The sequence below is a fragment of the Mesoplodon bidens genome (genome assembly GCF_964165515.1).
Source record: "Mesoplodon bidens genome assembly, chromosome: 3".
Taxonomy (NCBI): domain Eukaryota; kingdom Metazoa; phylum Chordata; class Mammalia; order Artiodactyla; family Ziphiidae; genus Mesoplodon; species Mesoplodon bidens.
In genome coordinates, this window is record NC_138178.1 from 105061909 (window position 1) to 105201909 (window position 140001).

General features: G+C 48.3%; 7 protein-coding genes and 2 pseudogenes across 16 annotated transcripts in view; 4 read left to right on the forward strand and 5 right to left on the reverse strand.

Annotated features, from left to right (window-relative positions):
• The first annotated feature begins 2414 nt into the window (after positions 1-2414).
• Positions 2415-11558, forward strand: NFATC4 (nuclear factor of activated T cells 4). 2 transcript variants are annotated; one of them, XM_081226887.1, is made up of 10 exons: positions 2416-2646; positions 3744-4839; positions 6181-6343; positions 6957-7156; positions 7450-7622; positions 8101-8241; positions 9162-9217; positions 9499-9625; positions 9821-10402; positions 11136-11558. In XM_081226887.1, the coding sequence occupies exons 1-10, from the start codon at positions 2547-2549 to the stop codon at positions 11201-11203; spliced, it is 2706 nt and encodes a 901-aa protein (XP_081083013.1). In that variant the 5' UTR covers positions 2416-2546; the 3' UTR covers positions 11204-11558. The 2 variants fall into 2 exon arrangements, with proteins under 2 accessions (XP_081083014.1, XP_081083013.1); XM_081226888.1 differs by lacking the exon at positions 9821-10402 and having other exon boundaries at positions 2415-2646.
• Positions 11559-30715: 19157 nt separating this feature from the next.
• On the forward strand, positions 30716-56841 carry NYNRIN (NYN domain and retroviral integrase containing; the record flags this gene model as incomplete). The annotated part of the gene is made up of 9 exons (XM_081228277.1): positions 30716-30913; positions 47023-47666; positions 47771-47924; positions 49206-49339; positions 50340-50470; positions 50611-50707; positions 52339-52440; positions 52662-52763; positions 54000-56841. 9 exons carry the CDS (start codon positions 30716-30718, stop codon positions 56839-56841), a joined length of 4404 nt encoding a protein of 1467 aa, XP_081084403.1.
• Positions 56842-66058: 9217 nt separating this feature from the next.
• CBLN3 (cerebellin 3 precursor) lies at positions 66059-71476 on the reverse strand. 2 transcript variants are annotated; one of them, XM_081227550.1, is made up of 4 exons: positions 71388-71476; positions 69238-70246; positions 68825-68944; positions 66059-68485 (listed from the first exon to the last, which is right to left on the reverse strand). In XM_081227550.1, exons 2-4 carry the CDS (start codon positions 69535-69537, stop codon positions 68288-68290), a joined length of 618 nt encoding a protein of 205 aa, XP_081083676.1. In that variant the 5' UTR covers positions 69538-70246; positions 71388-71476; the 3' UTR covers positions 66059-68287. The 2 variants fall into 2 exon arrangements, with proteins under 2 accessions (XP_081083676.1, XP_081083675.1); XM_081227549.1 differs by having other exon boundaries at positions 69238-70257; positions 71388-71458.
• On the forward strand, positions 70304-79228 carry KHNYN (KH and NYN domain containing). 4 transcript variants are annotated; one of them, XM_081227545.1, is made up of 8 exons: positions 70304-70704; positions 71360-71580; positions 72396-73516; positions 73664-73794; positions 73881-73977; positions 76825-76932; positions 77141-77242; positions 77782-79228. In XM_081227545.1, the coding sequence occupies exons 2-8, from the start codon at positions 71380-71382 to the stop codon at positions 78032-78034; spliced, it is 2013 nt and encodes a 670-aa protein (XP_081083671.1). In that variant the 5' UTR covers positions 70304-70704; positions 71360-71379; the 3' UTR covers positions 78035-79228. The 4 variants fall into 4 exon arrangements, 3 of the variants coding, with proteins under 3 accessions (XP_081083671.1, XP_081083672.1, XP_081083673.1); XR_014015300.1 differs by lacking the exons at positions 70304-70704; positions 77782-79228 and adding an exon at positions 70714-70947 and having other exon boundaries at positions 76825-77006; positions 77141-77222; XM_081227546.1 differs by lacking the exons at positions 70304-70704; positions 77141-77242; positions 77782-79228 and adding exons at positions 70714-70947; positions 75623-75722.
• Positions 79229-80592: 1364 nt separating this feature from the next.
• SDR39U1 (short chain dehydrogenase/reductase family 39U member 1) lies at positions 80593-83656 on the reverse strand. Its single transcript, XM_081227548.1, is given in 8 exon segments — positions 80593-81331; positions 81605-81748; positions 82507-82628; positions 82933-82952; positions 82954-82997; positions 83000-83084; positions 83180-83286; positions 83593-83656. Coding segments are annotated over 8 exon segments (951 nt in total). The 5' UTR covers positions 83609-83656; the 3' UTR covers positions 80593-80918.
• A 12174-nt stretch (positions 83657-95830) lies between these two features.
• LOC308615138 (chymase-like) lies at positions 95831-98607 on the reverse strand (the record flags this gene model as incomplete). Its single annotated transcript, XM_081230250.1, has 5 exons — positions 98541-98607; positions 97774-97924; positions 96909-97044; positions 96442-96696; positions 95831-95974 (listed from the first exon to the last, which is right to left on the reverse strand). The coding sequence occupies exons 1-5, from the start codon at positions 98596-98598 to the stop codon at positions 95831-95833; spliced, it is 744 nt and encodes a 247-aa protein (XP_081086376.1). The 5' UTR covers positions 98599-98607.
• A 3973-nt stretch (positions 98608-102580) lies between these two features.
• On the reverse strand, positions 102581-103951 carry LOC308615137 (ras-related protein Rap-1b-like; annotated as a pseudogene). The gene has a single exon. The product of its transcript is annotated as a ras-related protein Rap-1b-like (transcript).
• A 6743-nt stretch (positions 103952-110694) lies between these two features.
• Positions 110695-113841, reverse strand: LOC308614968 (mast cell protease 4-like; annotated as a pseudogene). Its single transcript has 5 exons — positions 113787-113841; positions 113108-113229; positions 111852-111855; positions 111275-111528; positions 110695-110837 (listed from the first exon to the last, which is right to left on the reverse strand). The product of its transcript is annotated as a mast cell protease 4-like (transcript).
• Positions 113842-138836: 24995 nt separating this feature from the next.
• Positions 138837-140001, forward strand: part of LOC308615132 (cathepsin G-like) — a 5349-nt gene continuing 4184 nt past the window's right edge. For all 3 annotated transcript variants that reach the window (XM_081230240.1, XM_081230239.1, XM_081230241.1), the window contains exon 1: positions 138837-140001. This exon is cut by the window's right edge. The gene's annotated coding sequence lies outside the window, so the exon portion shown is untranslated.

Genomic DNA, 140001 nt, shown 5'->3' on the forward strand with positions numbered 1-140001 from the left:
AGGGGGCAGCCGAGCGAGGACAAAGGCCTGACGGGCGAGAAATCGGACCTGCGGGAGGGAGGGCGGCTGAGTCTTTGTAGTCGCCAGGGGGCAGATGTGTAGGGCAACCGAAACCTACAACCATCCACTCTTCCCCTGGCAGGATGTTGCAGAAGTCATAAATTCCATCCCTCTGCTGCAGCCGAGACAGATCCGAGGGTTTTCAGAGTCATGGGGATCCCCCTTCTACTCCCCACCGAGGGAAGCTTGGCGCTCTGAGCAGCCTGTAAGCTCGTTCATACCACATTTACGCTCAACAACTCTTTTCTCCGCCCGCACCCCCGGCCCCCACCGGCAGAGGGGAAATTGAGTCACTGGAAGGCGAGGCCAGAGTCGCCAGGGGAATGTGCGCCAACGCCAGCCTTCAGGGCCTTCCAGATGCTGGGAGGACGGGGAGGGACCTCCAGGAAAATACACAAAGTGGGGTGAGAGGGGGGAGCGGCAGGCTGGGCAGGAGCTGAGCCAGACACATGGAGAAACGCTGCCCAGGATCAAAGGAAATATGACATTTGAAAAGAATGTGCACGTCTGCTTGTGCTGCGGAGGCGGGCAGGGCGGGGGCGGCGTGTGTGGGATCAGGGGCTGGAGCGGGGTCGAGGTCTCTACCCCTGCCCTTCTCGCCTCCGCTTCCCAAGTTCCTCTGCCCGCCTCTTAGGTGGAGGCTGGCCGGACGTTTCAGGATGTTCCTCGCTCTCCCTCCCCGTGGGTCTCTCCTTCCTTTATTTCCGAGATGAAGCTGGAAGGGAAATGTAACCTGAGGAGACCAACCGAAGGGGGAAAAAAAAGAAAAGAAAAGAAAAAAATCAAACCAGGCCGCCTCCCCGCTCGGCCTCGGAACATTCTTCCCTCCCCGCCCGCCTGGCTTCTTCTCCCCGCCCCTCCGGCGTCTGGGCCCTGGGCTCGCCGCCGGGGCAGCTCCGCACGTCACTGGGGTCCCCCGGGGCTGGGGGGGTCCCCAGGGCGGGCCAGAGGAAGGGTGGGAGGGAAGGGAGGGGAGCCGCATCGGCCGCAGCGGAGCTCGGGCCGGCCGGGCCGGGCCAGCCCTCCCCTCTTTCCCGGCCCCGCCGAGCCTGTTTCTCATTAGAGTAACGGGCGCGGTCCCACCCCGGCTGCGGAGTGTTTGTAAACGTCTGACCCGAGGGCCGTCGCTTAACCCTTTAGATGCAGGGCTGGGGCGCCGCTGGGGGTGCGGCCCTGAGCCGGAGGGATTTAGATTAAAGATAGCTGCGGCTTGTTAGACAGGTTTGTAGCCCACGGTCTGCTAGGGGGAATGGTACCCGCCTCCCACCTCCCACCCCCCACCCCCCACTCCAGTCCGGCGTCCAAGTAACTAATCTCGATCTAAATCTCTCTCACACGACAGGGCCCCACCATGCCTGCCCTTCCTAGAAATTCCAGTCCGAGTCTTTCTTCCTCCTCCCGCACAGGTGACAGGTGTCCAACCCTGGGGCCCACAAGGTCGCTGGGCTGCGGGGCTCTGGTAAACCTGGTCAGGATTATCAGGAGAGCTGGAGCGGGTTGCCATCGGATCTGAGATTCATTCCAGACTACGGTTCTAGGGAGGAGGGAGCCGACTTCCCTAAGGGGCTAATTAATGGCCCCTCTGGGCGGCTGAGACTAGGGCAGCGGTAAAGTCCGGCCTGGATCCTCGCGCATCAGGAGCCGTGGACCTTTGAACAGTGACCCAAGACCGCTAAATGTTCTTCATTTTGGGGGGAGGGGGAGAGATGACCGGTGGAGGGCCTGATTCGGCAGGTCAAAGGCTTCCAGAAGGCCTAGGCAGAGCGGCCTTAGGCTAGGGTCTTCAAAGGAATGGACTTCTCTTCAGAGCAGCCTGGAGCCATTCTGCACCCCAGAGCCTGGCTGGCCTTAGGCTTGGAGGAAAAGGGGAGGAGAGGTTGTCCTTCCTTGCTAGTTTCTGGCTGCACAATTCTTCAGAAAGTGTCTTCCCTGGGCCCTCTACACTGTGGGCCCAGGATGTGGCCCCTTTAAGGCTCTCGGACCCGGAGCCCCTGAACTTAGACTAAGTTGGGGATTGTGGTGGTAGTGCTCCCTGCGGGGAAATGATTGTCACAACTGTGGGCCAATAGGCATCATTATGGTCCTACCACGCTTGAGAGACCGTTTTCCAATTCAGTTTTGTTCTTTTTTTTTTTTTTTTTTTTTTTTTTGAGGAGGAGGGACTGGAGAGAGGGGAGAGAGGGAGGGAGGGAGGGACGGGGGGGTGGACAAGGGGCGCGTGGTTTTCCCATCTCATCCCTGGAGGAGGGGCTGGAGCATCCCGGGCAGCCAATCAGAGACAGGCTGGGGGGGCACTTTGAAGAAGTTTGGGGAAAAAAGTTTGGAAAAGTTTCTATAATAACGAGGGGGCGTCCGGAGGGAGGCGGCAGTGGCGGAGGAGGGGGCGTCTCAGAGAAGGGAGGGCGGGAGCCACGGGTCAAGATACTGCAGCCTCCTGAGATCCCCCCTCCCACCCAGATCGGGACCTGGGGGCTCTGGCCGGATCCATGGGGGCAGCAAGCTGCGAGGATGAGGAGCTGGAATTTAAGCTGGTGTTCGGGGAGGAAAAGGAGGCCCCCCCGCTGGGCGCGGGGGGGTCGGGGGAAGGTCAGTGCGGAGCTGGGAACGGGTCTTGGGGTCCGTGAGGGAAGGGCGCAGGGATCCTGAGTCTGGGGACTTTCGGGCAGAGAGCCTGGGGTGAGAGATGAGGGGCTCAGCGGTTGCGGAGAGGTGCGGGGCTCGGGGGTCTGCGGAGGTGAGGCTGGGGACCCGGCACCACTTTCTCCTTTTTAGGTCGTGACTGGGGTGGGGGTGGGGGGGTGCCGTTGGCTGCGCGCCGCCTCTCGGCTGGGCTGTCACTGGGATGCGGGGCGGGCGGGAACAGCGGTCCCGAGAGCCCCGGGCGCTGCCAGGGAAAGGGGAGATTGGGCTCCGGAGCTTGCCCCTTGGGGACCGAGCCCTGGGCCCGCAGACGGGACGCCAGGGGCTGGGGGCGCTCTCAGGCCCAGCCGGGGCGCCCCTCCCCCTCCCCCGTCTGGCCGCAATGAGAGGCAGATGGCGGGGATTGAGCCGGGGGCGGCGGCCGCCGCTCGCACGGAATCCGCGCAGCCCGCGCCACCCCCTCCCTCGTCCGGCCGGCGCGCGGCACCCCTCCGCTGCACCCCCGCCCCCAGATTGGGGGGAGTGAGGGAGGAGCCACCTTCCCTTGTCATCACAGCCCTGGAGCCCCCCTTCCCCTGGCCACCGTTGCGATGGCAACTGGGGCTCCTGCCAGCGCCGTTTGGGGGTTTGGGAACCGCTGCTAATTGGGTTCATGTGTGAGTCGCCCCCAGCTCAGCCCAATGCTTCCTTAAACACGCCTCCAGGCCCAGCTCCAGCCCCTCTCGACCCGCCTCCCTTACCTTGAGACCCGCCCTGTCTGGTACCCCAGGTCCCAGGGCCAGGAGCTCAGAGTGTGAGGTTCGCTGCGTAGGAAAAGACCTGACACGTCTGGCTCCATCTCCTCCACCTTCCCAAGGCCAACTTTGCTTTTGTCTTTGTGGCTCTGAAGGGCATCTCAGAGACCTCTCTTTGCTGAGGAGGGGGCAGCATACCAGACTTGGGAGGTTGCCCGCTCAAGGAACCTAGACATCTCACCTGCTTTTCTCTCTCCCCAACTCCTGTGACATCCCTCTCTCTGTCTCCTTTCCTTCCCATTTTGACAGAACTGGACTCAGAGGACACCCCACCATGCTGCCGTCTGGGCCTGGGGGAGCCCCCTCCCTATGGCGCTGCCCCTATTGGCATTCCCCGGCCCCCACCCCCTCGGCCTGGCATGCACTCCCCACCACCCCGCCCGGCCCCCTCACCTGGCACTTGGGAGAGCCAGCCAGCCCGGTCAGTGAGGCTGGGGGGGCCGGGAGGGGGTTCCGGGGGGGCTGGGGGAGGCCGTGTTCTTGAGTGTCCCAGCATCCGCATCACCTCTATCTCTCCCACTCCCGACCCGCCAGCTGCGCTGGAGGACAACCCAGATGCCTGGGGGGAAGGCTCCCCCAGGGATTACCCTCCACCAGAAGGCTTTGGAGGCTACCGAGAGGCAGGGGGCCAGGGCGGGGGTCCCTTCTTCAGCCCGAGCCCTGGCAGCAGCAGCCTGTCTTCCTGGAGCTTCTTCTCAGATGCCTCTGACGAGGCAGCCTTGTATGCAGCCTGTGACGAGGTGGAGTCTGAGCTAAATGAGGCGGCCTCCCGCTTTGGCCTGGGCTCCCCACTGCCCTCACCCCGGGCCTCCCCTAGGCCATGGACCCCCGATGACCCCTGGAGCCTGTATGGTCCGAGCCCTGGAGGCCGGGGTCCAGAGGATAGCTGGCTACTCCTCAGCGCTCCTGGGCCCACCCCAGCTTCCCCACGACCTGCCTCTCCATGTGGCAAGCGGCGCTATTCCAGCTCGGGAACCCCATCTTCGGCCTCCCCAGCTCTGTCCCGCCGAGGCAGCCTAGGGGAGGAGGGGCCTGAGCCACCTCCAGCACCCCCATTGCCTCTGATCCGGGACCCGGGCTCCCCTGGCCCCTTTGAGTACACGGGGGCCCCACCAGCCGAGAGCATCCCCCAGAAGACCCGGAGGACTTCCAGCGAGCAGGCGGTGGCCCTGCCTCGGTCTGAGGAGCCTGCCCCGTGCAATGGGAAGCTGCCTTCGGGAGTAGAGGAGGCCGGGGCCCCTCCCGGGGGTCCTCGGAAGGAGTCTGCCGGCATGGACTACCTGGCGGTGCCTTCCCCACTGGCTTGGTCCAAGGCCCGGACTGGGGGACACAGCCCCATCTTCAGGTGAGGGTTGTGTCTGACACCACTGCTGTCTTCAGTCATCTCACCCAGGGAGCAGGAGGGCCAAGGGATGGGTTTGAAGAAAGGTCCTAGTTCTGTGTCCTTGGCATTTCAAAAGAGAATCTGCTACCAGCTTGGCTGCTGGTAAACTACTCAGTTTTAAGGAGAATTTTAAAAACGCACCCCCTTTGGACAGATGATTTGCAAAAGGACAGTCACTCCCTGTGGATCAATTAGAAAAAGCCCCTCCAGCCCCAGAAGGACCATGTGGGTAAAGGAAGAATTCCTCTAGGGTGTCCTCCACCCCCAGCTCGGTGCTGGAACATGGGCTGGATTTCAGCCCTACAATGGGCAACAGGAAGTCTCCCTTCTCTAACTCGATTTCTAGGGCCTGACTTGTGGCTTAAAAGTATACCTGCTAGATTTGAATAAAGTAGCATGTATTTGCAAGTCAAAGAATTCATATTAAACCAAGCGGTTCTTGCTGTTCTTCTACACCTTTCACCCTCAAAGAACCTTGTCCATTTCAATAATCCTAAACCGTGGATGTCAGATCAAGCTGGCTCCATCCAGGAAAGTTTCCCTTAGTTGTTTCCAGACATTGCCAAGTATCACCTGGGGGCAATTACCGGTTGAGACTCCCTGGCCTAGGGTATCTGGGCGCTCACTACAGGAAAGTTGCAGATCCGTAACCCCCAGCTCTCTGGAACCCATCTGTTCAGCCCCAGCTAGTGGAAAGGGCGCTGGCCTGGGAATGGATGTGCTCAGTCCCGGCTCTGTCAGTTGCTGGCTTGCTGAGCCCTCTACGTTCTACACTCAGTTTCTTTATTTGGGGTTAACAAATTAACAAAGGGGTTAATTTCTGAGACCTTTTCTGGTCTGAAGTTGTGCTTCTTCTTTTTTTTTTTTAAATGTGGGATCTTAGTTCCCTGACCAGGGATCAAACCCATGACCCCTGCAGTGGAAGGGCAGAGTCCTAACCACTGGACCACCAGGGAAGTCCCTGAAGTTGTGCTTCTTTACTTGACTCTTCCTATCCAGGCTTGGGGGTTAAACTGGGCTTAGGGTTCCTCTTTATCCAGACCCTGTGTTCAGAGCTGGGAAGAAGAGAGTCTCAGTCCTGGTGCCCATTTATATACCCTCATCTCAAGGGGCTCTGATGGGTCTGTCCCCCATCTCCCCTGCTTCTGGACTTGTGGACTGTTTTACTTCGGCTATAATTTTCTTTCTCCCATACCCACCGCCGCTTCCTCCCTCACATCCTGGGGAGCTGGGACCCAGGGCTGCCCTGATTGGGGTGTGAGGCTGCGGGTGATCACTGCTCTTCTCTCTGTCTCTGTCCAGGACCTCTGCTCTCCCACCGCTGGACTGGCCTCTGCCCAGCCAGTATGAGCAGCTGGAGCTGAGGATCGAGGTGCAGCCCAGAGCCCACCACCGGGCCCACTATGAGACAGAGGGCAGCCGGGGAGCTGTCAAAGCTGCCCCTGGTGGTCACCCCATTGTCAAGGTAAGGGGCAGAAGCCAGGCCTGGTGGCCTCTCTCCTCTCCAGTCCCAGATCCCTGCAGATGGGCTCCAGCTGTGCAGACCCATGGCACTGCCCTTTCCCACACTCCCTCTCAGCGATGACCCTGCAGGCGGCCTGGGGGAGGGACTGGTGTTGGGGGAGGAAGGGTGCACTTCAAGGACCCGGATGTACTTTCTACTCCTCTGTCCCTCCACCCCCGCTCCACTCATCCCTTGGGACACCAGCCTTATGTCTACTCTGGAAAATGGTGGCCTGCCAGATGTGGGGGAGGGGTCAGGCTGAGGCCAAAGTTCACTGGGAGTTAGGTTGTCTCTGTTGAGTTGGGCCAGTCTCCCTTGGAAGATTTTCCCCTTTGCCCAGCCCAGTTTGGGCCTCATTCCAAGAATAACACTGTGAACTCCAGGCCACGTTTTCGCCACAACTGGTGGAGAAACTAGTGCCCATTCCCACCCCCCCCCACCCCCCCGCTGGAAATCCCTTCCAGGATATCCTTTATCTTTCACTCCTCTCCAGGGGAGGACTGAAAACTTAGGGATGGATGAAGGGTGAGACAGTGGGGATTTCAACTGGGTGGCCTTTGTCTCCCTCTGCCAGCTCCTAGGCTACAGTGAGAAGCCACTGACCCTACAGATGTTCATCGGCACGGCAGATGAGAGGAACCTGCGACCTCACGCTTTCTATCAGGTGCACCGTATCACAGGCAAGATGGTGGCCACGGCCAGCTACGAAGCTGTAGTCAGTGGTACCAAGGTGCTGGAGATGACCCTGCTTCCTGAGAACAACATGGCAGCCAAGTAGGTTCCCACTCCACTTCCCTTTATTCTTCGGGCTTGAGGACTAGCATTTTCCATGGGGTCTAAGCTAGGTCCACTCTTCCTCTCCCCAGAAGAGTTAGACATCATCCCTAGGAGGTGTCAGGCGTTCTCACCATCTAGAAGAGGACTTTGGGGCTGGGGAGCACTCTGGAGAGGCCACCTCTGGGTTCAGATAGCCCCCCATAGTCTCCCAGAGAAGGTCATTTAGGGCTTTGGATGGAGGGTGATTCTGGCATCAGCTGGGAGGGCTTGCCTTCCATTCTTGGCTTCAGCATTGACTGTGCCGGAATCCTGAAGCTTCGGAATTCAGACATTGAGCTGCGGAAGGGTGAGACGGACATCGGGCGCAAGAACACACGCGTGCGGCTGGTATTCAGGGTACACGTGCCCCAAGGCAGCGGGAAGGTCATCTCGGTGCAGACAGCATCGGTGCCCATCGAGTGCTGTGAGCAAAGAAGCCCTGTAGCATCTCTCTGTCTCTGGCTAACTTCTTGTCTGTGTGTCTGTCGGCCCATCTCCTCTGCAGAATGTGCGGTGCCCTGCTGGTCCTGGGGACACCTGTAAAGGACCCAGCCCTTATTTCTATCATGGATGGGCTGGGGGAAGTGTTCTACTTTGCCCCTGCTGCAGATTGTGCCTCTGGGTTGGACCAGAGCAACCCTGTCCTCCATCTGCCCCTGGGTATCCCCCATGTATTTGTTTGCATAGCTCTTAGGCCTACCCTGTTCATCTCTCTCTTTCTGCCCAGGAGCAGTTCCTTACATGGTCTGTGTGACCCCAGGGAGACCATTGTTTTTCTTGTGTGTCTGCTTCTGAGGAGGGCTCCTCCAGGGCCCTGTGACAGTTATTCTAGGGAGGGTTGGGGCACAGGAGGCTGTCCTCTCCATACCAGCCAGCCAGGCCTTTCCTGCACTGCTCTGCAGCCCAGCGCTCAGCTCAGGAGCTGCCCCAGGTGGAGGCCTACAGCCCCAGTGCCTGCTCCGTGACCGGAGGGGAGGAACTAGTGCTGACTGGCTCCAACTTCCTGCCAGACTCCAAGGTGGTGTTCATCGAGAGGGGCCCTGGTGAGTATCTATGGGGAGGGGGGGCGGGCAGGCAGGAAGAGCTTGGAACGGGAGGGTGAATGATCTCTGGCACTGTCTCTAAACTAGCAAGTTGCGCCTCAATTTCCTTATCTGTAAAATGGGGCAGATAGACTGCCCGTCCTGTTATACTGTCTCCTTCCCATGCGTACCCTAGTGATCTGAAATGCTCAGGATGGCAAATAAATGTAAGAAATATACATTCTTTTATTGAGGAGTCAGCTTTGAGCTAATTTACCCCCATGTGGCTGGGGAAGATGAGAAGGGAAGAGGTGACTTATACCCTCACAGGTGGACCCTGAGCCCCTCCTGAGTTATGGGACTGGCAGCACAGCTATGATTACAGGAGGCTGTGAGGTGCCCCAGAATAGAGCTGCCGGGGTGGAGAAGGGAAGACTGAGGGACCCAGGTATACTCACCAACCTGAGACCTCTGCTCTCCCCAACCTTGCCCACCCAAAGCCCCAGCCCTATCCTCAAGTTTAGCGCCCTAGGACCATATCAGAGCAGAGTCAGAGGTTCTGGGTCATGAGACTTGGGGTCTCATAGCCTCCCTTCAAGCTGAGATCCTTTCCTACCCTTGAACTTCTTTCCAGCTCTGTCATGGGAGGGAATGTTTAGGGTTGCGTGAGAGGGTTCCAGAGTTGTTTCTGGTCCCTGGACCGGCCCTGCCATTTCTCTTGGCCTCAGCTTGTGGCTCTAGATCTTGGAGACCATTTTAAACCCTGCCTATCCTATTCGGTTGAGTAAACATGCAGCGGGCTCCTCTGTGAGCTAGGCCTTGTCAGGACCTTCTGAGTCTGGCCTTGGCTCCAGCAGGAGGGGAAATGGCAGAGGCCTGGGCACGGGGCAAGGGGTAGGGGCCGTGCGGCTGGGCTGGAGCTCCCTGTTCTTCCTGCACAGACGGAAAGCTGCAGTGGGAGGAGGAGGCCACAGTGAACCGGTTGCAGAGCAATGAGGTACCCGTGTTACTAGGGTCCCCCCTGTGGGTGAGAGTGGGGTGGGAGAAGTCAGGATATTCTCAGCCGGCTCCCTTGCGCTTGGGAGTGGACTCCAGCAGCTATCTGTTCTTTTCTAGAGGAGGCAACCTGGCCACTCTGGAAGCAGGGACACCTCTAGGAAATGAACTTTGCTCCTTTGTAAATGGAAAAAGCCAGGAGGTGGAGTTAGGGTACTCGGAAGGGCTGGGCTGAACCTAGATCCCTGAGGGCCCCCTGCCTCATCCTCTGCTCTTCCCCAGGTGACGCTGACCCTGACCATCCCTGAGTATAGCAACAAGCGGGTGTCCCGGCCAGTCCAGGTCTACTTTTACGTCTCCAACGGGCGGAGGAAGCGCAGTCCTACCCAGAGTTTCAAGTTCCTGCCTGGTGCGCTCTGGAACAGCCCATGGTGGGGGGATACGGACGTGGGGACCGATGCAGGGGCACAGGGATGCAGTGCCCCATGGTGAGGGGTCAAGGGAGGGATGAGACCTAGGGATAGAAGAGACCTAGGGTTGGAGAGTGTGCGGCGGGGAGACTGCCAGCCCTCTCACCAGCGTGTCCTCCTTCCCATCCGCCCAGTGATCTTCAAGGAGGAGCCTCTACCGGACGCATCTCTCCGGGGCTTCCCTTCAGCATCGGGCCCCCACTTTGGCTCTGACATGGACTTCTCACCACCCAGGCCCCCCTACCCCTCCTATCCCCATGAAGACCCTGCTTATGAAACTCCTTACCTGTCAGAGGGCTTCAGCTATGGCACGCCCCCTCTGTACCCCCAGACGGGGCCCCCGCCATCCTACAGACCTGGCCCGCGGATGTTCCCTGAGACTGGGGGTACCACAGGTTGCGCCCGCCCACCTCCAGTCTCATTCCTTCCCCGGCCCTTCCCTAGTGACCCCTATGGAGGACGGGGCTCCCCCTTTCCCCTGGGGCTGCCGTTCCCTCCTCCAGCCCCCTTCCGTCCTCCACTGCCTTCATCTCCACCACTTGAAGGCCCCTTCACTCCCCAGAGCAGTGTTCACCCCCCACCTGCTGAGGGATACAATGAGGTAGGGCCAAGCTATGGCCCTGGGGAGGGGGCTCCGGAGCAGGAGAAGTCCAGGGGTGGCTACGGCGGCAGCTTCCGAGACAGTGTCCCTATCCAGGGTATCACGCTGGAGGAAGGTGGGTGTGGGACCAGGGGCTGCGAGTGTGAGTGTGTGCAAGAGATTGCTCTGCATGTTTGCTGAGGGCTGGAGCTTGGCTTCCCAGAGGTTGGGCCTCCGTGGTCCCTCAGGGCCAGGTGGAGGGCCTAAGGAGGCCAGCGCTTGGTGCGTGTGGCCAGTTGAAATCTGAAGGGGGCACAGAGTACCTGCCTAACCTTTCTGCTGCCTTGGCCCTTGGCCCCAGATCACAAAATCTCAGGGCTAGAAGTACTTGCAAGATCATTCAATCTAGCTCCCTCAATTTGCAGATCCAGGCAGTGAATTTCAGAGAGGGGCAGTGGCTTGCTGGTGTCCCAGCCAAGCACGTTTTCCCTTGCCTCAGCTTCCCCCTAAACCTGGTGACAGTGGTCTGGATTGGTGATGAGGAGCCTTCCTATTTCGCCTCTCTTTCCTCCCACTGGCTACACCCACCTCCGGCCCTGCTGACAGTGATTGCCCTGACGCTGCAGGCCAAGCCAGCAGGAAGGGGCTGCACGGGGGCCTGAGAACCCACGTGGATGCAGTTCAGCAAGATTTGATTGAGAGGAGGGGTCAGGACACAGTAGGGAAACTGAGGCCCAGTGGTAGAGAAGCCAGTGCAGGAGGAGCCTGGAGGCATCCTAGACGGAGGCCTGCCTGGAATGGATTGGGGGTCTCTGGAAAAGGAGGCGACCTGCCCCTTGCCCAGTCTCTCAACTGCCCCTCCTTTACAGTGAGTGAGATCATTGGCCGAGACCTGAGTGGCTTCCCTGCACCTCCTGGAGAAGAGCCTCCCGCCTGAACCATCGCCTGGCCCCCACGCCCCCCTGCCCTGCCCACTTTCCCTTCATCCTGGGGTGGCGGTTCCAGAGGCTTGGGGGCCAGTCTGGTTCCTCTTTCCCCAGTTTCTTGCCTGCTCTCCCCTGCCCTCCCTTCCCTCCCCTAGTTGAGGTGTGGCCCCCGGGACCTGGTGCTGCCTTGGAGGGCTGGGGGCGGGGCAATGTGGAGGCCTGGGATGGGGGTGGACCCTGGGTGGGGACTGGGAGCGAGGACTGGAGGACTGCCGGGAGTGAAGGCCGTGTCTAGATTGTGTACAGACCACGGTGCTGGGAGGCTGGGGCCAGGTTGATGGGTAATAAACTGCTCGCTGACTAGTGTTTCAGGCTCCAAAACTCTTTGGAGAGAGAGATGGGGCAGCCTACTCTAGCCCTGGCCAGAGGAGGCTTAGAACCTGGAAAGGGATGGGATGTGGCTGGGAAGGTTGCATCCCAAAGAGTATCAGTGCAAGGGGGTGGGGAGGGTTTGAAGGGTCCCAGAGGCTCCCTAACTGGGGTCAGGTCGGGAGCCAGGGTTTGTAGACCTCTCCTCCCTGGGGATTTAGTTTCCTTTAGGAGCTTTGGGAAAATCTGTGTATTTTCAAGTTACTTTCTCTTGCTACCACCAAGATGATTCTGATTCATAGCCAAGGTCAGGAAACACCAGTCTAGTCCCTCTTCCTCATTTACAGAGGAGGACTCTATGGCTCAGAGAGGGAAGGGGGCTTGCCCTATGTCACACAGCTAATCAATAGCAGGTTGAACGCTGCACTCCTGGGCTCCTGCCCCCAGCCCACCCTCAGATATCCTAACCCATGGAGGTCAGGCCCCTGAAGCTTATCTCCCTGGAGCAGGGTAGGAGATGAGGGAGGGCTGGCATGGGTCCATCCACACTCTGGATTCTCCAACCTTTGGGGTCTGTGAAGACATTCTGGAAAGATCTATGTTTCAGAGGTAGACTGCAGGAAGCCAAGCAGCTCCCCAGATGCCCTGACATTGCCTGAGCTCCGGCCTTTCCCACAGGTATACCCACATATCACCACTGACAGGCCCAGCCTGGAAACCTGGTTTGCCCTATGTCTTGACAGCCTAAGGGGCCAAGTCCCCAGTGGGTTGGGGAGAGCCTGGCATACAGCAGGCACTGAGTACCACTGGCCCACCTGCAGGGGGCCATACCCCGAAGATATTCCGGGTGTTAGTACTCGGGAGACTCGCCTCACCTCAAGGCTGGTATGTCCAGTGTGTCTAGACAGGCCTGGCAAGTGCCCGTGTGTTCAGCTGTGGGTGTGACAGAAGCTGGCTCTGGAATGGAGAACAGGAGAACCAGAATGACCCCTGGTCTTGTCACTGCTGCTTTGCAATGAATTTCTTTTATCTTCCTGAACACAAACTGCTGCGAACCAGACTGATATCAGGTGACTGGCTCACTGAGCCATAGCTGCTTCTCAAAGGTACCCTCCAGCAGGACTAAAGTCATCCCCCACAGCAGGAGGGACCCAGGGCACACGTGTCCTGGCCAGCACCCTTCAGCTCCCCCTCCAAGATCTCTGACAGGTGGCGAGTCAGCCTCTGTGAATAAAAAGCTATAGTGATGGGGACTCGCTGCCTCCCAGGGCAGAACGTTTCACTGTCTGCCATAGCACTGCCACTCATTCATTGCCAGGCATTTATTGAGCAGCTACTAAGTGCCAGCCAGTGCATCCTGGAGGACCTCAGAGCCTCATGGGGTGACAGTAAGTAAACACACATTATAACTCAACAGTTCGACTCAGTAAATGTTTCTTGTACAGATAGTATGTCAGGTGTTGGGCGGGGGGAGTAAACGATTGTAATATGGGGAGCGGAAGGCGCAGAGCACAGGGGCACCGCATCCAGCTGTGGGGGTCGGAGGGAACTTCAGGGGCGACTTCTAGACTGGGATCTGAAGCATGGCTGGGAACTGACTGGGCTGAGGGTAGGGGAAGGCCAGGCCAGGCAGAGCCACCAGATGGGCCGTGTCTTGGAGGAGAGAGGCAAACAGGGAGGGCCAGCAGATCGAGGGCTCGGCACGCTCGTGGGACTGGTGATGTTCTGGAAGTGGGGGGGCTGTGAGTGGGGACCAGAGTGGGAAGCAGGGGCTGGGTTCTGAGGGGCCCTGTAGCCATGCTAGGAAGCTTAGTTATCCGAGGATAATGGGCACTTTCCCATTTGATGGTAGGGCTTGAGCTGGGATTGATACGATAGATTTGCCTTACCGTTCTTCCTTGGGTAGAGCTTCCATCTGCTTCCCTGTGACTGCGCTGCCAGCAAGCACATTGTTCTGCCCTCTGGACCCATACTTCACACGCCTAATCCCTCTTCCCATTAGAATCCTGAGGGGGGTGGGTCAACTCCCAAGGTCATTGTCTCTTCCCAGGTTCCTACAGACATCCAGCTCCCTGAGGCTGGAGTTGGGAGAGGGAAGAGAAGGAGGCTGGATCTTCGGTTGGTGCCAGAACAGACTTTCTTGCCCACGGTCTCTCAAAGTGTGGTCTGAAGATTACTTGCATTTGAGTCATTAGGGAGGTTTTTTGGTTTTATTTTATTTTATTGTTTGTTTTTGTTTTTAATACAGATTCCTAGGCAACCCCTGACCTACTCAGTTGTATTCTCTGGGGGCAGGCCTAGGTTTCTGCATTTTAAACAGCACCCTAGGTCAGGGGTCCCCAACCCCCAGGCCGTGGACTGATACCAGTTCATGTCCTATTAGGAACCGGGACACACAGCAGGAGGTGAGCAGTCGACAGGCAGGCGAGTGAGTGTAGCTTCATCTGGCGCTCCCCATCACTTGCTCACTGCCTGAACCACCCGCCTCTGCCCCCAGCCATAGAAAAATTGTCTGCCATGAAACTGGTCCCTGGTGCCAAAAAGGTTGGGAACCACTGCCTTAGGTGATTTTCCGGCCCAGGAAAGTTTGAGAACTAGAGTCATCTGTCAAACTTAAGGGTCATTCCTTCCCACTCCAGGCTCTGAAACAGCTCCCTGCCCCCTTCTCATAGATCTAGTCTGGGCTGCTCTGGGTGGAAGGTCACCTGGAAAAGTGTACTTAAGGGAGGGGAAAGGCACACACATTCCTGACATTGCAGATCACCTCTCCCCTCTCCTTGGCTCTGTCTTGCTGCATGGACAATCTGAGATGGTCTTGGGGCAGCCTGGAGCTCTGGTGCAGGAGCAGCTGCCCCAGAACTTTTGAGTCTCCTTCTCTGGCTGGATCTCTGGACCTCTAAGACACATGGGGAGGGCACAGTGGGTAGCCTTCCAGGTGGATTTGGGCTCTGCCTGGAGCAGTTCTGTGATGCCTCGGTGCACCCCCCTGCCAGACTTTCTAAGTGTCGGGAAGAAGGCTGCAGAGGAGTGGCATCTCATGTACCTCCTGGAAACTCCAGATGTGGGAAGTACGCAGGGGTTTGGTGCTTTTTTGGGAGCTGGTTTTAGTGGCCTCAGCATCTGGTTGCTTCCACAAAACATCCCAAGAAAAGAAAAGGGAAAAAATAGGAGATGGGGAAGGAACCTCTAAACTATAAGAGACTTAAGGACATATCAACAGTTTGACTATTCCTTATAACATTAAGCATAGACTTGCCATGTGATACCACCAGCAATCTCTCCCCTACATATTGACCCTGGTGAATAAAAAATTATGTCCACACAAAAACCTGTTCCCAAATGTTTATAGCAGTTTTATTCATAATCAACCCAAACTGGAAACAACCAAGATGTTTTTCAGTAGGTGAACAGATTAACTGTAGTACATCCAAGCAGTGGAATACTATGTAGCAATAAAAATTAATGAAATATTGATTCATGCAACAATATAAATAAATATTAAATGCACTTTGTTAAGTGAAAGAAGCCAGACTCAAGTGGCTACATTTTGTGTGGTTCTATTTACATGACATTCTGGAAGAGGCACAGTGGTAGAGACACAAAACAGATCAGTGGTTGCAGGGGGAATGCTTAGAGAACATGGAGTAGTTGACTGCAAAGGGATAGCACATGGGAATTTTCAGGGTGATGGAACTGTTTTGTGTGATCTCACGGTGGTGAATACATGACTCTGTGCCACTGTCAAAATCTATAGAACTCTACACAGATGGAAATTAATTATATACAAATTTTTAAAGAGTCATTCAATCCTAGGATAGAATGCAAAGTGTAATATATGAATCTAAATGTATTATGAATATATATGGAAAAGGTGGTGGTGGATGGGAAGGAGCTAAAATCAGCAATTTGGGGAAACAATGTTTTGACTGGGTACTGTAAGGCTAAAGACAAAAGGAATCATATGTACAGATAATAGTTGGTAAATTTGTTACAGGTTAATGATTCTGAAGCTACTTAACCTATATACTAGTGTTGAACAGTAAGTAAATAAATTGTAGTGAGGTAGGTTTCTCACTGTCAGAGAAAGCAGGGGTTGGTTATCATGGTGTGAGTTGGAAGGCTAGGAGAAACCCTGTGGTGCCTGATTCAGGTTGGGGATATCAGTATGAACTCATGCTCATTTTACATATATCTATATCCATGTCTATATCTACATAATATTATATATATAATATTATAGAATATATAATAGAGCTATATAAATATCTATACAGATAGATCTATAATCCATAGATATCTGTTTTATATAAGTATATATAAAATACACACACACACAAATAGATACAGAGATAAATATAGATATGGTGTGTATAGAGGTTAATATACATACATATATTTGCTAGCTTTGTCTGCTAAGAGACCCTAAAAGGAGTGGCATCCCATTATCAATGAAGACACCTAGCATCCAGATGTTGGCTTCTAAAAACCATTCTCCAATCAAAAGAACCAGGGTTCCTTAGAAAAATGGCTAATTCTAGAGCTGGGGCAGGGAAAATACAAGGTAATCCTGGAGCAACTTGCATTACCAGAAAGTAAGTGCAAAAAAAGGGGGGGCGTGCATATCAAAAAGACACAAGAGGCAACTCAGAAGATGTTCCAATGGCCAAAGCTGAAACAATATGAGCAATGTAATAAATAATGATAATATTAGATTTTAATTCAAAGAATAAAATAAATCTCTGTTAAGTCCACACTGCTACAAATAAATGATTGAATAAATAACTAACTGGGGGAGAGGGACAAATCTTTACAGAAGAATTCCTGTTAATAAATGTAGAAGGAATGAGGGAACTAGAAAATCTACTATGGTAGATGGTCTACTATGAGACCATCATAGTAATAATTGCTACAGGCAAGATCCATTGATGAATGCTAAAATCAGTAGGTAAAACTTTAAGGAAGAACAGGATATTTGCAAAGCCTCAAAATTAGCCCTACTAATTACTGTGAAGGTTTTAATGAACTGTCCCAAATTCTTTGCTACCCCTTGCTCTAGAAGATGGAACTTAATTCCTTTTGTCTTGAATGTGGTCTGGACTTAGTGACATGCTTCTAACAAGTAGAGTATGGAAACGGGAAAATTAGCAACTTTACAGTAGAGAAACAGGCAAACACCACCTTAACCAAGCGATCAAGGTTAACATCACCAGCGATAAGTCATTTGATATCAGGTGTTCCCTGATATGATGCATTAAGAATCTCACATAAGCTCTGTGATATTCTTCCCCCAAACCCATAACCTCAGTTTATTCATAAGAAAGCAATAAACAACACTTGGCAAACATTCTACAAAATACATGACCATGAATCTTGAAAAGGGTTGAGGTGTTTATTTTTGTTATAAGGAAAAACACAAGCATATTTATGTACTGATGCCAGTGAGGGAGTGAAGCTGAAGCTCTAGTAGGGGGAGGGGCAATCCGTTCTAAAGCTCCGTGATCTTGTAACTTTTGGAGACACAGCCTCTGCATCTACTGCTCTCAGGCCCTGCAGCCATTTGGATGCGTCACAGGCACTTTGGATGCACTTTCCACCGTACAATAAATTCCTGGTTTCTTCCCTTCCCTCCATCTAGGCAGTTGCTGTTTGTGTCCTTGTCCAGGCTGGAGAATCTGAAGAAAAGAGACCCCTTCCTTCCCAGCAGGACCTAGCTGAGTTTCAACCACGCTTGGCTGTGTCCTGGGGTAGGTGGTAGCCCCTCCCTCCAGAGTGCCCCAGCAGTGAACAGCGCCTGGGTTATCACCCAGGAGTGCTAGGAAGGTGACAGACACCAGGGGGCAGCAGTAACAAGGTGAAGGGTGGGGTGGGCAGGTGGGAGGAGGAAGAAGGTTAAGAAAAGCAAGACCCTGTTCCTGCTCCTGTGAGCTTCACATCCCATATCCTCTTCTGCAATTTCACACACCACCCCTTGAAGATCGGTTCCCCCTTCTCAGGATTATCAGTCATGTGGCCCCTAGTAATCATAGATTTATTTTTAGGGAGCTTTCCCTGTCCCCTCTACTAGATTGTAAGATCCTAAAGACAAGGGTCAGTGTTTATATTTAGAACTCTTTGTCTCTCCTTATGCAGTGAGTAATAAAAGCTGCCATTTTTTTGTGTGATGTGTATTAGGCGCATGCTTTATGTGTTTTAACTCCAAGTTTTCTGCAACCCCGAACCAAGGCTCAGAAATATGTGCTAAGAACAGCAGCAACAGAAGTAGATAACACTTGGGTACAGCTCACTCCACTCCAAGCGCCTCATCAAGCCCTTCGCAAAGCCCGTCTCATTTAACCCTCTCCCAACAATCGTGGGAAGTTGTTCCTATTACTCTTTCCCTTTTCATAGATGAGGAAACTGAAGCACAGAGGGCTTAAAGTCATGCCAGGAGTCACACAGCTCCCCAGGGACAGAGCTGGGATTCTAAGGCTATCTCCTAACTCCAGGTCAAGCAATCTTTTCCACGGTACTGCAGCCAATTCCTTATTACATGGGTGAAATCAGATGAAAAGTAAACATGCAGGGTTGCCTTCAAATGAGACAGAGAGACAGTCCAGAGATTGAACTTCAGACTTGGAATCGAAGGCCCTGGGATTCATGCTCCCGTTTGGATATCGCTCACTTCTTAAGGGGATGGGCTGGTTCAAACAGTGTCTGAGGTCGCTTCCAATTCTAATGTGCCAGGGGTTTATGTAACAAATGGCAGCGTGCAGAGGAGACTGCAGAAGGTGACCTTCCTTCTCAAGGTTGCTAGATAAAATACAGGATGTCCAAGCCCCCAGTCCCTCCCTGATAGGGTGGAGTGGAGATGCTATACGGTCTGGGTGTCTGTACGGACAGAGATGCAGAACTTGTTTTGAGCTCCCACTGTGCCCCCTCCCCCTCCATTCTTAGGCCCTTTAAGGATGTTGCTCAGTCTCAGAGAAGTCTCCTTTGTACCTTGTCCCTCATGGTGGCAACAGGCAGAGGAAGAAAGCTGGCCAAGGCCTTGGCATGCCCTCGTACTTGGCCAGCCCCCCATGCCCTGGCTGTGCAGAAGAAGCCATAGTACTTAGATTCAACCAGGCGCTGAAACATTTTATTACCCTTGACATGAGTGAAGATATAGAGCATGAAATGTTTTTCCAAGGCAGACGAGATTAGGTTCCAATTCCATTTTGGTTTGTTTTGGTATTATTTTCTCCATCCTGAAAATTTTAGCACTTCCTAACTTAGCACCCCATTGGCTACTGACCTCAGTGTCACCTGGTTTTGGGGTCTCCCAGTTTTGGGTGGCTCTGGCTATGCTCCATCTCCTGTCTCCATCAAGACTCCTCATTTTTTTCTCTAAGGTTGTAGTCAGTCAGGGTGACCTCTTGTTCTCCCAAATGTAACACTGTCACCAAAATTTGCTCTGGCTTCATTGCTCATCAGCCATCCCAAATTCCATTCTATTATGCAATTTGAATTACTAATTCATTATCTAACAATCACTCTCTTTGTAAGGAATATAGAACTGCAGGGGAAAGTGTTGGTCTCTGCTGGGATTGAAAAGGCATGTACAGGGGCTTCCCTGGCGGCGCAGTGGTTGAGAGTTCGCCTGCCGATGCAGGGGACACAGGTTCGTGCCCCGGTCTGGGAGGATCCCACATGCCGCGGAGCGGCTGGGCCCATGAGCCATGGCCGCTGAGCCTGCGCGTCCAGAGCCTGTGCTCTGCAACGGGAGAGGCCACAACAGTGAGAGGCCCATGTACCGCAGGGAAGAAGGAAGAAAAAAAAAAAAGAAAAGGCATGTACAGCAAAGACCTATACTCACAGATACTGCAGCTGTGTAGGAGTTTGCCACATAACTGTATTTATTGTTCTCAAAGCAATGATTAAATAGTATCAGGTAATGGTGGGCACTGAGGACATCAAGATTGATAAGATAGGATTCCTGTCTTCCAGGGGTTCACATTTAAGAGATCACTAACTGGTGACTGAGGTGTTTGTTTGGTTGGCATGGTGCCTTAATAATTCTGCCTGTTTAGTGCTGTGTAACAAACCACCCGTACTTAGTGGCTTAAAACAATGATGCTTTACTTTTCCTGGTAATCCTGTGGTTTACCCTGGTAGTTCTTCTGCTGGTCTCACCTGGGCACCGTTAGGAAGATAGATCAGTCAGCAGTTCAGCTGGTTGGTCCTAGATGGCCTCACCCCCATGTCTGAAGCCTCAGCTGGGATGCCTGGAGTGGCTGGGGTGACTTTGCTTCTCTCTGACCACACTTGGGGTCTCATCCTCCTTCAGGCGATCCTGAGCTCTTTTATGTGATGGCAGAGCATTCCCAGGGGATGAAAACCAGAGTCTCAAGGCCCCTTGAGGTCTTGGCTCACATTGTAAATGTCACTCTCACTGTGTGCTATTGGTCACCTCAAGACCCAAGGCTGGGCCAGAATCAGTGGGGTGGGGTGGAGGAGTAGACTCCATCTCTGATGGGAGGAGCAGCAAGGTCCCATTGCAAAGGGGGTGCATAGAGGGATGAGAGGAATGTGTGGCCATGTTTTGCAGTCTACCACAGTTGCCAAAATAAAAAAAAATTCTATTTCACATAAAGATCAGGTTTACTATTTTTTTTCTTGAAAAATAGGGAGATTTGGGCTTCCCTGGTGGTCCAGTGGTTAAGACTCTGCTCTTCCACTGCAGGGGTTCGATCCCTGGTCAGGGAACTAAGATCCCACATGCTGCACAGCAAGAAGGGGAGATTTGGCAGCAAGCTGCTAGAGCTGAGTACCTACTGGCCCATTTAGACTAGACATTCCATCTCCAGCTCATCAGAGCCCCCATCACTGTCTATTGCTTATCCCAGGCTCTGCTCAGCCAGTAGGTCTCCTGCTGACCACTGTTTGTGACTGCTGTCTTCTAGAATTTTAGGCGATAACCCTGGAAGACAGTATGTGATGAGGTCAAATGCATCCTATAGATCATTCGGCCACTTGCCACGGTGGGGAGACCTGAGGCATTATAAAGTGGCGCACAAATTTTTTTTTTTTTTTTTTTTTTTACTAAAAATAGTTTAAATGTTGAAGCTAGTTGTATTGGTTAGTTCCCTGTGGCTGCCTTGACAAATTGCCACCAACTGAGTGGCTTAAAACAACACAAATTTATTCTTTTACAGTTCTGGAGGCCAGAAGTCCAATATCAGGGTGTCAGCAGGGCCATGGTCTTCTGAAGGCTCTAGGGAGGAATCTTTCCTTGCCTCTCCCAGCTGCTGGTGGCTTCCGGTGATCCTTGGCTTGTTCCTCACTTGCATCACTCCACTCTCTCTCTGTCTCCATCTTCATATGGTCTTCTCCTCCACGTGTCTCCTCTGTGTCTCTGTGTGTCCTCTCCTCTTCTTACAAGGGCACCAGCCATTGGATTCAGAGTCCACTCTAATCCACTATGACCTCATATGACCTCATCTTAATCGATGATGTCTGCAAATAATTTCAGACGTCATTTCCAAATAATATCATATTCTGAGGTTCCAGGTAGGCATGAATTTTGGTGGGACACTATTCAACCCACTACACTAGTGAATAATTCTTCTTGATGAAACAGAGTATCTTTTTTTTTTTTTTTTTTGGCGGTACGCGGGCCTCTCACTGTTGTGGCCTCTCCCGTTGCGGAGCACAGGCTCTGGACGCGCAGGCTCAGCGGCCATGGCTCACGGGCCCAGCTGCTCCACGGCATGTGGGATCCTCCCGGACCGGGGCACGAACCCGTGTCCGCTGCATCAGCAGGCAGACTCTCAACCACTGCACCACCAGGGAAGCCCGAAACAGAGCATCTTTACGTTTATGCCTATAAAAACTGCCACTCACACTCACTTGCATTCTAATATACCTTACTGAGTGAGAGACCAGTAGCATTGTAACTAGGAATTTTGCACAACTGTGGTCATACTCAGAGAGTATATCTGGCATGTGAATTCTCCAGGGTGGGAGGAAGAAGAACAAGAAGGGAAAGGTTGGAAACAGCTGGTATAGATAGTGAGGGCTACTTGGTCAAAGAAGAGGTTGGAATGGCCAAGAGAGTCTTCAGGAGGAAGTGGGAAGTAGTATTTGATCAAGGCCTCAGATTGTAGATAGGGTTTCGATGGGTAGAGAGGAAGTGAAACAACAGCATGGACAAAGTTCAGAGAGTCTGTGACATAACTGTGCAAAGTGAATGGATCAGTATGGTATGAATGTTGTAAAGGTGAACAGTGAACTTGGGCGTGGAGGGTTATCAGACTGGGCTGAGAGATTAGTCCTGCAGGCTGGGTAGAACCATGGTGTTCAAATCATATGCACTGATTTTTATATCTCATATTTTAGACTTCCTTTAAGATTTCCTATGAGCAGTAGTAATAACAACAACACTAAGAGCTAATGATTATCAAGTGTTTATTTCATACTCTAGTAGCACTTTGTGTGTTTTATCTCATTTAATGCCCCACAATCTCCCGTCTCCTTGACCAGGTAGTATTATCATCCTCTCTTTAAAGATGAAGAAATTGGGATTCTTCAAGCTAGAATGTCATCTCTGGGCTACAGATATCAGAGCCTATGCTTTTTTTTTTTTTTTTTCTTTTTTTTTTTGTGGTATGCGGGCCTCTCACTGTTGTGGCCTCTCCCGTTGCGGAGCACAGGCTCCGGATGCGCAGGCCCAGCGGCCATGGCTCACGGGCCCAGCCGCTCCGCGGCATATGGGATCCTCCCAGACCGGGGCACGAACCCGTATCCCCTGCATCGGCAGGCGGACTCTCAACCACTGCGCCACCAGGGAGGCCCAGAGCCTATGCTTTTAATCACTATATTCTACTGTCATCGCCAAATGGGTTTCACAGATAAGAATATTGGAAAACCACTGGTCGAGAGTTACTGAAAATGTCTGAGCAAACTCATGCCACAGAGAAAGTGGTGTTCTTCTGTTACCTGGGGAATCTGGATTCTGAGTCAAATCAGGGGTGAAGGTTGGGGGGATGGTCTGGTGACCGGCAGACTACTTTAAAGGTCATTGCAGTAGCCTGGGCAAATGTCGTCTGCGGCATCTAAACCAAATAAATCTCAGAAGATAAGGACACTTTCATGGGTGAGATAAGAAGAAGCAGTGAATGAATTGTTTGTGCAAAACACTAATCTAAGCATGACACTTCCTTCTTAGAAAGTGCTTAGGCTTCCTACTGCCTGCAGCTGTGAGTCTCAGTGTTAATACATTGTTATATATATATTTTAAAATAGGGCCCTAATGTAAACTATGGACTTTGGTTGGCAATGATGTGTCAATGTTGATTCATCTATTGTTACAAAAGTACCAGGTGGGGTGTTGATAGTGAGGCAGGCGGTGCACGTGTGGAGAGAGGAGACGTGGCAACTCTGTACTTTCCACTCAACTTTGCTAAGAGCCTAAAACTGCTCTAAAAATAAAGTCTATATGCACAAAATAAGGGGGAGTGGTAATTTCTGAGGTCAGTTTAGGAAACACAGGCAAATAAAGTTAATTTAAAAAAACCTGCAGGACTTTTAGTACTCCTTTGGTTTCATAACACTTAATACAGTTACAATGAAATCATTATGTCTGTTTGTTGTTGTTGTTGTTCATCTCTAGAAACAGGTTCCATGAGAGCAGGGACCATGACCACTGATGTACCTCCAGCACCCAGAACACAGTTTGGCACACGGTAGGCACTCAATACTTACTGGTTGAAGAAAAGAGAAATCAATCTACAAGACTTGATGATTGATTGGATGGGAGAGGCTAGGGACTGGGAGGTGGTCACAGCTTCAGAGTGGTTTTAATTAGTCATAGCCTTGTTAGAGACCCCGCCTCACAGCTCCCCACAGCCTACCCTGCTTTGCTTGACTTGTGATGGCCTCTGACCGCTGGAGTCCCACTTGACCAGCTGTGCCCCCCGCCATCAGTGGCCTCCAGGCAAGTCTGCATTTGCCCCAGCACACACTGTGCTGTTTCCCCTGCCAGACCTCCAGCCTCTCCACAGCTGCTCACCCTAAAAATCCTTCCACCCAGCCTCAAAGCCATAGCCTCACACCCACAGAGCTCTTGGTATTTTGCAACAATTACCAAAAGTGCACCAGTGTCTCATGGCCATAAATATGGGGAAAACGTGGTAGCCACCAGGGTCCACCGGTGTCCCTGGGAAGCTAGGGAGCAGATCCCCATGAGCCCCGTCCCGGCCTTGTTGTAAGAAGGGCTGGAAACATGCCAGGATCGAGGCAGGCAGAAATTGCCGTATCTGGAATGATGTCGGGGACAGAGACTCTCTTTGCCAGCTCAAGCCAAGATAAACAGTAAGCCTAAAATCTTAGGGATGATCTCTGTTTCAGAAGTGAGTTTGAGAGCGAGATGTCCTTTAGAACATTCTTAATAACAGAAGGAACATTCTCCTCCTTAGGTAGTGATATATTTGTATAACAACAAGTATGCCTTCATCCAGTTAATATTAAAAATAATTATAAAGGCAGTACCTGCTCATTAAAAAATATTTTAAAATATTGAAAAGAGGTAATGGACTCTGAAGCAGAAAGTGGAAATTTTCTCCAGTACTGCCTACCTGCCCTCACCCACCCTCATTTTAAAATCATGCTCTGTGTTTTGTTTCGCAGCCTGTGCCCTGCTCCCCGACTTTGAGGAACTGGTCAATCATCTACCTCATTATTTTTATTGGCCACATAATTTTCCATGGTTTGAGTGCACCATAATTCTGGAGAACAATCTAAGCAAGCACAGCCTTTAAGTGTAGCAATTCTGTTTCTAGGAATCTGTCCCACAGAAATACCAGCACCCGCTGAAGTGTTGTATTACCTGAGTGTTTGCCAACAGTGAAACATGGGAGATAGTCTGTTAATTTGTAATGTAATTGAGGAGAGACAGGGAGCAAATGCTTTAGGTATGAGAAGCTTGGCTTTGGGGAATCTGCAGGGGAGACAAAGGGCCGTTATCAAATAGAGGACATATGTTTCCTGCTAATAGAAGTTTCCTTTTGGGGGGTCCAAACAGGTAGTATCAGGCTACCTGGACTCCTGAGGTCTAAGCCAATAGAAAGGACACTCCGGACAGTAGACATTTTCCCCCCTAAAAATAGAGGTTAGCAAGGGATTCAGCATTTTGCTTTTAATTTTGGTACAAAACATAGAAAAATCAAGCTAAATTGCACATTTTAAAAAACATAAATATCACAAACGCTGTAATATCCAGAAAAATATGGTATTTTAAAATTCTTACTAATTGCTTGATGTGCAGTCTGTGTGACCTATACCTTGGTGTGACTATCCTAGATGAGGTGACACAGTGGGCAATAGGAATACTTCTGGAAGCCATTTCAACACAGGGACAGCAAGCAATAACTTGACTCTGTGAGGAAGTTACTGCAAGCCACATAAATCTGTCCCATCAACCTGCAATTAATGTGTCTCCAGTCCACCTTCCCCTTAGCTGGATCCCCCAAATGCCCTTGGCTGTACCAATGCCACCTGACTCAAGGGGAAGTGTGACAGAGGGAAGTGTGAAAGGAAAGACACAGTGGTCTTATCAGCTGGGGTTAAAATATCTTTTTCAGATTTTATAAAAACACAGGACTGTGTGAGCACGTGGCCAGGGCCCCTCCCAGGGCCTCGGCAGGGGCCTACGTGAGGGAAGAGCCCAGAAGCCTCAGCTTCCTTAGGGACATGGTGAATGTACGTCTGGGTGTGGGTGCTGGCTGGTAGACTGGGGCAGCCAGCATCTGATGGTTCCCTCAGCCCTCCTTCCCTTGCACTTGGCTTTATAAGTTCATCCTTATATGTCTTAGACATAGTTCCATATTAGGACAAATAGAGGACCTTAATTCTACCCCCTGCTTTTTCTGAATGATAGTATTCCATTGTGTGAGTCCACATTTAGATTATTTCTGATGGGCCCTAACACTGCTGCAAAGAGTATCTTTGCTCATATATATATTTTTAAGCACATGTGAGCATATATTTGTAAAATACAATCTTAGAGTGAGATTGTTTGGAGTATATCCAGTTAAAATATTGCCAATTGATGGACTTTACCAATTGTTTTCTCTGGGGGTTGTGAGGACATGCCAGCAGGATAAGAGAGCGGCTAACACCGTGTGTCAGCAAACACTGCTGATCCTTGCCACCCTGTACGTGAAAAATGCTGTCTTGCTCTAGTTTTAATTTGCATATCTCTTGTTAAGAGTGAAGAGAAGCATCTTTTTATATGTTTAAGAACCATTTATATTTTCTCTTTTGTGGACTGTTTATAGCCTTTTCCGCTTTTCTGTTGAATTAGTCTCTTTCTTATTGATTTGTGAGAGCTGTTTAAATATTAAGGGAATTAGCTCTTGGTCTGTGATATAATTGGCAAATATATTATTCCAGCTTCTCATTTGTCTGTTGACTCTGCTTATGATGTTTATTTTCCCATGGGAAAAAAATTCTATATTTATGTAACTGAACATATTAAGCAAGTTTTTAATGACTTCTGCTACAGTGTCATTCTTAGAAAGGCCTGCCTCTCCCAAATATAACAATAAAAAAATTCTCCCACGGTTTGTTGTAGTAGTTTCATGATGTCATTTTTAATATTTAAATACTTGATTCTTCAGGAATTTGTTTTGCCATATGGGGTGAAATATGCATATTTTATTTTATCTCAGAAGGCTGTCCCATTGTCTTAAGATTATTTATTGAAAAATACATGGTATTCTCCACTGACTGAGAGGCTCTCTTTGTCATATACTAAATTCCAGTATGCAGTTGCTCTTCTTTTCTAGATTTTTAGTCTGTTCCATTGAACAGCTTGTCTTTTCATACACCAGTTACATATAGTCAGTTGCATATAGTAGCTTTGTATATTTTGATTCGAGACTTCTAGCTTACAGAACTTTTTTCTTTTTTTTAATATTTATTTATTTATTTGGCTGCGCCAGGTCTTAGTTGTGGCATGTGGGAACTTCGTCGTGGCCTGCGGGATCTAGTTAACTGACCAGGGATCGAACCCAGGCCCCTTGCATTGGGAGCGGGGAGTCTTAACCACTGTACCACCAGGGAAGTCCCTAGCTTCCAGAACTTTGAGAGAATACATTTCTGTTGTTTTAGGCCTCCAGGTGGTGTAACTTGTAACAGCAGCCCCCCAGAAACTGATGCAGTGACAGACCTGGGGTTTGCATGCTAGTCTTTGTAAGTCCTGTGTTCTGAATAGGAGTGGAAGGATATTCATCCCTGTTCCCGAGAGAGAGAGAGAGAGAGAGAGAGAGAGAGAGAGAGAGAGAGACAGAGACAGAGACAGAGACAGAGACAGAGAGACAGAGAGAGAGAGAGAGACAGAGAGAGAGACAGAGAGTGTTGGTGAGGAGAAGAGTAGGGGAGATTAGTATCATTGCAGTTTCCTGACACCTCATCAGCCTGTGGTTGCTAAGAGACGAAGGGGTATGCCGACTATTCTGTGTCCCTTCCAGTCTCCCTCTTCGCTCTTCTCCACCCTGCCCTGTGTCCTGGAGGCTGACCTCAGTGGCTGGCCTTGACCCCACTGTCCTTTGGCTTCTGATGGGGTTTGGCCAGGGCTAGGCACTGGCAGGAAGTTGGAAGGCAGCTCCCTCCCGCTGGCCCAGCTTGTCAGTGGCTGTGCATCTTTCACTAAGGCCTTCGACAGCTCCAGCTCTGGCCCGTTGGTTGGTTCCAGTAACCACTTCCCCCCTTTTCCCTTTTAGGCTTCCAGGTGTTAACAGCTTCCCCTAAACTAGCCCTAGAGTACTACAACAGTCTCTTACAGGTTTTCCTTAATCCTGCTCACATCCCCATAAAAGATCCATTCTTTAAACTTCCTTGAGCCATCCCTTTTGAGAGGATCGTGTGTTTCCTACCCAGATCCTGACCAATATGGGGAGCCCCCCGCTTAACTTCAGTTTCCTTGGCTGTTGTCTCCACCTGCTCATTCGTACCACCTTAAGTCCTGACCATTTCATGTGCCTTTGGGAAACCATTGCTGCTCTGATGGGAGGCTTCCAGGAATGCAAGCTGCTCAGGCACTCTGAGAAGGAGAAGTCAAGGAGAAGTCTGTCTCCCCTCTGGGTCACTCCCTCACAAAGGTCCCAAGCAGGCCAGCTGGGTCCCAAGCCCTGGCCACCAGGGCTCCCCACTCTCTATCCCAGGAACTGGGCTAGTTGTGTATCTGGGCAAGGCGGGGAGGTATTTGAGACAAAACCTCCTCTCCCAGTAGAGCCTTGGAGGGATAAGAATCTATTACTCGGTCAGTCTCACAGGGCAGGCCCCTCCTTTAACCAAGATGAGCTTTCTCCTTGGAGGCTTCTCATTCCTTAGGCAAACAGGCTCCTGGCAGGGTGTGCTACCCTGTTGCCAGACATGCCTAGACAGATCTAATTCTACTTAGACTTGAGCTGGGATCCTTTTGTACAAGGTTGAGAAGGTAGATTAGGACCCGGGAGAGGAAGGCCTCCAACACAACAAGTTTTAACCTAATATTCCAGGCAAGGATTCACTAAATGTATCTGAGTTGGGGAGAGAGTTAGATAAAAAATTGTGAAGAGCTTAGTACGTTGCCATCTCAGTGCCCATGTTCTTGCGCTCCCTCTAGCTGAAATATCACCTCACCAGAGAGGCCCCCTCAGGGAACTCTCCATCATCACACCTTGTTTTATTTCCAGCAGAGCATTTCTCATTCCCTGAAATCAGAGCTGTTTTCTTCTTTCTTCACCCATTCCATGAGGGCAGGGAGATATCTTTCTTAGTCAGTGTTATACTCCCAGGGCCTGGCTCATAGTAGACACTCAATAAATATGTGTTGAATTTGTTGAGTGAGTAAATGAATTTGGCCCTATGAATGAATTTAGATGAGGAAGCCTGGAGAGGTCAAGGGAATTAGTTACCTACTTAGGGCACACAACTCATCAGGGGCAAAGCTGGGACTGGAACCAGGGTATCTAACTAAATCTGCTATATCCCGGGGAGAGGAAGGAGTGGGGGGGATGGGTTAGCAGGAAGGGTGAGGAGAGGCTGATCTAGGAGCTGGGCTGGTGACAGTGAGATGTAAAAGGATGGGAAAGAGGGGATCTCTGGGAAGGTATTGTGATGTACTGGCCAGAGGTGAGGTGGGGGAGAAGAGACAAGATCAAGGAAGGGAAAATGAAATGAATTGGGTGCCTACTCTGTTCCACGTGGTGTGCCAGGTGTGGTACCTGGGTGGTCTGATTTGCAACCTGTGTTATAGATACCATCATCCCCATTTTTATGAGCTAAGGAAATGGAGGCACAAGAGTTCAAGTAAATTACCCTCTTTTGCCCACTTATCAAGTACCTGATGCCTAAGCTTGACCTCTTCCCACCCTCCACACTGCCTCTTTGAACATAGGGTTAAACCTGAGAGTTTTCCTTCAAGATGCCACTGTGCATGGAGTCCACAGTCAGTTGGAAGAGGGCAACAAGAAATAAGTGTTTATTCAGGGAAGGAGTAGGGAGCACAGGTACGAGACTCTCATTTGCTTCAGAGGAGAAACTGAGGCTCAATAAGGCAAGAGCTTCTTCTGATAAAGGGAGAACAGCTAGATGTGGGAAGAGTGGAGACAGATGGAAGCTCCTCCAGAGGGTCTTCTTCTTCAAGGTGCTATGGAGGGGCAGCACAGGGACACCAGAGTGGACAGACCTTGGAGCCAGAGGTGACACAGATACCCTTTTCTTTTTCTGGATTCCAATCTAGGGAGAAGAAGCAGGAGTGGAGGTGGGTGGCACAGGAGGGGCTGAGTCCAGGTCAGACTAGGACTCAGTGTGAGCCCCTCTCCCCTCCCCCAGTTGGGCCCTTACCTTGCAGCGGGGTGCTCCTGGCTTTCTGCCTGCACCTGCACACAAACATGCCACAGCCCCTGCAGCCCAGATGTGCCAGGGCGGAATGAATATGAAGTCCAGTGCCCTTTGTCCCCATAGGTACACTTGTGCCTGTCAGACAGCAGCTCTGGGTTTGGGTTTGGAAAAGAAAGCTCACCGAGGCCCAGGATGCAGACTCTGCCCTCCACAGAGCCAGGTTCTGTTCAGGCCACAGGGCTGCAAAACGTGCTCTTTGTGCTGGGGATGCCTCCAGGGCAGGGTGTTGGAGGCGGGCCCCCCAGTTCAGGGATGGTGTCTGACCACCGATGCCAAGCAGCAGACTGGCTGCGTGTCGGGGGTTGAGGGAACCCTTAGAGGTTGTCACCAACCAGACCCTCACTCCTAACCTAAAGCTTTCCCTCTTGGCTTAGCTCAAACTTGCTCAAAAAGGCTTTCATAAACAACGCAAGTCTGAAAACTCGGGCGCTCTCCCCGCCCCTCCAGCCCTGGGGGCTTCAGGAGGGTCTGGGCAGCCTGCCAGCCCTGGGCTGTCCCCAGACTTGGGGATGGGGAGTTGGGAGGCGGTGCTATTACCCTCTCCTTCCTGCTCGGTCTCCGGCCCAGAGTTTCCACAGGCCCCAGCCTCCCAGGCTCCCCACCCTGCACTCCCTTAACCCCTTCCTCCGAGGGAAGGAGGGGCGCAGGTCTCTGTTCTCCAGGGAGGCCTGGGAGGCGGCAGGGTGGGCAGGAGGAACGGAGAGAAAGGCCGGGTCCCCGAAACCATACCCGCTCTCCCCCGACCCAAGTGCCCCTCCTTCCCTTTCCCTCCCACTGGGGAAAGGGGAATGTGGAAGGAGATTAACTTTGACCCCCGGAATCTGGCTCTGGGCCCAAAACTCGAGTGGGAGGCAGAGGTTTCCAAGACCCTCCCCGCCCCCATCCCCGCCGCCTCCCTCCTCCTTCCGCGCCCCTTGAAGCTACCCAGCCGACTCAGCTAAAGTTCATCCCGGAGGGGCTGGCGCAGTGGTGAAGGGGGAAGGCTGGGGGCGGAGGGAAGGGAGCCCGACTGGTCCCACCCCCGGCTGTAACCCCTGGCAGGAAGAGATTGTAGCGGGAGCCGCCGCTGAAGGGCTCGGAGCTCTGGAGGAAGGGCGCCCGAGCCACGGCGGGTGGGTCCGCGAGCCGGGAGGACCCGGGCCAAGGCGGGGGCGCGCCGCCGGGAGGAGGGGGCGTGGCTTAGGCGCCTTCGGCCGGGGGACCCCTGTGGCACTGTCGGCTCCCTCCTTCCTGGGGCGGGCGGGCCAGCCATGCTCCTGTCCGGGGGCGACCCTCCGGCGCAGGAATGGTTCATGGTGCAGACCAAGTCGAAGCCCCGGGTGCAGCGGCAGCGGCTGCAAGTGCAGCGCATCTTCAGGGTCAAGCTGAACGCTTTCCAGAGCCGCCCGGACACCCCCTACTTCTGGCTGCAGCTCGAGGGGCCCAGGGAGAACATGGGCAGAGCCAAGGTAAACAGCTTCTCCCCACCTATCACTTCCAGCCAGACCCTTCTCCCGCTCCTCGCCCCCCCGCCCCCCCAGGGGTCCCCAGAGGTCCCCCGACCTGGATTCAGCAGTATGGCGGGCAGGTACTGGGCCATCCTCCTGCCTTTCCAGATCTGCAGCCTTGGGTCCTTCCCTCTGGTTCCTTCTTTCTTTTCTGCCCCACCCCTCTCTTGCGTGTCACTTCTGTCCCTCAAGTGCGCTGAGAGAGGCTCAGCGTCGTGTGTCCCCCCCGTGAGCCTTCCCTGGCCAGGGCCCCGGACTTACAGCCTGCTCCTCCATGTGGGGAGCAGCTTAAGGTCCTGCATTTCTGTAGTCTGTGCAACATACCTCTTTGTTCTCCACCAAGAGCCTGGAAGGCCCAGGTCTTTCTGCCGCCTTTTAAGTCTCCTTAAATCCTGGGCTGCCCCTTGGAGCCTCTCAGAGTACTGGGACTGGAAGGGCCATTAAAGATGCTTCTAGATTAATGCTGGCACTTTACAGATGAGGAATTGGGGGCTGGAGAGGGTAAGGGGCCTCCCTGAGCACTCAGGGTCGGGTAGGTGGGGCGTGGCAGGGGTTGCGACCAGAACGCAGGGCTCTGGGCTCCGCACCCCATGCTCTTGATGCTCTAGGCAGCTTCTTGCAGGGCCTCAGAGGTGGGGCTGCAGCAGCCCTGGAAGGCAAGAGCCCTAGGGGATGGGTGGGAATCTGGGAGGAGGGCTGTGGGCTTTCAGATGAAAGGGCTTGCTGTGTGGGGCTGGACGCTGGACAGGCCAGGTCACAGTATGCCTCTATCGCTTGTGCCCTGGCTTCTCTCATAAGCTTCTCCTCCGCTTGGGCCTCTCAGGTTCCCTCTGACCCCCCAGTCGTGGCCAAGGTCTCCCTCTTCCCCCAGATTCCTTTATCTTATCATTTCCTGGTAGGAATGCTACAGCCTCCCTTAGCCCCAGACCACCTGCTCCCCCATGCACCCACCCACCCCAACACACACCCCTTCCCTAGCTGGGTCTCTATCAATATCCTAATTTTGGGCAAGGCCATGGGTGGGGGAGGCCCAGAACACACTGGCCAGTGGGCAGGCAGGCTGGAAAGTTCCTCCCTCAGCCCCTCTGCTGAGCTGCTTCGTCAGCAGTTTTTCCAGTTCTGACAGAGGTACTGGGGGAGGGGAGGGGTTCCTGCCTGGAGAGCAGATGTGCAGGAACCCCTGAGATGGAGACTTTTCAGTAGCTGGCACAGGGTAGCTTAACAAGAGGAGCCTTTGGATTGTTTTGGGTTCTTAATCTTTTTTTTTTTTAAGAGTGATTTTGTTTATTATTTATTTATTTATTTATTTTTGGCTGCGTTGGGTCTTCGTTGCTACGCGCGGGCTTTCTCTAGTTGTGGCGAGCGGGGGCTGCTCTTCGTTGTGGCGCATGCACTTCTCATTGTGGTGGCTTCTCTTGTTGCAGAGCACAGGCTCTAGGCGCGCGGGCTTCAGTAGTTGTGGCATGCGGGCTCAGTAGTCGCGTCTCACGGGCTCTAGAGTGCAGGCTCAGTAGTTGTGGCGCATCGGCTTAGTTGCTCCGCGGCATGTGGGCTCTTCCCGGACCAGGGATTGAACTCATTTGCCCTGCATTGGCAGGCGGATTCTTTTTTTTTTTTTTTTTTTTAGTTTCTGCTTTGTAACAAAGTGAATCAGTCATACATATACATCTGTTCCCACATCCCTTCCCTCATGCATCTCCCTCCCTCCCACCCTCCCCATCCCACCCCTCCAGGCGGTCACAAAGCACCGAGCTGATCTCCCTGTGCTCTGCGGCTGCTTCCCACTATCTATCTACCTTATGTTTGGTAGTGTATATATGTCCATGCCTCTCTTTCGCTTTGTCACAGCTTACCCTTCCCCCTCCCCATATCCTCAAGTCCATTCTCAAGTATGTCTATGTCTTTATTCCCGTTTTACCCCTAGGTTCTTCGTGACATTTTTTTAAACATTCCATATATATGTGTTAGCATACGGTATTTGTCTTTCTCTTTCTGACTTACTTCACTCTGTATGACAGACTCTAGGTCTATCCACCTCATTGCAAATAGCTCAGTTTCGTTTCTTTTTATGGCTGAGTAATATTCCATTGTATATATGTGCCACATCTTCTTTATCCATTCATCCGATGATGGACACTTAGGTTGTTTCCATCTCCGGGCTATTGTGAATAGAGCTGCAATGAACATTTTGGTACATGTCTCTTTTTGAATTATGGTTTTCTCAGGGTATATGCCTAGTAGTGGGATTGCTGGGTCATATGGTAGTTCTATTTTTAGTTTTTTAAGGAACCTCCATACTGTTCTCCAGAGTGGCTGTACCAATTCACATTCCCACCAGCAGTGCAAGAGTGTTCCCTTTTCTCCACACCCTCTCCAGCATTTATTGTTTCTAGATTTCTTGATGATGGCCATTCTGACTGGTGTGAGATGATCTCATTGTAGTTTTGATTTGCATTTCTCTAATGATTAATGATGTTGAGCATTCTTTCATGTGTTTGTTGGCAGTCTGTATATCTTCTTTGGAGAAATGCCTATTTAAGTCTTCTGCCCATTTTTGGATTGGGTTGTTTGTTTTTTTGCTATTAGCTGCATGAGCTGCTTATAAATTTTAGAGATTAATCCTTTGTCAGTTGCTTCATTTGCAAATATTTTCTCCCATTCTGAGGGTTGTCTTTTGGTCTTGTTTATGGTTTCCTTTGCTGTGCAAAAGCTTTGAAGTTTCATTAGGTCCCATTTGTTTATCTTTGTTTTTATTTCCATTTCTCTAGGAGGTGGGTCCAAAAGGATCTTGCTGTGATTTATGTCATAGAGTGTTCTGCCTATGTTTTCCTCTAAGAGTTTGATAGTTTCTGGCCTCACATTTAGGTCTTTAATCCATTTTGAGCTTATTTTTGTGTATGGTGTTAGGGAATGATCTAATCTCAAACTTTTACATGTCCCTGTCCAGTTTTCCCAGCACCACTTATTGAAGAGGCTGTCCTTTCTCCACTGTACATTCCTGCCTCCTTTATCAAAGATAAGTTGACCATATGTGCGTGGGTTTATCTCTAGGCTTTCTATCCTGTTCCATTAATCTATCTTTCCGTTTTTGTGCCAGTACCACACTGTCTTGATTACTGTAGCTTTGTAGTATAGTCTGAAGTCAGGGAGCCTGATTCCTCCAGCTCCGTTTTTCGTTCTCAAGATTACTTTGGCTATTCAGGGTCTTTTGTGTTTCCAAACAAATTTTGAAATTGTTTGTTCTAGTTCTGTGAAAAATGCCGGTGGTAGTTTGATAGGGATTACATTGAATCTGTAGATTGCTTTTGGTAGTAGAGTCATTTTCACAACATTGATTCTTCCAATCCAGGAGCATGGTATATCTCTCCATCTATTTGTATCATCTTTAATTTCTTTCATCAGTGTCTTATAATTTTCTGCATACAGGTCTTTTGTCTCCTTAGGTAGGTTTATTCCTAGATATTTTATTCTTTTTGTTGCACTGGTAAATGGGAGTGTTTTCTTGATTTCACTTTCAGATTTTTCATCATTAGTGTACCGGAATGCCAGAGATTTCTGTGCATTAATTTTGTATCCTGCTACTTTACCAAATCCATTGATTAGCTCTAGTAGTTTTCTGGTAGCATCTTTAGGATTCTCTATGTATAGTATCATGTCATCTGCAAACAGTGACAGCTTTACTTCTTCTTTTCCAATTTGGATTCCTTTTATTTCCTTTTCTTCTCTGATTGCTGTGGCTAAAACTTCCAAAACTAAGTTGAATAAGAGTGGTGAGAGTGGGCAGCCTTGTCTTGTTCCTGATCTTAGTGGAAATGGTTTCAGTTTTTCACCATTGAGGACGATGTTGGCTGTGGGTTTGTCATATATGGCCTTTATTATGTTGAGGAAAGTTCCCTCTATGCCTACTTTCTGCAGGGTTTTTATCATAAATGGGTGTTGAACATGAAAGAATGCTCAACATCATTAATCATTAGAGAAATGCAAATCAAAACTACAATGAGATATCATCTCACACCAGTCAGAATGGCCATCATCAAGAAACCTAGAAACAATAAATGCTGGAGAGGGTGTGGAGAAAAGGGAACACTCTTGCACTGCTGGTGGGAATGTGAATTGGTACAGCCACTCTGGAGAACAGTATGGAGGTTCCTTAAAAAACTAAAAATAGAAGTACCATATGATCCAGCAATCCCACTACTAGGCATATACCCTGAGAAAACCATAATTCAAAAAGAGACATGTACCAAAATGTTCATTGCAGCTCTATTCACAATAGCCCGGAGATGGAAACAACCTAAGTGTCCATCATCGGATGAATGGATAAAGAAGATGTGGCACATATATACAATGGAATATTACTCAGCCATAAAAAGAAACGAAACTGAGCTATTTGTAATGAGGTGGATAGACCTAGAGTCTGTCATACAGAGTGAAGTAAGTCAGAAAGAGAAAGACAAATACCGTATGCTAACACATATATATGGAATTTAAAAAAAATGTCATGAAGAACCTAGGGGTAAAACGGGAATAAAGACAGAGACCTAATTGAGTATGGACCTGAGGATATGGGGATGGGGAAGGGTAAGCTGTGACAAAGCGAAAGAGAGGCATGGGCATATATACACTACCAAACGTAAGGTAGATAGATAGTGGGAAGCAGCCGCAGAGCACAGGGAGATCAGCTCGGTGCTTTGTGACCGCCTGGAGGGGTGGGATGGGGAGGGTGGGAGGGAGGGAGATGCATGAGGGAAGGGATGTGGGAACAGATGTATATGTATGACTGATTCACTTTGTTATAAAGCAGAAACTAATAAAAAATAAATAAATGAATAAATAAATAAAAGGGTGTTGAATTTTGTCGAAAGCTTTCTCTGCATCTATTGAGATGATCATATGGTTTTTCTCCTTCGATCTGTTAATATGGTGTATCACACTGATTGCTTTGCGTATATTGAAGAATCCTTGCATTCCTGGAATAAACCCCACTTGATCATGGTGTATGATCCTTTTAATGTGCTGTTGGATTCTGTTTGCTAGTATTTTGTTGAGGATTTTTGCATCTATGTTCATCAGTGATATTGGCCTGTAGTTTTCTTTCTTTGTGACATCCTTGTCTGGTTTTGGTATCAGGGTGATGGTGGCCTCGTAGAATGAGTTTGGGAGTGTTCCTCCCTCTGCTATATTTTGGAAGAGTTTGAGAAGGATAGGTGTTAGCTCTTCTCTAAATGTTTGACAGAATTCGCCTGTGAAGCCATCTGGTCCTGGGCTTTTGTTTGTTGGAAGATTTTTAATCACAGTTTCAATTTCAGTGCTTGTGATTGGTCTATTCATATTTTCTATTTCTTCCTGATTCAGTCTTGGCAGGTTGTGCATTTCTAAGAATTTGTCCATTTCTTCCAGGTTGTCCATTTTATTGGCATAGAGTTGCTTGTAGTAATCTCTCATGATCTTTTGTATTTCTGCAGTGTCGGTTGTTACTTCTCCTTTTTCATTTCTAATTCTATTGATTTGAGTATTCTCCCTTTTTTTCTTGATGAGTCTGGCTAATGGTTTATCAATTTTGTTTATCTTCTCAAAGAACCAGCTTTTAGTTTTATTGATCTTTGCTATCGTTTCCTTCATTTCTTTTTCATTTATTTCTGATCTGATCTTTATGATTTCTTTCCTTCTGCTAACTTTGGGGGGTTTTTTGTTCTTCTTTCTCTAATTGCTTTAGGTGCAGGGTTAGGTTGTTTACTCGAGATGTTTCCTGTTTCTTAAGGTGGGATTGTATTGCTATAAACTTCCCCCTTAGAACTGCTTTTGCTGCGTCCCATAGGTTTTGGGTCGTCGTGTCTCCATTGTCATTTGTTTCTAGGTATTTTTTAATTTCCTCTTTGATTTCTTCAGTGATCACTTCGTTATTGAGTAGTGTATTGTTTAGCCTCCAAGTGTTTGTATTTTTTACAGATCTTTTCCTGTAATTGATGTCTAGTCTCATAGCATTGTGGCCGGAAAAGATACTTGATACAATTTCAATTTTCTTAAATTTACCAAGGCTTGATTTGTGACCCAAGATATCATCTATCCTGGAGAATGTTCCATGAGCACTTGAGAAAAATGTGTATTCTGTTGTTTTTGGATGGAATGTCCTATAAATATCAATTAAGTCCATCTTGTTTAATGTATCATTTAAAGCTTGTGTTTCCTTATTTATTTTCATTTTGGATGATCTGTCCATTGGTGAAAGTGGGGTGTTAAAGTCCCCTACTATGAGTGTGTTACTGTCGATGTTCCCTTTTATGGCTGTTAGTATTTGCCTTATGTATTGAGGTGCTCCTATGTTGGGTGCATAGATATTTACAATTGTTGTATCTTCTTCTTGGATAGATCCCTTTATCATTATGTAGTGTCCTTCTTTGTCTCCTCTAATAGTCTTTATTTTAAAGTCTATTTTGTCTGATATAAGAATTGCTACTCCAGGTCTTCCCTGGTGGTGCAGTGGTTGAGAGTCCGCTTGCCGATGCGGGGGACACGGGTTCGTGCCCCGGTCTGGGAAGATCCCACATGCCGCGGAGCGACTGGGCCCATGAGCCATGGCCGCTGAGCCTGCGCGTCTGGAGCCTGTGCTCCGCAACGGGAGAGGCAACAATGAGAGGCCCGCATACCGCAAAAAAAAAAAAGAATTGCTTTCTTTTGATTTCCATTTGCGTGGGATATCTTTTTCCATCCCCTTACTTTCAATCTGTATGTGTCTCTAGGTCTGAAGTGGGTCTCTTGTAGACAGCATATATATGGGTCTTTTTTTTGTATCCATTCAGCCAATCTGTGTCTTTTGGTGGGAGCATTTAGTTCATTTACATTTAAGGTAATTATTGATATGTATGTTCCTATTCCCGTTTCCTTAATTGTTTTGGGTTCGTTATTGTAGGTATTTTCCTTCTGTTGTGTTTCTTGCCTAGAGAAGTTCCTTTAGCATTTGTTGTAAAGCTGGTTTGGTGGTGCTGAACTCTCTCAGCTTTTGCTTGTCTGTAAACGTTTTAATTTCTCCATCAAATCTGAATGAGATCCTTGCTGGGTAGAGTAATCTTGGTTGCAGGTTTTTCTCCTTCATCACTTTAATTATGTCCTGCCACTCCCTTCTGGCTTGTAGAGTTTCTGCTGAGAGATCAGCTGTTAACCTGATGGGGATTCCCTTGTGTGTTATTTGTTGTTTTTCCCTTGCTGCTTTTAATATGATTTCTTTGTGTTTAATTTTTGACAGTTTGATTAATATGTGTCTTGGCGTATTTCTCCTTGGATTTATTCTGTATGGGACTCTCTGTGCCTCCTGGACTTGAGTAACTATTTCCTTTCCTATATTAAGGAAGTTTTCAACTATAATCTCTTGAAATATTTTCTCAGTCCCTTTCTTTTTCTCTTCTTCTTCTGGAACCCCTATAATTTGAATGTTGGTGCGTTTAATGTTGTCCCAGAGGTCTCTGAGACTGTCCTCTGTTCTTTTCATTCTTTTTTCTTTATTTTGCTCTGCATCAGTTATTTCCACTATTTTATCTTCCACCTCACTTATCCGTTCTTCTGCCTCAGTTATTCTGCTATTGATCCCATCTAGAGTATTTTTCATTTCATTTATTGTGTTTTTAATCGATGCTTGATTCATCTTTAGTTCTTCTAGGTCCTTGTTAACTATTTCTTGCATTTTGTCTATTCTATTTCCAAGATTTTGGATCTTGGAAATAGAATCTTTGATCATCTTTACTATCATTATTCTGAATTCTTTTTCAGGTAGACTGACTATTTCCTCTTCATTTGTTAGGTCTGGTGGGTTTTTATCTTGCTCCTTCTCCTGCTGTGTGTTTTTCTGTCTTCTCATTTTCTTATGTTACTGTGTTTGGGGTCTCCTTTTTGCAGGCTGCAGGTTCGTAGTTCCCGTTGTTTTTGGTGTCTGTCCCCAGTGGCTAAGGTTGGTTCAGTGGGTTGTGTAGGCTTCCTGCTGGAGGGGACTAGTGCCTGTGTTCTGGTGGATGAGGCTGGATCTTGTCTTTCTGGTGGACAGGTCCACGTCTGGTGGTGTATTTTGGGGTGTCTGTGGACTTTTTATGATTTTACGTAGCCTCTCTGCTAATGGGTGGCGTTGTGTTCCTGTCTTGCTAGTTGTTTGGCATAGGGTGTCCAGCACTGTAGCTTGCTGGTCATTGAGTGAAGCTGGGTGCTGGTGTTGAGATGGAGATCTCTGGAAGATTTTCGCCGTTTGATATTATGTGGAGCTGGGAGGTCTCTTGTGGACCAGTGTCCTGAAGTTGGCTCTCCCACCTCAGAGGCACGGCACTGACTCCTGGCTCCTCAATTTGGGATGATTCGTTGTCTCTTCATGTATTCCACAGATGCAGGGTACATCAAGTTGATTGTGGAGCTTTAATCCGCTGCTTCTGAGGCTGCTGGGAGAGATTTCCCTTTCTCTTCTTTGTTGTCACAGCTCCCGGGTCTCAGCTTTGGATTTGGCCCCACCTCTCCGTGTAGGTCGCCGGAGGGCGTCTGTTCTTTTCTCAGACAGGACAGGGTTAAAGGAGCAGCCGCTTCGGGGACTCTGGCTCACTCAGGCCGGGGGGCAGGGAGGGGCACGGAGTGCGGGTGGAGCCTGCAGCGGCAGAGGCCTGCGTGACGTTGCACCAGCCCGAGGCGCGCCGTGCGTTTTCCCAAGGAAGCTGTCCCTGGATGCCGGGACCCCGGCAGTGACGGGCTGCACAGGATCCCCGGAAGGGGGGCGTGGACAGTGACCTGCGCTCGCACACAGGCCTCGCGGCGGCGGCAGCAGCCCCAGCGCCCCACGCCCGTCTCTGGGGTCCGCGCTTTTAGCCGCGGCTCGCGCCCATCTGTGGAGCTCCTCCAAGCAGCGCTCTTAATCCCCTCTCCTCGCGCACCAGGAAACCAAGAGGGAAGAAAAAGTCTCTTGCCTCTTCGGCAGGTCCAAACATTTTCCCGGATTCCCTCCCGGCTAGCTGTGGCACATTAGCCCCTTCAGGCTGTGTTCACGCCACCAACCGCAGTCCTCTCCCTGCGCTCCGACTGAAGCCCGAGCCCCAGCTCCCAGCGCCGCACGCCCCGGCGGGCGAGCAGACAAGCCTCTCGGGCTGGTGAGTGCCGGTTGGCCCCGATCCTCTGTGCGGGAATCTCTCCGCTTTGCCCTACCCAGGTACGTGGGGGAGTTTCTTGCTTTTCGGGAGGTCTGAGGTCTTCTGCCAGCGTACAGTAGGTGTTCTGTAGGAGTTGTTCCACGTGTAGCTGTATTTCTGGTGTATCTGTGGGGAGGAAGGTGATCTCCACGTCTTACTCTTCCGCCATCTTCCCCGGAAGTCCGGGACTGGTGCTTTCTGAAGTGTCTAGCTCGCCCATCCCCCGCTTACATTCTCCATCAGCTTCTCCAGGCTTGGCTACTCCTGCTCCCACTGCTGCCTCAGAGTTCCTGGGCCCACCGGCTTTCCCTCACACCTCAGGCCTTGCTAGTGTAACCAGTGGCTTTCTCCATTCCCCTCATCTTTCTTTTTTTTTTTCTTTTCCGTTACACGGGCCTCTCACTGCTGTGGCCTCTCCCGTTGCGGAGCACAGGCTCCGCACGCGCAGGCTCAGCGGCCATGGCTCACGGGCCCAGCCGCTCCACAGCATGTGGGATCTTCCCGGACCGGGGCACGAACCCGTGTCCCCTGCATCTGTAGGCGGACTCTCAACCACTGCGCCACCAGGGAAGCCCCATTCCCCCCATATTATCATCTCTTTCCCCTCTGTCTTCCCCCGGGGAAAAGCATGATTTAAGATGGAAACAACATGAGGGGTTCTGGGTAGCTCCCTCCCTTATTGCACAGAATGAGAAGAAAGAAGAGATTTTTGGAGCTTTGGAGCAGGAGAGCAGGGATGGTGGGGAGGATAAGGTTTTATTCCAGAAGTTAGGAGATCTGGGTTTAATTTGCTGTCACCAAGTTACTGCTGGGACAGAGGGTTGTGGTGGAGAGAGTTGGAGGTTGGGGTTTGCTACCATCTAACTGGCTGACCTCAGTCAAATCATTGACCTTCTCTTGAGCCTATTTCCTCATCTATAAAACAGTATAATAATACCCACTTCATGGCAGAGTTGTGAGAGTCAGTTGAAATAGGCGTTCTTATGGACTTTCACAAATGTGGAGAGTTACAGAGTAGAGATATCAGTTATTGTTTCTGTAACTAGCTGTATAACTTTTTGTGTGTGTGTGTGGTACGCGGGCCTCTCACTGTTGTGGCCTCTCCCGTTGCGGAGCACAGGCTCCAGACACGCAGGCTCAGCGGCCATGGCTCACGGGCCCAGCTGCTTGGCGGCATGTGGGATCTTCCCGGACCGGGGCATGAATCCATGTCCCCTGCATCGGCAGGCGGACTCTCAACCACTGCGCCACCAGGGAAGCCCTAGCTGTATAACTTTGAATGAGTTCTTTTCCCTCTCTGAGTCTCGGTCTCCTTGTATGCAAAGTGAGAAGCTTGGATTAAATGCTTTCTAAGGCCCAACAATCTGATACAGGAAAATTTCCCAGGTATAAGGATGTCCTGTGGTTTCCATGTGGAGGTGCTGTGGCTGACCCCAATCCCAGCTGTAGGGGCACAGAATCACGCACCTGGATAATGGCCTAATATACACAGGCCAGCTGGCAGAGAGGGCTCAGTGAGACTGGAGCTTGTAGGATGGGAAAGGGGTGATGGATGGGGGTGTCTTGTCTGTGAGGGGAGGAGGGGTCAAGAAGGATACAGGCTTCTCTGGAGAAGAGCCTGGGTGTTTTCTACATTATATGCACTGGTTTTCCAGGAAAAGCTCTGTAGAACTCGGAAGTGCCTTGAAGTAGTTTTCTTGTGGTGGGATTTAAAAAATAATGAAGACATTGCTGGAGATCACATTCCTAGGCAGCAAAAAGAAACACTGGGGAGGCCTGGCCTTTCTGAGGTGAAATCAGCCTCACCTCAGAGTGGAAAGGAGGGTTTTTATGATCAAAGTCGCCCAGAGACGAGCCCTGCTCAGCTCTTCTGTCCTTCTTGGCAACGATGTAAAGAAGGGTCCGGCGCAGAGAGGACAGGTGACAGCTTGATTCTCCCCTTTTTGGACACGATGGAGGGACGGAGGTGATGGGGAGCCAGAGGTTGGAGTGGGGAGCTGTGGGACAGGGTGTGGTTTGCTGACTTTGGGCTTTGCTGTCAGGTGGAAGTTGATCTGTCCCTGGCCCACACTGACTGAGCAGTACCACGGAAGCTGGTAGTGGCCAGGGGTGTGCTGGAACCAACCCCTGCTGACCCATCGTTGAAAATTCAGGAAGTTTTTGAGCCAATGGAGTCCTGTTGGTAGTTTGAAATCAACCATGGAAGGAGTATTTACACCACAGAAATTGGCAAATGGTACAAATCGGGACTATTTCCCCCATAACTGGATGATTGTTAAACACTTACCAGCACATCTAATTGTGTTGTGGGCACCTAATCCTTCTCCTTTATTTTAAACTTAATTTTTCTTTTATCAAAATAATACATAATTTAAAAGTCCAATAATTTTTTTTTTTTTTTTTTCTTTTTGCGGTATGCGGGCCTCTCACTGTCGTGGCCTCTCCCGTTGCGGAGCACAGGCTCCGGATGCGCAGGCCCAGCGGCCATGGCTCACGGGCCCAGCCGCTCCGCGGCATATGGGATCCTCCCAGACCGGGGCACGAACCCGTATCCCCTGCATCGGCAGGCGGACTCTCAACCACTGCGCCACCAGGGAGGCCCCAATAATTTTTAAAAAGCTCACAGTATAACGCAGTGATTCCTTGCCTTGTCCCTGCCAACTCCCTCTTCAGTGCTCTTCCCCGTAGAAAATATCTGCTCTGGCATTTCTACACCTCCACATTCCTAAAAAAAATATGTAGCTACTATATCTTTTGATTAATCAATTTTAGATATCTTTTTACTTCCTATTATTATAGATGAGGATTTAGCTCCCTTATGTTGCCATCCCTTTTTTCTTCCCAATATAGTTCTATTTCATTTTTCTGTTAAATCTGTATTTAGTATTTGCAACATTATGCTCTTGCAAATATCATTTACATTTAAGTGTTGAAGTGTACTGTGATTAGGTTTTCTCTCTTACTTTTCGATTTCCCTGAGGTAAAGAACTCAACTCCTTTCCAGTTTGCTTGTTTTCCTTTGTACCCATTGCTAATTCTTATAACTTTCAGTAGCTTCTCACTACAATTTTCTACAAGAACAATCTATTGATTCAAGATGGTCTGTCAGTTCCAGATTTTTTCCTGGGGGCAGCCTTCTTTCTGGCTGGTCAGGACTGCACAGCTGTCATCCTGAGACTCCCGTTTGCTCTCATTCTTGGCATCCTCTTGCCTTTTTTCCTTGATAGATACCTCATTTCCTGGACGCTGTGTCTTTGTCTTGAGTTGATGGAGCACGTCCTTCAGTAGCGTCACCAAGTTGGAAAGATGGTGCCGAAACAAGCATGTTGATTCTGGAGTCCCACTGTCCAATCTGAACTAGTCGTCCTCCGTGCCTTCTAGAACCGTGCCTGACACGTAGTAGGTGCTCAGTAGTGTTTATTGAATGGATGAACACATTCTGAGATTTCTCTCCACAATCTTCCTGGAGATTGTCTTTTGCTTTTTTTTTTTATGTTGGGTCTCCTTTCTTGGTTTCTTTTCTTGATTTGCTGGAAAATGCTCTCTGGTAACTTCCTGAGAAAGGTTTTATAGGAGGTAAACTGTTGGGGTTGCATATATTATATGCATATCTACATTGCGTATCTGATGGTCACTTGATTGACAATGTGGCTGGTATCAAATTATACATGGAAAATTATTTTCCTTCAGAAATGAGAAGGCATTAATCCATTGACTTCTTGCTTTAGGGATATCTGAAGTTGTTCTTGGTCCCTGGTCCTTTGTATGAGAAGCTTTTTTTCTCTCTGGAAGTTTGTAGTTTCCCCCACTGTTCTGAGGTGCCCCAGTGAGAACTCTCTGTGTGAGTATCTGTCTTCATCCATCATCAGTTACTATTGCGGAGTCTCTATATGGGAAGAATGAGTTTCCCTGCACTCAGCACTCACTGTAGACCTCACTACTGGCTTTCCTCTCTTCCTTCATGATTTTTATGGTACCCACACCCTCAGGTATGCAGATCAACCTCTGATCCTAAGACCTTGTCTTTTACTTTCTACAGAACAAACTCCAGTGGGTAGGGAGGTACTTGCTCAGCCTTTGTGTAGAAGGGTGGGTGGGCTCCCAGATCTAACTGCTCCTCAAACAACTTAATCTAAGTCCACCTTTTAAAAAATGTTCTCTTTCATTCCCAATTCCAGAGTTTCTTGGTGTTGCCATTTTTTTGAGCTTTTTGAGTATTCCGTGGTGTAATTTGGGGTGGTTCTGGAAAGCAGACAATGTATAGCAACTGACTTATGAGAAAGGAGAATCCTAAGTCAGGATTGATCAAGTATAGAGCAGTAGTAAACTACCTGGTGGTATTGTTTTTATTTAACTTACAAGTTGACAAATGACTTGCGGGACATTGGGCAACATATTTTAACAAATGCACATTTTTCTGTGCTTATTTTGTTCCTGCCTCTTCTCTATTTTTTCTCCTCTTGGAGAAAAAGGTCTGGGTGGGCTTTAAGCAGGAAAATTGCGCCAGATATTTTCTGGATGTAAATGCCTGTTGTTTCCATATCGGTTTTTGCTCTAAGGTATAGACAGCATCATGGTTAAGACCCCAGACTTTGGCGTCAGAGTGCCTAAGTGTCCCAGCCTACTACCTGTGTGACCTCGGACATGTGCCCTTCCTTGCTCACCTAAAATGGGGATAATAGTAATTTCCTTATAGGGCTGAGAGAGGAATCAATGAGCTGATGTATGTATAGAGCCTGGCACATAGTAAGTATTCAATAAATATCAGTTCAGATTTATTATTTTGAAAATTATCTCATTTCCAATATATCTTTTTGTTTAAAAATATGGATGGTTAATGGAACAATAAATATTTTAAGGTCTTTGCAGACAGAGAAAGAAACCACCCACCATCTTCTTCCTGAGCACATCTCTTCAGTTTTTTTTTTTTTTTTGCGTTATGCGGGCCTCTCACTGTTGTGGCCTCTCCCGCTGTGGAGCACAGGCTCCGGACACGCAGGCCCAGCGGCCATGGCTCACGGGCCCAGCTGCTCCGCAGCATGTGGGATCTTCCCGGACCGGGGCACGGACCCGCGTCCCCTGCATCGGCAGGCGGACTCTCAACCACTGCGCCACCAGGGAAGCCCCATCTCTTCACTTTTACATATTGTTTTCATGTAGTTAGAACGTGGGGTGCATGGGGTGCGGGAGTTTGTTCAGGTCGACGAGAGTTATTCCACCTGGTCAGATTCACCCTTGCCAGGCAGTGCGGACCAGCTGAGGTTCTGGGTGGGAGGGGTTGGCTTGGGATGTCTGTCAGATTTTGAGCTGATTTTGGACTGACTGAAAAGGGGTTAGACATGGGCCTAAGTGCCTGGGTGTACCTTAGGCCCTTTGGGGAAGGTGTTGGAGGTCCATAGCCTGGCCATGTGGCAGAGATAAGCTTAGGCCTGAGCAGGGAAGGATGGTCTGGGTACTGAGCAGAGGGACCAGAGCGGTCTTTGGGATGGCTGCTGGAGGTCCAAAATGGAGCATTTGGTCCATAATGGAGCTGTCATGGGAAAGCGGGAAGAGGGATGACTGTCACTGACGCAGGCATGAGGAGAGACTTGAGGGCTAATGCAGTCATCAAGGGTTGGCTAATTAAGAGGGAGTGCTCATGGTTCCTTGGAGCTCATGGGGTCATGCTGGTGGAACTCAGCCATATAGTGGAGGAACCCAACCTCTCCTGTCCCAGTGACTGCTAAAGACTGAGTGTGTGAGCCCTGGAAACACAAGGACCTGGTGCCCAGATGGCCAGAGGCTTCCCTTCTGGTTCAGCCATTGTGCGTATCTGTGGGGATTCCCTGGATACTGGCCCAGCGACTTACCTTCTCCTCTGTCCCCTCCGGGCAACAGAGTTACCATGGTTACAGGTACAGGTTGTGCCGGAGACCTTCTGCAGGGGGATAAACCAGAATCTCAGTGGATTACCCTGTAGGCACTGTGTAGTCAGCCCAAGGACGTGGAAAGAGCTCTGCTTTCAGAGTCAGATGGATGTGGGCTGTGGTCCTTACCCAGTCACCCACTAGCTGTGTGTCCTTGGGTCAGTGATGGAGCCTTTCTGAGCCTGCAAAATGGGAATAGGCTGTGCCAGGCATAAGCTAAGCACTTTTTTTTTTTTTTTTTTCTTTCGGTACGCGGGCCTCTCACTGTTGTGGCCTCTCCCGTTCCGGAGCACAGGGTCCGGACGCGCAGGCTCAGTGGCCATGGCTCATGAACCCAGCTGCTCTGCGGCATGTGGGATCCTCCCGGACCAGGGCATGAACCCGTGTCCCCTGCATTGGCAGGCGGACTCTCAACCACTGCACCACCAGGGAAGCCCCTAAGCACTTCTTTTGTATTATCTCACTGAAGCTTCATAATAGCCTAATGAGGTGGGAACCATTATCTCCATTTTACAGATGAGGAAACGTAGGCATAAGGACGGTAGATAACTTGCTCCAGGTCACATAAGCTCCTGGCACATGGAGGGTGCTCAGTAATGTGCCATCCCCCTCCCCCCAGCTATTTCACAATTCTAGAATGCCAGGGTAGGACTGGACCTTAGGAGTATCTCATTTAATCCGTCATTTTATAGGTGAGGAGACTGAGGCCCTGAGAAGATGACAGATTTCCCACAGTAACCTTAACCTATTGAGGTCAGGTTAGAACTAGAACCAGGGCCCTTGACTCCAAGCCCAGGTGCTCCCCCTCCCTCCGCCCCCCACCCGCCATCTGTCAGAGCTCCCTGGAAAGAGATGAGTGTGTGAGGAGTTAGGACCAGGGAGAGAGTGTTGGGCCGGGGGTGTCATTTGGCTTATGGTGGGCAGGGGCAGGGCATGTGCTTGTGAGGGGAGTGAGTGCCAGTGGCAGACCCATAACGTCTGGCTTCCTTTGTGCTCTCCCCACTGGTTTCAGGAGTATCTGAAGGGCCTGTGCAGCCCGGAGCTGTGGAAGGAGGTCCGCTACCCGGCGGCCCTGCACTGCGCCTTCCTTGGGGCCCAGGGCCTCTTCTTGGACTGCCTGTGCTGGAGCACGCTGGCCTACCTGGTGCCTGGCCCGCCGGGCTCCCTGATGGTGGGCGGGCTGACCGAGTCTTTCATCATGACCCAGAACTGGCTGGAGGAGCTGGTAGGGCGGCTGCGCTGGGGCCCTGCCCCTCTGCTCACCCCCCGGGGCATCTGGGAAGCCGAGGTGACCCGGGCTTTTGGGGCTCTGGTCTGGATCCGTGGTGACCAGTATGCAGGGGACCTGCTGCAGCTGCCCGCAGCAGTCCAGGAACTGCTGTTGAGTCTGGTGCGGGATGCTGCGGGCAAGGAGGACATCATCCAGTGGCTCGGCTGCATTGGCACCTCCGACTCCCGCTCGGACCCCGAGCTCCTGATCTGCCCAACCCACCAGCAGAAGGAAGGTCCAGCCATGGTGTCCATGGGAGACGGTCCTGGGCCTTTACTGGAGATGGGGAGCCCAGAAAATTCGAAGAGGTTAACCAGCCTCGGAGCCATGGGGGCCCTAATCCCAGGCCAGAACACTCAGCTGGAGACAGCAAACCAGCTGGTACGGTAAGTTCTGGAGAATCTGTTTGGCTTCTCTGCCCAACCCCAGGGAAAGAGTTTGGGACCTAACTGGCCTTACCAGCTTTCCAACAAACTTGGGTTTCCTCCAGGGTCGGTTCCAACAACCAAGGTGGTACGGACAGTGCTTGTGAGGAAGGGTCAGTACAAGCCAGCAGCAGCCAGGACCCTGCGGACCGCACACAAGCCTCGTCCCAGCAGCGGCAGGCCCGGAGAGGGGAAGACAAGCTCCCTCTCCAGCCTCCAGTATCAGCCCTGAGTGTGTGCTCACCCTGGAAGTCCTGGACCCCGGGGCCAGCCTTTGGGCCCTTGTGGCCGGGGACTATTGCTGCAACCTTCTGGAGGATCAATGAACTGCATTCTCTCCACCTGGCCTGGCTCCTGTCCCAGGCTTGCTTCAGTTTCCCTTTCTGGCAGAGGCCACTGGGCCCCATTCAGTTCAAGCTGCCAGGGCAGAATCCTTTGCCCTTAAATCTGGGATGGAAACAGAAGGAGCTGGTTCCTTTGCCCAGTGTGGAAAGCCCAGATTGTAGACCAGATGGGGGGCCAGGAGGAGAGGCAGCCCTACAGAATTGCCCAAGGCCAGAGACCCCTAAAAAAGTAATGAGTTTATTGGTGGTCTCTGGAGGCTCGGGGGTAATGGACAAGGCTAGCCCAGGACTTCCACAGATAGGGCCACCTTTGACCTCTACACCCCAACTCCAAGCTGGAAGTGAGCCGGGAGATCGAGGAAATATGCAGTGGGATTGTAAGGAACCCGAAGAGAGGCCATTTCCAGGGCCCTCCACAGGGCAAGGGGTGCCTACTGCTCAGGGGAGGCCCGCCACTCAAGGGGGGCTGACAGCTCCTTCAGGACCTGAACCTCAAACAGTGCCTGAAACTCTCAAAGTGCCCATGGCTGCAGCAGTGCCCACAGCTCAAACCCCACCCACAAATCCCATGCTGCCTGAAGCGCCCAAAGTGCCTGAAACCCAGATTATGCCGGCAGTCCATGAAGAACCTGCAGCCCCCAAAGTGCCTTTGGCTCCAACAAAGCCAGCAGCTCAAGTGGTGCCCACAGCACAAAAGGCAGCTGTGGGTGAACTGGCACCAGCAGCTCAAATGGTGCCTGCAGCTCCCAAAACTCCCACAACTCAGAAAAGGCATGCAGCAAAAACATCACCTGCAGGTCCCCAAACACCCAGAGCCCAGACTGGGACTACAGCTAAAACAGGGTCTACAGCTCCTAAAGCCCCTGCAGCCCCCAAAGCACCTGCAGCTCCCAAAACTTGCAGAGCTCTGAAAATGCCTGCAGCTCAGAAGGCACCCACAGATCCAGGGCCAACCCTGGATGCAGCCAAATTCCCAAGTGAGGGCCAGCCTTCGTCAAGGGGCAGTGCTTCTTTCCTGAAGGGCCAGGGGGAAGCTGGAAGGCAGGGGCCCCAGTCCAGTGGCACTTTGGCTCCCAGTAGTAAGCGCCAGCCTCAGGTGGAGGGGCTCCTAGGGGCTTGGGAGGGGGTTCCGAGGCAGCCGCCTCGCCACCCACAGGCGAACAGCACAGTAACCAGCTTCCAGAGGTACCACGAGGCCCTGAATACACCCTTTGAGCTGAACCTGTCAGAAGAACCGGGGAACCAGGGGTTGAGGCGAGTGGTCATTGACGGCAGCAGCGTGGCCATGGTGTGAGTAGCCACGGACCTGGGGTGGGCTGGGGATGCTGGGGAGCTCGGGCAGGGTGTCCCTTGGGTGATAGACTGTGGGCGTCCTTTCTTGACCTCTGTGTACGGGTGACATGGGGTTCAAATAGGGGAAAGATGGGAGGGAAGTGGTACATGTTGAGGGGCTACTGCATGCTGGGTGGTGTTCGTGGAATCATCCCAGCAGCCTTCAAAAGTAGATTTCTGTTCTCCTTCCCTCATAGAAGCAGAAACAGGCTGAGAGAAGCGATTAATCTTGACCAAGGTCCCTGAGCCAGTAAGGGGCCCAGCTGGCCTTTGGGTTCAGATCTGCCCACTGCCCAGGCCCATGCTCTTCCCATTTCAGCCTGCCTCACATAGCATGGGGTCTGTCAAGCCCAGGCCAGTTTTCAGATGTTCAGCCCAACCCTTAAGGTCCAGCACTGATCTCCCCCGTGAAGCTTTTTCCAACCATGCCAACTCTCAGAGATCACTCTCTCTGCACAGCACTTACTGCTGTATATGTGCTAGCATAAATACATGCGGGATGTCTTCATTTGCCCACACAATAGAATAGTTATCTGTGCTGAGCACACTCCCAGCACACAGTCGGTCAGCAAATGTTTGTTTGCTTCCAGTCCTAAACTGAGCCCTTTGGATGTAGAGGTTGCCTTCTCCTTCCTTTTGCCCTGGAGGCCCCTACACACACACACACACACACACACACACACACACACACACACACACACACACACACACACACACACACACACACACACACACACACACACACACACACACACACACACACACACACACACACACACACACACACACACACACACACACACACACACACACACACACACACACACACACACACACACACACACACACACACACACACACACACACACACACACACACACACACACACACACACACCAGAAAATTGCTACCTCACTAATTCCCCCCATCTCCCCCCCCCGCCAACCCCCAACCCCAGGCACGGCCTCCAGCACTTCTTCTCCTGCCGGGGCATTGCCATGGCAGTGCAGTACTTCTGGAACCGGGGACACCGAGAGGTCACTGTGTTTGTACCCACCTGGCAGCTTAAGAAGAACCGGAGGGTGAGAGGTGAGCTGTCCCCAGCTGCCCAGCCCCTCCAGTGGGCTTACTCTCTATGCCTTACTTTTCCTTGCCTTTCTGTCCCCACCATGGCCTTTTCCACTTAGCCCTTCCTCTGACCTTCGCTGTCTTCTGCCTTTCACCTCCAGAGAGCCACTTTCTGACGAAGCTACACTCCCTCAAGATGCTTTCAATCACCCCCTCTCAGCTCGAGAACGGCAAGAAGATCACTACCTACGATTATAGGTGTGCTGGCCTGCAGGCCTTCTCTTGTGGGGCCCCGGGGCTTGGGCTGGGCTGGTGTGTCAGGTGGAGTCTTGCCTCATTTGCTCTGGGGAGATGGAAGCAAATAAGTCAGAGGGTCATGTCAGAGAGGGTGGTGTGGTACACTGGCCCTCTGTAGGCAGAGGGAGAGACACAGAGAGGAGAGGGCTCCAAGGTCGGCTCTATTCAAACCCAAGAGGTGTTCCTGAATTTGGGACTCTGCAGCCCAATTTCCCTGAGCTAAGAGGCTTTCTCCCCCATGAAGTATGGGGTGAAACCCTCTGCTTTCTTTGGATGGGACTAGCCCAGGTGACTCCTGGTGCTTCAAGCGAGCTGCTTCCCCCAGCGGCTGATTTGGGTGCCAGTTTGGGTTGAAGCTCAGGTTTTCTCAAGGAATTGCTGCAGTCTTTTCCTCCCACCAGCCCTGGCCCTGGGAGGAGGTATGTGTGTGGCTGTATGTGACTGGAGCCCTGGCTGGGCTCTGAAAATGGAGTCAGGTTGGCCCTGTCTCCTAGCTAAAGCCTGAATGCCTCCCTACTTGCAAGTCCTCAGCACCCACTCCCCAGCGTGGCTGCACGACCAGTGCGCATAGGGGTGCCTGTGATGCTGCCTCTGATGGGGCCGAGAAGGCCCTGTCCAGGTCACTGACCCTGGGCTGGACTCGATGTCCAGCAGGCCAGGTCTTGGCTCCACTTAAGCACCTCCTATGCCAGGCAGGGAGAGGTTCTGTTCCTCCCCAAGACCTGGCGCCCGCTCAGCCTTCAAGCCTGGGTAGGTCTGGGCAGGGCAGCTCAGGCATCCTTCCTTCAAGAGCTGGCCCCCCCCGGGTAAGGTCTTTAAGTGCCTTTAAATTCAGGCCTGGGTTTGAGGGAAGGTAGCTTTCTTGCAGAAGCCCCCTCTGCTGGTCACTTGTGGAATTGCATGCTCGTGGCTGGCAGAATGGCACTCTGCAGGGAATGCCGAGAAGTAGGTGGCCTTTGCTTTCTTTCCTGGTCACAGCCCTCTTTCGAGGAGAAGTGATCCTTGGAAAAATGGATTTGTTTATTCAGGTATGTGTTTTTATACGTGTATACACATATCCATATGTATGTATATGTGTCTTGGCATGTACCTGAATGTTGTGCATTGGTGAAGAGTAATCATGGAATACTTGATACACGCTTTGTGGCAGGCACTGAACTAGACACTTCAGTGTCTAGTGTATTGTCTCATTCAGTTTAATCCTCACAGCAATCGAGGGTAGGTATTTTATATTAGTTTGACAGGTGTGGAAACCGAAGAAGTAAAAATGCACGTATGGATGTGGACAAGTGCATGGCTTTCTGTGTGCGGGTCTGAGCATGTGTATGTGAATGCCTATGTGTAAAATAGGGGTCTGTGTTTGCATATACAGTTGGGGGATGTGCATCCCAGTTCACCCTCCCAGGGGCGAGTGGACATCCCAGTCGGCTGCATAGACAAGGATGGACTCTTGAGTCTTGGCTCCCCGGCTATCAAGGGCAGGGTTTTTATCCAACACACCTCAACAGGAAGCTGCAAGTTCATTTTCTCAGAGGACTGGGGAGGTGAGGGTCTGGGTACTGGGTCGTTAGCGACTTCCCCTCTCCCTGCAGGTTCATGGTAAAGCTGGCGGAAGAGACAGATGGCATCATCGTCACCAACGAGCAACTCCACGTCCTGATGAATAATTCCAAGAAACTTATGGTCAAAGATCGGTGAGGCAGCTCCCAGGGCATTGGGCTGTTCCTTCCCCTCGGGTGCTGGGCAGTCCCTGGCAGGAGGGGTTTGGGCAGGAGGAAGGGCCTTGGAGCGGGGCTCATCAGCACCTGCTGGGAGGAGAGGTGGGTCTCAGCCCCTGTGGAGCTACCAGGTGGCAGTCGGGTGTGGGTGGGTCAAGGGCTCCTCTGTGACGTTTCCTCCTCCATCCCGGGTCCAGCCTGCTGCCCTTCACTTTTGCGGGGAATCTCTTCATGGTGCCTGACGATCCTCTGGGCCGTGATGGCCCCACTCTGGATGAGTTTCTGAAGAAGCCAAACAGGTAATGGGCCAGGCACCCCCCTCCACACCCCGCCTCCCAGCCGCTCCTGGGGCTGACTGGAAGCTTCCCCTTGGTGCTAGCCAACGTTTGTCTAGTGCTTAATAGTGAGCAGAGTGATTTGAGTTTTTCAGGTCTTTGTACTTCCACCCACATCTGCACATCCATAAACCACTTACAATATCGTTTTACAGTTTCACAGTCTTGCACACAGGCTTCAATACTATATGTAACATTCCACAACTGGCATTTGTTGCCATGTTTTATTGTTTTTCCCAGATGTATGCCATGTTAGTTCATGTGGCTGGCTTTAATGTCCATGCTCTGTTCCATTATGTGAGTACGCACAGGTTTATGGGGTCTTTTGTGGAGGCCCATTCGACAGTTTCCGTGTTATGCTGTTGGTACCAGTGCTGCAGTGAACCGCCTTGTTCTTGTTTCATTGTGTGCAGGGGAAGCTGTGTCTGGAGTATATACCAAGTAGAACTTTTTGCACATTTATTACCCGCTTTGATCCTCACAGCTTGAGTTAGACATACGTGACCACTGTCCTCGTTTTACAGATGAGGAATCTGAGACTCAAGTACTTTCCCAAGGTCATTGTGCTGCTGCCAGCAGAACTGATTTGCAGTAACTCAGTTCCTCTGGCTTCCACCCACTTTGAGCTGCCTTGCTGCTCACCTCCCAGTTCCCTGGGCCTGGCAGGGGACTGTGGTCAGGACCTTCTGGGAAGGGCACTGCTTCCCGGGCCAGGTCCCCCAGTCCCATTTCTCCAATTCGAAGAAAAGTGATGTGGCCGAGGTTTGTGAGCTTGGGAGCTGTGCGCTCCCAAGCCCCATGTCAAGCCTCCTTCCCTTTCTTGACCTCCCCCAGCTTGCTTATCCTGGAGTCCCATTGGAAGTACCAGTCATCTAATTCTTATCAAACCATTGGCTTAAAACTGGTTGGACATGTCACTTGGTCAATGAGGTTTTGACTGGATAAGTCTTCAGAGCCCAGATGAATCTCTAACACTGCCGTCCGGCAGATGCTGGGAGTGGAGGGAATATCTGCGGGCAGGTCCTGTCTGAGGCTGTGCCATGTTGGAGGCGGGCCCTCGGCCCAGCCTCAGGGAAACTCAGCAATGGGGTGAGGCTCTGTGGGGCTTCCATAGATGTGGTTTCGCCTTGGATGGCCTCTTGGGGCGGGCTGTCCCCCACCTCCTCCATCAGACTCCTCTGTCCTGCTGTTTTGGTGTAGGTTGGACACTGACATTGGCAACTTCCTGAAGGTGTGGAAGACCCTTCCTCCCAGCTCTGCCAGTGTGTCTGAGCTGAGTGAGGATGCTGACCCTGGGCCCCCGGAGAGTCTGCAGAATGTGGAAGAAGTCAGGGAGGAGAAGGAGGAGAGGCAGAGAGAAGAGCAGGAGATGCAGAAGCCGGCCGAAAAGGAGGAGGACCTGGACTCTTCGCTGATGTCCGTGTTCAGGGCTGAGAGCTCTTCCCTCTCAGAGGAAATACTCCGGTGCCTCAGCCTGCACGACCCCCAGGATGAAGCCCTCGACATCGATCTCCTGCCGGCGGTACCTTCTCCCTCCCTGGGCATCCCCTGGGATGGGAAGGCTCCCTGCCAGCAGGTTCTTGCCCAGCTGGCCCAGCTGACCATCCCCAGCAACTTCACCGCGCTCTCCTTCTTCGTGGGATTCATGGACTCCCACCGGGACGTCATCCCTGACTATGAAGCCCTTGTGGGGCCCCTGCACAGGCTCCTCAAGCAGAAGCCAGACTGGCAGTGGGACTGGGAGCATGAGAAGGCCTTCCTGGCCCTGAAGCGAGCTCTGGTGTCCGCCCTCTGCCTGACGGCCCCCAACCCCCAGCTGCCCTTCCGCCTGGAGGTGTCGGTGAGCCAAGTGGCCCTGACGGCTGTTGTGTACCAGGAGCGCTCAGGGAGAAAGCACCCCGTAGCCTATACCTCGAAACCCCTCCTCCCTGACGAGGAGAGCGAGGGCCCGCAGTCAGGGGGAGACAGCCCCTATGCCATGGCCTGGGCCCTCAAGCATTTTTCCCGCTGCATTGGAGACACCCCAGTGGTCCTGGGCCTTTCCTATGCCTCCAGGACCACTGTGGACCCTGGGGCATGGGACGGCCGCAGGGTTGCCAAAGCATGGTTGATCAGATGGTCCCTCTTGGTACAGGACAAGGGCAAGAGGGCGCTGGAATTGACCCTTCTCCAGGGCCTGCTAGGGGAAAACCGGCTGCTGACTCCTGCGGCTTCCATGCCTCGTTTTTTCCAGGTTCTGCCTCCTTTTTCCGACCTGTCCACTTTTGTCTGCATCCACATGTCAGGGTATTGCTTTTACCGGGAGGATGAGTGGTGTGCTGGCTTCGGTCTCTATGTTCTGTCTCCCACCAGCCCCCCTGTCTCCCTTTCCTTCTCTTGCTCCCCTTACACCCCGACCTATGCCCACCTGGCGGCCGTGGCCTGTGGCCTGGAGCGCTTTGGCCAGTCCCACCTGCCCGTGGTTTTCCTCACGCACTGCAACTGGATCTTCAGCCTCCTCTGGGAGCTCCTGCCCCTCTGGAGGGCTCGGGGCTTCCTCTCCTCCGACGGGGCTCCGCTACCTCACCCAAGCCTTCTCTCCTACATCATAGCCCTCACCTCCGGCCTCTCATCCCTTCCATTTATCTACCGAACCTCCTACCGGGGCTCCCTGTTTGCTGTGACGGTGGACACCCTGGCCAAGCAGGGGGCCCAGGGGGGCGGCCAGTGGTGGAATTTGCCAGACGATGTGCCGGTCCCTGTGGTGTCTCCCCGTACCACGGGCAAGAGGCCCAACTTGCTGGCGTTACAGCTGAGCGACAGCACCCTGGCTGATATCATTGCCAGGCTGCAGGCCGGGCAGAAATTATCCAGCTCTTCACCCTTCAGTTCTGCCTTTAACTCCCTCAGCCTCGACAAGGAGAGCGGCCTGCTTATGTTCAAGGGAGACAAGAGGCCCCGCGTCTGGGTAGTCCCGAGGCAGCTCCGGAGGGATCTGATTTTTGCTGTGCACGACCTCCCCATGGGGGCCCACCAGAGGCCCGAGGAGACCTACAAGAAGCTGCGGTTGCTGGGATGGTGGCCGGGCATGCAGGAGCACGTGAGAGATTACTGCAGGAGCTGCTTGTTCTGCATCCCCCGGAATCTCATAGGCAGTGAGTTGAAGGTTATTGAGTCCCTGTGGCCCCTCAGGTCCACTGCCCCCTGGTCCAACCTGCAGATAGAGGTGGTGGGCCCAGTCACTGTCAGCGAGGAAGGTCACAAGCACGTGCTGATCGTGGCTGACCCCAACACCAGGTGGGTAGAGGCATTCCCTCTGAAGCCCTACACGCACATGGCCGTGGCCCAGGTGCTGCTTCAGCACTTGTTCGCGAGGTGGGGTGTTCCGGTGAGGCTGGAGGCCGCCCAGGGCCCCCAGTTTGCCCGCCATGTCCTGGTAAGCTGTGGGCTGGCCCTGGGAGCCCAGGTGGCCTCCTTGAGTAGGGACCTCCAGTTCCCCTGCCTGACGAGCTCCGGGGCCTACTGGGAATTCAAGAGGGCCCTCAAGGAGTTCATCTTCCTGCACGGCAAGAAGTGGGCGGCTTCCCTGCCCTTGCTGCACCTGGCCTTCAGGGCCTCCTCCAGCCAGGCCACGCCGTTCCAGATCCTGACAGGGGGTGAGGAGAGGCTGACCGAGCCCCTGTGGTGGGAGATGAGCAGTGCAAACATCGAAGGGCTCAAGATGGATGTCTTCCTGCTACAGCTGATGGGGGAGGTGCTGGAGCTCCACTGGAGGGTGGCTGAGAAGACGAGTGAAAAGGCTGAGAATAGGCGTTTCAAGCGGGAGAGCCAGGAGAAGGAGTGGAATGTGGGTGACCAGGTCCTCTTGCTGTCCCTCCCCAGGAACGGCAGCAGTGCCAAGTGGGTGGGTCCCTTCTATATCGGGGACCGGCTGAGCCTGTCCCTCTACAGGGTCTGGGGCTTCCCCACCCCAGAGAAGCTTGGGTGCATCTATCCTAGCAGTCTGATGAAGACCTTTGCCAAAAGTGGCACCCCGCTGTCCTTCAAGGTCTTGGAGCAGTGAGCTGGAGATGTTGGGGAGCCCCCCGCCCCAGGGTCCTGGGCTTCTGCTGCTAGGCCTCCCCTTGACCCCAGCAATGCTCTCACAGCTCCCTGGGGGCCCTTCATTGTGCCTTTTGTAGAGAAGTTACTTCATAAAGCTTTGCTGAACTGCCTTGAACTGGGGACCAGCGTCCCTATGGAAACATGCCCAGTATGGGGTATTGGGAGAATCTGCTAAAGGCTGTCAGATGTGGGCCTCTGACAATTTTACCCTGGCAGGTATCCCTTCCTGGGGCAGGCCAGGTTCAATGTCTCTCCCCAAGTGAAAGTGTACATATACATGCGTAGCCCAGAATCTTATTTCTGGCTGTCTTTACCATGAAACAGTGTGGCTCTGGACCTCAGAATCAAAACCACATTCCCCTCTCAAACAGAAACCTCGATTGTGGGCTCCCCCCCCGATTGTCATCCCTGACTGGGGACCCTTTGCCCTTGAATCTGTCACAGCTGACCCAAATCCATGCGGGCTGTGGAGAGGCAGCCCGTCCGTTATCTCATGGTTCGCTTTCTCAGGCCAGGCTAGGCCTGCCCAGCTGTCAAGCAAAGGCTGGCAGTCCTGGGCCTCGAGGCTCGGAACTGGGGTGGGAGGACGGCCGGCCAGCCATCCTGTAGGTATCCTGCCCGTCAGCATGGGAAGGGCAAGGGGGAGACGGAGTCAGCCTACCTCATTTGACTCCAGCCAATGGAGACGCTCCCTGACCCCGGCTTCGATGATATTGAGCCCACAGGAGTCAAGGATCTCGATGCCAAGTGTGGCATCTCTACCTGAAGAGCTGCTTCGACTAGACCAGGGGGCCCAGGCCTCGGCTTCAGGGGGAGGGTGACTGAAATGAGCGGTCTGGCACACGGTGAGGTGCTGGCGTGACTCTACCTCCCAATCCCACCCTGCAGCCCGCAGCCCGCTCCTCTCACTGCCACTGTACCCTGCATCCCCAGACCCTACATAGTGTACGACTGCTCTGTTTGGATTCCCCAGACCCCACCCTAGTCCCCTGGACCCTGCCTTCTGGGTAGAGAGAATCCCGGCCTCCCCCAGAGCCGCTCTGCAAAGATCACTCACTGCAAGAGTGCGTTTCTCACAGGTATGTGTGCCTTCACTCTCCCTCCGAATGGCTGCTGCCGCTGACACGGGGGATCCAGGTGGAGACCAGCACTGGGTCAGTCTGGCTGGGCCTCTAAGTAGTTTTATTTCTCCAAAACTGAGCCAGTCTCCTGGCCTAGCTCCAGTTGCAAAAACGCTTGAAATTGCTAGAGCCAGAGTAGAGCCTTTCACTGAGTCCAATTAGCTTGTTTTACAGCCAAGGAAAGAAGCCCAGAGAGGGGAAGTGACTTGCCCGAAGTCACAGAGATAGTTGGTGGCTGAGCTGGGACCAGGATTAAGCTTCCTGATTCTCTGTTCACCACAGATGGGGTTCAAGTGAGAGAAGGTCTCAAAATCTTATACCCATCTTCCCTCCAGCTCCTCATCTCCCAGATCTTGTAGACAAACTACTTAGGTGTTGCCCTCAAACCATTTCTAACTGTTAATTCTGTCCAGGAAAGAATGATTGGGTGACAGCTGACAAATTGAAAGGTGAGCCGTGGGGTTTTTAGCAGATACCTCTTTCCCCCTCCTCCCTCTGATGGTCTGTTCACCCTCATTCTCCCTCCTCAGTGCTGTATCCATTCCCCGTTAACCACATTTATGACCTTATACCCCTTTTGGTGACCTTTTTTCCCCCATTTGATTTGTCAATAAATGGATCAAAATGGAGCTAATGTCCAGTTTAAAAATTTTTTTTTTCTTTTAGCTTTAGCCTCAATTATGAGGAGGGTGGGAGGCAGTTGTGGGGCATGGGTGCTTCATGTTTTCCAGGCAGACTTTCATATTTGACAGTCTGGATAGTAACTTTCCAAGTACATCTGACCTGAGTTCTTATTTTACTGAGGAGACTAGCGCCCAGGTAGGGATACAGCTCAACCTCTCTCCCCCTGCTGGTTCATGGCAGGGCTGTGAGGAGAGCCCAGGCTGAGGGCTTCCATGCTAGTGCTCTTTCCCGTTCACGTCTTAGAAGTGGACAGGGTGGGAATGAAGATGAATGAAGGCTGGTGTAAGAATGGCATCAGTGCTGGACCAGCTTAGCTGTATCGGAAACACATTAGAACTAGGTTTGAATACTGAATCCATGGCTGCTACCTATGAAGCCTTTTCCTGGGGCCTTGGTCTCCCCACCTATCAGGTGCAGGGTAACAATTCCTAAATTATGGATGGGGCAAGGATCTTATGAAATAATCGTGCCAAGAGGCTACTGTGTGCCGGATATGGAGTAAGCCTTCATCACTGTGATGGACTGCCTGTTTGTGTCCTTCCAAATTCATATGTTGAAACCCTACCCCCTAGTGGGATGGTATTAGGAGGTGGGGCTTTGGGGGGGTTAATTAGGTTTAGATGAGGTCATGAGGGTGGAGCACCCAAGATGAGATTAGTGTCCTTATAAGAGAAAGAAACTAGAGCTGCCTCTCCACCACTTGAGGGTACAATGAGAAGATGGCCATCTGCAAGTGAGGAAATGGGCTCTTACCAGACACTTGATTTGCTGGCACCTTGATCTTTTTTTTTTTCTTTTTTTTTTTTTTTTTTTTTTTTGCGGTACGCGGGCCTCTCACCGCTGTGGCCTCTCCCGTTGCGGAGCACATGCTCAATGGCCATGGCTCACGGGCCTAGCTGCTCCGTGGCATGTGGGATCTTCCCGGACCGGGGCACGAGCCCGTGTCCCCTGCATCGGCAGGCGGACTCTCAACCACTGCTCCACCAGGGAAGCCCCCTGGCACCTTGATCTTGAATGCCCAGCCTCCGGAACTAAGTTTCTGTTGTTTAAGCCACCCAGTCTATGGGGTTAGCTAACGTTTCTTTTCTTCCTGCCCCTGGAGTGCTTGCTGTTATTGCCCCCTAGGCTCAGAAACCTTCCTAACCCTGGCCAAGCTTCCAGACTTCGGGTGTCTGCTTCTTGCTGTTTTCTCACCTGACGGAATGCCTGTTCAGCACTGGCAGGGGGATGGAGTGGCAGGAAGGAACTGTCCTTCCTGAGAACTCCCTGGCTCACGTGCACACGGTCACTTAGTATTTATAGAGCACCTACTGTGTGCCAGGCCCTGTCTAGTGTGGAGTGGATGGCAGGTAATGGGAATGGCATGGTGCCCCTCTGGTGCCCACCGTTAGGTAAGGGAGGCAATTCAACAAGCAAATACAGTGCAGGGTGGTAAGGGAAGGAACACTGCATAGGAGCCCACAGCACAGGGGTCTGAAGCCTCGGCTTGCGTGCAATCCAGCGAGGTCTTGTCTTCCTGACCCCCTTCACTGAAAATAATGCACATGCTCTTAGGACAGGGCAGCAAGTGAAAGGTTTGGAACTCCTAAGTGAAAGATTGATCAGGAAGGTGGCTTAGCAAAACCTCTACTTTCTACTCAAGAGAACTTTAAGCAATACTCAGAATTTATCCACATTGGCTTCTGAGCCCTCTGTTGGTGACATATTTTTAGCGGAGCGAATAAAGATGTGTCCACAGTTGAGCACCATGGGCAGTGCAGCCTACTAGTCACTGCTTCTCTCCTTTATACCATCACAATTTCCCCTTCTCCTTTGGGGCACTGGCAGGTGAGCTTCCCAAGTCTCTAACAGAGAAATTACAAAGTCACCAGTAGGCAGACAGTCCCAGATATAAGCAAAAATATTATATAAAGAACGTCCTGCAGTGTATCTCATTCTCATGTTAAAAAGTACATAAACTCTAACACAATATTGTAAATCAACTATACTCAAAAAAATTTTTTAAAAGTACATTAACTATCTGGTGAGATGGGGACCCCCTAAGCTTTGCTATACCATGTTTTCCTAGGGACCGTTTATGATGTCCTTGTGTTTCTGGATAGAAGTGAACACACCTGAAAGAAAGCAGCATTATAACAGGTAAATGGCTACTATAAAACAAAAATCCTACTCACTTTTTTTTTAAACATCTTTATTGGAGTACAATTGCTTTGCAGTGTTATGTTAGTTACTGCTGTATAACAAAGTGAATCAGCTACATGCATATATATATCCCCATATCCCCTCCCTCTTGTGTCTCCCTCCCACCCTCCCTATCCCACCCTTCTAGGTGGTCACAAAGCACCGAGCTGATCTCCCTGTGCTATGCGACTGCTTCCCACTAGCTATCTATTTTACATTTGGTAGTGTATATATGTTCATGTTACTCTCTCACTTCGTCCCAGCTTACCCTTCCCCCTCCCCGTGACCTCAAGTTAGAGGTGATACAAACAGATGGAGAGATATACCATGTTCTTGGGTTGGAAGAATCAACACTGTGAAAATGACTATACTACCCAAAGCAATCTACAGATTAAATGCAATCCACAGATTAAATGCAATCCCTATCAAACTACCAATGGCATTTTTCACAGAACTAGAACAAAAAATTGTACAATTTGTATGGAAACACGAAAGACCCCGAATAGCCAAAGCAATCTTGAGAAAGAAAAATGGAGCTGGTGGAATCAGGCTCCTGGACTTCAGACTATACTACCAAGTTACAGTAATCAAGACAGTATGGTACTGACACAGAAACAGAAATATAGATCAATGGAACAGGATAGAAAGCCCAGAGGTAAACCCATGCACATATGGTCACTTTATTTTGATAAATAAGTGGAGAAAAGACAGCCTCTTCAATAGTGGTGCTGGGAAAACTGGATAGCTGCATGTAAAAGAATGAAATTAGAACACTCCCTAGCACCATACACAAAAATAAACTCAAAATGGATTAAAGACCTACCTACTTTTTAAAGATTGTCCAAGAATCCCTGGGACATGTACCAGTTTTAACTTGTTTCCTAATTCATATGGTAACAGTAACTTACATATAGTGGATACTTGCTCTGTGCTTTCCAATGCTGTGGGTTATATGCCATGTTTCTCTTCATTGTCTAGAGGAAGAAAATGAGGCAAGGGGAGTTTGAGTTATTTGCCAAAGGTCATTTGCAGCTACTAAGTGAGAGGCTCCAGTGCCCACCACCTTCACCACTATGCTCACTGCTTCTCATGCAAGCATATTTACTTTGTTGCTAGAGTTACTTTCTCCCCACTAATCTATGGCCTCTCTATCCTTTATTAATGTATGATATTAATGTACATTAGTATACTGTATATTAAGATTTCTCCATTTCAGTTTGGTCCAAATTAAGATGATTTACAAACTAGAACAGAGCCTGGTTTACCTCAGTTGGGTCCAAGAACAATTCTGTTGGCCCTGATAAATTTTGACGTGAATGCCATGCCCTCGCTTTCTGAGCTATGATGAGAAAATCTCTATTTTGAGTTGCCGCTTAGGCATTTTACAGTATAACGACCCTGCTCACACCCAGAGTGTGGACATTTAGATAAGGACCTGAGTTTAGGACTCCTGCCCCAAATTCCCGCTTGCTTTTCCTGGGGCGCCTTTTGAAATGACCACTTATAGTTGAGTCCGGGTAAAGTTAGTGACCTGCACCCCAACTACCTTACACATAATAGGTTCTTGCTATCCTGCTCCCATGTGAACTGGGACAGAGGACTGCCCTGCTCCTGGCTCGCTGCTTCCCTTTCCCCCCTCCTGGTTTCTGGGGTCTGTAAGTAATAAATCTTTAAACTTTACTTCCTTTTGTGAGTGTACTACACCTTCAATCAAAACGACTACAGGGTTTTTACTTCCCCAGATGGGGAACCGGGGGAGCTACCTCCTGACCCCATGTGGCGGCCTGTGCTTCCGCATTCAGCAGATCATAATCTGCATATCCTTAATTTAATACACAAGCTATGGGTCCCGCAACACACAAGGGGGTGCCATTTTCCCTCAGCTAATAAATAGTGCTATTCTGTAAGTTTTCACATTCCCATAGATGGTGAAAAATGAATCAGGGGAGATCGCAGCAGCTGGATTGCAAAGGACCTAAAAAAAAAAGCATGTTAAGCAATATGGATTTAATCCTAGACCCTCTCCCTTCCCCACAATACCCTGAAGGGCTTTAGGCAGTGAAATTGCCACTCTGGCAACCCCCGTGTGGAGAATGGACTCAGAGAAGCAAAACTGGAGGCCAAGGGGCCAATTAGGAAGCTTTCGTAGAACTCTGAGATACTGGTAGCCAGATGGATGGAAAACAATGGATGGAACTGATTTATGGGGGTTATGGGAGAGGGAGGAATCGAGGATCATGGCTGGTGTTTGGTTAGGGCAACAGGGATGTTCCATTTTTAGACACAGAGAATAAGGAAGAAAACAGATTTTGGGAGGAAAGACTCTAATTTTAGCAGGTTGACTTTAAGGTGGGCTAGGCAAAGTAGGAGTCTGACATTTGGGAGGGAGGTCCTGGATAGAGATAAAAAATGTGGAAGTTGTCAGCATATGGATGGAGATTCAGGCTTTTGAGAGAGTGTCAGGATGAAAGGAATCCTAGGGCAGAACCTTGAGGGAAACTGACATTTAGGAGATGGCAGTGGTACCGGAGGCTGAAAAAGAAAGCGGCCTCAGCAGACAGGTGGAAGCAGAGCCCAGAGCATGCACAGTCAGGGAAATGGGGGCAGGGAGCGCTTCTAGAAGGAGGGTGTGGCCAACAGGGTCAAATGTTAGGGAGAGCCTCAGTGACAGAGGACTAGATGATAGTGACATTAGTGACGAAGAAGTTGTGAGTGACTAGCTGAGGGCAGTTTAGGTGGAGTAGCAGAGGCTGCAGTTGACTTAAGGGGTGAGCAACTGGTAAGCATAGATATTTGGCTCTAAATGGGAGGAGAGGTGACGCTAACTAGCATATAAAGCTGAGGGTAACAATATATCTACCACTGTTTCCATATCCATCTTTTTTCTGTTTTAGACTTAAGAGACTTGAGTCTATTTAACTGCTAAACAGAAGGAGTGAGTAGGGAGGGAGACATTGAACATACAGGAGGGAGGAGAGGAAAAGAAAAGAGTATGTTTGCAGGAAATGGAATCCATGACTGGTGGATGAAGATAGCTGCCATGACAGAAAGAAGGACACGACTTCTACTGAGCCAGATAGGAAGGAAAGATGAGGAGGAAGGTGAGTTTTCGGATGCGCTGGTGGGAAGGGTTCCTCCTGGGGTTTCTGCTTTCTCAGTGAAGTAGAAGGTGAAGAGTCTGCTGCTGGCAGTGGGGGCAGTTGGAGGAGTAAAAGTTTTAAGGAGAGAACAGAAGTCTTCAGTTGGATTCGGGGGAAGATGAGGAAAGAAGCTGGCAAAGGAAACCACAGAAGAATTGCTTGGAGAATTGCTCCGGGGGTGGCTGGAGACCATGGATTTAGATACACAGCATATCCTTCAGCAGGACTTTTCTCCGTAGCAATCAGCTGCCAGGGCGTGGGTGTAGGGAAGGCAGACAGTTGGATTCTATTCTTAGGATCCTTAGAGTCCTACGAGATTTTTGTGCCTGGAGAGGAACACTAGCCACCGTCTGTGCTTTATTTATTGTTTAATTTATTTACTTCATAAACCTACTTAAGCAAAAATTGTCTCAACATTTTAAACACTATTTATACAACCAAGTCAAAATCTACACACTTTACAAATCAAATTATTTAAACATTGATTGCAAACTTAAATCTTCCTATACATTTCAATCAAATCATCAGTATAATATGTCAGCTTCCCTAAAAGCATCAAGCATTTTGGTAAAGCACACACATCTTACAAGGATTATAAAGTTTTTTACACCTACTCTTATACTCATTATAAAAATGGGTTTGTAGACCCAACAGAAGGACACTATCTCAGTTCAGACCAATTTTTGAATTTGGATATCCAAAAGAAGAATATAATCTCTGTGCAGATGAAGTTTTGAATTATTAATCAATGAATTCTTGGTTGGGACCTGGGAAATACTTTACCTTCTAAGATGATGAAAATCTGAGCCAGTGCTTATCTTATATATCACTGGAACTTTTCAAGTCCACACTTTTCCCATGAATTAGTGTATTGTAACTGGATGCCTTTTCTTTAAACGATGTCATCTTTAAGTTTAATGACTATGATATGCAGATGTCCCAGAGATGTCCATGCCCAAACCTCTTATGTTTAACGGTAAAGGGACGTTTTCTATGTAATTAAAGTTATGGGCCCTAAAATAGAGAGCTTATCCTGGATTATCTGTGTGGGCCCAATCTAATTACAAGAACCCTTAAAATCAGAGAATTTTTAAAGCCAGAGACATGACAGAAGGGTAGGTCAGAGAGGTTCAAACTGTGAGAAGGACTTGGCCTGATGTTTTTGGCCCAGAGATTGATGGCAAGGAACCTCAATCCTACAACCATAAGGAACTGAATTCTGAATGAGCTTGGGAGTGGATTCTTCTACTTCAGTAAGGAAGGCAGCCCTGCCTACACCTTTCTTTTGACCTAATGAAACCCTGAGCAGAGAATCCAGTCATGCTCTGCTGGACTTCTGACCCACAGAAACTGTGAGATAATAAATAGGTCAAAGTTGTGTTAAGACACTACTTTGTGGTAATTACTACACAGCAATAGAAAACTAATACAATAACTTTACTGACATTATTTACAAATTTATCTAGCTCATTTGCATTTTTACAAACTTCCCCAATATCCCCAATATTGTTGTTTTCCCCAATATCCAATCTCCTCTTCTTCCTTATTATATAACTCCTGCCTTTTAGCTGGGCATAGCTGCCTGGAATAAAGACTCTATTTCCTAGCCTCTCTCCCTTGCCTGGTGTGGCTAGACTAAATTCTAGCCAATGAGATGAAAACAGAACTGTCGGAGGTACCTCTCAGAAAGCTTCTTTAAAAGGAAATGGGTGTGCCCTTCCTTCCTCCTTCCTGGGACTGTAAGGGTGAAGTAATGTCTGGAGCTCAAGGAGCTATCTTGGGTCAGGAGGTGATATGCTAAAGGTGGTAGAACAGCAAGAAAGAAAACTGGGTTGTGGTGATCATAAAACTGCCATCCAACCCTGCACTCTTTTTTTTGTGTGTGTGTGGTATGCGGGCCTCTCACTGCTGTGGCCTCTCCCGTTGCGGAGCACAGGCTCCGGACGCGCAGGCTCAGCGGCCATGGCTCACGGGCCCAGCTGCTTTGTGGCATGTGGGATCTTCCCGTACTGGGACACGAACCCGTGTCCCCTGCATCGGCAGGTGGACTCTCAACCACTGCGCCACCAGGGAAGCCCCAACCCTGCACTCTTTATTTGCAGATTCTTCTATGTGAGACAGAAATAATCTGCCATCTTGTTTAAGCCATTATTATTTTGGGTTTTACTGTTACTGTAATCTCATTATAATTAGTAGGGTAGTATAGAGGCCCCCTTTCCCAAGAAATGAAGGATCATGTTTGAGCAGTGAGCAGTTATCTTTTGGATGTTTGCCTAATTCATGTTCATGTAACACACTGTTGGAGCTTCTTTCTTCCTAGTTGTAACATATGACCTGATGGTGCCAATCAGTCTCTTTCATTTTTGGTACAGTTCCAACTTTTTCTGGAATTACTGAGAGCTCTCTGGATCCACCCCTCCCTACTTATGCAGATAAAGAAAAATAAATGCACCTTATGAATAGATATAATATCTGCTATACTTATACTCTTCTACTTATCAAAATTAACTAAAAATATCCTATTATAGTCATACTTCTTCACTCAGTATATTAACTACATTTTTGTACATTGTATAGTTACTTTTTCCTTTTTGAAAATCACAACAGAGTTGTGGATTTTAAAAATTCACCTTGTTCCAATTAACAATATTATTTTCCTTTTGATTATCAAATTGTCACAGAATGTCAATTTGTGGAAGCCTATTAAAATTGGTTCCTTTGCCTTCTCAGCTCTACCCTACATTTAAGAAAGTATCTTTGCTTTTTGTCTTCACCAATAGGTTCCAGGCCTAGAGTTATTTATCACATGGAGCTATTCTCCAAGGGACCTTGAGTCTTTTTAAAGGTAAATAATATTTGAGGCAAAGATTCAGGTGCTAAGAATGCATATCAGATTTTTTCCTGATGTTGTTTCTATGCCGCTTTAGTGACAAAGTTTGAAAAAGTTATTTCTTTTGAAAACCACAAATTCACATTGGGATTTCCTGTTTAACTCAGGCACTACCAAATCCTTTTTTATTTGACTCTGACATACAGTTTTACATTTATTTTCCCTACAGCATACCTGCTTGTATCCTGTAACCCCTGAACCCAGTTATAATGTCGTGTTCTCTCTTTAGTGATCCTATAGGGTCTCACTGAGCATCATTCTCTAATTACTTTATTGATAGATTCATCCATGCTGGGCCAATGGGACAGAGAGGTGAGACAGGATTTATAATACTGGCAGGAGAGTGGTTGAAAGGATGAATTATGGAATCCAAGGAATTTTAAGGAGGAGGATAAGACGGCACAAATCAGGAGAAAGAAGAGAGGTTGTGGGATAGTGTGGGACAGGTACAGTGAAGGTCCCTGAGCGAGCTGGGAGGAAGGAGGTGGTGGTCAGAGCATGAAGTGATTGAACTTAAGACTACAAAGGCGGAGCAGTTCTAGGAGGGGGCCACGGTCATGTGTTCCATGCCTGGAGATCTACAATTGCCCACATGTGACCTACCTCCACCTCCAGCTGCCAAAGGAACCTTTGTATACCCACTCTCGGCCAAAGCAAACATACACACCCATGTCTTGGGTGGGGAGATGAGGGCCAGAGTCCATCTGGGATCTGCCACAAATAGACGCCCGGTTCACCGTCTGCTGGCTGCCCCAAGGTACATGAAAAATGTATACTGTGTTCAGGCTGGGTGCATGCCCCCTTCCTGCCGCACCAGCCACAGGCTCTGGGTTGCTCTGTGGCCCTCCCCACAGTTCTGCTACTGGCTGAGTCTCCCTCCTGCTCTAGTCCACACAGTGCTGGCTCAGCTTCTGACTGTGCTGGCCGAGATCTGTCATGCTGGCACTCCTCACAGGAAGGAGCCTGCTGGGTATGCTGAGGCTGGTCCATCTGGTCCCCTGTAGGGGCCTGTCAGGCTCACCTGTACCATCTGTTCCCAAATAGCACTGAGCAGGAAGCTGGGTTGGAGTTGGGGGGACAGGAGGAGCAGAGTCTGCAAAGTAGCACAGGCCTCCCTACCTGCCAAAGCCTGCCCTGATCCTAGGGCTGCAGGCAGAAAGAGATGCAGTGAGAGGCAACTGTGAGGGGCAAGTTAAGAGGGGCAGGTCCCGAGACACCAGAGCTCTACTCTTCACCTTGGATGTTTGGCACGGGGTCCCATGCAAGGACGTGGAATAAAGGCAGCCAGAGGGAGTCTCTCTCCTGCCCTGAAGATGCTACTTCTGGGGCAGGAGAGGGCAGAGGGCAGGGGTCAGGGGCTAGATTTCCGTCCTTGAAAGGCTTGAGTCCTCAGAGTGGGAAAATGAGGAAGCCAGAGAAGCTTGAATATTTCCAGCCACCCAGCAGGTTCCCTCGACGCAGGCGCAGAGATACTCGGTCCCCGGGGTCCAGGGGCAGTAGCACAGAGCTGGTGGCTGCCTCCCGGGTCACGTCTGGGTCGTTGGCAAAGGCCGAGATGACAGGCCATGTGTTCAGCATCAGGCTTACCTGGGGAGGGGAGCCCAGTTAGCACCTCTCCCCAGTCCTTGTTCCGGGAACCCCACTGCCCTGAGGGCTTCCTTCCTTCTCTGCAGCCCCAGAGGGACACTCTGGAACCTGGGAACCCGAGGCTCAGAGCACCCTCCTGGGAGGGCTGAGAGGTGGCCAGTGTTGGACTCTGTGCCTCCTTCACAGTCTCTGCTAGGCGGGCCCTTTCCCACCTGGCTCCTGGCCCCCCAGGATGTAGGCCAATGGAGGTCTGCCTGGGGATCCCCTGGGCTCCACTTATTTCCCCCTTCCCTTCCTCTCCTGAGCCGGGGATGGGACAGGGCCTAGGGTTCAGGTCACCTGGACAGTCTGGCGGTTGTACACCTTCACCACATGGAACCGGAAGCTGTAGACGCCCCGGACAGGGGCCACGAAGGAGCCCGAGGCCCGGTCAAAGCCACCGCCCTCGTTCACCAGGACCTGTGAGAAGCGACCCTACTGAGTGGGGCTTGGGGATGCCTGGGGCTCGGGGAAACCAGGATTGGGGGGAAGGGGCAGTGAGTAAGGAACGGAAGGGGTGGCAAGTAGACCAAACAGGAGGAATGCACGGATTCAAAAGCAGTGGTGAGAAAGGGCAAGGAGGGTGTGGTGGGAATGAAGGGAAGGGAGACGGGCAGAAGGCTTGGGGGCAACTGGCCACAGCAGGGCTGTTTCCTTAGCAGCACAGTGGGTTTGGACAGTGATTGCAGGTCTTTGCAGGGTAGAGGGATTACCTGGTCGAAGTATATGGCTCCACTGGTGCCATTGCCGATCTCCCCTGCTGGCTCGTGGTGGTGGCTTCGGACTGCAGCAAATGCCACTCTTCCAGGGGGCGCCTCTCCCAGGGCTGCTCCCCCTGGCCCCCCTGCAGCAGCTCGGCTGGGCTCACAGACCACCAGGCACTCACCTTCCAGGAGGACTGGCTCTGTCCCCTCCTGGGCCCACCCGGTCCTCAGGGCCAGAAGTGTCACGGCCAAGGTCAGCCCGGGGCTGCGTGAGGGACCTGGTGGCCAGTGTCGCTTTGCTCCCAGCATGGCTGAGTGGCTCAGTGACCCACAAGCCTTCTCTGTCTGCTCCTTGGCTTTGCGCACCTCTCCTCCAGGCTCTCACCACCCCTCACCCTGCTTCTCAGCTCTCTCTCTGGGACTCATGGTCACCTGGTCTTGGCATCTCCCTCTCCATCCCTCTCTGTACCCCACGACTCTGTCCTGCCTCTCACTCCTGCTGTCACTGCAGTTCCTGCCTCCTCGGCAGGGCACAAAATGACAGCAGCTGGGCTCTGGGAGGGAGAGGAGAAATGAGGCAGCCACATAGGAGGGCTACAGCCAGAACCCCAGGGCAGCCCCTCCCGAGAGCACTGAAGGCTGGAACGGGGACGACAGAGAACATGGGTGTCTGTGTGAGGCTGTGAGTTCTTGTATGTGTATGTGTGTGAGTGTGTGAGTGTGTGCGTATGTGTGAGACAGCTCCTACAGCTCCTCCCCTCCTCCCCTCTTCAAAATCCGTCGCAAGTCAGCAGCCCTCTTAGCAGCATCTTTTCCACTATTGGAGAAAAGGGAGTGTCCTTGTGTTTTCCCAGCAACTGTTTTGATGGAAAGTGCTTGGCCCAACAGTGTCACTATCCTGTGACCTTGGGCCCGTCTCTTTCTTTCCTTGATCTTCTATATCTTCATCCGAAGGGACTGCATTCGTCCCTTTAAGGCGCTCTTCACCTTCATCTCTCCGTGAAGTGGTTCCTCATTCCTGAGAAACAACTGCGTGGAGCGACTGAAAACTCAGAAGAGCGCGGAGACGTGACCCCGCAAGCTTGGAGCAGGAGCGGGGGAGTGGGCGGGGCCGGGGGGACGAGTAGGCTGAGGGCGGGGCCGGGGGAGGGACCCGGCTGGGGCCTGGGCCCGGGCCGAGGCTCCGGCCGCGGGCGGGGAGCAGCCTGCAGCTGGCGGGGGCGGGCGCGCGCCGGGGCTCGGTGCAGGCCCAGCCCCGGGAGGGGCCCGGCTGACTCCGCCCCCGGCCAGGAAGTGACTCAAAAAACTGTTCGTGATGTGGGGAAGAGAGGTCCCCGTTGGGTGAGGAATCGGGAAGGCCCGCCCAGATTCGGGCCCCTCGCCCTTCTTCCCTGGGCCGGGGGCGCGGGCGAAGCTGGGGCCGGCGGGCACCGAGCGGCGCCGGCGGTACTGAGGCCGCAGCGGGCGGCGAGGCGGGTAGGCGCGCTCTCCCCGGCGCCCGGGCCGCGGGAGCCAGAGGCCGCAGTGCAGAGCGCAGTCGGGGGGCGGCAGCCGCCAGCGGCTATGGGCGGGGCCCGGTCCGACCCCTGGGCCCCGCGTGGGGCTCGTGGCGCGACCGAGGGGTGCAGCAGACGGCGGGGGAAGGGGGAGGGGTGGGAGTGGCTAGAACCTTGGAAATGGCTGACAAGGGACCCAGAGGACAGCCCAGTTCAAGCCCTGGTGAGGATTCATCTTTAAGAGGGCGTCTTGGACCCGGAGATTGCAGAGACCCGGAGGAGAGGGACTCTTTCGTCACCTGTCCCCCTCCTTCTGGCCTCCAGACCCAGCTGGATCCCCCCCCCACCGCCCCGCCCCCGCTTCCTGCTCAGGGCTGTGGTCATTTTCCAAAGGCCACACACCCATCCCAGAGAGACAGCCTTGTTTATCCATGATTTGTCTCCGGAGAGAAGGCCCTTGTGTCCAGATAATCTGACATTCCCTCCCTATCCCCAGGATGGGCTGAAGTGCTGGTTACCTCTTGGGTTTACCAGTTTGGTAACTAGGTGCGACCTGTTGATAGCTGGTGTAGGCCAGGAGACCAAATTTGGGTTGAGGGATCATTGAGGCTCTGAGCTGCTTTCCCTCCTTCCAGGGCTGGGCGGCCAAGGAGCCATGCCTACCTGGGGGGCTGGCTCCCCGTCCCCTGACCGTTTTGCGGTGTCTGCGGAGGCCGAGGACAAGGTGCGGGAACAGCAACCCCATGTGGAGCGCATCTTCAGGGTGGGGATGAGCGTCCTCCCGAAGGACTGTCCTGAGAACCCTCACATCTGGCTGCAGCTGGAGGGCCCCAAGGAGAACGCCAGCAGAGCCAAGGTGAACGCCTCTCCCTGACCCTTCCGGGGAAACAGTGACTCCCTCCCCTGAGGAGGCAGAAGAGAGGAGGGGCTGGGGAGGATCTCCACTCTTTGCTTGTCTCACTGGCCCTGAGCTTTGAGGAGCTTCCGAACTCTATTTGTCAAGAGTTTTGGTTTCATTTCTGCTGCGATGACCCAGATTCTGCCAGGGCTTGGAGATAAGTGACTCAGTTCAAATCAGTTTGTACTGTTTGGGAGAGAAGAGAGAATCTCGTTGGGCAAGCAGGCCCCACCAAGGAATTCACTGAGGGGTGGGAGGCCACACTGATTCCTTTGGAGTTAGTCAGGACTTACAGTAAGGCGAGACCAAATACCATCATTGTGGTCCTAGTTTGTTTCCTTATCTATAAAATGTGAATAATAACAGTATCCACCTCACTGAACTTATTGTGAATTAGATAAAGCATGGAAAGCGTGAGTTCAGTAAAAGTTATCAATGATGATCGTTAGGATGGAAATATACAACACGCATACACACACATAAATGTTGAGAAGAGACAGCCTTTTAACCAACTAATTATAACAGTTGCTTAAGTTGAGGCAAGTTCTAAATGGAAATTCAGCCACAGGCTGTCAACTGAAAAGGCAGAGAAGTGAGTTTCTCTATCCCCTCTTAACTGCCACGTTTTTCAGGAACTGTAGGGCTCCATTGCTCTCCTCAGGCATCCTGGAGCTCAGAGGAGAGCAGCGGCCCCGAAGGAGCTATTGGGCCACTTAGGATTCCAGCAGTCTCTTTTTTTTTTTCCTACCTCCCCTCCCTACCTTTTCCCCCAGGAGTACCTGAAGGGTCTCTGCAGCCCAGAGCTACAGAATGAAATTCACTACCCACCCAAACTGCACTGCATCTTTCTGGGAGCCCAGGGCTTCTTCCTTGATTGCCTGACTTGGAGCACATCAGCCCACCTGGTGCCGGGGGCGCCCGGCTCGCTGATGGTCAGCGGCCTGACCGAGGCCTTTGTCATGGTCCAGAGCCGAGTGGAGGAGCTGGTGGAGCGGCTGAGCTGGGACTTTCGGCTGGGGCCATCCCCTGGAGCCTCTCAGTGTGCTGGAGTGCTGAGAGAATTCTCTTCTCTGCTGCAGTCCCGGGGGGATGCCCACACAGAGGCCCTGCTGCAGCTGCCCCTTGCTGTCCAGGAAGAACTTATGAGCCTGGTGCAAGAGGCATCCAGGGGTCAGGGGCCCCAAGCATTCCCGTCCTGGGAGTGGGGGAGCCCAGGTCTGCTGGGTGCTCAGCACCAGGGAGTCAGGAGTCCCCTGAGTGACGGCAGGGAGTCTCTGGACACAGGACCTGCAGGGTGGCAGGAGTCAAGGGGAGAGAGACGTGCTATGGAGAAGGAGGGGACAAAGCACGGTGGTCCCAGGGAGATGGATTTGGGGTGGAAGGAGTGGCCCGGGGAAGAGGCCTGGGAGAGACAAGTGGCCTTCAGGCCACAGTCAGGAGGAAGAGAGGCAGGACAGGCAGTGCCTCTGAAAGGGAAGGCCCTGGGGAAGGAGGGGGTGCCTCAGGAAAGAGGAAGGTTCTGGGTCCAGGTCGAGCCTCCTGGCACCCAGGGCCCCTGTCAGAAGGCAGCCCAGCCCCGGGGAGCCTCCCTCCTGCAGCGGCTCCATAATGGGGAAGCCTCACCTCCAAGAGTGCCCAGCCCCCCACCAGCGCCTGAACCCCCTTGGCACTGCGGAGATCGAGGGGACAGAGGAGACAGGGCAGACAAGCAGCAGGTCGCGGCTCGAGGTCGGGGGTCTCCGTGGAAACGAGGCACCCGGGGGGGTAATTTGGTGACTGGCACACAGCGTTTCCAGGAGGCCCTCCAGGACCCTTTCACCCTGTGCCTTGCCAATGTGCCGGGCAAGCCAGACCTCCGCCATATTGTCATCGATGGCAGCAACGTGGCCATGGTGTGAGTACCTGGTGGGGCTGAGAGTCCTGGGGAGGGGGATGAGATGACGAGATGCATTCACCTAGGGGATATGTGCGAAGTGGGGGGCAGTACAGCCAGGCTGCCAGGCCCCCCTGGGGGCAGAATGCTGACCCCTTTCCACTGCAGGCATGGCCTCCAGCACTACTTCTCCAGCCGGGGCATTGCCATTGCTGTGCAGTACTTCTGGGACCGTGGCCACCGCGACATAACTGTCTTTGTGCCTCAGTGGCGTTTCAGTAGGGACTCCAAGGTCAGAGGTGAGTTGGGACTGGTCTTTTGTGTCCGGGGATGGGCCCTGCTTCCACCTTGAGGGTAACCCCATTGTGCTCCTCTCTTTCTCTAGAGGGTCACTTCCTGCACAAGCTGTATTCCCTCAGCCTGCTCTCCCTCACTCCCTCCCGGGTCTTGGATGGCAAGAGGATCTCTTCCTATGACGACAGGTACTTGCTTCTCTCTTGGTCACAGGCTGGACATTCAAGGAGCCAAGTGGGAGACTGAGGGAGAGACAGAAGCTCCTGACCCTTCACACTGTCTGTAAGCCTGAGTCGTGGGACAAGGGTCAGTTCTTCTCCGTGTGCCCCTATGATTGGGGAGGTAAACCTGCCCTGCAGGCAGGATGAGATGGATGGTGGACAGCTCTGTTTGTCCCCTCATCCTTCACTTTTCACTCATCAAACTAAAGGATGCCTCATATTTATATAGTGCCTTACTGTCTAGAAAATACTGGTTTAGTGGAAAGATGGGAAAGCCAATGACATGAGTAGCTGACAAATGCCTCTTACAACCTGGATGTCCAAACACAGAGAAATTCCCCAACCTTCTGGAAAAACCAGAGTAAATGTTCAAAGTAATGATAAATGAAGAAACGCATTCCATGCATAATAAGACTGTACAAAACATGGTATAATAAAAGATAGTGAAAGATCACTGGTCTTAGAATTTGCAGGTCTGGATTTGAGTCCCAGGTTGCACAGTCATTGACTGTGGAGTCTCTTAGTGGATTAATCTCTTTGTCTCAAGGTCTTCTTCCATTCATTCATCCTCCTTGTGAATGTCAAAAGAAGCTAAGGTATGTGTTTGTCTCACTCAAGGTGCTGGGCAGGAGGGCAGTGATATTCCTTAGTTTTTCATGGATCCAATCAAGTGTGGCAGAGGGCCTTACCTCTGTTGTACAGAAATGGAGACGGAGGGTCAGAGTAGTTAACTTTCTTGGCAAAGGCTATGAAGTAGCAAAGGGAAAATGAGAACTTAAAGCTGCTAGCTGGTTTAACTGAAAAACACGGGGCACATTCCCTCCCCAGTGTGCACACAGTGTGGGAGATGGGTGGATTTTAAAAGCTAACTAACCAATTTAAAAAAACTAGTGACAAGTTCTTTATTCTCTAGGATTTCGGTTTTAAATTAAAAACGAGTTTCCAAACTGAAGTGATTATATATTTTGTTTTTTCAAATACTTTTTTCAAATACTCCCTAACAGGAAAATGGTATTCTACAAAAAGTTCACGTTCTTCCAGTGCTATTCTGTTTTATGTCTAGATTTCACAGGTTATCTGCGCTATGGAATCTTCTTTACACGCCAGCACTGACACAGTTAAAACTGAAGGTTGAGTCAGTTGTAATAAATTTTGAAGGCACATGTCTGTACAGTGGTGTACATCCTGATAGGCAGACAGCACAATATGAATTTGGAATTTTGCCTAGTTACAGTGAAAACACAGTGGCACGTAGCACAGGCCTACTGAATACTGCGGAACAACATATGATGTAACGTGATAATAGTAAAATATGCTTAACTTGAAAATACCTTTTGTACATTATGTGATACCATATACATTTTTTTTTTTTTTCTTTTTGCGGTATGCGGGCCTCTCACTGTTGTGGCCTCTCCCGTTGCGGAGCACAGGCTCCGGACGCGCAGGCCCAGCAGCCATGGCTCACGGGCCCAGCCGCTCCGTGGCATATGAGATCCTCCCAGACCGGGGCACGAACCCGTATCCCCTGCATCGGCAGGCGGACTCTCAACCACTGCGCCACCAGGGAGGCCCCATATACATTTTTATGTCATCTTCTTAATTTGTTTCCCAGACAGAAGCTCAGAACCAGACACCTGTCACACCGAATCCTGATTACTAGTCCCCTCTATACCTCACTGTCTTTCAAATACTGACTGCCTGCTTAGTACTAGGTGTGTGGCCTGCCGAAGGAAGCAGGAATGCAGGGAATCAGGGAAGACCTGATTCTCGAATTCAGAGAGCCCAAAGAAACTGTAAACCAAACAGTACAGAATGGAGAGGAAAGGGATCCCCCTTCTGGCTGGGATTTTGTGGGAAGAGAAGGCTTTGAGAGTTTTTGTTGATTGATTGACAAGGACATGGGATGCGTTGGAGCTCTAGGTTTTAAACCTGTTAAAAAGGACTCACCTCACGAGTCCTACCCCAGTCCTGTGGAATCAGAACTACTAAAGTGGGGCCCAGGCATCTATTTTTTTAAAGTTCCCCTGGTGGTTCCGTTCATCAGTGAGGTTGGGGAAGCCCCTTCCAGATGGAGGGAATAGTTTGAGAAACATGGAAGTCGGACAGCACGGGGCATGTTTGAAGAACAGGGTGTAATCTGATCATTGATTTTGGCAGGAGCTGAGTACAGCAGGGAGTATGGGGTGAGATAAGGCCGTAAGAGTGGCTTGGAGCTGGGTTCTAGACGGCCTTGGCTGCCAGGCCTGGGCGTGTGGAAATGTTTGGTAGATAAAGGGCAAGTTTGGAAGACTTTTGTGTAGGGAAGAGCATGTTCTCTTGGGGGAGGTCAGGAGAGACTGGAGGGTGGTAAGTGGCTGGGGGCAGGGGACCCCCTCATCAGGAGGCTATGCAGTAGTACCATGCTTGCAATGTCAAGGTAGCTCAGATGGTAATGGTGGGACTGGAAAAGATGGAAGCAGAGTGGAAAGCCTTTCAGAGGAGGAGCATGATGGATCTGTGACTGATTCATGGGGGCACGGTGGAAGAAGACAGAGCCAGAGCCAGATCTTTCTGTCTCATACTAATGAGGCACAAAGTGTTGAGTGGAGGATTGTGGTGACTTGAGGGGATGCTATTGGGGAACCACGATGGACTCATCTTTCATGGGTTTCCTTTCTAACCCGTGGCACCTGTATGCAGTCAGTCACCAGGTGGCTGGATCAAGGTGAGGGGGCCAGAACTCCATTACCAGAAGTGGGTCATGGGAGTCGATAACGCTCTTTGGGGTTGGGACCTTGGAGAATCCCAATATGGCTGCTGTGGTTTTCGTGACAGGTTCATGGTGAAGCTGGCTGAAGAGACCGATGGGATCATTGTCTCCAATGACCAGTTCCGGGACCTGGCAGAGGAGTCTGAGAAGTGGATGGCAATCATTAGAGAGCGGTGAGGGAGCCCTCCCCTGAGCACAGGGCACGGACTCAGACCTTTCTCTAAAACCAGCTCTGCTCTGCCACCGGGTGAGGACTCTGGGAAGGGGCTGACATTGCTTTGCGAAGGATGGTAGCTGGCAGCTTCTGATGGTGTTGGTCTTAGCTGTCCGGGAGGTGGGCAGAGGCCCCTCTGTGACCACACATCCTCTGTGCCCGTCCAGCCTGCTGCCCTTCACCTTCGTGGGAAACCTCTTCATGGTGCCTGATGACCCACTGGGGCGAAATGGCCCCACACTGGATGAGTTCCTGAAGAAGCCGGTCAGGTAATGCCTCAGACTCTCCTAGGCAGCCCTGGCTTTTGCTCTGCAGGGGCCTTGCAGGCCTGGAGAACTGGGGGAAGAATGACCTCAATCTGGGCCAGCTTTATTCTGTAATAGTTCAAGTTGCCTTGGGCTTGGCCCAAGGAATCCTGACTCAGACCCTTCTGGCTGGGAGGGAAACTCCTGTTTCCTGTTTTCCCTAATCAGTGTGTTGGACGGAGTTATTTGGAAGGTGCTTGCTTTTACTTATAGCCAGCTGCATTGAGCATGCCCTCTGTTGGACATAAAGTGATTAATTAATTAGCCTAGAACTAGATAGTGGCAGGTTCACCTTCCAGGTTCCAAAGGAACAGGCCATCTTCCCTTCAGAAGTGGGTTGATACTGCCCCTCAGTGGTCGGTTTCTGGAACTTCAGGGTCACTCCCCAGAGCCCAGACTAGGCAGGGCAGTTGACTGGGAGTGGAGAGCAGGGAGGCCCACTGGGCTCTCACCTCCCTCGAGGATGCTCATCAGTTCTTCCTGTTCCCTCTGCTTCTTCCCAGGGCGCAGGGGTCTTCTAAGGCGCAGCATTCTGCCAGGGGCTTCACAGAACACGGTAATCAGCAGCAGGGGAGAAAAGAAGAGGAAAAAGGCAGTGGTGGCATCCGGAAGACGCGGGAGACCGAGCGGCTCCGGCGCCAACTGCTGGAGGTGTTTTGGGGCCAGGATCACAAGGTGGACTTCATCCTGCAGCGGGAGCCGTACTGCCGGGACATCAACCAGCTCTCTGAGGCCCTGCTCAGTCTCAACTTTTGAGCCTCACCTGTCTGAGTGACTGCCACCCCGTCAGCTCCAGCCTCCTCCAGCTCAGCTCATTCTGTGAGGGTCCCTCTGCTGCTCAGACCCTGACCCCGTCTCACCCTGAGTTGGTGCTTTGTGTCAGGGAAGCACCAAGGAAGCGCATTTGTGTGTGGGGAATGCTCTTGCCTGGGGCAATTTGGGGACAGGTCTGTAAGGTGACCTGATCTCATCTTGAGTCAGGACCTCAACCAGCTCTCAGGAGGTTCTGCTCAGCCTTAACTTCTTAACCTTGCTTTATGCAGGGTTTCTGTAGGGAATGGGGGCTGCTGGGAAGGGTGGGTCACGGAGATGGGGACTGTCAGCCCCTCCTCCACGATGAGCTGGGGATGGAGGCTAGGGTGGGTGGGAGGGGAATGTAGAACAGGTGGCCAGGAAGCTAAGCCTTTCCTCCTCCTGGCTGCTGCTCTGATGGCCAGAGGACAGGACGAGTCCCAGGCCTGGCTGGGCTCCTGGGCGCATCAAAGGGAATGCTGGGCCCTGGAAAGACTAGTGTTACGGGGTCTGGGTCACAGTGGGGCAGCAGGGATCTGGTGGAGAGGCAGAGGGAGACTTGGCTTCTGGTCTCAGCTATGCCTGCCTGTGACCTTGATTGATCTTGGTCTTTACTTCCGCCTACAAGTCGGGGGTAAAAAAGCCTGTTGGGAGGAGAGATGAGAACGTGGAGGAAAGCTCCTTGGAGGAAAGGTACTTGGACCAAGCCTCAGGTGTGTCTGTCTGTGGTTGCACAGGCTTCCTAACCAAAACCTCACTTTCAGAGAGCTGAGGGTCCTCTGTCCCCAGGACCTGTGCCCTAGACTTTTTAACACTGCATCCTCTGTATAATGTGCCCTATAATGGCTGCGTCCCTTTTGGGCAACCCCCCCCAAATCCACATTTACAAAACGGTTAATTAGGGGTGACTGTTTGCATTACCAGAAAACTCTCAGGGTTTCTTCCTATCAATGGCAGCTCTCCTGTTGCATTCAGGTGTTTGTTTACAGTTGAACGAATGTGTCAGAAAGTCCACAGTCCCCGGTTAATGCACTTGCTCGAGCGTTGAGCAGTCACCAAACCAGTGAAGCCATGTTCTGCGAGGAAAACGTTCATGTGACCTGACCCTAGCATCTTCTTTACAGAACATATATGTTGCATAAAGCGAGACCCACTTCTGCTCTGTGTGTGCGTGTATGCGGGTGGGAGGGTTTATAGAGTTTGTATCTGGAGGAAACAATCTGGAAAACGAAAATTGAAGAATCAGAGTCAGAAGATACTTGACTGGCCACCAGACCAGCTGCTGTCTCCTCAGGACATTCTCTTTCCTCCTTGATTCCTACAGGTCATTGTCCTGTATCTGCGTGAAGTCCTCCTGTACCAGGGAATTTACTACCTCCGAGGCAGCACATCCATTCGTGGACAGTACTAGTCAGTCCTTCCTTCAGTGCATCCCCAAATATGCTTTTCTGTTACTTCTACCTTTGAGGCCGGTCATTCCATCAGGAACAGTACAGAGCCAGTCAACTTCCTAAAGAGTCCAAAACCAGATAAGACAGGTGTTCCTGGATTCTGTGCTCTCTGGGCCCTGCAGCAAGTCCCTGGGCATGGCCCTCTTTTTAGGCTGATTTCTGTTCCCTGAGTGGCACAGGGAGTTGAAATCACCCCAGATCCTTGTATCAGCAACTAGCATGTGGAGCAGAATGATGATGGAGAGGGTCCTAGGGTCCCAGTGTCTTTGCCCCTCCCCATTGGTGCGGTCCACCACTACACTGCACTGAGCTGGGCTGGGGGCAGGCGAGTTGGAGAGGCTAGTTGGGGTGGTAACAGTGATTCAAAGACAACCCATGGTCCCCTCAGAAGAAAGGAGATTGGTTAATATGGCCTGAATTGGGGGCTAGGGGAACTGCTTCTGGTCAAACTGTGGCAGAAACCAGGGTTGATAAAAAGGGAGAGGCTCCTTGATGAATACTTGGGACTCTTTCCCTGAAAGGATTGAGTTTGTAACTTTTGATAGGTTCCTTGTACCTTTCACTTTGAATGCTGGTGGGAATGCAGTGGGCTCAAGGTATCTTCTGCCCTTTTGTGCTAGGGATCCTGGTTGACTGAAGTGGCCCCAGTCAGATGAGAGGCAAGCCCTTATCTTTTGACAGTCCTAAGCTTTGCACAGCTTTGTCCTGCAGCCTGATGAACTGGGGCCAGTGTGCGACTGCTTTATCAACTCACTGCTGTTCAGTGACAGACTGAAGGCTGTCCTGGACTTGGACCTTGTCCGTCCCTCTGCTGGCATCCTAATGGCACTGCATGAAACAAGTATGCAGGGTGACCACACAGCCCACTGGAAATGGATCACCATTCTTGCCTCTACCTCTGTCATAACCTCGTGCCTCAAATTTGTTGCCAGCTCTTGTGGCAATGGAGGGACCAAGAAGGGAGATGTTGCACATTGTAACTTTCAAAACCCCATGTAAAGTAAAAGGTCTTCTAGGATGGCACTCCTTGAAATAAATTTCAGAACCCAGGTCAAAGAGATGAGCTGAAGCTAGTGAGATAATTTATCTTTATTGCCTAAACTGTGGAACATTCTCTACACAGCAAAAAGGAGAAATGGGCCAGGAACAGGACATGCAGGGAAACCAAACTTGGGAATTTATTTAGGAGCAGTTGAAGAGGGTAAGGTCCCAACTTGATGAGACTGCAACCTTCAAACAGCGGACAGTCTCTCAGTTAAACAAGGTGAGGCAACAGGACAATGAGAAAGAGGAGATGGTTTCAGGTTTCAAGCAGAGGAGAACCTGAGCTCATAGTTTCTCATTAGGAAGCCCCTGCTGAGGGACAGGCCTCAGGCCCTTCCTTGAGCCTCCCCCACCTAGGATATGACTTCCTTCAAGGCGGCCCCCAGCTCTGGGAAGGAATACTGGTAGCCAGCAGCCAGTGTCCGCCTTGGGACCACCTTCTGGCCCTCCAGCAGCATGACGGCACGTTCTCGCCCAAAGACAGCTTGTACCACAGTGCTGGGGAGAGGGATGAAGGCTGGGCGGCCCAGGGCTGCGCCCAAGGCCCGGGCAAACTCAGCGTTGGTAGTGGAGGAGGCTGGAGCCACTCCGTTCAGGACCCCTTGCACGTGGCTTGCTTCAAGGGCGTGGGCTAGGATTCCTGCCAAGTCTCTGATGTGAATCCAGGGGAAGAACTGGTGGCCTGAGCCGATGGGGCCCCCCAGGCCCAGGCGGAAGGGCAGCAGCATGTGACCAATGGCACCGCCTCCACGGCCCAGCACAACCCCTAGAGCAGGCAAGGACCGTACAGGAAGGCCCCTCAGCCTCCAGGCAGTCCCACTGCTCCTCCCTGCTTCCCCTTCCTCACCTTTTCCCCAGGCTGACTTTGCTCTGTGGCAGGCAAGGGGTGTGGCTCTCTTTGGGATGTCCCGCCCTCCCACCTGTAGGTTAGCTAGAAGTGGAGGCATCCTCTGTAAGCCCAGCTCCCCTTATCCCCCCACCCTCCCAGCCCAGAGAAGACATTCCAACCCTGTCTGATACCCAGGGCCCTGGTTCTCACCTGAGCGCACCACCACTTGGCGTGTAGAATCTCCAGGAAGCCTCGCTGCAGCTTCCCATTTGGTTACAAGGTTGGAGAAAAAGTCAAAATCCCCTCCTGGGCTGTCCTCGTCGTACTCGGCAGTCAGGCTGGGCTGGTAGTAAGCTGCCGGTGGAACAGCACTTGTTTGCTCTGCGTGTCCTTGGTCCTGTCTGGCCCTTTGCAGTCAAGGCTCCCCTTGGCCTCACCCTCCTTGGCCCTTGGGATCTCCCCATGGGAACTCAGAGCCATGGATATTTTCCCCTTGATCTTCTCCATGAGATGACCTGTTCCGGCCCTGGAGTCATTCTTATCTTTCGTCATGGGGCTAAGCTGAGGTGCTAGAGAAGCTAAGAATAAAGACTTGGGTGCCAGACTGCCTGAGTTTTCATCTCAGCTCCACCATTTATTAACTCTGTGACTAAAGGCAAATTACATAACCTCTCTGTGCAGAATTTTTGCATCTTTAAAATGGGAATAATAGTATCTACCGCATAGGTTTTTTTGTAAGGATTAAATGTAATATGTGCAAATCACTTAGAACAGTGGCTAGTTGTGTGTGTGTGTGTGTGTTTGTTATTTGGTCCCAAAGGTAAAATACAAGAATCAAGAATTCTGTTCCTAAAGAACTGTGCTATAAGAAATAAGGGACCTGGAAGTAGGTGGGACTTTCCCTGGCACTGGGAGCAGTGCCACTCCCCTCACTTTCTCTGAGGTCCCCATTTCTCAGTGAAAGTACACAAAAGTCAGGAGAAATATGCATGGAATGAAGGCCTAGGTAGTTCCCGCGCTTGGAAAAGACCAGCACTCTGGGGCCTGAGCCGCCCCTCACTGTGCTCCCTCCTTTCCCTGGCTAGTCTAAGGGTTGGTGGTGTGGGACATACCTACACCTGTGACTAAGACCCAGACCTGGGGGGATTGTGGGGCCTTGGCAATGGCTCTAGCCAGCATTTGTGTGGTCTCCAGGCGGCTGCTGAGAACCTCTTTTTGGAAGGCTTCATTCCACCTGCAGGAGAAACGGGAAATAAAATGCCACTAAATACATGTACATACCCTTCCTTTCCTCTCTTTCCCTGGGGCCCATCCATATCCGTTTCTAATAAAACCCTGCATTGCAGCTTAGAGGAATGGTACATCTCTTCTGTAGAAGAAAAAGGCACATCTACTTTGGGCAACCTGAGTGGGGAGCAAGGTCCACCAGCTGAGCGGGAAGAAGGGCAAGTGGCTGTGGAGGAGTGGGGGTGGGGGAACGAGCAGCCCGGGATATGGGCTGAGTTCTCAATCTGGCAGTCCCATTCTCCACAGCTCACAGGTTCTCCTCAGAGTCGGCCCTCTCCTCCCTCTGCTCTGAAGGATGTCAGCTTCAGGGCCCGGCTGACCTGCGGAGAGGGTTGAGGATGTTCTCTCCCGCCAGATTGACGGCGGCATCGCAGCGGGGCAGCCCCGACGTAGCGAGCTCATCCTGTTGGAGAAAGCGCACAGTGCCCGCGAGCCCTCGCCCTGCGCCACCAAACTAGGCCCCCCCCCACCCCCCATGCTTACAGAATTTGGACATACCCACGTGATCCGACCGGGCCCTGGCTTTCGGGAGACCAACGTCACTTTGTGGCCCCTGGCCTTCAACAGCTGAGTTAGGGCTGTCCCAATGAAGCCCGTTCCGCCACCTGATCAGAAAATGAGAGGTGTTTATCCTCCCGGGGGCGCCTTCCGTCCCCACGTGGCCCCCTCTTCCGGTGCCCTCCCATCTGACGCCAGACTTCTCCCCTCCTCGCCCCCTCCCCGCGATGCAGAGGTGACACAGGTCACAGAGTTTAGGGAGATTCGGCTTCTAGGGCTCTGAGGCCAAGGCCAGGTTGCCTGTGCACGAGACGGTGACCTCTCTCAGAAACGGCCTCTAGCCCTCAATTTCTGGCTATGTTTTCTTTGTATAAACCGGCCTCCTCCCCCCACCCCTTCCTGCCCTCCCTCACCCACAAGAACCCTCATAGCGACCAGGACCTAGTGCGCCTGCGCAAGATTTAGAGTCCACCTCCTCTAGGACGACTGCACCCTTTCTGCGCATGCGTCTTTCGGGAAGCGCCCTCCACTTGTGGGGCGGGCAGGACTGGGCGTGGCCCTGCCTGGCGACCCGGAAGAATTCGTAGTGAAGGCTGTATATTTCACTGCAAGGAGAAGCGGGGATCTTGGCAAGGAGGCCGGGGGGTGGGGAAATAGACTGAGGGGGCGGGGAAAGAAGGGGAGGAGGCGGAGGAGGGAAGGTTTTAGTGTAGAAAAAACCTTTGACCTAAAGCCCGAAGATGCTCAGTCCTCCGAATTATGGCTGTCTCTTCAGTTTGGTGGATACGTAGTACAAGAGAGTCCGTCCAGAGGTACAATGGATTTCTCTCTACCCGGCCTATTAGTTCACCTTTTCTTCTCCCTGTTCCGGCTCCTTCCTGTCGGCATTTAAACGTTCTCAGGTTCCCGTAGACTTAAAATAACCCTTCTCCAGCCCTCTTCCTCCGCTAATGTCCTATCTTTCTCTTCACCTTCATAGCCAAACTTCTTAAAAGAGTGGTGTCCATTTTCTACTTCTACTTCACATCCGTCTGGCTTTGCCGTTATCATTCATTGCCCCTCTCGCCAATATCACTAATTTCCCACGTGTCACCAAAACTAACGCCTAGTTTTCAGTCGTTTTTCTTGACCTCTGTATCACTTGCTGACTCCTCCCTCCCTTTGGAAATGCTCTTTTCTCGGCCTCAAGGAAAGCCACACTCTCTTCTGGGTCTTTCGCCCAGCTTTATTCAGTCTGTGTTGCTTGCTCCACCTCCTCTAAGGTCTTACAATGTTGATATTCCTCAAAGCTGGGTCCTACGGATCTTCCTTTCTTCCCATTGTGCGCTTTCTCCCAAGAATCTACCTCGGTGAATTCGGTTACCAGTTTTTTCAAAGAAGACTTCCCGAATCGCCTATGAACTACAGGAGAGCCTCAGAGCTCCTGAATCCTATAAAAACTTCCCACTGGATATATCTTCTTGGATATCTAAAACCCTTTTGATTTTACTTACTAAATATCTCCCAAATCCATCTATTTCTATCTCTGCCACCATGACTCTTCTTCAAGTTATTATCCTCTTTGATCTATTTTCTGCAGTAGTCTCTTTAATAGATTTCTGCTTCAGCATGTTTTTCTCTCTCCAAACTGTTCCACACACTGCAAGTGGAATGGTCTTTTAAAAATATGTGGGGAAAATTCCTTGGTGGTCCAGTGGTTAAGACTCTGTGCTCCCAATGCAGGGGGCCTGGATTTGATCCCTGGTTAGGGAACTAGATCCCACGTGCATGCTGCAACTAAGAGTTAGCATGCCACAAATAAAGAATCTGCATGCTGCTACTAAAGATCCCACATGCCGCAACGAAGATACTGCACACAGCAACGAAGATCCCACATGCCGCAACTAAGACCCAGCACAGCCAAATAAATAAGTATTTAAAAAATATATATATATATAAAAAAATATGTGGGAGGAACACTTTGTGGCATATGTATCCTGAAACACTTCCGTTACAAATGAATATGCTGGATAGAATTGAGCACATCTTCACTTAAATGCGTTGTCGAGTTAGCTAGAAAATAAAAGAACTCTCCAGAGACCAAAAGCAAAGTGTGCTTTGGGACTGAGGCTATCTTGTGCTTTGTCAGTCAGTCTTTGTAACCCAGAGGCCTGGTTGACAGGAGACAATACCTGGGACAGTGCGGGGGTGGGGAGCTGTGGGGAGAGGGGGAGGAGAGTCTGCTAAGTCAGATGCCTTTAGACCACAGATTCAGCAGGGTGGAGGTCCATCAGTATCCTCATGGAAGTGAGGTGGGAATCCCTTCCAGAGCTTTGTGCCCCTTGTAAGAGGTGACATACATAGGGACAGCGCTCTGATCCCAGTAACCACTCCTCCTCCCCTGGGAGGCTGATGGAGAGCAGGTTTGTAATGCCTTAGAGTCTTTTTGCTCTGGGGTTCTGGAGATGGGTGGGTCAGCTTCTCCCTCCTCCTCAGCCTCTCCTTTGACAACTGATCTAGTTAAGTTAAACCGTTTGCAGATCTCAAAGTCCATCTGACACTTTGGCAGTTAAAACGTTCAAATCCGAGCCAGACGACAAGACCTGAGAAATTTCTGTCTGCACATCTGGGTGTAGGGGCAAGTGCAGTTGGTGCCCTTCAGGAAGACAAGGGCCCCTCCTGAGTCTGTGGCAATCACAAGGACTTCTTTCATTGAAATGGGACAGTTTCCCCCACAGCTGCTTCCTGAAGCAGCAAAAGGAGTTGAGCACAGTCCCTCTGGGTGGTCAGGCCATCACTGTGGGGCGGGACAGGAAGCCAGGACTCAGGGAGGGATCTTCCTCTCAGCGTGGGCTGGGGCAGGGCAGGATGAGGGGTTTGCTGGCAACTCTGCACCTTCCCCCATGCCAGCTCTGTGTGAATGCCCCCTGCTTCATTTTGCTTGGGCAGATTTTTACAACTTCATTCAGGCTCTGGCATGTAATTTGCTAAATGCTATTCACATCATCATTTCACATAGTTTCTAATTAAAGTATGATAGGACCAACCAACCAATCAACCAAGATCCTAACATGGAGATCCAACAGATAAAGGAGCCTAGAACCCCTCTGTTGCCCCCCTTCCTTTTTTTTTTTAAGAAGATGTTGGGGGTAGGAGTTTAGTAATTTATTTATTTATTTTTGCTGTGTTGGGTCTTCGTTTCTGTGCGAGGGCTTTCTCTAGTTGTGGCAAGCGGGAGCCACTCTTCATCGCGGTTGGTCCCCCTTTTTAACATAGTCTCCTTAGACCCCAGAGTTTGTGGAGATAGAAGTGAAACCAAGCAACTCAGATTGGGACTTGAACCCACGTGCTGAGACTCGAACCTGGTCAAAACCTAGACTGGGACTTGAACCCATAGACATTTTTTTAAAAAATTAATTAATTAATTAATTTTTATTTATTTTATTTTTGGTTGCGTTGGGTCTTCATTGCTGTGCGCAGGCTTCCTCTAGTTGCAGTGAGCAGGGGCTACTTTTCATTGCGGTGCGCAGGCTTCTCATTGTGGTGGCTTCTTGTTGTGGAGCACGGGCTCTAGGCGCCCAGGCTTCAGTAGTTGCGGTGCACGGGCTCAGTAGTTGTGGCTCACGGGCTCCAGAGTGCAGGCTCAGTAGTTGTGGCGCATGGCCTTAGTTGCTCGCGGCATGCGGGATCTTCCCGGACCAGGGCTCGAACCCGTGTCCCCTGCATTGGCAGGCGGATTCTTAACCACTGTCCCACCAGGGAAGTCCCAGTTGCATTGTGGTTTAAATTTGTATTTTCCTGATTACTAATAAGGTTGGGTGCCTTTCATATGTTTATTCGCCATTTGGATATCTAATTTTGTGAATTTCCTGTTCAAGTCTCTTGTCAGTGTTTCTTTAGGGTTGTCTTATTTTTTTTTCTTATTGATTGACAGGCATTATGTATAAATTCTGCATGTGAGCCCTTTGTTGGCATATGTGCTATAAGGATCTTCCTCCACAGGGTGGCTTGCCTTTTCACTGTCTTAAAGATGTCTTTTGATGAGAAGTCCTTCTTGTCATCCAATTTATCAAATCATTTTTCCTTTAAGACAGTAGTTCTCAACTGGCGGTGAATTTCAGATAAAATACAGGACTGCTAGTGAAATCTGAATATCAGATAAACAATGAAAAAATTTAATTGTTTCCCAGGAAATTTTTGGGACACACACTGTTTTTGTTGCTGTTGTTGTTGAATCTGAGATTCAATTCTAACTGTGTGTTCTGTCCCCCCTCACCAAACATGGCAACATTTCCCCCAGGGGACATTTGGCAATGTTCTGGAGATATTTTTCGTTGTCATAACTGGGGCAGTGGTGGTGGTGCTACTGGCATCAGTGGGTAGAGGCCAGGGATGCTTTTAAACACCCTACAATGCACTGGACATTCCCCCACAACAAAAATTTATCCTGTTCAAAATGTCAGTAGTGCAAGGTTGAGAAACTTGTTTTAAGGTTAGTGATTTTTTTTTTTTTTTTTTTTGCAGTACGCGGGCCTCTCACTGTTGTGGCCTTTCCCGTCGCAGAGCACAGGCTCTGGACGCGCAGGCTCAGCGGCCATGGCTCACGGGCCCAGCCACTCCGCAGCATGTGGGATCTTCCCGGACCGGAGCACGAACCCGTGTCCCCTGCTTCGGCAGGCGGACTCTCAACCACTGTGCCACCAGGGAAGCCCGAGGTCAGTGATTTTTGTGTGCCTTGAAGAAATCTTTCCAAACCCCGAGGTGATAAAGATACTCCTGTCATATTGTCTAGAAGTTTTATTATTTTACTTTTAATGTGTGGGACACCTGGAACTGATGTTTGTGTGTGTGTGAGATAGGGGTCAAATTTCACTTTTCCCCATGGATATTCACTTGACTCAGCAATATGCACTGAAATGAGTGTCCTTTCCCACTGCCCTGTATTTCCTCCTTTGTCATAAACCAAGTGTCCATGGATGAATGTGTCTTTTTCTGGACTCCGTTCTGTTTCACTGCTCTAATTGATTGTCTTTGCATCAACATCACATTGTAATAATTGTAGTAGATTTAAAAAATCTCGATTTCGGGGGGTATCTTAGTTTGGGTTTTCCCAGAAACAGACCCTGATAACAAAGACTTGAGTGCAAATAATTTATTTGTGATGTGATTCCTGGAAGGGGTGTGGCTTTAGGACTGTCAACCAAAGACGTGAGAGACAGAACAGGCCAAAGGCCTCAGTGGAAGGTTCTCTCAGGGATTGGATGCAGACAGGAAAAAGGCCCTATTCTCCACTCGCCTCTTAGATCCACTCTCCTCCCTGCTCTGTTACCCACCTTTTGCTTCATCTGTATCATTTTTTTTTTTTAGATTCCACATATAAGCTGTATCATATGATATTTGTCTTTCTCTGTCTGACTTACTGCACTTAGTATGATAATCTCTAGATCCATCCATGTTGCTGCAAATGGCATTATTTCGTTCTTTTTAATGGCTGAGTAATATTCCGTTTATATAAGTACCACATCTCCTTTATCCATTCCTCTGTCGATGGACATTGCTTCCATGTCTTAGCTATTGTAAACAGCACTGCAGTGAACATTGGGGTGCATGTATCCTTTTGAACCATGTTTGCAAAAAGCAGATTTTAGTTCGAGAACTTTCTAATCTGAATGGTCAGAAAGTGGAGTAGCCACCTTGCTTGGTGATCACCAGATGAGGATGAGGTAGGAGGATTTAAGCATTTGGTTAGAGTGGCTGGTGGGTAAGTTAAGTTCCTTTGAGTGAATTTTCTAGTTCCTTAGAAGATCAGTGACAGAGAGAATAGAACATTGGTTAAGGGTCAGAAACTTTGTATGACTGTAGAAGTCCTTTTACCTTTCTGGGTTCTAATTACACAATTAGGACTTTGGATTAGGTGATAGCAATGATAGCTAACTTATATTGAGCTCTTCTTTGTTTTAAGCAGAATATTGGTTCATTTAATGCTAACAACAACTGTATGATTTGGGAACTATAATTACCTGTATTTCAGACATGAAGAAACCGAGACGTAAAGTCATTATTTTCCCTATGGTCGGCACGTAGCTACTAAGTGGTAGAGCTGGGATTTGAACCTAGGCAGTCAGTTCCAGAGCTGGCATGCTTAACCACTAAACCATACAGCTTTTCAGCGCTAAGTCTTAGTGTTCCAGCTCTAATCCTACTGTGATTTTGGGATTAAACGAAATAATATTTGTGAACTTTGCATTATTCTATACAAATGACACAACTTCACATCTTGTATTTTTTTCGAAATGAGATTATTACATAAATCAGGCAAAGCCTCATAGACTGTGAGCTCTGATAGGGCAGGCACTGAACCTGTCTTATTTACTCTTGTCTCCCTGTGCCTGGGACACTGTAGGTGCACAGCACGATTTGTTTCTGGATTGAGGGCAGGGCCGTGGCAGAGAGGCACATTTTTGCTCAAAAGGTGGCCAGCTGGGGGAGTCCTAGCCCCAAGTCCAGGGCAGGCTGAAGGAAGCCGAGGCTGCCTAGTGACTGGACTTCCAGGGGGCTCTGAGTCCAGCGGGAAGCTGGGCTGGATGTGAAGGGTTGGGCTGCTTTTGAGAAGAGGCCCTGTCTAAATCAGGGGTCTGGTCCCCTCTCAGCCAGGGTAGGGGACATTGCCCTGCTAGTGCCTTACTGCCTCTCTCCTCTGTGCCTCCCCACAAGCGCTGGGCATTGTTGAGGTCACACAGACTTGGGCTTGTAGGGTGAGTGCCAGTGCTTCCCTTGGGACCTGGACTGGACTCTGATGCACCTGGGGACCTTGAGGACTGCCTGCCCAGCCCTGCCTGGCACTGAGCCTGCTTTTCCTTGGCTTAGGGCTGACATTTTTTTTTTTGTCATGGATAGAGAAACTTTATTCAATATTTTATAACAATCACAATGACAACAATCTGTAATAATAACAGTAACAACCACAATGATGATGACTAACAACATTGATGATGCTCGATATGATAATCATCATCATAATATATTATAATTTGATATTATAATATTAGTACTTATAGGCAGATAGGCCAATCACACATTCCTCTGTGAGTGAATGACCAAGTGCCCTTATTGAGACTCATGGGTTGGTTTGGTGTCCGAATCATAGTTTTTCATCTTGAATTGGGTTCTGTGAAGACAAAGGCCAAGCAGCAGAAGGAAAAAAGCAGGAGGAAAGGAAAAAAGCAGGAGGAAAGGAAAAGCACTGTAAGTTGAGTGTTGAGCAAGGTGGGGGACTCCTGGGACAACATAGGAGGTGAAGCCTGGCAGGGAGAGGAGACCAGGTCAAACAAAACCTGCCTGCTTGTACCTCCCCATCCTCTGCCCTGGGCTTGGACATCTGGCTCTCCAAGCCAGGTGGTGCTGGCCTCCCTGGAAGAAGGTGGGACAACCCCCCGCCCCTCCCAGGTTGACTTCTGTGGAGGCATAAAGTAGCCTTCCAGCCGCTCTAGGTTTGCAGCTCTGTGCAAAGGCCAGTGGCTGCTGACGGTACCGCCTACAGCAATCATTACCTGCATCTCTGCTGGTTGCACAGAAATGTCTTCCCACCAGATCTAAAATGAGAACCAGGTAACCTTGCAGTGCCTGGAATGCCTGTCTTCTATCACCATCCACACAACGTACCAGCTCTTTGATTGTCTCCCACGCTGTCTTGCCTGCTGCTCGGTGGTGCCATCTGCCGGACATGTACCCCTTCCCAGCCTTCTTCATTTGGAATGCTCTATTCCCCAGTAGATAGCTACTCAACACCTGTCTTTTGCGTGCTTTATTATTATCAAATATGCACACAGATAGTTAAATCGTTAAGTGATTCTGCAAGAACGTTTATGAAAATACTAGCCCCATTCCCCACTTTTGATTTTTCCCCACACCAAAGGCTGTCATCCTGGGATCTCTCTTCACTTCTTGGTTTATTCTCTTGTGTTGGTGGAGCACATCCTGCAGTGCTGAGAAAGGGGGCTGGGAAGTAAACTATTTGAAAATGTTTTAATTTTATGCTGACGCAAACTTCTGTCATTCAGGTGTTGAATTTCCTAGACTGGTGCTCCAATTTTCTTTTTATTTCTCTAGTTTTTGTCAGTCTTTTTTTTTGCTCTAGTATCTGGGAGATTTCCTTAGGTTTATCCACCAATTCTCTATATCAGGCTGGATGGCGAGGGCACCACGGTAACCAGGGGAATGATGGGAGGCAGAGAGGGAGGGAGACAGCTCCCATGCCTTAGGTGAAGGCTCAGCTCTGGGTGGAGGTACACTGGTTAGCCTCCTCACTTCTTTCTTAAAAATTTAATTAATTAATTAATTTTTTGGCTGTGCCTCACGGCATGCGGGATCTTAGTTCCCTGGCCAGGGATTGAACCCACGCCCCCTGCAGTGGAAGCGTGGAGTCTGAACCACTGGACCGCCAGGGAAATCCCTGGCCTCCTCACTTCTGTCCCTGCCTTTTTGGTAGAACCCAGGGAAGCTGTCTGCTTTGGACTGTAATTGTGTAGTGTTTGTGCTGGGCAGGTCCTAGGCTGTTCTTTTCCATGGCATGGGGAAATCATCTTGTATTTGGGCTAAATCTCCTGCAGATGTTGTAAAGTTTTCCTTCCTCTTATCAAACCCCAGCATCTGACAGCTGGAGCCATGACTTTCTCTGCATCTCTGAATCACATCTGCACTGGTGGTTGATCTTGTCTTTTCTGGGTGAGCTGGTTGAAGAGATCAGTGTGGCATCAACAGCTTTTTTCACACTCTGTGTCCAAGAAGAGCTTCTTATTTTCTGGGCTCATGGCTCGGGGCAGACCCAGACACTGCCTTCAGGGCATCCTTAAAGTTCTCCCATAGGTGGTCCCTCCCAGCACAGCCTCTGGACAATCCTGAGGAAGTCTACCCTCCCTCATCTTCTTTCCTGGACAGCATGGCACTGTGTCCTGTGGTTTCCCTGCTCCCTGGGGACTGTGCTGTGTATGGGAGTAACAGGGATAAGATCATTCGCTGAGCATCTAAGCAGTTTCAGAAAGCACTTTTGTTTCTCTGCATTTTTCATGTTTTTGGTCATTTGTAAAAATGTAGAAATAATTTTAAAGAGAATGGATAAGCCATTTATTTAATTATAATTCTGACACAATTATCTCCATTTTTGAAGAATTCTGTCCAGTTTTCTCCCAAAACGTACAGTATTCCACACTGTTGCAGTCAAAGTGAGTGTACATTTTTGAATATTCTGCTTTCTTCAATTCACACTGTATTGCATTTCTAACTAGATTTGGAGTTAGGACTCCCAAGCTCTGAGGCAGGAGCAAGCGGGAGATGTTGGCAGTCCCTCAGTGTGGGCAGCCTAGGTGTGGGAGGCTATGGAGGCAGGAGAGTTACTTCAGAAGGAGGAGCCAGGCAGGAAGGCCTGTCCCCCTGTCTCCTATAAATTAGAGTGAAGTCTGTTTGATGATCCCAGAACTGTGGCCTGGCATTCACCATAGGCTCTTGTCAGGTATCCCGGGACTGGAGGTTTCCCAGTCCTGGTTCCAGCGGTAGGTGGTGATAAGCATCAAGTATGTGGCAAAGAATGTTAAGAAAAGCTTTTGTTATGAGGCTTGGCTTAATTTCAAAAATTCTGCCTAGAATTCTCTAGAAATTTGGGGTCACTCTGGTGTTAGTGACAGGCTGGATTTCAGGTGCACTCAGAGTTGGCTCTAGGGCCAGGTTTGGCTGAAGCCTAAGCATCCCTTTTCTGGGTTGGAGATATCCTACCCTGTAGTGGCCTCTCATTCACTGGCCTGATACCTTTCATTTACTGTGGATGACTTAATTAGACCTGAGATTCCAGAGACCTGCAAGCCCATGATGCTTCCCACTTTGTCCTAAGGCCTTGGGCTCAGGAGAGCTCTCTGGTTTTTTGTCACAAACATGATTTTGGTATAGATAAGAGGGTATAAGGGATAGAGACTGCCAGAAGCCATGGGACTGAGCATCACCTTTAGGGACGCTTCTGATGAATCGATATTGGCTTATCTGTGACCTGGCCTGGTTTGGGTAGGTGTGGGGTTGGTGGAAGAGATGGAAGGAAAGGAGAAGGTGGACGAAAAGTTAGAAAAGGAGAAGGAGAATGAGAGAGGGCACTCACTTCCATAAAGCATGGCTCTTTTAGTTACTGCAGCTTTCACTGGAGCTACATGGAGTGAGTGAAGTTAAAAGCCATGTTGCTGTGAGTCCGAATTTTTAGGAAGAAAATGCTTTCACCGAGGGAGGTGGTAAAGGCTCCATGAACTGGAAGTTGTGACTATCACCTGGCCATTTTGGGCTCCTCATATCAGTGGACCAGCGGGCAAAGAAAGGAGGTACGATACTGGCTGGAGTAATTGACCATGATGCCTATGAGAAGCTAGGGTTGTTGTTGTACAAAGGGTGAAGAGAAGAGTATGACTTGAACCCAGGGGATTCGCTGGGGACACCCCTTGTACTTTAGTGCTCAGTGATCATTACAAATGGGCAACAGCAACTAGTCAAACCTGTCAAATATAAGGCAACTAAAGACTCAGCCCCCTCAGGGTTAGAAGTCTGGGTAACCCCAGCAGACATATAACCCAGGCCAACTCAAGTGTTGGCCAAAGGGGAGGGAAATCTAGAATGGGTGGTAGAGGGGTGAGATGAGAAATATCAATTAAGACCCAGGGGCAGCTGCAGCACAGGACCCTGTAGCTTGATTTGCCAACCCTCTTTAAGTCTTTTTAGGAGACTGTGATTGGCTATTAAACTGAAGGTTTGAACTTGTACCTTCCCTCTCAGGAAAGAAGGATGGGCATCTTGGTCTCAGGCAAGCTCCAGATACTGTAAGAAGGTGCAAGTGGATTGGGGTGGCATAGGGAAGGCTTCGTCAGGACCATTTTATCCACTACCTCTGATCAGCTCAATCAGCTATACTTCCCAGCTCACACCATTCCCATGGGTATAAATCCCTGGCCACCACTACCTTTGCTAAAGGCAAAAGAACGTCCATGCAAGGCACTAATTGACAAGGAGAAACCACGATGCCTGTGCACTGACCCAAGGGATCCCATGAAGGCTTAGCTTCTTTAGCCACATCCTGGATATGGGCTGAGTGATGCGATCTGGAAGTGCAAGGGTATTTACCCCCAACAGAGCAAACCTTGACCAACGGGAGAATGAATGGGTGTATGTGTTTATGCACAGGTAGGTCCATGTATGGTACTGAGTCAGCAATAGTTAGAATACCAGGGGTTTGGAGCCAGCATATAAAGGAAATAAAGATAGTTATTAATCCTAGCATCTAGAATAACCACCATAATTATTTTGATATTAATTTCTTCTAGTTTTCTTTCTATACATACATACAATATATAATTACAAAAATTGAGATTCTACTACAGGGAGATATTTATGTTGCTTTTAAAAAGCATTCTATTACACTGCATTTTCCTACATGATTCAATGTTTTGAAATACATTTTTAATAACTTCAAAATATTCAATCATATGAATTTATTATTTCAACTTTGTTCCATGGCTTGGAGTCTAGTTTTTCTACTACTGAAAATGCTGAGATTAAAATTTTTATTTATAAACTTCTGTGTATATCTCTGATGCTTTATTCAAGATGAATTTCTGGAAAGAGTTCACTTAATTGAAGGGAATCACCATGCCCTCAGAAGCGAGGAGTGGTATCAGCCACAGGCTCCTGTTGTGTCTGTCCCTGTCCCGCCCTTTTTCTCTCCTCCAGCCAGTCCCTCAACTGGCAAGAGTTGGAGGCCAAGCAGGCTCTAGGCCTTCATCTTCCTGCTGGTTCCGGAGCAGCCGTTTGTGGCTGTCGTTCGTGCAGAACTTGGGATGCTGTCCCTCCTCTTATCTGTTACATGTATTTGTTTTGCAGAAGTGAGTGAGTGACAGATGGTCTTCTCTGCGTCTCATATCAAAGCTCCACAGATGGTAGATCTTTTCTTATGGAGGTGGACTGTGAGGAGGGCCCAGTGCGGTGCCAAATGCATGTAAACTGGGGGTCCTCAACGGAGGGTGATTCCTGCCCAGCTCCCTCACCCCTCCCCAGCCACACCCCCAGGGGACCTATAGCAAAGCCTGGAGATGGTTTTGATTCACAAGTTGGTTGAGACGAGACTGTTGCTACTGACGTCTAGTGGGGAGAGGTCAGGGATGCTCTAAACATCCTACAATTCAAAATGTTCTTAGTGATTCTGAATATCCCTAAAGATAAATCAGAGTTGGTGTTGAATTGATGATGAAGGCAAGGAAGGATCTGGTGTAGTTTCTTCTTTATGTTGGAAATACGGGTCCTGCCTCTCCAGGGAATCCCTTTCTCTTCTTTCTTTCCCTATTTTTCTTCACCATTTCCTCTCCGTCTCTGTCTCTCTCACACACACATCACACACCCACCCCTTTCAAGGCTTATGGAATACCTGACGCTGGGAGGAGAGAGCAGCAGAGAGAGGAGACACACACTCAGGTCTGGAAGTGGGGATTCATTGGGAATTATTGGGAATTCTGTGATCTGGAGGAGCCTTCCTGAGGCTTAGGGATGTGGTGGGACTTGAGCAGGAACCAGAGGCAGATCCAGAGTGAGTGGCACAGAGAACCTGCTCGGATCCAGTTCCAGATTTCCCTTCAGGCTGGCCCAGGTTCCAGGTTAATTCTCTTTCAGGCCCTTATTGATCCAGAGCCAGTAATGGGAGATCCGGGTGAAGATGGCAGGGGGCTTTGCATCTGACTGTCCATAGGAGACAATGCCCTGGGCCACCCCAGTGCAGAGAAGAGTGCCCCCTGAGTCTCCCTGTGGGACAGAGAGGGAAAGGGAGAGAGAGAGAGGAAAGGTGAGCCAGGGAACCACCCACTCCTCCCCATGGACCAACTCTGAGTTGGTCAGACCAATTGGGTTAGCCAAAAAGTTCGTTCAGATCTTTCCATAACATCTCATGGCAAAACCCGAACGAACTTTTTGGCCAACCCAATAGCATCAGCGGCGGGAACCCTGGTTCCTCATGAGGTTCTATGTCTCTGTCTGATGCTGCTTCTTGCTTTCTTTCCTGGCACCCCATGACCCTGTGTAGCAGCCTGGGAGGGATAGTCAGAGACTGCCTGGGGCTGTGGGAGGATGATCAGCACAAGGACAGTTCCAGCTCCTCAGTTCTATGATCTCAAACTTTGTCACTGGCTGACACTCTTCTGACTCCATCTCCTTCCAGGAGATGTCCGGACCCTGAACAGTGACTGTGGAGAAGACCCTAGTCTGAGGATCACCTTAAATGCAGATTTTGTCTTCTGGGGATTGCCCATGCACAGCGGGAGATTGTGGTCAAAAGTAGTGAAGTGTCTGCAGGTCTGGGGCTCCATGAGTCTCAGCTTCACCTCTTGCAGAGTGTTGGAGCCCGGTTCCTGAACATTTGTTCTTCCCCAGCCAGCCACCTGGCACATTCTCCCGGGTGGGATGAAGTTGAATTGGGGTGGAAGGGGGAGTGTCCCCACGGCCAGGGTCAGGTTGGCTTTCCCCTTCAGCTGTGAAGGAGACGAGGGCTGTCGGAGCTAGAAACGGGCTTGGGGGCAACTGGAGGCAATCAGGGAGGGATAGGGCAACTTGCTTCACATTACAGCCACTTCCAAGGGGGGAGTTGAGGGGCAGAGGCAGGTTGGGGAAATGTCAGGGCAATGGGACCTGAAGGAGAAGCGCTGGAGAACAGGAAGTGGAGAAGGGGAAGAAGAATTTCCACCTTCAGTAACATGATGTCATGGCGAACAATAGAGTCATTGTATTTTGGGTGAGGGAACTGTTTTATGACTTCAAGCTTCTGCCCTGTGTCTTCTTTCTTTTTTATGTTATGGGCTCCAAGGATGACCATTGTAGACCTTTGTGAGGGAGAAGAAGGACAAGGTAAAACAGTGACAGTGTGATTTTCTCCTGAGATATGCCCATTCTGAGAAAAGGGGACAGCGTCTCTCCCAGGGTCAATGGTTTCTTCCCAGCCCCCTTTATCTGGGCCACTTGTGGTATTGGAGGGGCTCAGGTTTTACTCAGGGAAGAGCTTTCCCAGGGAACAGAGACAATTTCCACGACCCTTGGGACTTGCTGGGGACTGAGTGGGCCATGGAGGACCCAGGGGACAGGATTGGCCTTTCCAGCCCTTTGGAGCCAGAGGTGTCAGAGGGAAGGGGGGAGTGCTGGTGTCTCAGGTGGATGCAGTTCTCTGCTTCCCTTGGAAAGGATGGGTTCAGGTCCCTGGGAACTGAAGGCCAGTGTTCCTGAAAAGGACATAGAGGAAGTGGCCCAGAGAACTGGGTGGCACCCTGAAGAGTGAGTCCATATCTCATGTGCTGGGGTCGGGGAGAGGGAGCTACTTTTAGAGGAGGGGTGCTGGCATGGGGTCTCCTTTCCTTTGAGGGGAGCTGAGCTCACAGTGACTGAGTGTCAGGGGAGCTATTCAATTATGAGACCGATTTCCTTAAGCCCAAGTCTTGCCTCTCCTTAAAGAGACCCAGACCCAGGAGCTCCCCCTCAGGCCCCCCAGGGGGTGTCCCTGGTTGCCCCTCTGGCTGTTTACCTCCCATTCAGAGATAAACAGGACCCTGTTGTCTCACTTCCCTGCACCGTGAGCAGCCGTCAGGACAAAGTCCCTTCTTATCAGGAAACCACCACAGGCCACCAGCATATCCTGGGGAGTGACAAGTTCCAGGTGGGCCATGTAGGGGCGGGAGTGTGGCTTGCTCTCTGTGCCCCCGATGATGTCCCCTGGAACAGAGAACCCCAGGGCTTGAACACAGAGAACGCACAAGCTGGGTTAAAGTTGGGAGAGGCTTCTATCGAATGCATCGTCCTCCTGTGATCTGCCCATCCTCCCTCTCTGGTGGCTCTGGTACCTGCTCTTCTTCCTCCAAGCACGGCAGCCAGCTCGGCCTCAGATGCCATGCTGTCGTGTTTCACCTCGGATTTCCCCCACTCCCATTCTGCACCTGCTCGACTCTTCTCTGTCACCATGCAGGACAAGCTCTCCAGGTTCCTGTCTCAACCGTCTCCATATCCCGTGAGTGCTCACAGATCGGCCAAATTACAAGGCCAGAAGGTGAAGGCAACACAGGACTTGAAGCACAGTGTCACACGTTATATAAAGAGAAGACACCCTCTTCACCCTGCCTGCTCTGGGATTTCCCCTGATCAAAAGTGGGGTTCCTCGTTCCTGGGAACTACCACAGGCTGCAGGGAATGGGTGGCCACAACCCCAGTGGAAACTTCACTCTGGGCTCTTGGGGAGAGATCTGGGGTTCTGTTTAAGAGTCAGCTACTTTCAGACTAAAATCTTATTTAGTCTTGATGCTGCAGCTTCCAGATGGAATGACCCAACACTCACCAGCTTCAGCTCTGGAACAGAAGAGGAAGAGCAGCAGGGGGAGAGGAAGATGATGCATCTTCTCAGAGAGGCTGTCCAGGACAGGTGCCTCTTCTATTTTCCAGTCTTGGGTCTCTAACTCCCAGCAAGTGAAGGCAGGGCAGGACTGGTTACCACAGGAACTGTATGGTCACTTTTTCTTCTCTCCTTCTGAGCTGGTTATCTTTCTAATCAGAAGTTTCCCCAGAGATGCCCTCTGTTTTGCTGGAGACAAGGTTGAGTCCTGAACTCCTGAGTCTTGGCTTTAGGGATGAGCTCTCAAGCCTGGTGTTTCATCTGTGGTGGGAGATGGAAGGATCATGTCTTTCCCAGGTAGGGAAGCTCATTAAAGCCCCATCAGAGACACGGGTGGGGGAAAGTCTTTACACTGCGCATTCAGAAAGCACATGCGCTTTTATGGCCATGACCCACAGTAGGAAATACATTTTGCAGAATGACCCAATGCATATACTATATTTATGTGTGAGTACATGAACATAAACTTACACACATGTGCATGAATCAAGAGTTTCAGGAAACAGTATTTATCCTTATGTGCAATGCTCTCCATTAGTTTCCACTCCAATCCATTCCATTTTATTCCACTCCATAGTAAAACATAAGCTGTACCCCACTTAAAGGATGATTACCTGCAATTTGAAAAAATACTGATGTGGATCTCTCTCTTCCTCCAAATCAAAACTTCACTGGAAGAAGAGAATGATCCAAGAAGATTAGATGCGGGAAGTGATCAAACCCTACAACTGGACTTTACATATCTTATCACAAGAGCAAAGGGGATTGGAATTAGCATTTTTTGAGGGAGTATGCATATCATTCATTGTCATAATCTTAGATATATTATTATTTTCATAACAACCCTGTGAAGTAGGTAGTATTATCTCAATTTTATGTCTATCAAGGCTTACGGTTCAGAATCAGACTTTCCTCATTTCAAATGAAGGGCCCTTTCTGTTCTACCACCAAAGACAAATAGAGAAATAGAGTCCTGCTAATGGGAATGTAGATATAGAAGGATGCTTTGCTCCTGGGGTGCTGGGGTTTCCTACTCTCACATTAGGAATCAAGCTTGTTTGATTGAAATAGAATATACACAGATGTCAGTATCTGAGGTTTGACTCTTTTTTTTTTCCCACCACAACCTTGGGAATTACCATTACTGTCACTTTACAAATGTAGAATTGAGAGTCAGACACATTAACATGATCCATATTACACAACTCGTAGCTCTCATAACTGGGTTTCAGGCACAGCTGTTGTTTTCCCCAGACTTCAAGAAGCAGCGAGTCCAGGGAAGAGTGGGATAACTTGGTGGAGTGTCATTTCTCTTGGAAATTTATAGGGTATTTAGTTCAGAGATGGGGAAGCACAGGGGATAAATACTTTCCCCAGATCATTCTATCATGCCCTTGGTCTCATCTTGGGCTTGTGACTGAGGTGATCCATTCCTTAGTATGTACTGGCTGGGTGCTCTGTTGCCCTCAGCTCTGACCATCTCTAGAGTGCAACATTTACACATATTCCCAACGTCTGAGGAGTCTCTGCATCAATTCTTTCACTCTCTAGAGTTTCCAGATAAAGAGTGCCAGTTGAATTTATATTTCAGATGAACAAGAAATCATTTTTCAGTACACGTATGTCCCAAAATTGAATGGGACATACTTATAATAAAATAAGCTCTTGTCTGTCTAATATTCGACTTTAATTGTGGGTCCTGTATTCTTATTTGCTGAAGCTGTCAATATTGCTCTGGCGTCAGCAGAACAGAGGAGAATCTGGATGTGGAAAAGTTCTCTTCTGTAGCCATGCACCCCATAGACCAAAAAGCGGAGGTGTAAACAAATGAAGGGTTCCTGTTTTTCACTCATGCAATTAGAAATCGAGAGGTAGGTAGTCCAGGCCTAGTCAGATAGCTTCATAGCATCATTAAGGTTCAGGTCCACCTATACTCAAGTTTTGTTTCACCTGCACTGGCTGAGGGCAAGGGAATGGAAAAGATATAGCTTCAGAAATGAAGTCTGCACTATTCGCCCATATCTTCTTCTTGCTCTGTCCTGGTTGTTTTTGCATACTTTAACAGATTTCCTTTTTCTCTCTCCTCTGTCATCCTTCTACTATTTTATATGTCGTATGTTGTTGGTGGGGAACTTTACATTTAGTCTATGGTTTAGGGATATCAGTTTGGGAGTGTGACTAAGTTAGAGGTGGAATGGCTATCACCTAGAGATCCTGAACTTGGAGTTGAAAGTGGTAACTTATGAGACTGGGTCGTTTCAGCCCTAAGGAGAGTTAAGCCTCATTTTCCTTTGTACCAAAGATAGTGAAAATTATGTTCAATGGGATAATTTTTGTTTTTAGGAGGATTAGGTATGAAAAAATAGTGCACATTCATGTTGCGCAGCCAATGATGGATTGTAGTGGACATTTACCATGTATGTGGTGGATCCTTAGTGTCTTTTGAACACCTTTCCTGTATTAGAGGAATTCCCAGTTATGATTCTTGCCTTCCTAAGATAGAATCCACAACCTCCTTCCTCAGATTCTTTTGCATCTAGGGCCCAATCATGTGACCGAGACTCTGCCAATCAGATGAATGGGTATAAAATTTGATTTAGAAGGGGGTAACATGAGGGAGGAGACATCGTGTGGGATTAACTTTTTGAGTGAGGGTGAGTGGTAGAAAGTCTGGCTTGGGGGGAAGAATTAGTTATGGTTCAGTTGTCTGGTGTTTCCTACAATGCCTGGGTCAAGCCAACAGTCCTGTGGTGGAGTTGGGACGTTGTTTCTGGCTAGGTAGCCTCCAAATCCAATTCTACAACATCTTAGGAAGCAGATATTGACTCTATAGAAGGGAGACTTTACTAATAATGAACTGTTACAACAGGGATGTGTGGTCAGGGGAGGTAATTTCCCCACTGATGGAGATATTCAAGTAGAGGTTGGATGGAGTTTTGTTTAAGATTCACACTTAGTGGAAAGCAAAGAGTGGACCTGATGTAAAAGCAATGGCATTTTAATTATGGCAGTGATTCTTCAGCTACTAAATGCAGAGGGATCATCCCTTCTCTGAATTCCTGAAACATTTATTATCTGTGCTGTTATTCACTTTGTCGTTTAAGTCATGAGGCTGGCTTTGCAGTTAGACGGGGTGAGCTTGAATCTTGCTTCTGCCACTTAACGATCTATTGACCTTAGGAGAGCTCCTTAGGTTCTCAGTCTTAGTTACTGCATCTGTAAAATACGAAGAATGATATGAAGCAGGTTTTTTTTTTTTTTTTTGAGAATTAAATGTGGTGCTAAATATAAAATGCCACATGGTTGGTCCTTAATAAATGCTGGTTTGTTCTTTTAATGGTGTCATACCTTGTGCTGCCATATAACCTTTTGATGCATATATGATGCATATGTCCTCAGTGAGGCTGTATATTTATTTGTGTAAAGAATAAATATTATACTTCATTTGAATTCCCCTAAACACCTTACAGATTAGTCAGATTTACAGACGTCAGTTACGGTATGTCTTGCACAGCATCTTGTTTCTATTCATTCAACTTCGGGCTGCCAGGTTGTTTCTTAACCTTGTTCTTTGAGTAATGGCTTGTCTTTTTCAATTGAGCACATGTCTTAAAAGTGGTTTTACCCTTAATTTGCCATGTAGGGATTTAACACCTATAAAGTTTCATATATGTTGAAGTCTCTTTTAAGAAATACAACACATAAAGGAAAATTGGCAGGGGCTTGTGCCACCTTGCATTAGATTGAGACAGCAATGCAGTGGAGCCGGAACAGCACATGGGCTGCATTTTCCTGAAGCGGACTGGAGCTCACTCTGTGCTTTCCCTTACAATAAGCTCTATGTGCTTCTGTAGTTGATGTTTCCAAATGAGTATGTTTTCCTAAATTTAAAGTCTAAATTTAACAGCTTACATTCAACATCTGTAAATAATTTGCAAGGATATAAGCTGATTCGTTTTACGGTATTCTTTTTTCTTTCCCTTTGGACTTTCTTTTATTATGCTAAAATAGTGGTACTTTTAGGATTTACATTATTGTACTCTCCAATACAAAGTATGCAGTGTGTTAAAGTATACAGTACATCATTTTCATACATGTACAGCATTGGTGGATGAAAAATGTCTCTTAGCAGTAATACTGGTTTGTAGCCTCTGGTTTTATCAGCTGCATACTCTAGGACTATTATATAAGTAAAAATCTCTCTTGTGATACTGGAAAGTGATTAGAATGTGCAAACTGATGTAGTAGCTTTCATCCGCTTCTTAAAGGGTGCCACCACGGAAAGTCCATTTAAGATGTTGGTAGGTTTAACAAAGTTGGAATGCTGGCACTTTCGAATTGAGCAACAGTTCTTCAGACCTGGCTCAGAGCTACAATGCATTTAGTATATTAAAGCAGCTCACATGACGACTTTTTGCGGGCCTTCCCAGGCACTGGAGTTTTTCTGTTAATTTGCTGCACTAGGTCATAAAAGATCTCATTAACATTTATGTTTGATTTTGCAGAGGATTCTAAGAATGCACAGTTTTTCCATTGTCTTGCTAAATTTTGACCTTGTTCCTTTCCTAGAACTCTTTCATCTTCCACGTCACACTTATTACCAACCAGAATCATTGGAACATCATCAGTGTCTTTAACTCGAAGAATCTGTTCTCTCAGATCTTGTAAATCATTAAATGTGGACGGACTGTGCTGTGATTGAATAAACTAATGCAAAGCCTCGTGCGTTTTTCAATCCCTCATTGCTGTAAATTGTTCCGTTCCTGTAGTATCCAAGATTTCAAGCATACACTGTTGTGCATCTACTTCAACTTGCTTTCTATAAGAATCTTCTATCGTAGGATCATATTTTTCAACAAAAATTCCTTGAACAAATTATACAGTCAGAGCAGTTTTTCCAACTCCTCCTGAGCCAAGAACGACTAGCTTATACTCACACATGGTGCAAACTTGTAAAATCTAGTACCTCTTGCGCTGTCACCGGGTCCCCGCAGCCAGCGTCGCCTCGTGCTCCCTCCGGGTCGCTGCTACCAGCCCCACTGCGGTCCTGCCGCTACCCGCTGGCGCCCCTCCTGCTGGCTTACACGCCTGACTCTGGGCGAGGTTTGGCGGTGTTGCCTTGACATCAAGCGTTCAGCCTCGGGGCGCGCGGGTGCACCCGTTTTACTGTATTCTTGCTTTAACTCCTTACACACTAGTTCCTTTTAGAATTCCTGCACTCTGCACATTATTTTTTTTTTTTAAGTAGACAGAGTATCCAGGAGAATGATGAATAGAGAGGTCCTCTTAGATGGCCCCAAGTTTTGGATCGGGAGGAAGATATGTCATGCTTGTGTGTCCTTATTTCTGTCCCAGCCTCTTCAGCAAGAAACCCCCAAATCATGCTTTTTTGGAGTTGCTTTCTGATATTTCTCTTTCCCATTCACCATTCCTGCAATAGGCTCTTATTTGAGGAGGGAAAGTCAGAGGGTGCCTCTTCTCTTGAGTTTGGGCAAAGATCTTTTACCCGGACAGTTTCTCCTATAGACTCTGTGATGTTATCACTCCCTTAATGTTCTCACCGTCAGTCAGACAGGCCCACTTCACGGACCATCACCTTCTGCATCTCAAAATTAACACTGTAGCTATGATGATCTTATCTTTTTTGCATGGGCTGTAGGGGAGACTGGTGAGGCAACAACTGTTACTTCCAATCCAGGAATCCACATGATTTTTAAAAATCTATTGTTGTTGCCAGTGGTAGAATCAGCACTTTCAGGTTCAGTGCTGCTCATCACAGTCTACACCCCTGCTTTTCGCGGGTCAAACTATCAGGGAATAGTTCCTGGATTGGGAGAGACTTGTCTTCTAGATGGTCCTAGAATGGCCTGTTATTCTCCTTCTACTGGGATGGTTGTACTATGTTGAGGCCTTATAAGGATGTCTCCTTTGTCTAGTCATTTCTCCACATCCTACATTCTTGGTTGCAAGGATATTCTTTTGTTTCTAGAATGGCAAATGCTGCCCAGCTGCAGATATGATTTTGGTAGGCAGTTGGGAAAGTGTGAAGGGGCAAGTTATGTGAGACTAATGAGACAGATAGTGTACATTTTCCACAGTCAAAGGGTTGGGCCAACCCTCCAGGTGTCATTTAGGGATTTTTTCAGTAGAGCTCTGTCTAACCACATTTGGGGAAGGGTAGAGGGAGGAAATCAGGACCACGGACAGCGTTAATGCTTCTTTTCCTGGGGACCAAAGCCAGGTTGTTCAGAGAGAAAAGAAAATGAATGGGTTGGCATCTGGAGGAGGTGTGGTGGGTGGTCAGGGGGAGATGTATACATAACCTTATATCTCAATTGTATATTACTGTGAATTACCTCTAGGAAGATCTCTCTCTCTCCCCCTCTTCCTTTCTTTCTTCCTCTCTCTTTTACTCTCCCTCTCTCTCCTTCCTTCCATTACTTCCTTTCTCCATCCTCAACCTGAAGTTCTTTTACAGAAGGGTTGAGTGTAGGGAGATGTGACTATAAAACAATAGCGTGAGGGAGTTTGGGGAGGTGATGAGACTGTTGAGTATTTCAATATTGGTGGTGGTTACATGAATCTATATGTGTGTTAAAATTCATAGCACTGTATACCAAAAGAAGTCATGATGATTTAAAAATAAAAAATTTCTGACTTCCCTGGTGGTGCAGTGGTTGAGAGTCCTCCTGCCGATGCACGGGACACGGGTTCGTGCCCCAGTCCGGGAAGATCCCACATGTCGCGGAGCAGCTAGGCCTGTGAGCCATGGCCGCTGAGCCTGAGCGTCCGGAGCCTGTGCTCCGCAACGGGAGAGGCCTGCGTACCACAAAATAAATAAATAAATAAATAAAAATAAAAAATTTCTTTCCATAGTTCACTGTCACCACTGTTCCTCAGATGAGGAAACTGGGCTTAAAGAGGCACAAAGTCAGAAAATGGGAGAGCATGGATTCAAACACAGGCTCATCTAATTTTAAAGTTCAAAATCGGCACTCTTTTTTTGGGGGGGGAGCTGTGTTGGGTCTTCGTTGCTGCACGCGGGCTTTCTCTAGTTGTGGCGAGCAGGGGCTACTCTTGGTTGCAGTGCACGGGCTTCTCATTGCAGTGGCTTCTCTTGTTGCGGAGCACAGGCTCTAGGCGCATGGGCTTTAGTAGTTTCAGCACGCGGGCTTCTGTAGTGTGGCATGCGGGCTCAGTAGTTGCGGCACGCGGGCTCAGTAGTTGTGGTGCACGGGCTTAGCAGTTGTGGCTCGTGTGCTCTAGAGCGCAGTCTCAGTAGTTGTTTCACACGGGCTTAGTTGCTCCATGGCATGTGGGATCTTCCTGGACCAGGGATAGAACCCGTGTCCCCTGCATTGGCAGGTGGATTCTTAACCACTGTGCCACCAGGGAAGTCCAAAATGTTTGCACTCTTGATTGCTGCATGCCTTGAATGTTCAAATGAATAGTCCAGAAAGCATAGGCAGGATCTGTTATCCGTCACTATAGTTTTGCCTTTTTGGGAATGCTATATAAATGGAATCATACAATGTGTGACTTACTGAGGCTGGCTTCTTAAACTCCACTTAATGTTCTTAACTCAACATAATGCCTTCTTAAAGTCAACATAATGCCTTTAAGGTTCATCCAAGTTGTTGCATGAGCAATAGTTTGCTTCTGTTTATTGCCAAGTAGTATTGCATTGTATGCATGCATCACAGGTTGTTTATCCATTCACCTGTTGAAAGACATTTGGTTTGTTTCCAGATTTTTATAATTATGAATAGAGCTTCTATTAACATTTGTGTACAGGTTTTAGCGTGAACTTAAGTTTTCATTTCTAGAAGGTAAACATCTAGGGGTAGGATTCTAGGTCGTATAATAAGTGTATATTTAATTTTGTAAGAAACTGCTAAATTATTTTCTAAAGTGACTGTATTTTGCATTTCCCCCAGCAATGTATGAGAGTTCTAGTTAGTCTGCATCCATGCAAGCCCTTGGTACTTTTGGTACTTTTATTTTTAGCCATTCTAACAGATGTGTAGTGGTATTTCATTGTGTTTTTAATTTGCATTTCCCTAATGACTAATGAAGTTGACATCTTTTCATGTGCTTATTTTCCACCTGTAAATCCTCTTTGGTGAAGTGTCTATGTCTTTTGCCCATATTTTAATGGAGTTGGGTTTGTCAGTACTTAATATATTCTGGATACGAGTAATTTGTCAGCTTTGTGATTTGTAAATCACACCCAGGGGTCTTTCCTGACTCACTCTGAGGCAAGTTTCCCGCAGGGTGGCAGTTTCTTACAGGGAAAGGTCTTAGAGATGGAGCAGCCCATGGGGTGGGCTCAGGAGCAGGGAGCAGTGGATTATGAGGACAAGGCAAGAGTAAAGTCCTGGGCCTTTTATTCTAATTACAGTAAAAAAATTTTTTTTTTCTCAAACAAGCTGGAGTTACACCCTATAAATGTGTTTTTGGACGCGCAGGCCCAGCGGCCATGGCTCACGGGCCCAGCCGCTCCGCGGCATGTGGGATCTTCCCGGACCGGGGCACGAACTCGTGTCCCCTGCATCGGCAGGCGGACTCTCAACCACTGCGCCACCAGGGAGGCCCTATAAATGTGGTTTTAGTGACCTCTTCACCCCACTCATCATAGATTCTTTCCTTGATGATGTTTGAATGGCAAAGCTTTTTATGAATTTAAAGCCTACTCAATAGAAATCACTTATTAAAATAAATAGCAATTTTTGGAGAAAACCTTAAATTCCCAAAACTCTGCCTTGACTCCCATATAAGACTCCAAAAGTCACTATAACAAAGTACCACAAACGAGATGACTTAAAACAACAGAAATTTATCCTCTCACAGTTCTGGCGGCTAGTCTGAGATCAAGGTGTTGGCAGGATTGGTTCCTCTGAGGGCTGTGATGAAGAATCTGTCCCACACTTCTCCCATATATTTTCTTTACACCTGTCAATCCTTGGTATTCCTTGGCTTATAGATGCATCACTCAATCCCTGCCTCTGTCTTCACATGGCCTTCTCCTCGTGTGTCTCTCTCCTCTTCTCTTTTTTTTTTTGCTGTGCCATGCAGCTGTGGGGTCTTAGTTCCCTGACCAGGGATTGAACCCAGGCCCTTGGCAGTGTAAGTGCTGAGTTCTAACCACTGGACAGCCAGGGAATTCCCTCTTTCCTCTTCTTTTTTTAAAAAAAATTAATTAACTAATTTGGCTGCATCAGGTCTTTGTTGCGGCACGTGGGATCTTCATTGAGGTACGTGGGCTTCTCTAGTTGCGGCGTGTGGGCTCCATAGCACAGGGGCTCAGTAGTTGCGACACGTGGGCTTAGTTGCCCTGTGGCATGTGGGATCTTAGTTCCCTGACCAGGGATCAAATCCACGTCCCCTGCATTGGAAGGCGGATTCTTTTTTTTTTTTTTTTTTTTGCGGTACGCGAGTCTCTCACTGCTGTGGCCTCTCCCGTTGCAGAGCACAGGCTCCGGATGCGCAGGCTCAGCGGCCATGGCTCATGGGCCCAGCCGCTCCGCGGCATGTGGGATCTTCCTGGACTGGGGCACAAACCCATGTCCTCTGAATCGGCAGGCGGACTCTCAACCACTGTGCCAACAGGGAAGCCCTGGAAGGCAGATTCTTAACCACTGGACCACCAGGGAAGTCCCCCCTCTCCTCTTATAAGGACAGCTATATGGATTAAGGGCACATCCTACTCCAGTATGACCTCATCTTAAGTAATTACATTTGCAATGACTCTATTTCCATATAAGGTCACATTCTGTGGTACTGGGGGTTAGGACTTCATTATATAGTTTCTAAAGGATGCAGTACAACCATAACTATTCCTTCATTATACCCACATGCCAAGCCACTACACAGGATATGACTATGTGAGGGTAAAAGTTGTCAGAGGAACTGTGGGTGTGGGAGGCACAATCACCAGGTTCCTGGGGAAGGGATGAACATTGGGGTGGGGTGGGAAGAGCAGATATTTTCCCGTTGGGTTTTATGACCTCGGCCCTGACAACTGTGACCCCAGGAGGAACTGGCTCTGTAGCACTTCCCTATGTGCTGGCATCAGCTGTACAGAGGCCCTCTTCCCATGAGTTTGAGCAAAGCCCTCTTATCTAGACCGTTTCTCCTTCTGACCCTGTGATGCTGAGACTCTCTTATTGCTCTCAGTGTTGGTTAGGCGGGCTCACTCCTTGGACCCTATCCTCTGCATCACAGAATAAACACTGTAGTGATGCTGATGTGCTTATCTTTTTTTGGGAGGCTGGGCCAGCAACTGCTATTTCCATGTCAGGGGTCCATGTGATGCTTGTTTGGTCTGCAAACAAGCTAGGCCAAGCTAGAGTCAGTGCCTGTCAACCCCTTGGGGTCCAGTTTATCCTGTAGGTTCAGTCCAGCTCCTTGCAGTCTCCACCAGCCCTACCACTTCTTGGGGGCCAGGCTGGCAGGGTAGGCTGATTGTTCTCCCCATGTCTCCAGTTGTCCAGCTTCCTGGAAAGAAGGGATGCCCTGTGGATGTGCTGTCCTCAGGGTCTGGGGGTCAGCAGTGGGTGGGGCCCAAGCTACAGCTCAGTATATGTGCTGGTTTCCCAAGCAAACATTACCCGTAGAGCTTCTGCTCCTTGTATTTCACATTTAAAAACTCTTATTTAATTACACAAATATAAAACAAGAGTTAGGGCATAAAAATTGTTTATTACCATTCCAGCATAAGTTCTTTCATTTCTGAGATCCTGCCAAGTTTTTTCTTTTTTAAAAAAATTTGTGTACATGTATCTGTTTTCCACATAGGGTTAGTGTTTATAATCAGATGTTTATGTTTATCACGATTTCTTTATCTTACATCTACATTGATCAGTGGCAGAGCTGGAAGCCCAGATCTGTGGGCTGACAGGCAGTGGGGAAGATGGAGCTATGGGTCCCTGGTCTGGGCCAGGAGTAGCAGCTCCTTCTTGCACAGGCCAGGCCTATCTTCTTAGGCCTCTTCGGGACCATGGTGGAACCTGTATGAGGGCCCTTTAATGGCAGGCTTCTGAGAGTTAGCTGGAGTTTATGCTCCATTTGCCTTGTATTCGGGTATGTATGGCTGTGAGCGCATTCATCCATCTCAGATGCTGGCGGGTACGGCATTCAGAGCATTGCGGTTTCACTTGCAGGAGGAAATTTTGGAGAACGTGACCTAACTCAGATTTCTCTTTTGGAAGACTGGAGACACCGTGTCATTTCCAAAGGAAGATGACAGTTGAATTGGGTGACTCTGATGTAGTTCAGGGGCCAGACTCACTCTGACATTCTAGGGGAACTTTCTTCTGGACTGGCATGGCCCTACTTTGTGGTGACTGTTGCAGTTGACAAACCCGTCCTGAGGACTTCCAGGGCTCATCCCTCCCCGCTGTCCTGAGCTCTTGAACTTGGGAAATTTTCCTCTTTCTCACTTGGCAGATGCTCCTCTGGCTGCAGACACATTATTGAGAGGGATGGTGATGATGGGGCAGAGGCGGGTGTAAGAATGCAAGGTATCAACAGCCCAAGCCTGGGACCGTCTCCAGAAATAGTCCTGGAGAGTTTGCTATGGCACATCTATGCCCTGAATTGTAGTGGCGGAGGCACAAGGTTCATGGGAAGAGAAGGGAGAGGAGGAGAAGGAGGGAGGAACAGGAGAAGGAGGAAGAGGTGGTGGTGGAGGAAGAAGGTAAGTCAGTGCTAGTGTTACTCTGGATGTTAAATCCTGTTGTGCAGGTGAAAATATTTTCTTTAATAATTCTTAACACCACACAATGGACAAGGGAATTGGTAGGCAAGATTATTAATTAGCAAGAAGGGAGCCCAGTGCTAGTGTTCATTCAAGCTAGAAAGGGGGAGCTGGACTCCTCCTTGCAGAGCAGCGCAGCTCTGGGGGAGAGAGGAGAGTCCCACAGACACACTGGAGGCTGCATCCTTATTGAAGTTCGCGGGGGATACAACCAGCAGGGGCTTTGTTGTTCTTGGAGAGGCTTCCTGGGCACAGGCAGGGCCAGGCTCCTGTGGAATGCAGGGGCTACCAGGGAGGGCTCTGGCTTTGGGGTTCTCCTGCAGACTGGCCAGGCTTCTGTGGCTAGCTGCCATTTAGGACTTTGTTAATCCAGGACACACATGGGGAGATTTGAGTGAAGACACCAGGAGGCTTTGTGTCTGTACTTCCATAAGACTCAGTACCTGGGCCACCCCAGCACACAGAAGGGGGCCCCCAGAATTGCCCTGTGGGTTAGAGAAAGCAGATCCTGAGCAGCAGGCATTCTTCTCTCCTTTCTGTCACGCCATCCTGGTTCTCTCAGCACCCCAGTCAAGATACCCCAGAATCTGGCTAGGGATCCTGGCTCCTCATGGAGTCCTTAGATGGGGGTTTCATGTCTTCATTCTCTCTCTGGCATAGAACCACACCTCTAGTCCTGTCCCTTCCATCTTCTTCACTTCTCTCCCGGAGCCCTGTATGGCAGGATAGATGGGAGGGCTAGAAGCAGGACGTGGCTATGGAAGGATGGCACCCGGAAGGAGGAGTCCAGTTCCACAGTCCTAGAAACCCATGAACTCAGACATGTTCACTGTACTCGGGACTTCCTGACCCCATCCCCGCCCAGGAGGACGCTGTCTCCCAAGTACTGAGTTGGGAGATGGAAGCGTAGGTATGTGGTTACCTTGTATGCTGATCTTCTCTTCCTGGGATTGCCTACACAGATTTGGAGGTTATGATTGGGCAAAAGAAAGTGGTTGCAGGTCTTGTCATCCATGAGTCTCAGCTTCACCTCCCTCAGAGTATGTGACACTGGCTCTGTCACCCTTGTCTTCCCCCACCCAGCTGCCTGGCGCATCCTCCTGGGTGGAATGAAGGTAGATGGGTAGACAGGGGGATCGTCCCTGCGGTGTGGGTCAGCTTGGCTCTTGTTCGTAGCTGTGAGGGAGGAAGAGCAGGTGGATTGCCAGTCCCAGGGAGAGTGGAGGGAGTGGTGTGGTAGACGGTCCCCAGGCAGGGCCTAGAGCTTCTTCCCAGTGGGGTGGTGATGACATGGAGTGGAGGGAGCCCCAAGGAAATGGGTTGGCATAGAATGAGAAATGCACAGCTCAGGAGAATGGGTAAAGGAGGGGGCTGAGAAGTGAAAGAAAGATGGCACCTTCAGTAACATGCCATTGAGGTTGGTGAAAAAGCTGTTCTTCGACCTCCAGCTACTGCCATGTGGATTCTTTCATGTCATGAGCTCCAAGAGTGACCCTAACGTGCCTGTAGAGAGGGAGGAGAGAGGCAGGAAAAGGTGCTGGTCTCTGGAGAAGGGACCATTGTGAGCAAAGAGACCCCAGGCCCACTTGTCCCCCAGTGCAGGGCCACCTGAGGAGCTCAGATCTTGCTCAGGGAAGAAGTTCCCCCCAGAGATCATAGCCGTTTCAGGAAGGCCCAGGCCCAGGCAGCCACATGGACTGTGAGAGCTCTGCCAGCACCAGGATAAGGAGGCAGGGTTGGCCTGCCTTGACCCGGGTTGCCCTGAATGATGCCCTGGCCTCTGGAAATGGACATGACAAATGAAACTGGCCTGGTTCCTCCCAGTGTACATTGCTGATCATCCTGAGATGAGCAGGCACAAGAATCCCTGCTTTGGTGTGTATAACTCTGGTTCTTACAGCTCCTCACATGAGAAGAGAGCTATTCAAAATTTTCTTACCTTCCTTAACAGTGAGCACCTGTCAGCACAAATTCTTCTTTTTTCTTTTTAAGATTTTATTTTATTTATTTGGCTGCATTGGGTCTTTGCTGCTGCATGTGGGTTTTCTCTAGTTGCAGCGAGCGGGGGCTACTCTTCGTTTTGGTGCATGGGCTTCTCATTGTGGTGCCTTCTCCTGTTGTGGAGCACAGGCTCTAGGAGCATGGGCTTCAGTAGTTGCAGCACTTGGGCTCCGTAATTGTGGCACGCGGGCCCTAGAGTGTGCAGGCTTCAGTAGTTGTGGTACGTGGGCTCAGTAGTTGTGGCTTGCAGGCTCTAAAGCACAGGCTCAGTGGTTATGGCACACAGGCTTAGTTGCTCCGCGGCACGTGGGATCTTCCCGGACCAGGGATTGAACCCGTGTCTCCTGCATTGGCAGACGGATTCTTAACCACTGCGCCACCAGGGAAGTCCCAGCACAAATTCTTTCTTTTTTTTTTTAAAAATAAATAAATTTATTTATTTATTTTCGGCTGCATTGGGTCTTCGTTGCTGCGCACGGGCTTTCTCTAGTTGCGGCAAGCGGGGGCTACTCTTCGTTGTGGTGCGCAGGCTTCTTATTGCAGTGGCTTCTCTTGTTGTGGAGCACGGGCTCTAGGCACGTGGCCTTCAGTAGTTGTGGTTCGCGGGCTCAGTAGTTGTGGCTCACGGGCTCTAGAGCGCAGGCTCAGTTGCTCCGTGGCATGTGGGATCTTCCCAGACCAGGGCTCAAACCCATGACCCCTGCATTGGCAGGTGGATTCTTAACCACTGCAGCACCAGGGAAGTCCCCAGTACAAATTCTTGACTTATGAGAAACCCACCACAGGTGGCAACGTATCCCTCGTCAGTGATTATTTTCAGATCGGCCTTATAGGGGCGGGAGTGTGGCTTGGACTCAATGCCACTGATAATCTCCTCTGAAACAGAGAATCCAGATCCTCAAACACAGGCTCACTGAACTGTCAGACAGAGCGTTAGGTGAGAAAAATGAGATGAATGATGTGCGACAATCCCCTGCATCCTCACCCTTACCTCTAAAGTAGCTCAGACCTCTCCACGTGTCATTTAGTTGGCTTCCCCTTCTCCAATGCACCCTGGAGCACCCTCATCGTACTTTTGAGAACACAGTGGCTAGTCTTGATTCTGAGTTGTCATGAAACATTTCTTCATGTCCCCATCCTGACCTCCACATGAGAGCAAGGCCAGAGAAGGACCATGAATCAGAATCGTGGATATTTTGAGGAAAGGTCGAGAGGAACTTCCAAAGCCATTTTCCTGTTCTTCCTCCACCCAAGACTTCCCGTCCCCGGGACACTGTCATCATCTGCAGGGAAAGGGTGTGACTCTTCCAGATAGAGGTTCCCCCCTGGAGCACTTGCAATGGGATCTTGCAGGGTCAATTTAGGGTCCTCTTTGATTCAGCTTAGTAAGTTAAGAGTACCCAGAGGACAGAAAAGTTCCACCCTGGACTCACCAGCTCTAGCTTCAGGAGGCAAGAGAAAGACCAGTAGAAGGAGTAGGACCTGCATTTTCCCAGGGATGCTGCCCATTGTAAGCTGCTTCTGTCACTCCCTCCCTTGCTCCTGCTTTTATAACTCCAGAATTAAAAGAAAAGGGGAGGGTAAACAACAAGGTCCTACTGTATAGCACAGGGAACTATATTCAATATCCCGTGATACACCATAATGGAAAAGAATATAAAGAAGAGTGTCTCTGTGTGTGTAACTGAGTCACTTTGCTGTAAGCAGAGATTGCCACAACATGGTAAATCAACTGCACTTCAATTAAAAAAAAATGAGTGTTAAAAAAAAAACGGGGGAGGACTGCAAACCACAGAAACAACATAATCACATCTTTGCCTTTCACTCTGGCCTGGCTGTTTTCCTCATCAAAAATTCTCTCAACTGTCCTCTCTGCTCTGCTGGTATTGAAGCTTCAGTCAGAGCCCAAGAGTCCTGGCTCCTCGGATGAGGCATTCACTTTCTCATCTAATGAAACTCTCTTGAGCCAGAGAAGTAACACAAATGGAGGGGAGGTGGGGATTTTTAGATGCTGTAAGAATGTAGAATGAGGATGAGCAAACTTTTTTCTGTAAATAGCCAGATAGTAAGTATTTTTAGCTTTGCAAGCCATACTGTCTCTCTGGCAACTATTCCACTCTGTTGTCATAGCACAAAAGCAGTCATAGACAATACGTAAACAATCAAGTGTGACTGTGTTCTAGAAGATCCATCCTTCCTTCAATCCAAATATTCAGTAGAAGAATAGAATGTGGCAGTGAGAGAAGGAAGGAAAAAGGGAGAATTTGTTGACTACCCACAATATGTTTGGCACTGATAGGACTTTACACACATCATCTCATTTAATCTTTTTATTTATTTATTTATTTTATTTTTTTGCATTACGCGGGCCTCTCACTGTTGTGGCCTCTCCCGTTGCGGAACACAGGCTCCGGACGCGCAGGCTCAGTGGCCATGGCTCACAGGCCCAGCTGCTCCGCGGCATGTGGGATCTTCCCGGACCGGGGCACGAACACATGTCCCCTGCGTCGGCAGGCAGACTCTTAACCACTGCGCCACCAGGGAAGCCCATCTCATTTAATCTTTTTAACAGTCCTTTTGGGTAAGTAGTATTATACAAAATTATGGAACACACAACTGAAGCTCAGAATGTCACATAGCAGCAAGATCTAACATTTAATATGTCAGATTCTGAAACTCATATTTTCCATTTCACTAATCTGAATAATGAGAAATGGGAGTTGAAGGGTTAGTCCAATGACTGGGGAAAGGAATGCAATGTATGAAGGAAAACATGTGTGTTCTCTAGGGGGTGCTGGGGTTTCTGCTTTTGCACTGAGGGTCATTTTTAGTTGCATAATAAAATGATACCTGCATCTGCATCATTTGAGATGTTACTCTGGGCTTTCATTATTTTATTTGCCACTGAGAAAGGGAAAAACTGTTCTCAATTAGACGATAACATGCCATTGATTACAAGATTCATTACTGTTGTAAAGAGGTTAAAATGTGAAATATTGTGCATCTTGGAATCAATGAAATATGGTATACTATAGATGGAAGCTTTGTCCCATTCACCCTAACATCAACCCTGAGAAATATTATTGTTTCCATTGTACAGAAGAGGAAACTGAGGCTCAGAGAATTTGAGTCACTTGACAAGATTTCATAGCCATGACTCCAATCACATGATCTTTCCATATAACATCTGGCTTTCCTGGACTGTAAAAATAAATCAAAAGAAGGATCAAGGATATCAAGAAGGATCTAGAGAGGATTTCTTCACCAGTTCCCATAATTTTATAAGATACAATTTTTATAATAGATCCCTTACTGTACATCACTCATAGTGCTTCTGCTTCCCTAATTGAACTCTAAATAATAGAGATATTTATTCTGAAGGGGATGCAGGGAAACCTAAACTTAGCTTTTGAAAATTGGCCCGGGTTATCTATTAGTTCTTTAATCTGATAAATTTAAAGGTACTACTTACCCTGTTATAAGTGGTTAAAAATGTTAGTTATAAGTTGTAAATGCTCATTTATGGCAAACAGCAGCAAATCTGTTACTTAAATTATTACCCGCTGTAGATATCTGTAATCAATGGGAAGACTTTAGGTGACCAAGTACTCTCTTCAATAGAAAGTATTAGTGGAAATAAGGAGTATAATGGGGTTGATTGATTGATTCTGAGAGTTCTCCCCAGAGCCATGATTGGAACCTTGCTCTCCCAACTGCCAGGCCAGTACTCTCCAAGGTGTAACCCCTAAGAGCAGCAAGAGGGTTTAAGTTCATCTAGCCAACTTCTTCACCAGCAGTTTGCATCCCAACATCCCTGGCCAAGTGGCCATGGATACTCAGATGGCAATGTGGACAGAAAGTACATAGAATTCAACCTCTTCCCTTTTCTGCCCTACATATAAAACCACATGCACAAAGAAAATACATACCATATGATAGTTCATATAATGCTTAAAGACAGCTGTCGTGCACAGCTGCTTTGTTGCAACCCAGGGAAATTCCACTCTAAGTTAAGTCCCCTCACCCCCGACCCTGGTTAGTTCTTCATTTGTTCCCCATGAGATAGCTGTAATCTATTCACCACACAAGACCCTATCCTCTGTGAACTCTACTCAGAGCCTGGGGCTGGGATCCTCTGTGGACCAGGTTCTCCTGAATTCTGTCCAGCCAGTGCTGAGATAACCAGATAAGGCAATGAAGCAAAGAAGCACAATGGGAGAAGGACCCATTCTCTGTCCCAGAGGGAAGCGTAAGTAAAGATCATGTCCAAGAGTGAGCTAAGGGACCCATCTTCCTAACGCAGCCACCATTCTTCTCAGACAGTGAGTTTTGAACAAAGGGTAGATAAGGGAGTCACAGGCCTGTGGTGTCATCCTTATCTTGAGACTGTTTTATGTTTCCTTTAGGAAGAAATGTGACCTTCTTTATCAGCTCTCTAAAACAGCTGATTGAGAGGATAGAGAAAAGAATACTCTGTCCGAGTCAGAAACTTCCACGGCCTTGATGAGGCTCATGACGAGAAAGTGATGAAATTGAAACAACCAACATCCCTATCTGGGTTTCATTTCATTCTAAGTTACTCCCAGGATTCCCCACAGTTCAAGAAGGAGTCTAGAGAAGGCTGGTCACTCCCACCCTGCAATTTGTTAAATGCAAATTGTTAGGCTAGTCAGTACTTCCCCAGTCTCCACCAGGACTAAAAATTCCCTCAAAACAAGGGAACGAGGGCAGCCTTATTTCTTTTACTCTAAAAGTAGCAGGTAGGAATGTCATTGCACACATTCAGATGGTAGGAAAACCCATATGATGTATTTGCTTGAAGGCAATTAGAACTGAGTCTAAACGCTCATCTAGCTGGATGGGGCAGAAACACGATCCCTGTCATGACTACAAGCTCCTGCCTGTGCAGAATCAAACTGGAATCAGGGAGGCCCACGTGGTCTGGACACATGGAGAAACGTCTCTGCTATTTGAGCTGTCAGGGTTACCGCTGCCTCCATTTGGTCCAAGACGACCTAGACTTTTCAACTTTGGAGAGGTCTTGGCTGAGAGGCCACATGTAGAGTATGTGAGCAAGGACCTCCCTGTGCTGGGCTCACCTCGCCAGACACTCCCAGCAGCCATCCCTCCAAGGTCTTGCACTGTTATGCTGCACTGCCTGGGAGCCGAGTGTGAGTTCCAGCTCTGCGCTGGTGCCATCCTGCCCCAAACACACAGCACCATGTTCTTCTGTGGCATGGGGTCCATACTCTGGGATCACATAACTCTCAAAAGCACGCCTTTTCACATCATGTTGTGCAGAAGTCATGCAGCAGCACAATCTCCTAGTGACTTGGGGCACTTTTACAAAGGAAGAGCAATGATGTCACACAGCTTCTGATTTAGAGCTGAAAAAAACCCTAAGACATACTAAGGACCTGGCTCCTTGATTGAAAAAGACAAAAAGGGAAACACAGAAACAAAACAAAAATAGCATTTAAAAAAGTTGTCCAGCCACATGTTCAGTGTAAGTATAACATTTATTTTGAGGAAATGGTTCTGTGGCTTGAAACAGGTTTAAGAATCTTTGTTGCAGACCCTCATCCTCCTTTGAGTGATGAGGGAGACAAAGTCTCAGGAGGCTGTAGTGACCGACGGGAGGCACTCAGAGTTAAGACAGAGCCTGGACTGAGCCAGGCTCCCTGACAGCCAAGCCAGCAAGAGGCCTTCCATGTTTTCTTTCTTTCTTCTTCTTTTTTTTTTTTTAAGATTTTATTTATTTAAAATTTATTTTATTGAAAAATAGTTGATTTACAATGTTTTAATTTCTACTGTATAGCAAAGTGATTCAGTTATATATATATATATATATATATATATATATATATATTCTCTCACTCTATGTATATATATATATATACACACACATACACATTCTTTTTCATATTCTTTTCCATTATGGTTTATCACAGGATTCTGAATATAGTTCCCTGTGCTATACAGTAGGACCTTGTTGTTCATCCATTCTATATGTAATAGCTTGCGTCTGCTGATCCCAAACTCCCAGTCCATCCCTCCCCCACTACCCTTCCCCTTGGCAACCACAAGTCTGTTCTCTATGTTTGTAAGTCTGTTTCTGTTTCATAGATAAGTTCGTTTGTGTCATATTTTAGATTCCACATATAAGTGATATCATATGGTATTTGTCTTTCTCTGTCTGACTTACTTCACTTAGTAAGATAATCTCTAGGTCCATCCATATTGCTGCAAATGGAATTATTTCATTCTTTTTTTATGACTGAGTAGTATTCCTTTGTATATATGTACCACATCTTCTTTATCCAGTCATCTGTTGATGGACATTTTGGTTGTTTCCATATCTTGGCTGTTGTAAATAGTCCTTCAGTGAACATTGGGGTGCATGCATCCTTTTGAATTATGATTTTCTCCAGATATATGCCCAGGAATGGGGTTTCAGGGTTATGTGGCAACTCTATTTTTAGTTCTTCGGGGAAACTCCATACTGTTTTCCATAGTGACTGCACCAATATACATTCCCACCAACAGTGTCAGAGGGGTCCCTTTCTCTCCACACCCTCTCTAGCATTTGCTATTTGTAGACTTCTTAATAATGGCCGTTCTGACTGGTATGAGGTGGTACCTCACTGCAGTTTTGATTTGCATTCCTCTAATCATTAGTGATATTGAGCACTTTTTCATGTGCCTGTAGCCATCTGTATGTCTTATTTGGAGAAATGTCTATTAAGGTCTTCAGCCCATTTTTCTTTTCTTTTTATTTTTTTAGAATACATTTATTTATTTATTTATTTTTGGCTGCGTTGGGTCTTCATTGCTGCGCGCAGGCTTTCTCTAGTTGTGGTGAGCGGGGGCTACTCTTTGTTGCGGTGCACAGGCTTCTCACTGCGGTGGCTTCTCGTTGCAGAGCACGGGCTCTAGGCGCATGGGCTTCAGTAGTTGCAGCATGCGGGCTTCAGTAGTTGTGGCATGCGGGCTCTAGAGCACAGGCTCAGTAGTTGTGGTGCACGGGCTTAGTTGCTCCACAGCATGTGGGATCTTTGCGGGCCAGGGCTTGAACCCATGTCCCCTGCATTGGCAGGCAGATTCTTAACCACTGTGCCACCAGGGAAGCCCATATTTTCTTTTTTTTTAATATTTATTTATTTGGCTCTGCTGGGTCTTAGTTGTGGCACCCAGGATCTTTGTTGCCATGTGCGAGATCTTCGTTGCAGCATGCAGGATCTTTAGTTGGGGCACGCGGGGTCTTTAGATGTGGCATGTGGGATCTTTTAGTTGTGTCATGCAGGCTCTTAGTTGTGGCATGCAAGATCTATTTCCCTGACCAGGAATTGAACCCGGGCCCCCTGCATTGGGAGCACAGAGTCTTAACCACTGGTCCACCAGGGAAGTCCCTGCCCATTTTTCAATGTGTTATTTTTTTTGTTATTGAGTTGTATGAGCTGTTTGTATGTTTTGGAAATTCAGCCCCCTTTCAGTTGCATCATTTGCAAATATTTTCTCCCAGTCTGTGGTTTGTCTTTTCATTTGTTTATGGTTTCCTTTGCTGTACAAAAGCTTTTAAGTTTGATTAGGTCCCATTTTTTTTTTTTGCTTTTATTTCTATTGCCTTGGGAGACTGACCTAAGAACATGTTGGTAAGATTCATGTCAGAGAATGATTTGCCTATGTTCTCTTCTAAGAGTTTTATGGTGTCATGTTGTATATGTAAGTCTTTAAGTCATTTTTTAAATAAATATTTACAAATGTTATATCCTCTTATTGGATTGCCCCTTTATTGTTTTTTTTTAATTAATTAATTTATTTATTTGGTTGTGCCGGGCCTTAGTTGTGGCAGGCAGGCTCCTTAGTTGTGGCTCATGGGCTCCTTAGTTGTGGCTCACTAGCTCCTTAGTTGTGGCTCACTGGCTCCTTAGTTGCAGCACGTGGGCTTCTTAGTAGTGGCATGCAAACTCTTAGTTGTGGCATGAATGTGGGATCTAGTTCCCTGACCAGGGATCGAATCTGGGCGCCCTGCATTGGGAGCACAGAGTCATAGCCACTGCACCACCAGGGAAGTCCCAAGTCTTTAAGTCATTTTGAGTTTATTTTTGTTTATGGTGTGAAGGTGTCTTCCATGTTTTCTAACCCCTGCCTTTGTGAGTATTTCTTGGCATCCCTGAACAAGACTTGAGCCTCTAATCAGACACCTACCTCTCCAGAGAGAAAAACTCTGGGCTCCTGTGGCAGGCATTCTCTGACAAGTATTCAAAACACTGTCCTGGTGAGCTGGTCTGTCTGCTCATGGGTACATTTGGATGGAGGCAGGTAAGCACCTTAAACATGCTGATTCCTTCAAATTTTCTTGTCCATAGACGTATCCTACATCTCCTACCTTCAAGGAAACAATCCTTCCCTTGCTTAAAGATCTCTGTAATGGAAATAAAAAAATAAAATAAAACATCTCTGTAATGACCACCAAGGAAATGCCTCTACTCATCAAATGCCTCTCCCACCACCCCTTCTTCCCTCAAGACCCATAAGAAGAGACAGGTCCCAGGGTGGCTAGGGAGGGAATTGCCCAAAGGACTCAAGTTCTTGCTAAGTTGTTTCAAGAATGTGTATTGGGATGACTCTGCCTTCCCTGCCCACCACCATACTTCTGCCAGTACCACTCCTTGTAGACTTGCAGAACTTCCAGTGTTTATTTCCTGTCTGGGTAGCCCACACAATACTGCTGTAAACTTTCCTCTTAGAAATGCTTTTGCTGCATTCTGTAGATTTTGGATCATTGTCCTTTCATTTTCAGTGTCTCATGGCATTTTAAAATTTCCTCTTTGATTTCTTCAGTGAGTCATTCGTTGTTTATAGCATATTGTGTAGCCTCCATGTGTTTGCATTTTTTGCAGTTCTTTTCCTTGTAGTTGATATCTAGTCTTATAGTGTTGTGGTTGGAAATGATGCTTGATATGGTTTCTATTTCCTTAAATTTACTGACACTTGTTTTGTGGCCTAGCATGTGATATATCCTGGGGAATTTTCCATGTGCACTTGAAAAGAATGTATATTCTGCTGCTTTTGGATGAAACGATCTATCTATCTATCTATGAAGTCCATCAGATTTAATGTGTTATTTAAGGCCAGTGTTACCTTATTTATTTTCTATCTGGATGATTTGTCCATTGATGTAAGTGGGGTGTTAAACTCCCCTACTATTATTGTGCTACTATCGATTTCTCCCTTTATGTTTGTTAATATTTGCTTTATGTATTTAGGTGCTCCTATGTTGGGTGCATATATATCTACAATTGTTATATCTTCTTGGATTGATCCCATGATCATTAAGTAATGTCCTTATTTATCTCTTTGTTTTAAAGTCTGTTTTATAAGTACTGTTTATTTTAAAGTCTATTACATCTGATATAAGTATTGCTATCCTGGCTTTCTTTGTGTTTCCATTTGCTTGGAGTACTTTTTCTATCCCCTCACTTTCAATCTGTGCGTATCTTTAGATTTGAAGTGAGTCTCTTGTAGGTAGCATATAGATGAATCTTGTTTTTCTATCCATTCAGCCACTCTGTGTCTTTTGATTGGAGCATTTAGTCCATTTCTGTTTAAAGTAGTTATTGATAGGTATGTACTTATTGCAATTTTGTTCATTGTTTTTGGGTTTTTTTCGTGGTTCTTTTTTGCTCCTTCTTTTACTCCCTTCCCTTGTGATTTGATGACTGTCTTTAGTGTTATCTTTGGATTATTTTCTCTTTTTGTGTGTGTGTGTATCTATTATAGATCTTTGATGTGTGTCTGTCTTTTTTGTGTGTGTAACTATTGATCTTTGATGTGTGGTTACCATCAAGCTTATATCTGTCTATCTATCTATCTATCTATCTATCTACCTATGGTTATTTTAAGGTGCTGGCCTCTTAAGTTTGAACACATTTTTACAACCTGCATTTTTACTCTCCTCCAATATTTATTTTTGACATCTTTTTGTTTTGTGTGTCCCTTAACTACTTATTGTGGATAGAGATGATTTTACTACTTTTGTCTTTTAGCCTTCCTACTAGCTTTATAAGTGGCTGATTTACTACCTTTGCTGTATATTTACCTTTACTAATGAGACTTTTCCTTTTGTAATTTTCATACTTCTAGCTGTGGCCGTTTCTTTTCAACTTAGAGTAGTCCCTTTAACATTTCTTATAAAGCTGGCTTTGTGATGCTGGAGTCTTAGCTTTTTGTTTGTCCATAAAACTTTAGATTTCTCCATCAAATATGAATGATAACCTGCCCAGTAGAGTATTCTTGGTTGTATGTTTTTCCCTTTCATCACTTTAAATATATCATACCACTCCCTTCTGGCTTGCAAAGTTTCTGTTGAAAAGTCAGTGGATAGCTGGGAGTTCCCCTTGTTGCTTTTCCTTTGTTACTTTTAATATTAATATAAAACTGATATTTAGTTGTTGGCATTTTAATTACAGTGTGTCTTGGTGTGGTCAACTTTGTGTTGATCCTGTTTGAGACTGTCTGTGCTTCCTGCACATGGATATGTGTTTCATTTCTCAGGTTAGGGAAATTTTCAGCTATTATGTCTTCAAGTATGTTCTCTGGTCTTTTTTCTCTCTCTTTTCCTTCTGCGATCCCTATACTGTGAATGTTAGTATGCTTGATGTTGTCCCAGTGTTCTCTTAAACTGTCTTCATTGAAAAAATTCCTTTATCTTTTTTTCTGTTCTGGTTGAGTGATATTCACTATTCTCTCTTCCAGTTTGCTGATCTGCTCCTTTGTGTCATCTAATCTACTGTTGATTCCTTCTACCGTGTTTTAAAATTTCAGTTATTGTGTTCTTCAGTTCTATCTGGTTCTTTTTTACATTTTCTAACTCTTTGTTTTATATATTACATAGAGCTCTTTGACTGTGATATGTTGCAGTGATTTTTTCCAAGTTGTCTGTATTTTGACTTTTCTTACACTTTTTTGACATACAAACTTAAAAAATTGTATTTTACATATCAAAATTCATTTATCAATCTCTTCTTTTAATGTTCCTGGATTTAGCTAGAAGGGCTTTCTCTACTCTAACTTTATATTTATCGATATTTATTTCTTACTATGTTTTTATTTCATACATTTGTGTCTGTTATCTAGTTTGAGTCTGTTCTGGCGGTTTACGTGATATATGACTCCAGTTTAACAAATGAATAACTAATTGCTCCAATATCATTTATTAAAAAGTTCATCTTTTCCCCAGTGATTTGTAATGCCACCTTAGTATAAACTACATTTCCATATGTAGTTGGGTATGCTTGTGAATTTTCTATTCTGTTTAATTGGTCTCTCTGTCTACTCAGGAGTGGACACTACACTGTTTTCAGAAAAGAAGTTTTACAGGATGTTTGTAATATCTGACTAACTATTCCTTCATGCTTATTTTCCACATAAATTTAAGAAAGTATCTAGAACTTGTATAACACTAGGAGAAAAAATAATATTTTTATTGGACACATTAAAATTTTATATTGACTTTGGGAGAATCAGTGCCTTTTTGGTGTAGATCCACCCTATTCAAGAATTAAGAATATCCTGCTATTTCTCAGGTCCATTTTTGTATTTTTCAGGAGTACTTTAACGTTTTGCTTGAATAGGTTTTTCACAGTTCTGATTAAGTTTTTCTTAAGCATCTTATGTTTTTTGTTGCTACTGCAACAGATATTTCTTTACAGTTCGTATCTTCAAACTGGTTGTTCTTTATATATGTGAAGGCTATGGAGTTCCTTCTAATTTTGAAACAGTCTCAAGAATAAAGAAAAGTTGCAATTATAATACAAAAAACTTTTGTTTTCCTGAACTATTTGAGACTAAAGTTACTGACATGGTACTCCATCAACTTCCCAAATACTTTAGAGTGTAATCCCTACAAACAAGGACACTCTTACATAAGCACAGTCCAATGATCAAACCTAGGGAATTAACATTGATGCCAACAATACCATCTAATCCTCAGACAGTGAGAAACCTTGCTCACTAGCCTTAATATGTCTACATATTTGATTAATCCCCACAGAGATTTATATAACAGATCTCTCACTCGTCTTCTCCAAGTGTGTTCCCTGCCCCCCACAGCCAGGCTCTGGTGATCCACATCAGGCAGCCCCCTTGTACCACCCACCTCGCCTTATTTGGCCTGCTCTGACAAATCCCACCAGGTCATTCACTTCCGATGGACCCAGGGGATGGTTTGTTTTGGTCCAGTGAACATCAAGCCCAGGACTTTCATTCAAAATTGTGGGATAAGAAAAACTCTTTGTTGCAGAATATTTACATTTAAAGAGGCGATTCTAAGCACTTTAAAAATACAACACTGGGGCCTCCCTGGTGGCGCAGTGGTTGAGAGTCCGCCTGCCGATGCAGGGGATACGGGTTCGTGCCCCGGTCCGGGAGGATCCCATATGCCGCGGAGCGGCTGGGCCCGTGAGCCATGGCCGCTGAGCCTGCGCATCCGGAGCCTGTGCTCCGCAACGGGAGAGGCCACAACAGTGAGAGGCCCGCATACCGCAAAAAAAAAAAAAAAAAAAAAAAAAAAATACAACACTGGAATGGTGACAACATAGGAAATGAGGTTGCCATTTGGGGTACTTGGGTGTGTCCAGGTCTATCCGCCCCTAAAGCAAGTCCAGCCTCTACCTCACCATGGCACCAAGCAGACTCACTCCCCGTAGTTCTTACCATCCTGTCCTCTTACCACAGATTCTAGGTCTAGTCCAGCAACTGTCAGCTTCTCAAGGGCAAGAGCTATGTCTTTCATATCCCTGGACCTAGCCTTTAAAATAATTATTCATGATTTCATCACAATGAAAAAACAGCCAAGAGTGGAGAAATGGAGATATTCTTGATTCAGTCACTGAGGGGTTTCTGGGGATCCAGCCCCTCTGCTGGTGTAATAGGGAGGAACCCTTGTATTCTATTAAGTTAGTCACTAAAGGAATGTTACCTGTAAAGCTTTAATTATACATAATGGCCCATGTCTGGGGATGCTGCCTCTCAGGAAATGAGCATTAAGCTAAAATACCTTTGTTTAGCTCACTGGAAACATCCTAACCAGGCCCACCTGTGAAAGATTGCAGAACGGAAGAAATTAACACATCCCCTCCAGAGGCTGACTGGAACCAAGAAATGCTTGACTTTACTCCCTCCCGTTTTAGTATAAAAGAAGCCTGGGGGCTTCCCTGGTGGCACAGTGGTTGGGAGTCCGCCTGCCAATGCAGGGGACACAGGTTCGTGCCACAGTCCAGGAGGATCCCACATGCCACGGAGTGGCTGGGCCTGTGAGCCATGGCCGCTGATCCTGCGCGTCCGGAGCCTGTGCTCCGCAACGCGAGAGGCCACAACAGTGAGAGGCCCACGTACCACAAAAAAAAAAAAAAAAAAAAAAAAAGAAGCCTGAATTCTAACTCAGGCCAGATGGGTCTTTGGGACATGAGTCCACCGTCTTCTCAGTCTACTGGCTTTTCAACTAAAGTTGCTGTTCCTTGCCTCAACAACTCATCTCTATATTTACTGGCCTGTTGTGCAGTGAGCAGTATGAGCTTGGACTTGGTAACACTGGCTGCACCACAGCCTTCACTTTGTTGTTCTTTCTTCTTACTTTGTGACTCGGCAGTGGGAGTACAAGTGTGGTGACAGTGCCATTCTCACCTAACCCATGGCAGAGAATGTGGATGACCACATTGCATGCTGACACCCTGCTCGGGGGAGCACCGATGTGGGAGGTCTGTGTGGGCACTGAGCCTCCCCTACTTCCTTCCCCTGTGTTTTGTGTCTGGAAAGACAGCAGCTCTGACCTGGGCAGAACTTTGGGGATGTTGCAGCCACTCCTGCTCCTGATGGCCTTTCTTCTTTCCCCTGGGCTGGAATAGGTGAGTGACAGTCCCTATTCCTGAGGCCTGAGCCCATCTCACTTAACCCCCTGTACCCTGACCCTTCTGCCCAGCTCAAATTTCTGAACCTCAGCTCCCGTCCCAAACCCAGACTAACAAGTTCGATGCTGCATAGACACTCAGCAAAGATGGATGGCAGGAAGGAAGGGTGTTCACTAAAAGCTCTCGTGGGTCTTAGCCTCTCTCTGACCACTGGGAAAGTGCATTGTGCATTTGGCAGAGGATGTGAAGCTACAAAACACAAGTAGTTAAAATCCCTCACTCCATCCCAGGAAAGGGCAACTCGGACAAACAGTCTGCAGTATGGGAGTTGTCAGTGGACCCAGCTTAAGAACCAGTGAAATTTCTCAGTGCCCTCCACCCCTCACTCCTGCCCAGGAGCAGAGCTCAAGGTGCGATTGTTCAGAAGTGGCTAGATGACAGCACCCAAAGCTCTCCGGGTGCCTTAACTCTACCCCAGCCCCCAAGCAGCCCATTTTCTGCCCAATCTCCCCTACCTCCCAGGCCCTCGGCTGCCCCACTGCCTTTGGCAGTGCCATCCCCCATCCTTGTGGCCTTGAATCCCACCTGCACTCTCCCCACCAAACCTTAGCCAAAAGCTAATTGGAGGCCATTCAATTGTGCAGCCAAAAAATATTTACTCAGATCCTAGGATGCGTTAGGCCCTAGGACAGGAGGATTTCAGAAGATCCAACTCTATAAGCTCCTAATGCAAACTCAGGTTAATTTCACGATATTGCTGAGAAAGCTCCCAGGAGCTCTGCCCTCATGTCATTGAAGAGCACAGGGAACAGTGTCACTCAGCCCCAGGACCATCTGTCACCTCAGTTTGCCCTCAGCTGCAGCCCTGCCTTGTGTCACCTGCCTGTCACAGCTCCTGGTCTGTATCTCCCATGACTCCATGCTCCCCACACCCCTACTCTGCTCTCTGTGCAGCTCAATCAACGTCACCTTGGGGACCCACAACATCAAGAGGCAGGAGAGGACACAACAACAACAGGGTCAAGTTTTTTTCCATGTAGAAAAAATGTGTCTTTATAGCACACCATAGAGACATTTATTGTCCTTGCACCACTTATTGAGAAGAAAAAAGAAAATAGTCTTTCCCCCAATTTCTGCCATGAAACCTCCATCATAAATCAAGTGTTCATATATGTGTGTATCAGTGTCCAAATGTGTGTGGGATCTCTACTTCTTATCCAGTAGTCTGTGTCTCTATGCCCCCATCAATACCACACTATCTTAATTACTATGACTTAATTTGCTAAAGCAAGACCTCCCATCTTCTTCTCATTCTTCACGACTACTTGGCTAATGTTCACCACTGGTTTTTCCACATCTATTTAGAACCAATTAAGTTCTGTTAAGTAACTCTTGGGTGCAATGAATCTGTAGATCAGTTTTTGGAGAATTGACATTTGAAAAGTATTTTCTCTTCCAAATTTGAACATGGAATATCTTTATGTTTAGGTCTTCTTAGTGTCTCTTAATACAATTCAGTAATTTTCACCAGAGGTCATGCACATCTTTTTTTAGATTTATGTTTAGTTATTTGATACTTTTCATGATTCAAATATTAACTTTTTCAAAATTTCATTTTTAATTAATGTGTTGTGTTACATCAATTGTGTTTTGAATGAAAAGCCACTCATCTTAGCATAAACCCAAATTAAAATGCTATAACATTTTTGCTTATTGACTGATTTGACTTACATCAATATTCAAATAACATTAGCCTGTAATGTTCATTCCCCATATTGTTTTTTTTTTCTTTTTTTAAAAACTTTTTGAAGGCACGGAAGATGGCGGAAGAAGGCACGGAAGATGGTGGAAGAGTAAGACGCGGAGATCACCTTCCTCCCCACAGATACATCAGAAATATATCTACACATGGAACTGCTTCTATAGAACACCCACTGAATGCTGGCAGAAGACCTCAGACCTCCCAAAAGGCAAGAAATTCCCCATGTACCTGGGTAGGGCAAAAGAAAAAAGGAAAAACAGAGACAAAAGAATAGGGACAGGATCTGCACCAGTGGGAGAGAGCTGTGAAGGAGGAAAGGTTTCCACACACTAGAAGCCCCTTCGCAGGTGGAGGCTGGGGGTGGCGGAGGGGGGAAGCTTCGGAGCCACGGAGGAGAGCACAACAACAGGGGTGCGGAGGGCAAAGTGGAGAGATTTCCACACAGAGGATCGGTGCTGACCAGCACTCACCAGCCCGAGAGGCTTGTCTGCTCACCCGCCGGGGTGGGCGGGGGCTGGGAGCTGAGGCTAGGGCTTCGGTCAGATGCAGGGAGAGGACTAGGGTTGGCGGCGTGAACACAGCCTGAAGGGAGCTAGTGCGCCACAGCTAGCCGGGAGGGAGTCCGGGAAAAGATCTGGAGCTGCGGAAGAGACAAGAGACGTTTTCTTGCCTCTTTGTTTCCTGGTGCTCGAGGAGAGGGGATTAAGAGCGCTGCTTAAAGGAGCTCCAGAGGACTTCCCTGGTGGTGCAGTGGTTGAGAGTCTGCCTGCCGATGCAGGGGACACGGGTTCGTGCCCTGGTCCGGGAGGATCCCACATGCCATGGAGCAGCTGGGCCCGTGAGCCATGGCCGCTGAGCCTGCGCATGAGGAGCCTGTGCTCTGCAACGGGAGAGGCCACAACAGTGAGAGGCCCGCGTACCGCAAAAAAAAAAAAAAAAAAAAAAGGAGCTCCAGAGATGGGCGTCAGCCGCAGCTATCAGCGCACATCCCAGAGATGGGCATGAGACGCTAAGGCTGCTGCTGCTGCCACCGATAAGCCTGTGTGTAAGCACAGGTCACTATCCACACCGCCCCTCCTGGGAGCCTGTGCAGCCCGCCACTGCCAGTGTCCCGTGATCCAGGGACAACTTCCCCGGGAGAATGCACGGCGCGCCTCAGGCTGCTGCAACGTCACGCCGGCCTCTGCTGCCACAGGCTCGCCCCGCAACCATACCCCTCCCTCCCCCCGGCCTGAGTGAGCCAGAGCCCCCGAATCAGCGGCTCCTTTAACTCCGTCTTGTCTGAGCGAAGAACAGACACCCTCAGGCAACCTACAGGCAAAGGTGGGGCCAAAACCAAAGCTGAACCCCTGGAGCTGTGCGAACAAAGAAGAGAAAAGGAAATCTCTCCCAGCAGCCTCAGAAGCAGCAGATTAAATCTCCACAATCAAATTGATGTACCCTGCATCTGTGGAATACCCGAATAGACAGCGAATCATCCCAAATTGAGGAGGTGGACTTTGGGAGCAAGATAGATTATTTTTTCCCCTTTTCCTCTTTTTGTGAGTGTATATGTGTATGTTTCTGTGTGAGATTTTGTCTGTATAGCTTTGCTTTCACCATTTGTCCTAGGGTTCTGTCTGTCCGTTTTTTTTTTTTTTTTTACTTTTTAAAATTGTTTTCTTAATAATTATTTTTTATTTTAATAACTTTATTGAATTTTACCTTACTTTATTTTATCCTCTTCCTTCCTTCCTTCTCCATTTTATTCAGAGCTGTGTGGAGGACAGGCTCTTGGTGCTCCAGCCAGGCATCAGGGCTGTGCCACTGAGGTGGCAGAGCCAACTTCAGCACACTGGTCCATAAGAGACCTCCCAGCTCCACGTAATATCAAACGGTGAAAATCTCCCAGATATCTCCATCTCAACACCAAGACTCAGCTTCACGCAATGACCAGCAACCTACAGTGCTGTACACCCTATGCCAAACAACTAGCAAGACAGGAACACAGCCCCATCCATTAGCAGAGAGGCTGCCTAAAATCATAATAAGGCCACAGACACCCCAAAACACACCACCAGACGTGGACCTGCCCACCAGAAAGACAAGATCCAGCCTCATCCACCAGAACACAGGCACTAGTCCCCTCCACCAGGAAACCTACACAACCCACTGAACCAACCTTAGCCACTGGGGACAGACCCCAAAAACAATGGGAACTACGAACCTGCAGCCTTCAAAAAGGAGACCCCAAACACAGTAAGATAAGCAAAATGAGAAGACAGAAAAACACACAGCAGATGAAGGAGCAAGGTAAAAACCCACTAGACCTAACAAATGAAGAGGAAATAGGCAGTCTACCTGAAAAAGAATTCAGAATAATGATAGTAAAGATGATCCAAAATCTTGGAAATAGAATAGAGAAAATGCAAGAAACTTTTAACAAGGACCTGGAAGAACTAAAGAGGAAACAAGGGCTTCCCTGGTGGTGCAGTGGTTGAGAGTCCGCCTGCCGATGCAGGGGACATGGGTTCGTGCCACAGTCCAGGAGGATCCCACATGCTGCGGAGCGGCTGGGCCCGTGAGCCATGGCGCTGAGCCTGCGCGTCTGGAACGTGTGCTCTGCAATGGGAGAGGCCACAACAGTGAGAGGCCCGCGTACAGCAAAAAAAAAAAAAAACAAGCAATGATGAACAACACAATAAATGAAATTTAAAATACTCCAGAAGGGCTCAATAGCAGAATAACTGAGGCAGAAGAACGGATAAGTGACCTGGAAGATAAAATAGTGGAAATAACTACTGCAGAGCAGAATAAAGAAAAAAGAATGAAAAGAACTGAGGACAGTCTCAGAGACCTGTGGGACAACATGAAATGCACCAATATTCAAATTATAGTGGTCCCAGAGGAAGAAGAGAAAAAGAAAGGGACTGAGAAAATATTTGAAGAGATTATAGTTGAAAACTTCCCTAATATGGGAAAGGAAATAGTTAATCAAGTCCAGAAATCACAGAGAGTCCCATTCAGGATAAATCCAAGGAGAAACACGCCAAGATACATATTAATCAAACTATCAAAAATTAAATACAAAGAAAATATATTAAAAGCAACAAGGGAAAAACAACAAATAACACACAAGGGAATCCTAATAAGGTTAACAGCTGATCTTTCAGCAGAAACTCTGCAAACCAGAAGGGAGTGGCAAGACATATCTAAAGTGATGAAGGAGAAAAGCCTACAACCAATATTACTCTCTCCAGCAAGGATTTCATTCAGATTTGATGGAGAAATTAAAACCTTTACAGACAAGCAAAAGCTGAGAGAGTTCAGCACCACCAAACCAGCTTTACAACAAATGCTAAAGGAACTTCTCTAGGTAAGAAACACAAGAGAAGGAAAAGACCTACAAAAACAAACCCAAAACAATTAACAAAATGGGAATAGGAACATACATATCGATAATTACCTTAAGTGTAAATGAATTAAATGCTTCCACCAAAAGACACAGACTGGCTGAATGGATACAAAAACAAGACCCATATATATGCTGTCTACAAGAGACCCACTTCAGACCTAGAGACACATACAGACTGAAAGTAAGGGGATGGAAAAAGATATTTCATGCAAATGGAAACCAAAAGAAAGCTAGAGTAGCAATTCTCATATCAGACAAAATAGACTTTAAAATAAAGACTATTAGAAGAGACAAAGAAGGACACTACATAATGATCAAGAGATCGATCCAAGAAGAAGATATAACAATGGTAAATATTTATGCACCCAACATAGGAGCACCTCAATACATAAGGCAAATACTAACAGCCATAAAAGGGGACATTGACAGTAACACATTCATAGTAGGGGACTTTAACACCCCACTTTCACCAATGGACAGATCATCCAAAATGAAAATAAATAAGGAAACACAAGCTTTAAACAATACATCAAACAATATGGACTTAATTGATATTTATAGGACATTCCATCCAAAAACAACAGAATACACATTTTTCTCAAGTGCTCATGGAACATTCTCCAGGATAGATCATATCTTGGGCCACAAATCAAGCCTTGGTAAATTTAAGAAAATTGAAATTGTATCAAGTATCTTTTCCGACCACAACGCTATGAGACTAGATATCAATTACAGGGAAAGATCTGTAAAAAATACAAACACATGGAGGCTAAACAATACACTACTTAATAACGAAGTGATCACTGAAGAAATCAAAGAGGAAATCAAAAAATACCTAGAAACAAATGACAAAATGGAAACACGACGACCCAAAACCTATGGGATGCAGCAAAAGCAGTTCTAAGAAGGAAGTTTATAGCAATGCAATCCTACCTTAAGTAACAGGAAACATCTCGAATAAACAACCTAACCTTGCACCTAAAGCAATTAGAGAAAGAAGAACAAAAAACCCCCAAAGTTAGCAGAAGGAAAGAAATCATAAAGATCAGATCAGAAATAAGTGAAAAAGAAATGAAGGAAACGATAGCAAAGATCAATAAAAGTAAAAGCTGGTTCTTTGAGAAGATAAACAAAATTGATAAACCATTAGCCAGACTCATCAAGAAAAAAAGGGAGAAGACTCAAATCAATAGAATAAGAAATGAAAAAGGAGAAGTAACAGCTGACACTGCAGAAATATAAAAGACCATGTGAGATTACTACAAGCAACTCTATGCCAAAAAATGGACAACCTGGAAGAAATGGACAAATTCTTAGAAACGCACAACGTGCCAAGACTGAATCAGGAAGAAATAGAAAATATGAGCAGACCAATCACAAGCACTGAATTGAAACTGTGATTAAAAATCTGCCAACAAACAAAAGCCCAGGACCAGATGGCTTCACAGGCAAATTCTATCAAACATTTAGAGAAGAGCTAACACCTATCCTTCTCAAACTCTTCCAAAATATAGCAGAGGGAGGAACACTCCCAAACTCATTCTAGGAGGCCACCATCACCCTGATACCAAAACCAGACAAGGATGTCACAAAGAAAGAAAACTACAGGCCAATATCACTGATGAACATAGATGCAAAAATCCTCAACAAAGTAATACCAAACAGAATCCAACAGCACATTAAGATCATACACCATGATCAAGTGGGGTTTATTCCAGGAATGCAAGGATTCTTCAATATATGCAAATCAATCAATGTGATACACCATATTAACAAATTGAAGGAGAAAAACCATGTGGTCATTTCAATAGATGCAGAGAAAACTTTCGACAAAATTCAACACCCATTTATGATAAAAACCCTCCAGAATGTAGGCATAGAGGGAACTTTCCTCAACATAATAAACGCCATATGTGACAAACCCACAGCCAACATCGTCCTCAATGGTGAAAAACTGAAACCATTTCCACTAAGATCAGGAACAAGACAAGGCTGCCCACTCTCACCACTCTTATTCAACATAGTTTTGGAAGTTTTAGCCACAGCAATCAGAGAAGAAAAGGAAATAAAAGGAATCCAAATTGGAAAAGAAGAAGTAAAGCTGTCACTGTTTGCAGATGACATGATACTGTACATACAGAATCCTAAAGATGCTACCAGAAAACTACTAGAGCTAATCAATGAACTTGGTAAAGTAGCAGGATACAAAATTAATGAACAGAAATCTCTTGCATTCCTATACACTGATGATGAAAAATCTGAAAATGAAATCAAGAAAACACTCCCATTTACCATTGCAACAAAAAGAATAAAATATCTAGCAATAAACCTACCTAAGGGGACAAAAGACCTGTATGCAGAAAATTATAAGACACTGATGAAAGAAATTAAAGATGATACAAATAGATGGAGAGATGTAACTTGTTCTTGGATTGGAAGAATCAACATTGTGAAAATGACTCTACTACCCAAAGCAATCTACAGATTCCGTGCAATCCCTATGAAATTACCACTGGCATTTTTCACAGAACTAGAAGAAAAAATTTCACAATTTGTATGGAAACACAAAAGACCCCAAATAGCCAAAGCAATCTTGAGAACGAATAATGGAGCGGGAGGAATCAGGCCCCCTGACTTCAGACTATACTACAAAGCTACAGTAATCAAGACAGTATGGTACTGGCATAGAAACAGAAAGATAGATCAATGGAACAGGATTGAAAGCCCAGAGCTAAACCCACACACATATGGTCACCTTATCTTTGATAAAGGAGGCAGGAATGTACAGTGGAGAAAGGACAGCCTCTTCAATAAATGGTGCTGGGAAAACTGGACAGGTACATGTAAAAGTATGAGATTAGATCATTCCCTAACACCACGCAAAAATAAGCTCAAAATGGATTAAAGACCTAAATGTAAGGGCAAAAACTATCAAACTCTTAGGGGGAAACTTAGGCAGAACACTCTATGACATAAATCACAGCAAGATCTTTTTTGATCCACCTCCTAGAGTAATGGAAATAAAAACAAAAATAAACAAATGGGACCTAATGAAACTTCAAAGCTTTTGCACAGCAAAGGAAACCATAAACAAGACCAAAAGACAACCCTCAGAATGGGAGAAAATATTTGCAAATGAAGCAACTGACAAAGGACTCATCTCCAAAATTTATAAGCTGCTCATGCAGCTCAAAAGCAAATAAACAACCCAATCCAAAAATGGGCAGAAGACCTAAATAGACATTTCTCCACATAAGATCTACACACTGCCAACAAGACATGAAAGAATGCTCAACATCATTAATCATTAGAGAAATGCAAATCAAAACTACAATGAGATATCATCTCACACCAGTCAGAATGGCCATCATCAAAAATTCTAGAAACAATAAATGCTGGAGAGGGTGTGGAGAAAAGGGAACACTCATGCACTGCTGGTGGGAATGTGAATTGGTACAGCCACTATGGAGAACAGTATGGAGGTTCCTTAAAAAACTACAAATAGAACTACCATATGACCCAGCAATCCCACTACTGGGCATATACCCTGTGAAAACCATAATTCAAAAAGAGTCATGTGCGAGAATGTTCATTGCAGCTCTATTTACAATAGCCAGGAGATGGAAACAACCTAAGTGTCCATCATCGGATGAATGGATGAAGAAGATGTGGCACATATATACAATGGAATATTACTCAGCCATAAAAAGAAATGAAATGGAGTTATTTGTAGTGAGGTGGATGGACCTAGAGTCTGTCATGCAGACTGAAGTAAGTCATAAAGTGAAAGACAAATACTGTATGGTAACATATATGGAATCTAAGAAAAAAAATATCATGAAGAACCTATGGGTAAGACAGGAATAAAGACACAGACCTACTAGAGAATGGACTTGAGGATATGGGGAGGGGGAAGGGTAAGCTGTGACAAAGCGAGAGAGTGGCATGGACATATATACACTACCAAACATAAAGTAGATAGCTAGTGGGAAGCAGCCACATAGCACAGGGAGATCAGCTCGGTGCTTTGTGACCACCTAGAGGGTTGGGATAGGGATGGTGGGAGCGAAGGAGACGCAAGAGGGATGAGACATGGGAACATATGTATATGTATAATTGATTCACTTTTTTATAAATCAGAAACTAACACACTATTGTAAAGCAATTATACTCCAATAAAGATGTAAAAAAAAAGATTGCTTTGGCTATTCAGGGCCTTTTGTGTTTCCATACAAATTGTAAAATTTTTTGTTCTAATTCTGTGAAAAATGCCATTGGTAGTTTGATAGGGATTGCATTGAATCTGTAGATTGCTTTGGGTCTACATAGTCATTTCCACAATACTGATTCTTCCAAATGAAGAACACGGTATACCTCTCTATCTGTTTGGGTTATCTTTGATTTCCTTCATCAGTATCTTACAGTTTTCTGAGTACAGGTCTTTTGTCTCCGTAGGTAGGTTTATTCTTAGGTGTTTTTTTTTTTTTTTTTTTTTTGATGCGATGGTAAATGGGATTGTTTCCTTAATTTCTCTTTTTGATCTTTTGTTGTTAGTGTATATGAATGCAAGAGAGTTTTTTGTATTAATTTTGTATCCTGCAACTTTCCAGAATTCATTGGTGAGCTCTAGTAGTTTTCTGTTAACATCTTTATGATTCTCTAAGTATAGTATCATGTCATCTGCAAACAGTGACAGTTTAACTTCTTCTTTTCCAATTTGGATTCCTTTTATTTCTTTTTCTTCTCTGATTGTCATAACTAGGACTTGCAAAACTATGTTGAACAAAAATGGTGAGGGCGGACATCCTTGTCTTGTTCCTGATCTTAGAGGAAATGCTTTCAGCTTTTCACCTTTGAGTATGATATTAGTTGTAGGTTTGTCATATATGGCCTTTATTATGATGAGTTATCTTCGTTCTATGCACACTTTCTGGAGAGTTTTTATCATAAATGGGTGTTGAATTTTGTCAGAAGCTTATTCTGCATCTATTGAGACAATCATATGGTTTTTTTTCTTCAATTTGTTTATGTGGTGTATCACCTGATTGATTTGTGGATATTGTCTTCACTGGGTTTGGCATCGAAGTTTTGCTAGTCTCATAAGGGAGATGGGTAGCATCTTCTCTCTAAAAGAAATTGTATACCCTTCTTTGATTTTTTTTTTTTTTTTTTTTTTTTTTTTTTACAGATTTCCAGTGAAGCCATGTGAGCCTGGGGCTGTCCTTGCTGGAATATTTTTGAAAATGGAATCAATTTATTTAATGTTTATAGGAAAATTTTAACTTCCTGAGTATGTTTCTTTAAGTTATATTTCCTAGGGATTTGTCAATTCCATGTATAATTTCAAAATTATTGGCTACCCAGTGACCTGTAAGGTAACATAGATATGATTTATATATAAACATATATCTCCCAGGTATAAACCGTTTCTTAATTCTCCCACCCTGTGGCTTTACTTTTCACTATGTCATTAGTGTCTTGGATAGCCTCATCCACCAGAGGGCAGACAGCAGAAGCAAGAAGAACTACAATCCTGCAGCCTGTGGAAAAAAACCCACAACCACAGGAAGATAGACAAGATGAAAAGGCAGAGGGCTATGTATCAGATGAAGAAACAAGATAAAACCTCAGAAAAACAACTAAATGAAGTGGAGATAGGCAACAATCCAGAAAAAGAATTCAGAATAATGATAGTGAAGATGATCCAGGACCTTGGAAAAAGAATGGAGGCAAAGATTGAGAAGATGAAAGAAATGTTTAACAAAGACCTAGAAGAATTAAAGAACAAATAAAAAGAGATGAACAATACAATAACTGAAATGAAAAATACACTAGAAGGAATCAATAGCAGAATAACTGAGGCAGAAAAACGGATAAGTGACCTGGAAGACAGAATGGTGGAATTCATGGCTGTGGAACAGAATAAAGAAAAAAGAATGAAAAGAAATGAGGACAGCCTAAGAGATCTCTAGGACAACATTAAACACAAAAACATTCACATTATAGGGGTCCCAGAAGGAGAAGAGAGAGAGAAAGGACCCGAGAAAATATTTGAAGAGATTATACTCTAAAATTTCCCTAACATGGAAAGGAAATAGCTGCCCTAGACCAGGAAGCACAGAGAGTCCCATACAGGATAAACCCAAGAAGAAACACGCCAAGACACATAGTAATCAAATTGGCAAAAATTAAAGACAAAGAAAAATTATTGAAAGAAGCAAGGGAAAAATGACAAATAACATACAAGGGAACTCCCATAAGGTTAACAGCTGATTTCTCAGCAGAAACTCTACAAGCCAGAAGGGAGTGGCATGACATACTGAAAGCGATGAAAGGCAAGAACCTACAACCAAGATTACTCTATCCAGCAAGGATCTCATTCAGATTTGATGGAGAAATGAAAAGCTTTACAGACAAGCAAAAGCTAAGAGAATTTACCACCCAACCAGCTCTACAACAAATGCTAAAAGAACTTCTGTAAGTGAGGAACACAGAGAAGAAAAGGACCTACAAAAACAAACCCAAAACAATTAAGAAAATGGTAATAGGAACATACATATCGATAATTACCTTAAACGTGAATGGATTAAATGCTCCAACCAAAAGACACAGGCTCACTGAATGGATACAAAAACAAGACCCCTATATATGCTGTGTACAAGAGACCCACTTCAGACTTAGGGACACATACAGACTGAAAGTGAGGGGATGGAAAAAGATATTCATTCAAATGGAAATCAAAAGAAAGCTGGAGTAGCAATACTCGTATCAGATAAAATAGATTTTAAAATAAAGAATGTTACAAGAGACAACAAAGGACCCTACAAAATATTCGAGGGATCAATCCAAGGAGAAGATATAACAATTATAAATATATATGCATGCAACATAGGAGCACCTCAATATATAAGGCAACTGCTAACAGCTATAAAAGAGGAAATCGACAGTAATGCAATAATAGTGGGGGACTTAAACACCTCACTGACACCAATGGACAGATCATCCAAACAGAAAATTAATAAGGAAACACAAGCTTTAAATGACACAATAGACCAGATAAATTTAATTGATATTTATAGGACATTCCATCCAAAAACAGCATATTACAGTTTCTTCTCAAGTGCAAATGGAACATTCTCCAGGATAGATCACATCTTGGGTCACAAATCAAGCTTCAGTAAGTTAAAAAAAATTGAAATCATATCAAGCATCTTTTCTGACCACAACGCTTTGAGATTAGAAATCAATTACAGGGAAAAAAAACCTAAAAAACACAAACACATAGAGGCAATACAATGCGTTACTAAATAACCAGGAGATCACTGAAGAAATCACTGGGCACTTGCCCATTAACTCTTCTTTGTTACTTTGAGTGTGTAAACTTTTCAGTTTCTAGCTTATTGTGAGGAGGGTTTGACTAGACCTGCTTGTGTGTGTATTGGTCTTTGATTTTTTTTTTTAATTTCTTTTATGTTAAAAAATTTATTTATTTATTTATTTATTTAACATCTTTATTGGAGTATAATTGCTTTACAATGGTGTGTTAGGTTCTGCTTTATAACAAAGTGAATCAGCTATACATATACATATATCCCCATATCTCCTCCCTCTTTGATTTCTATACCTCTCACTTTATATGCCCATTAAAACAGAAGTTCGAATTTTGTGGGTTCAGCAAATTTCCACAGAACAATAGTAACTGTCTAACTGGACACCCATTATTCCTTCAGTTTTGGCCTGGTATTCACTCCTACATTGGCATTTCTTCAAGGCTTTTAAGGTTTTTAGCCATTTTAAACAGATTTCTTTCAGTTGTTTTTGGTGGGAAGATCGTCATGAAATCCTAGTCACTGTTAATGAAATCCCTTATCCACATCTCTATTAAGATCATTGGGAGCATATATATTTGACTCCCATCTCTTCGCATGCTACTCTTTATCCTTTACTTTGTAAAAAAGTTACATTAAAGTTTTTATTTATTTATTTATTTTTTTTGTGGTACACGGGCCTCTCACTGCTGTGGCCCCTCCTGCCGCGGGGCACAGGCCCCGGACGCGCAGGCCCAGCGGCCACGGCTCATGGGCCCAGCCGCTCCACGGCATGTGGGATCCTCCTGGACCGGGGCACAAACCCATGTCCCCTGTATCGGCAGTCGGACTCTCAACCACTGTGCCACCAGGGAAGCCCTACATTAAAGTTTTTAAAATAAAATAAAGTGTTGTAAAACTTTAATTAACAATAAATTAAAATTACCCAGATGCTAAGGCACTAATAAAGCTGTTATATTATTTTCGTTTCTTTTCCCCTGGTTTCCGCATATTACTTTTCAGATGCATGAAGAAATTTCTTGAGGTTGCAGTCATAAACCGTGCATTAGAGGAAGGATTAAGTTCTTGGCAGCTCTGAAAATAAGCTATAACCTGTGTATATTTATATATAGGGAGAGGATCCTTAACTTTTATAACATTTTCAAGTGGGCTTATCATAATCCATAGAAGACAGAATTGTATTAGCTTTCAATTCTGATACTTTTGCAAAAATTTTACTGTATTGTAGTGCTTTCTATGCCAACAGAGAATCTT

Bases quoted from the DNA above. Each gene is read 5' to 3' on its own strand.
- CBLN3 (XM_081227550.1), bottom strand. From the start codon at position 69,537: ATGCTGGGAGCAAAGCGACACTGGCCACCAGGTCCCTCACGCAGCCCC. The intron at 68,945-69,237 runs GTAATCCCTCTA...CGCTTCTCACAG, and splicing joins GAGCCATATACTTCGACCAG to GTCCTGGTGAACGAGGGCGG. The intron at 68,486-68,824 runs GTGACCTGAACC...TCCCCTCCCCAG, and splicing joins ACAACCGCCAGACTGTCCAG to GTAAGCCTGATGCTGAACAC.
- NFATC4 (XM_081226887.1), top strand. From the start codon at position 2,547: ATGGGGGCAGCAAGCTGCGAGGATGAGGAGCTGGAATTTAAGCTGGTG. The intron at 7,157-7,449 runs GTAGGTTCCCAC...TCTTGGCTTCAG, and splicing joins GAGAACAACATGGCAGCCAA to CATTGACTGTGCCGGAATCC. The intron at 9,218-9,498 runs GTACCCGTGTTA...GCTCTTCCCCAG, and splicing joins ACCGGTTGCAGAGCAATGAG to GTGACGCTGACCCTGACCAT.
- KHNYN (XM_081227545.1), top strand. From the start codon at position 71,380: ATGCCTACCTGGGGGGCTGGCTCCCCGTCCCCTGACCGTTTTGCGGTG. The intron at 73,517-73,663 runs GTGAGTACCTGG...TTTCCACTGCAG, and splicing joins GGCAGCAACGTGGCCATGGT to GCATGGCCTCCAGCACTACT. The intron at 73,795-73,880 runs GTGAGTTGGGAC...CTCTTTCTCTAG, and splicing joins TAGGGACTCCAAGGTCAGAG to AGGGTCACTTCCTGCACAAG.